This window comes from Pseudopodoces humilis, chromosome 2, assembly GCF_049639895.1.
Source record: "Pseudopodoces humilis isolate 2021_Gansu_Grassland_sample_001 chromosome 2, ASM4963989v1, whole genome shotgun sequence".
NCBI lineage: Eukaryota > Metazoa > Chordata > Aves > Passeriformes > Paridae > Pseudopodoces > Pseudopodoces humilis.
The window spans coordinates 93,983,858-94,105,753 of NC_142201.1; the positions used below are offsets into that span (position 1 = coordinate 93,983,858).

General features: G+C 43.3%; 6 protein-coding genes, 1 long non-coding RNA gene and 9 other non-coding genes across 21 annotated transcripts; 7 read left to right on the plus strand and 9 right to left on the minus strand.

Annotated features, from left to right (window-relative positions):
- Positions 1-32,117: 32,117 nt before the first annotated feature.
- Positions 32,118-45,130, minus strand: TBX19 (T-box transcription factor 19). Its single transcript, XM_088051720.1, has 8 exons — positions 44,910-45,130; positions 39,049-39,313; positions 37,055-37,189; positions 36,233-36,294; positions 35,188-35,249; positions 34,375-34,563; positions 33,202-33,334; positions 32,118-32,352 (listed from the first exon to the last, which is right to left on the minus strand). Exons 1-8 carry the CDS (start codon positions 45,104-45,106, stop codon positions 32,118-32,120), a joined length of 1,278 nt encoding a protein of 425 aa, XP_087907846.1. The 5' UTR covers positions 45,107-45,130.
- Positions 45,131-53,376: 8,246 nt separating this feature from the next.
- On the minus strand, positions 53,377-63,058 carry SFT2D2 (SFT2 domain containing 2). 2 transcript variants are annotated; one of them, XM_005523936.3, is made up of 8 exons: positions 62,952-63,058; positions 62,564-62,650; positions 62,162-62,247; positions 60,984-61,065; positions 58,860-58,895; positions 58,578-58,636; positions 57,812-57,841; positions 53,377-57,650 (listed from the first exon to the last, which is right to left on the minus strand). In XM_005523936.3, exons 1-8 carry the CDS (start codon positions 63,012-63,014, stop codon positions 57,611-57,613), a joined length of 483 nt encoding a protein of 160 aa, XP_005523993.1. In that variant the 5' UTR covers positions 63,015-63,058; the 3' UTR covers positions 53,377-57,610. The 2 variants fall into 2 exon arrangements, with proteins under 2 accessions (XP_005523993.1, XP_087908011.1); XM_088051885.1 differs by lacking the exon at positions 58,578-58,636.
- A 370-nt stretch (positions 63,059-63,428) lies between these two features.
- TIPRL (TOR signaling pathway regulator) lies at positions 63,429-73,353 on the minus strand. Its single transcript, XM_014253409.2, has 7 exons — positions 73,113-73,353; positions 70,490-70,669; positions 69,566-69,665; positions 68,333-68,464; positions 67,829-67,924; positions 67,063-67,125; positions 63,429-66,375 (listed from the first exon to the last, which is right to left on the minus strand). The coding sequence occupies exons 1-7, from the start codon at positions 73,211-73,213 to the stop codon at positions 66,226-66,228; spliced, it is 822 nt and encodes a 273-aa protein (XP_014108884.1). The 5' UTR covers positions 73,214-73,353; the 3' UTR covers positions 63,429-66,225.
- Positions 73,354-73,391: 38 nt separating this feature from the next.
- Positions 73,392-85,652, plus strand: GPR161 (G protein-coupled receptor 161). Of its 4 annotated transcripts, none has more exons than XM_088051277.1 (8): positions 73,392-73,448; positions 76,116-76,205; positions 77,055-77,153; positions 77,247-77,658; positions 77,999-78,723; positions 80,252-80,356; positions 81,597-81,716; positions 83,003-85,652. In XM_088051277.1, exons 2-8 carry the CDS (start codon positions 76,172-76,174, stop codon positions 83,248-83,250), a joined length of 1,743 nt encoding a protein of 580 aa, XP_087907403.1. In that variant the 5' UTR covers positions 73,392-73,448; positions 76,116-76,171; the 3' UTR covers positions 83,251-85,652. The 4 variants fall into 4 exon arrangements, with proteins under 4 accessions (XP_087907403.1, XP_005523996.2, XP_087907401.1 ...); XM_005523939.3 differs by lacking the exon at positions 73,392-73,448 and adding an exon at positions 75,385-75,474; XM_088051275.1 differs by lacking the exons at positions 73,392-73,448; positions 76,116-76,205 and having other exon boundaries at positions 76,325-77,153.
- A 479-nt stretch (positions 85,653-86,131) lies between these two features.
- TTF2 (transcription termination factor 2) lies at positions 86,132-103,164 on the plus strand. Of its 2 annotated transcripts, none has more exons than XM_088051686.1 (23): positions 86,132-86,187; positions 86,270-86,381; positions 86,512-86,674; positions 87,791-87,857; positions 88,331-89,284; positions 90,148-90,274; positions 91,113-91,295; positions 91,511-91,668; positions 92,523-92,604; positions 92,919-93,032; positions 93,640-93,790; positions 94,125-94,230; positions 95,226-95,416; positions 96,291-96,444; positions 97,206-97,297; positions 98,019-98,101; positions 98,560-98,699; positions 99,445-99,615; positions 100,215-100,273; positions 101,125-101,278; positions 101,385-101,467; positions 101,916-101,990; positions 102,800-103,164. In XM_088051686.1, the coding sequence occupies exons 2-23, from the start codon at positions 86,303-86,305 to the stop codon at positions 102,942-102,944; spliced, it is 3,531 nt and encodes a 1,176-aa protein (XP_087907812.1). In that variant the 5' UTR covers positions 86,132-86,187; positions 86,270-86,302; the 3' UTR covers positions 102,945-103,164. The 2 variants fall into 2 exon arrangements, with proteins under 2 accessions (XP_087907812.1, XP_005523997.2); XM_005523940.3 differs by having other exon boundaries at positions 86,138-86,187; positions 86,588-86,674.
- LOC148184918 (uncharacterized) lies at positions 91,675-106,506 on the minus strand. The gene is made up of 3 exons (XR_015771910.1): positions 106,283-106,506; positions 92,867-92,980; positions 91,675-92,377 (listed from the first exon to the last, which is right to left on the minus strand). It is a non-coding gene; the product is annotated as an uncharacterized LOC148184918 (long non-coding RNA).
- TRNAL-CAG (transfer RNA leucine (anticodon CAG)) lies at positions 104,023-104,105 on the plus strand. The gene has a single exon. It is a non-coding gene; the product is annotated as a tRNA-Leu (tRNA).
- On the plus strand, positions 104,403-104,476 carry TRNAI-AAU (transfer RNA isoleucine (anticodon AAU)). The gene has a single exon. It is a non-coding gene; the product is annotated as a tRNA-Ile (tRNA).
- TRNAT-AGU (transfer RNA threonine (anticodon AGU)) lies at positions 105,023-105,096 on the minus strand. Its single transcript has one exon. It is a non-coding gene; the product is annotated as a tRNA-Thr (tRNA).
- TRNAS-AGA (transfer RNA serine (anticodon AGA)) lies at positions 105,370-105,452 on the minus strand. The gene has a single exon. It is a non-coding gene; the product is annotated as a tRNA-Ser (tRNA).
- On the plus strand, positions 105,695-105,768 carry TRNAI-AAU (transfer RNA isoleucine (anticodon AAU)). Its single transcript has one exon. It is a non-coding gene; the product is annotated as a tRNA-Ile (tRNA).
- Positions 106,007-106,078, minus strand: TRNAH-GUG (transfer RNA histidin (anticodon GUG)). The gene has a single exon. It is a non-coding gene; the product is annotated as a tRNA-His (tRNA).
- Positions 106,228-106,299, minus strand: TRNAD-GUC (transfer RNA aspartic acid (anticodon GUC)). Its single transcript has one exon. It is a non-coding gene; the product is annotated as a tRNA-Asp (tRNA).
- Positions 106,507-109,819: 3,313 nt separating the features above from the next.
- On the plus strand, positions 109,820-109,893 carry TRNAI-AAU (transfer RNA isoleucine (anticodon AAU)). Its single transcript has one exon. It is a non-coding gene; the product is annotated as a tRNA-Ile (tRNA).
- Positions 109,894-110,167: 274 nt separating this feature from the next.
- TRNAD-GUC (transfer RNA aspartic acid (anticodon GUC)) lies at positions 110,168-110,239 on the plus strand. Its single transcript has one exon. It is a non-coding gene; the product is annotated as a tRNA-Asp (tRNA).
- A 418-nt stretch (positions 110,240-110,657) lies between these two features.
- On the minus strand, positions 110,658-119,039 carry CPOX (coproporphyrinogen oxidase). Its single transcript, XM_005524038.3, has 7 exons — positions 118,634-119,039; positions 118,399-118,542; positions 117,588-117,698; positions 117,050-117,191; positions 114,750-114,968; positions 113,004-113,108; positions 110,658-111,180 (listed from the first exon to the last, which is right to left on the minus strand). The coding sequence occupies exons 1-7, from the start codon at positions 119,037-119,039 to the stop codon at positions 111,093-111,095; spliced, it is 1,215 nt and encodes a 404-aa protein (XP_005524095.2). The 3' UTR covers positions 110,658-111,092.
- Positions 119,040-121,896: the final 2,857 nt, after the last annotated feature.

Here is a 121,896-nt window from a genome sequence, read left to right on the forward strand (position 1 = left end):
ATGATTAATGCTGAAACTGTGAAGTGTCAGAGCTTCATTAGAAAGACCAATGTAAAAGAAAACCAAAACAAAACATTGCCCCAAAGAATACCCTTTTCTTATTTCTTCTCTCTCAAAAAAGTTACTTGCAAGTGTGTTGGTTTGACTGTCCTGGGTTTGTTTTCTGTTCCTATTGACAACACAGAGGCAACTCAGCTCTGAAGAAGCTCCACATCAGCAGATTTTTTTATCAAGACCCAGTCTTGATTTCTTTGACTGCACATCCCTCTGAGATCAAAACTGTGCTCTATCATTTCTCTGATAAAAAAACCACCTGATTTAAAAGATTCATTCTTGTCCCTACCCTTTCTCATTCTTCTCTCCATTTCCCATCTCTGCCTCAGAGATGTGGTAGATCTCAATGGTACCAGACTCAAATTTGATAACTGTTTAAAGTGGAGGGAAGCTGAACCCCAGGACTTTAAGCTTAAATTGCATCAGCACTAGAAGAAGTGTACATAGAATTGGATCCTTAGCAAGCATCTTTCGAGAGGAAGGGCTTTTCAAACCCACAGCAGACCAGTTCTAAGCACAGCTGCTCAGTTGTGGTTTGAAGCAGTACAGAAGATGTGACACTTTCAAACAGCTTTATTCTTTTATCCCAGCTACAGAAGAAGAGATGAAATGACATGGCATAAAATCTATGAGATTAAACTGCCCCTTTGACATTTTCCAACCAAACTTTAACTGGCAGAGTTTGCACTAGCTCATCCTTTGTTTTGTGCAGACAGTCTTGTCCTTTTCTGTCATGGGGCTCATAATCACACAGCCAGAGCCCGAGTTTACAGAGGAAGTAATTACAAAAAAAAAAAGCTCCCAGGTTTCTACTCACAGAATGAACACACTTGGTACAGGAGCATCAGGTTGATACAGTGTTGTTTCTTTTTTAAGTAGAAAGAGTGCATTTTTTAAGGCCTCTCTATCAAACATAACACACTTTTGAAAGCTTTTTAAACTGAAGGGCTTGGTAGTTTCCATCCCAAGTACCAAGAGATGATTCATTCCCTGTGTCCTCTACAGTTTCTGAACTCTTCTGCAGGGTCACAGAGGAAAAAACATCCAATTACCCAATAACAGTGGCAGCAATACATCTGTTCTACAGCCAACATCTCCCTGACAGCTATCACGTCCCAGGAACCGTTCCATTATGTCAGATAGTTACTTGGAGTTGGTGGCCAGATGGCAGCAGCAGGATAATAGCTGGCAAACTTGTATATGACTTCCCTTCTTCCAAGGTACAGAAAGACAGTTTCCAGAAATACTCACTGTTAAAAACAGCTCTTCCTAGTCATTCCTGCTATTTTCTAATGTCTGCCTGCCTCTGCTATATTTGCGTCACAAAAATCAACACAGGAGTCTTTGTTAAAAGAGCACAGTCTGAGTGGGACCAGCCAGCTTAGATATTACAATCACACTGAGCATTTAATTTTATTTTTAAGCCCATCTGTTTAATGAACAACCAGAAATAACTTTGGTCTTTCTTACTGTAGATTTTTCTTCTACAGACATTATCTTGTGGTCTGCCTCATACCTGATGATTTATTAATTACCATCCTGGCTACTACTAAGAGCAGAAGTGTTATCAGTAGGGTACTGTTGCTAACTGATAAAATAAGGGATGTCATCAATTGTATATAATAAAGATCTGTCAAATTGCACAGATCTACACTGGCATTTTGTGGATGAGGTTTATATGTGCTTCCTGGACTTTAAAGGAACCTTCTTCTCCCATCCCACTTCTGTCATGTTCTGACATCCAGATATAGCTACACCATTGTTAGAGAAGCTACAGTTAAAAGGGGTCTTGCAAGAAAATGCAACATTAAACAAAACCACAATTATCTACACCCAATGTCTTCATCATCCAAGCCAAGTGTGGGCGTATCAATATTCCAAGAGATTTAAGTAACCTTCAAAAAATAATCATTCAAAGATCCCTGAATACCTCGCTGATGCACCTCAGTTTTCAGAAACCCCGTAGCACAATGTGTTTTAGAAGAAAATATTCTCTCAAAAGGAATTGTTACATTAATAGTAAGAATAAAAATCTCATTTAACTTCAGAGCTAATAAAAGCCAGTAAGATTCCAGTCCAGAAATTTACCCACTTTTTTAGGGCAGTTCTTGAGTAAAAAGATTCATATATTCTTGAATTTATTTATCTATGCTTATTTAGGGTATTTGGGTTTATACACAAATAGGTATAAATAAAAAGGCAGAAGTTTCTAAGTAGAGCAAAAACCAGTATCTCCTCCTTCCCCTGGGAAAGGGCTTTCTCCCAGCTGCTGGTATCCCAACAGGGCTGGAAGCAGAGAGCTGGGAGGCAGTCATACCAAATGCCTACAGGGAGAACGGGCAAGCGCCTCAGTACTTTGAGCTGTCCCACAGCCAAGCCTCTGGCTTGCACCCTGCTGCCAGAAACAAAGCTTCCCACTGCTGGGCTGTATTCAGCTGCCCTGTGCTCCTTCCTTGGGAATCAGTGCTAATTAATCACAGTTTTTCCCCTATAGAGATGAGATCTTTTGCTCCAGCCTCTCCAGTGGCAGGCAGAACCAAGGAAACCTTTTTAATTCTACTCCCTCCTTTGTACAGCACTTGTGTTTCAGGATTGAAGCAAGGTACAGACCTTGTCACTCCAGCAGGACATCTGAGGGATAGAAGGAAAGCCAGCAACAGTTGAATGTCAGGCATTATGGTGACAAAAATCAAAATCATTGAACTGCTTCCTGCTGGTGTGTATTATGAAGTAGAAACTGCTGTTTTAAGAAACTCAAATTACTCAAATGCTGATTTTGTGATATGATTGTACACCATGTTCATAGCACCTGGAAAACACTTCATGCATGTGCACTCAGTGGAGCAAAGACACAAAGAATACGAACAGTGGAACTATTTTAAGGAAAAGTGTTGCTGTGTTCCCATCTCTCTCCCCACTACCCAACCTGCTCATCATGAGGGCAAAATGTGGAACACCAGGCAAAAGCTTAAGGAGGGTAGGAAGATCTACATTATTACTTTCCTCACTAAACAAACGTCAGTAGCAAAGTTCAAAGTGACTATTTCCCCTCTTAACCAAAGCAAAAATTCCAGATCTAGTTAGTAGGCCAAAGGAAGGGCACAAAGCACAAATCCAGAATAACTCAGGGCTCAAACCTGCAGGCTGAGTCCATCCTAGTAACACTAGATCTCAATTACTCACTAACCATTTGCCAGCATTACAGCATCTCTTAGCCCCAACATGAGATGAAGCACAGCCAAATATACCCACTTGTCCTGGTTGTGAACAGGAGAGGGTTAATTTTTTGCAATAGCCAGAGAGGGGCATAGCTGGGACATGGAGGTGATTTTGCATCACCTCACATCATGGCTGGGGGCAGGGGAAAGGGATTCTTCTGGGGACAAAAGTTACTTTCCTGTAGGGAAAAGGTGGTGGAGGAAGCCATCTACACTGTCTATTAATAGGCGGTTTTCCTTGTGAATAATTTCTTTCCTTATACCTTTTGCTATTAATATCATTGCTGTTACTGTTCATTTTCTTACCTCATTGCTGTTAACAGTAAATTTTTTGTATTTCAACCCATGAATTTTGTTCTTTGTGCCTCTAATTGGAGGAGCAGAGGGGAAGAAGTGGTGCATGTGGGAGTACTAAGCTGAGAATACCATTCCCAAACCACGATACCACTTTAAAAGGCCAGGATTTTCCCATCTTGTTCGCTCTGCCTTTTGATGCACAACCTGTTCTCAAATGCAGCTCCCAATGTTTTGAATCACACCCTGAAAGTAATAATAGTGGCCTAGCTTCTTAAGAAGTGTCAAGTGTTCCAAGTTCTGCCTTTTACTCTTCCCTCACCTGTAAATGAAACTAGGAATCAACATCATCTTCATTTTGCTGCCCCAAGGAGGACTGGAGCCGTGCTCTGTTCAATGCTCTGCAAACACACACTGAGAATCTGCCCCACACCAATGAATCTGTAGTTAAAGAGATGGAGATAAGGTGCAGAAAGTTACAAAGCAAAAGGATTTGTCCACAGTTTGCAGAGAAGGAATACAACCTAGGCCTCCTAGCTCTCCTTTCCTGGCTATTTAAAGCCATTTCTGTGCCTGTCAGGTACTAATGGTAGCACATCATGACAGTCAAATTTATCTTAAATAGGGAAACTGCCTGTTCCAAAAATACAGCTGAAGGGGAGTTCTCCAAGTCATCTGGTCCATATGTTCTCTGACACAAGATCAAGTTTACCATGAAAATACCTAACATGCTAGTATGATAGTTCTAAAACACCTCCATTATCAAACACATAACTTCCCAACATTGCTGGATCTCATACTGGAACATTTTTCCCATTTTTTTCTCTAGTCAATATACTGTGTTAGAGAATAACCCAAACCCCACACCTGTGATCAAATTAATTCTACAATAAAAAAATAACAGCATTTTCACTGACATTTCTAAGTTGCAACTGCTTCTGGCACTTTTTGTTTCTAGGCCCCAGGAAAATGTAGTAGAATTAGCTACCATTTGGATTTTAATCTGAAGCCTGGAAATTGTTTGTCAAGGACTGTCCTTGAATGCTTTACTCCCAGAGTGTACTCAGTTGGTTTTCACTTGAAGGACTAATTAATTTTTAACAATCAGAAAAATAGGAGTTGATGGTTCCCTCTGTTTTGTCAGCAGTGAGAATGTGATTAGATGGCCTGGGCCCAGAAACTGTCTGTCCTTGATGACATCTGCCAAATTGACAAGCTCTGGCAGCTCAGAATTAAAAGTACTTTTCAGAGGGGGAACTGAGAATGGTATCAAGGCCTTGCTTACTCTTTTAGGATGTAGCAGAAAAGCCTGTCAGATGAAACTTGAGGGCTGAACCAACACTACTGAATGGTTAAGATGCTTTGGTGACCATTAGGAAGCCTCCAAGCCTTTCACTTTGGGTAAATCATTACCTTTTTAGGAGCAAGAGGCAGCTGTAAGGGGAGGCTGGGGGTGCCCACCCATTTGGAAGCAGCAGTGCCTGAACCACCTCCTAGTCACATCATCAGGATCTCTCTCAGGAACCACACTCTACTACAGCACCAGGGAAAGCCCAAAACAAAGTCCAGGCTTGTGACCCTCTGTGCTGATTTTTGCATTGATATTTGGTGAAGAAGGAAGAAAACACCCACAGAAATTATTTTTCTGCTGCTGACAGCTTCCTCTGTGCCTGGTAAAAACCAATAGCTGGCTTGTTCTGAGAATTAACAACTGATTGAAGTGTTTAGAAGTTTATCTGCCTCTGTGAGATCCACATTTTAAAAACAGACAAACCCAGGAAAGCTTTCTCGTCTTCCAGCCTTGAACAGGTAAGTGGGGCCCGGCCCCTGCTGGGCCCGCACGGCCTGGCTGGGCCGGGCCGGGCCGGGCTCTGCTGCAGCGCGGCCCCTCCGGGGAAGCCCTGCGGGTCCCATTCCAGTGGGGAGACCGGGGCCCTTTCCCAGGGGGCCGAGCACGTCCCGGGGAGCCTGCCAAGGCCTTTCCAGTGGCGCCGCCGGGCCGGGCCAGCCCGCAGCTCGGCTGAAATTCTGCCGCCACTGGGTTTCACCAGGAACTGCCGGGCAGGGGCAGGGGAAGCCATCGGCCCTCAGTGTGCTGCCTCTGAGGGTTAGCCGGGCTGCTGAGATCCTGGCCACCCTCCCCCAGTGCAGCCAAAATCCTCCATCATAAACAGCCCCAGCTGCTGTCCCTGGCAGAGATCACAATCATCCACAGGCCTAGGCAAGATTTAACCCTCTCACTACATAGATGAGACCTGCAGACCTTGATCCTCTCTCAAGGGAGAGAAAAGGACGGTGACAACACGTAGAAAGAAAACATGAAGACATCATGGTCAATAAAGAACGAGTCAAGCCCCAGACGGAAGGAGAATGAGGAGATGCCTTAGTATTGAGGCTGAAAGTTCTTTTGGTAAGGCCATGGAGATGGACAATGATACACTGCAACATCCCCTTTAATTCATGAGAAAGTATGGGGGGATGGAGTACTCAAACTGTAGATGTGATGAAGCATCCATTTATAAAGCGAAGCAGATGCAGCAGTAGCTGTGATCCCATGAGAAGCTTGAACAGAGGGAGCGAGATGAGAGTGATGAAGACCCTTTGCCCCCTGGGAGAGAAGAAGAAAAGCTCTGTTCCCAGAGATTAAGATCATCACAAAGATGAAAAGAACCTTTGCCTTTGAACAGCTCATCCTTAAAATAATACCCCATAAGTTGACATGGCCCATGAAGGCAGCTGTGGAAGGCTGTGAAAATGGGAGGAATTTCATGAGATGAAGAGCTTTTCCCAGGCAGCTGCTATTCATGGAAATGAAAAGCCACAAGAGAACTGTTTCTTGTGGAGAAGTCTCCACGGCATGGCAAGAGAAAACTCTCTCTACAAGAACTGATGGAAGACTATTGTAGAGTTGGTAACTGATTTAAAATCCCAGGTTTTGTCTCTATGTTGTCAGCTGGGAAAGGAAGTTAGGCAGGGGGAGGAAAAGTGTTCTGAAGGTTTTATTCTGATTCTTCTTGTTCTTTTAGTTCCGTTAGTAAAGTCTTCCTCAAACCTTTTAAGGCTTGAGCCTGTTTTGCCTTCCTCCTAATCCATATCTCAAGCAAGAAATGAGTAAGTGCACTGGTGATTTCAGCCAGCACTAAAATCCACCACATTATTTGGTGCTTTGGCCAGGAAACTCAAATTGGTAAATCTAAACCACTACACAAAATTGGTGTTTCTGCCCAGTTTCAAAGTGAACACCCTCCCTGTACATCACATGAAAAGCTGTAGCCTCAAAGTAAGATAGCCATGGGGAAAAACTGTTTTTCTTGCCCCATCAAAACCCTTGTAGCAGTCTTGGGTACAATCCTCTCAAGGATTCCTCAAGTTTCCTCAAGGAGGAAACTGTATGGACTTTTCTCCGCTGCAGAGTACAGGTCTGGAGCATTCTGCATCCAAGTACTATTCTTTAAGGCACTGACTTACACTTGCCTCAACTACCCTGAGCAAAGGGCTCATTGAGCTCACACATGCCCATGTCCTCGGTATGGTCACATCATTTTATTTTAGCAAGTGAATAAACATTGCATAGTAAACTTGGTACATGATCTGCCATAGTTACCACACATGTAGGAATAAAAAGATTATTCTCTAAACATAAACATCATTTTGCCATCCCTCAGCATGCAGAATAAGATTTAAATCCCATGGGTCATTCTCTGTGCTCAAGGAGGAAACCATCAAGTTTCCACTTTTGCGGAAACAGCATTGGTTAAATCCTGGCCAGCTCTATTAAATGCATGTAAAGCTTGTATGCAAGAGCAGAAAGCTCTGGAAGCTGTGCAATGCTGGTCTTCAAATAAGAGTGATTTCACCTTATTGTTTACTGACTTTTTTTATTATACTTAACAGACAACATGTCAGATAAAGGCATAAATTCTTATTGAAAAGAACTGCCACTCCAAAGTCATAACAACAAAAACCAAACAAACCCAGACCAAGAGTTACAAGTGCCATAGATAACAATCTCAAGAACATTTAGTAAAGCTGATGAACTGTAAAGGATAAAGCAAGCTCATGCTTCATTATAGCAGTGCCTGTGTAGTGCTCTTACTCTTCCAACAAGCTGAAGGACAGTGGCCTTCAGGTAGCAAAATTATTATGTGCATAGGGAAGTTTCATCCCCAGTTACTCAGCAAGAGAGAAGCTCCTTTGTGATCTGGCACTGCCCTCCCCACTTTGCCAAGGGCTGCAGAACTTGGAAAAAACCCAAGGTAAATAGGAATGCAGCCTCAGGCTGCGCTCCTCTAAACGGAAAACACTTCAAGGGCTGCTTTAATACCCTCTCTTCAGGACAACAAAGGATCTCTAGCCTTCAGCTGACTTCCAAGTAAAATGGAAGCATTGAAGGATCTTGTAGGAGGACGTGTGGTATACTTCTACAACATAATTAGTTTCTACAGTAGTATCCTTAAAAATATTCGTCCTTTTCATTAGGCGAGAGCTGCAAAATGTAAACATCTTTTGAAAGCTTATTTCTACTATTTTTTTGCTCTCTTATAAAATAAAAGGGTTTAGAACTACTGTCTTCAAATGGCACATCATAGGGAAAAAAAGAAAAAAAAAAAGGAAAAAAGCAAAACCAGAATGCTGTAGAAAAATTGAATGCTGTAGGGGAAAAAAATTCTTTGTCTCTAGTGATGCTCCCAGGAATTTCAAGGCAGTGGTTGTCAGTCTGGGAAGTGTAAGTGCTGCTTAAAATAAAGAAGGTATTATGGAGAACCTAATGCTAGCAAGAGGTGCCAAATACTCTTGGCAGCAAAAGCTTCAGACAAATGAGTGACAGGGTATTGTTACACAATGTACAAGTGAGGAGACTGTATACACAGGTGATCTGTTAAAAAGGTTAGAAGAAAGGGCTGCTATTAAAATAACAGTGGTCTTAACGTAAGCTCTTTGCACTGACAGGTCATTCAAGTCACTTTGTGCTGTACTGGAGATGCACAGGAGAGCAAACTTAACTGCAAAGCCAAAGGAGACACTGACACAAATGCCACAGTAATGAAGACATGGGGGAAAAAAAGAAAATAAAAGCAGGGGTGGGGAAGAATCAGGAGACCCCCCCAGTCTCTTCCTTGACTTGAAGCGTGTGCCTAGCAAGCCACACAGTCACACTGGTGCTAGTTAAGCTTCAGAGGCAGCACACAGCTGCTGAGCAGAGCAAATTCTGCAGTACTCATGGGTGAAAATATATGAGGAGCCGGCACAGCAAAAAAGCTAAAGATAATTTTGCTCACTGTTAAAGACAACTGCATTCACCACTGATAGTTCTTATCTAGGCATAGCAGACTTGGCCCAAACTTCAGAGACAGATTTGCAGAGAAATCTCACCACACCTTAGGGAAGGACACAAAAGATAGGAGATGGCACTCAATTCTGAATCAGTGCCCAGGAGTGGCATAGATATTTGGGATGCACGGAGGAGAGATAAATAGAATTGACTACGAACACAGTATTTAAAAAAAAAAAAAAATTAAGAGATATAATAAGCCAGAGCTCTGCTTAACTGAACTGCAACTGTTTCATGAAGCAAAGACAGGAGATTTCTATCCCATGGAAAGTACAGGTAGCTCAGGTTCACTTCCCCCCCACAAAATAGAGACTAAATTTGAGTGCAATAACAGATTATCTAAAGCATTAGATTCTTCTTCCTTAATTACTTCAGAAACAGAATCTTGACTATAAACAGCTTCTTCTGTGTCTCTTATACAGGAGATTTACTAGTAGACAGCTCCATGCATCCCTAAACAAAGGAAATTCAGGTAGGCATCTTTAAAGAAGCCCGAAGGATAAAAATCAATCCTATGAACCACAAGGAGCCCAGGAATGCTATAGGACTTTAATTTTCTCTGCCTTTGTCCAGTAATGCTGGACCCACCTTCTTACTCATCATCCTGGTACTGGAAGACATTGTGCGAATAGGGCATAACTTCATAGCACTGTGAGGAGTCCTGGTGCTATTCAGAGGTGATGCAGCAGCCATATCCACTAGATATGGCTGGATCCACTGGATTTGCCATGCCAGACACTGTACACCACCTACTTGAGGCGATCTAGCACCTCTCCCAAAAATTCAGTAGCTGTGGTTTTTAAGGTTTAAGGTTTCAGAAAGTAGCATTTCTATTGCTTCCCCTGCAAACCTATCGAAGTAATACATCTTACTATCAGGAAATAATATGCAGGAAAATGAAGGCAAACAAATTGATAAATCTCATTAGTGGGATGACTGTGCTCTCTCTTGAGCAGCCTAGAATATTGCTTTCAAAAGACAATCATCCAAATGCCCAAAATGAATTAGCTGTAAATGGCTTCTGATTGGGAATTTCCATACAGAGGTGCCAAGCACCGACCAAGAGGAGAACCATGCTTTTCTCTCCCTTGTTGGTATATAAGGCATCATGAGGTATGATAAACCTGGCTTTTAAGTTTTCCCAGAGCCTCATATCCCAAAGACATAAGATTCCTATTTTCTGTAAACACTAACTTGGATCAGAGGGTTTTAAAGAGCACATTATTAGAAAAAGCAGTTTCAAAATCCAAATGAAAATATAAGCTCAGTTGTTTAGAACCTGGAATTTGGTTCATGCTGTTCCCAATGCTTGAATATTTCTTTCCTGTAAAGTAACATAAAGCCACAAGTCTTTTAAGATAAGCAAAAATAAAACCCATTTGTACAGCACTTCCAGGGAGATAACTGGGCCTGGAGCTTTGTGAAGTCAGAGGCAACTACTGATTTTGCTACTCATTTCCCACAGAGGTGTGATGCCACCCTGTTGTTTTTGCAGAGCTGACTGGCTCAGTGGGATACCAGCAGTGGGATACCAGCTCAGCTCACAGCAATGATGGATGGTGCTCCTGCTCCAGCACCTCCAGCCTGCCAGCTGGCTCAGAAATCACATATACATATGTGGAATTCTACCATTCTGTGTGCCTCTGCCGAACAGACCTTCTTCACACCTCTCTTATTCCGCAGAGACTTCAACCACCTTGTTTTGAAAAGCTTGTTTTGACATGCAGGTTGGATCCTTTGCTTGTATGCAAGGCTAGATGCCTTACCTCGTCCATAGCATGGGACAGAGAAAAGAGATCTCAGAGACATGAGGTATCTTTGTCAGCTTTAGCAGTGTTTTTCTGTGTTTGATTCTGGTACAGCCCTGGATGACTTTGGAAGCGAGATGGGTGCTACTTTCCCATAAGGCTCCCATAGTACAGGATATCCAGTAAGTAGATTTGGAAGAGTGTACCCCCAGTACAAAAGGCCTTCAGAAAGAAAATACCAAGGAGAGGAGAGATTTGAAATATGCAATTTTACGTATTTTGAGAAGCAGCAAGGCTAATAGTGTATGATTTGTGCATCAGCTCCAACCATCCCATGGCTGCCCTGATTATTAAAGGTTTTATCAAGTCACAATTATTAGTAATCATGTCTTCCAAGAACGAAAAGTTATCTGGAAATACATCATTACCTTGTAAAGAATTAAGGCTTCTATCAATTATTAAATCATTTCACAGGCCTAAGAGTCCTTGGGGACCTTCAGGGGGTACAGTGGCTTTAGCCAGCTTCTATCCAGAATGTGCCTCTGCAAACAAACTACCCAAGAAACCAGCATACAACTAATTACAGATGCTGTTATCTACAGTCAGCATAAGCAGATGCCGTTCCATGAGATTTCAGACAACCTGCTGAAGTCTAACTGATCACAAAATGCATTAGCAAGTCAATATAGCCTTATTAGTAGTGAATATAACAGCATTAAACACGCTTTTCCAAAAAGACAGGGAACCCACAAAATATATATGAGCTGAATACAATTGATGATTTCACGTAAGGATTTTGCTAGAACTGCAGAGCTTTAGGTGCTAACTTAAAATACACTAAGAGTACACGTTATAATAAAACTAGCACAGCTAGGTAGACCTGCACTAATTGCTGTTGAAATTGCAGATCTGACTAACAGTATTTTTATTACATGTCATGCTGCCCAGGTAGCCAATGCTCCCCATCTTGAGGGGTGAGATGAATCAATCAAAAATCTCATATTTGGCTTTCCATTTTTTTTGTATTTCCAAAACAGTCTGCTCCTGGAAAGGACATCTTTCAATAAATTCACCAGTGCATAGTATGATTAATTCTCAAGAAAGGATATCAAGTGAAAGAATTAGTGTCCTAGACCAGATATTCTAACCTCAACATGGTTGCAGTATTAGGCACTGGTCATAGAACAGATCTCCCCTCGGATATCTAAGTTCTGGCCATAGTTGAGAACAGCTGTGCACCATGAAAGAGCTCAAGATCTCACAAGAACAAGAGGAGCCTCCACTGGTGATCTTTCAAACTGGTTTCCCCTGAAGAGCAGCCACAGCACACTTATTAAATACTTACACATCCCACCTACTAACAAGAGACAGACTCAAGACAATACATATTCATGTCATATGGGTACTTATTAGCAGATGACAACCACAAGAAACAAAAAACAAACATCACAGACAGCTCTCATGCCCCACACCCTTGGTGGCTTTACATGGCTTTAACTTCAGCCAGCAACACATTGCAGAGCCTGTCAGCAATGCAGCAGCTTGGTTCAGCTGCACACCGTGACAAATCTTTAGTGAGGACTTGCAAGCAAGAGGCTGCATTGTCAAGAAGGAGTTGATGGCCTCACTTGATTCACCCACAGAAAGCCATCTGCCTTCCAGGGATTGCATGAGACAGCAGCTGGCAGCATCAGTACTTTTTGTCCCCTACACGAAGCAGGCACAGAATTCTATTGCTATTTTTCCCTGTTTTCCCCATAAGCTCTTCCTTCTCCACATGCTGTAGAGCAGCTTTGTTTTTCCCACAGCTAGATGAACTCACTTCAACAGGGAAACCAAATTCACCACCACACTGTGCTAATTGCTCCTCTGGCTCTAGGGAGGAATGTCTACCTTCTACATAAATAAGCTGAAGCTACATTTAATGTAGTTACACTTGGATTCTTCAGCGTCCTATGGCAATCACAAAGAACTGCACATCACCACCAGGGCAGGTAAATAAGTACTAAGACATTCATAAAGGTGCCCCACCTGAGGCAAGGCCAGCATTACAATGCAGTCATTGGAGGAAAACCCCAAGGCAGGTAGCCCAAGTGACACGGAAGGCATTGCTCCTTTTACTGCCCTTTTCCTGGGTAAGTCTCTTAACCTGCTCCATTTCATTATGTGCAGACTGAAATCTGTGCACAAAAATTAGTAGGTCATAGAAATGAGAAGCTAATTCATGGAAATGCATGTGCTGAAAGCAGTTCACTTTTCTCTTTTTAGCACATTCTGTATGCAGCACAGGGACAGCCTCATTACTGAAGAGAAACAAGATGAACTGATTTAATATTTCATAGCTGTAGTTACAGTAAACGTGATTTTAGTTGGGAGAAGGGAATTGAGTGCAGCCAATGACACACTGGGGTATTTTTACAGGCGGGCAGTTTGCAGTTCTATTTTTACCACCTTTGGGGGCTACAGTTCAATCGGTGGAGTAGCTCATCTCCACAGCCCAGACACGTCTCTGTGACGCCACCCTGGGTGAGCACCACAAAGGACTACTCTGATCACGTACGGCTGCAGGCTGCGTGGGTCTCTGAGCAAAGAAAGGCAGAGGAGGATTTCTGCCTGTCAGCAAGAGAAAAAAAGCTCTGAGAGCTGGATTAAGCATCTGGAAAATTACTGCAGCCTCACAGCTTTTGCTGCCTGCTACCCAGGGTGAGTCATCACTGGTTGCCACGGCAACGGCTGCTTTCCTCCTCCGGCTGCTGATCAATTTTGTCTGTGTGAAGGTCCCCTGAAAGCAGGGGCTGTGCAGATAATGCAACAAAGGCACAGAAACTCCTATCAAAGAGTATTTACATTTCGAATGTGCTAGTCCTGGGATTTACAGAAGGAGAAATAAGAGTCGGGACAGAAGGGCAGAGACAGCAAACGCTTGGTTTGATTCAACTTCCATACCGCTGCCAGACAGGCGTGGTTAACAAATTACCCCATTACCGCTTTCCACAAACCGATACCTATAAATAAAACAATATCCTCTCCCAGACATTAACCTATGATGTTCATCATCGCTGTCAGATGCTCCATAATTTAAACTCACGCTCTGAAGCGAGGGCTGGCACAGCCCAGCGCACAGAGGCAAGAGCCGGCCAAAGTGTTTAATTCTTCTCCGCCCAACCTCTCCCCTCCAGCCTTGACAAAATGACCCCAGGCAAGGCAGCTCACCTTGGAAACACCCTATTCACCACTTCCTAAGTGCAAAGACAGGGTTGCAGATGGCTTGAAACTTCGTAGCTAAATATTCAAGTCTCTAATACCTATCACTTAACCCTTCTCAAGCAAAATTCTGGGTTAAATGAGGTGGATGTTAGGTTACCTTTGCTGAAACAACAAAATCTGAGTATTTGTCAACTCTGTGGGTGTCAGAGCTAACTTCCAATGAAGTTCATCTGATACCCTTTGTTTTCGAACCTTCTTTTTTAATTAATTTATTCCCTGAGGCAGTTTAAAATGGCTACTGGTAAGAGTCTGGTGCTGTTGTGTCAGTGTGATGAATGGCTCTGCCATCCACTTGTCTGAGATTATCTACAGGAATGTGAAAGCCACTGATAAAGCAAACCTCCTCGTGAGACAAGAAAGGGAAAATCAGCCAGGGCATTTCTGCTGCAAGCAGAGACAAGGCTCATGTTTGTCATGCTGATTTATGATGCTGACCCTTGACTGGAACTCTCAGACAGTGAACACACTTGAACCTTAGAACATCCAAACCTTAGAGCCTCCCATCCAGCTCTCATTTCTGTTATCTATATCAGCCTGAGGTGCTACTCTTCAGAGCCATTCAAGGACTGAATGGAGAACACAGATTTTGTGGTCCCTGTGTCTAGAAACTCTTCTGACTCAATTGCCAAGATGGGAAGAGGAGAAGTCATATGTGCATCAAGGCCTGAATGACTTAAAAATCACTTGCCTGCCAGGTTTTCTTCCAAGCATATCATTTGAAGAGAGGACTTGCATCTAAGTGCAAGTTCTCTAAGACAAGTTTCTGCACTGGCAGGACAGGCTAACTTAGGGCACAGCAACAATCTGATGGCAACTTGATGTTAAGACATTAAAGGCTTTCTCTCCCCCTCACCACCTTTTTTTTCTTTTTTTAAGTTTTTGAAGCAATCCAGTAGGCATACATGCCTTCTCAGCAGGAGGCAGTTTGCCTCAGTTTAACTTCCAGATTGGCTTTAAAATTCAGGCATCAGCTTAGGTACAATGTTTAGGCACTTGTTTGTGAGAGGATAGATGGAGTAAGCCGTTTTCTCCTGAATTTTTTTCTGTGGGGGGACAGTCAGATATTTTAATTTCTATTCTTTATATGTAGATATCATATCACTATGTAAGAACAAGACCATGACTCATTCATTTAAAATTGCTTTTGAAACTATGGCTTCTCTACACAAAACCGATCTTTGCTATCATCCTTCAAAAAAGTTTGTTTTGACCATGCAGACTGTGACTTTTTTGCTGGTGACCTCTTTAAGTGCTGCAACTCTCACAGGAAAACATTCTGTTTCTTTCCTTCTCCAGCATCATGCAGTAATCAAATTATGAAAACAAGTCACACAGAGCAGCAAGACAAGGAACAGCAACAAGAAGGATTAAAATTTCTGCAATCCCACCAGGGAAATGCTTTCAGCAAAGCATTCCATCCCATCTTACACTTCAACTCAGTGACAGTTTCAAAACAAAAAAGCAACCCATCTGCACTGCAGGCTCCCACCAGCAGAGCTTAAGGAACACACTGTTGGAAATCAAGGAAAGCAGCTACTTTTATAAAGAGCCATGGCCCTACAGACTGAGCAGAGAAGCCACAAAAGTGCAAAATGTCCCCAAAGGCTTCTGTCAGACAGCACCTGCAAGTCTGGGATGATGAACTTGAGAGAAGATGTATGTGATATGGGAAAGGCTGAGTATCCTTGAGCTAGAACAGTTGCAGTAGAGTGGGAATGGCAGCAGACCCTTCAGCTACTCAGTAAGGGGGTCAGAGCAAAAAGAAAGCAGAAGTGACTGTGAAAGCTTTGCAAAAAATGAAACATAGTTTGGTCTTTCATATCCAGCACTTTGGCATAAACAGCTGAAGAGACAAGAGCTTCTAAGATTTTTGGATCTCCTATGAAAACACTGGACTATTTTGCTGACAATACAAAGCATAAGCTTAGTGTGACCTGTCAGATCAAACTCCAAAGTATGACAGCCTCCTTTATCAGGCTCCCCTACAAAAGAGAATTTTCTAGCAGGACTACACTGGTATGGTTTTAATATCATTGTGCACATAAACTTCATCTTCAGTACAGACACCTTTTTCTGGTGCTGTTTACTTTGCTTTGAGCATCCACACAGGGAAGCACAGGAAGACCAGCACAAATTCTAGCCCACCAACTGGAGTGCTGCTGTCCTGTTCTTTTTGAGTGCTGAGAGGAAGGAGGAATATGGGACTTTCCACTCACACTAGAACTAATTCCAGCTGTCAACACTAGTTTCTTATTTATGATAAGATATCAGAGAAGGACAAAGTGAAGGCTGGCTCCCTTCCTGAATTCATCAAGCATTTTGCAATTCACCCAAATTTCATTTCATGGTTTAAATTCCCTTAACACGTTGACAGATAATTCCAGGCCTGAGGGCAGAACTGAAGGAAGACTGCAAAGCTGAAGTCTCAAAGACTGAGCCTTGCACAGGGACATGGTTTCAGCAGTGAGAAGCTTTCCTTATCTTCATTACCTTACTGATTTCTAGAATGAAGCTGCATCATTTTGTCTCATATGAGAAAAGTGGGGAGAAATACTTTAGCTCCCTGTAGCATAGGTGAAAAAATCTTATTAGTTCTTTCCACTCAGTCCTCAATAGCGTGAGGAGATTCCTCAGCTGATGCTCTACCTTTGAAGCAGCCAAAAGCAAATTAACACAGCAGGTTTTCTGACCTGATCAAAGTTCAGAAGGTTTTGCAGAACAGGCAGGCTGCATCACACACTTGCAGGAAAGTTAATTCACATTTGTTCCACTCATTCCAGAAGAACATTTGCCTTAAATATAGAGTGAATCAATTTAAGAACCAGGTTGTGACCCAGATGCACCTCCAGAATGTAAGCATTTGTCCATAAGGGTCACAGAGGAGCTCCACAGGCTTACACTGCCCATGTTGGCAAAGAAACACCACTATCAGTTCTCAGACACCAAATCCCTGTGAGGCTGTTGAGTTATTGCAGTTATTTCCCACCAATGGCAAACAAGAATTTCCTGAATCATCTAAACCAGAGCACTGCTTTACTAGGGAAAATAAGATATTAGCTTAAGTTTGAGATATGTATCGTAAGCGGATCCAGGGGGGATTTAAAATTCTTCAAGAAAAATCTGCTGGTACCAAAAGCTCACGGAAGATTAACAGTTCATAAAAACAGAATAAGATCCCATGTCATACAGCAATTGCCACATCTGGAACTTCTGAAAACCCTGTACCAAATCATCAGGCAGAACATGGTCTTTTAAGGTGCATTAATGTCACCCTGCATGCACAGTAGTATGCAGAGTAAATTAAGAGTAATATCTTAAGACACCATCAAGATGTCCAGAAGAAATCATTGTGTTTCATATTAACTAAACACATTTTGGGTGAGAAAAGATGAAGTAGCATGAGAAGATAGGTTATTAAAAGACTTCCTTTTAAATCCAGGCTTATAACCCCTGAAATCCAAAGCTACTGCCAGAAAAAAGATACTTCATATAAACCAAAGCATATACAATTCAATTAATTCTGAAAATAGGAGCTATTTCAGAAAGAAATAGACCTCTCAAGCTCCAGAGCTGCTATATGATTAGAAGTAACAAACATCGTTTCATATAAAAAGGTGGAAAAAAAAGGTAAAACAAACAAGAACACATCCAGAAAAAAAAAGGACAAAATAAACCTTGCTTCATCCCAGGAAGATTATTTAGGGAGTAATAGTAGACAGAGTTAATACATACACACCAGAAAATAAAAAAGAATGTAAATACAATTAAATTTATCTCACTCAATTTGATTTGATAATGAAGACCAAACCACAAACAAACAGGCCATTTGAATAATGCATGCTGTTCTTCCACTCCAGAGAGAATATTAATACATGTAAGATTAAAAATGTTATTTGTAGTTGGCCTCTAAAAATAGAACAAGTTGTTTTCAAGAAGCATAACTGGGAGAAGAAATGAAGATGTTTAGATTCCTAAGCAATGCTTAAATTTATTCTTTCACTATGACTGGTCTTGTGCTAAAGCCATCCAAAGGTTTTGACAATTTGGCTTCAATGTGGACAACGCCTCTGTAGATTGCCAACAGCATTTGCTTAGTGGTCATTGCAAAGGAAAGGAAGAGTTTGAACACATCTGAAGTGCACCTGTTTCTCCTATCAGCCCTTGGACTTTTTGCTAAGACTGTCAATATGAAGGTAAGGAAAGCCTGGGGACTTATCCACTATTGCACATTTTCTGTCTGGATCACTAAAGAGCCCAAACCCACCAAAAACTATGTTATCCCCTCACCAATCTTCAGAGCCATCTAGGCTAGGACTGAATGTTTTTGCTTAACACACCTCAAGTGGTTAATCCCATTTTGCTGCTCTCTGCCTCCACCTCCACCACCACCATTCCCAGTCCAGGTTAATAATTTTAAATGCTAGCACCTACCAGTGAAAACCCAGTGCAGGGACAGTGCTGATGTGTTACCACAGCAACAGTTATTTATGAACTTGCACCCTCTTGGCTGCCAAGGGCCATTTTGAGAGCTTCTGCTCCCCTTTAGCCCATCCAGTATGGGGACACATTCAGCTGCCTCAGAAGCTGATAAGATAAATTGACATCAGCAGAATATAAAAAAAAAAAACCCAGCCACACCCTTCAGAGAATTATTGTCTGCAGATGTGAGGTTGAGTCTGTTTCTACCAAGAACAGCATCTATGGACATCCAGAAAGGATGAAAGAAGTTAAGAGAAATTTCAAAAGTAACCAAGAGCTAAGCAGACCTAATAAACTTTAATGCCCAAGCACATTACACACTCAGGTCATCTACATCAGATCTGCAATGCAGATCACATACCAAGGCAGTACCAGCATCCACAACATTCTCCTTCTAGCCAGCAAGGCCTTTGAGATGCATTAACCAGAAGCCTTTCCTTACACAGGTTTTTCTTTTACTGTCTTTGAGCAATCCATTGGAGGAAAGCAAATCTCCATTTCCTCCAATGGAGGAAAGCAGAAGTGAAAACTCAGGGCATGAGGTAAGATTGCAGCCCTCCCTCCTTTAAAGGATTCTGAAAACTGGCCAGCAATAACAGAATATAGGTAGGAGGGCTTCCTGGAGAGTGTTTTCCTCTTTAGAGCAGATAGGGGGGTTTCCCTCTGCAGGCAGGAATGGACACATGATTTCCAGCTAGCAAAGGGTTGGTCACGCTTAGGGATGACTCAGCTTCCTAGATCAGATATTGATAAGGCTCTCTTCATGGACAGTAGGCTGTAAATTGCTTTAGGATGCTTCAATATTAAATACCATAGTATAAATTATTCTAATTACTGGGTGTGGATTTATGCACTGCAGAACAGAAACCAGCCCCATCTGTCAGAGGAATAATTTATTAAAAAAAAATCTTAGCAGAACTCAGCAGTCCTACAAGTCTATTAAAAGACAAGTCATGCTACTCTACCTTTCTTCCATTTCTTGTGCCTCTACCCAGGACATTTGTATACCCCAGTGTGTGCTATTTTTAGTAACTGCTCGGGAACAACTCTAACAAGTAGACTACATTATACCACCGTTAAAAGCTGTCGCTTTATGAAAACAAATTTCCTGGGATTGTATAAATTATTCCTTTGACTGGCATGTCAAGACTTTCGTGCTGATGATTTTGTGTCAGCCTGTTAACTGTTTGATGTTAAGGTGAAGCTTACCAGCATCCTTGGCCCAGCCCTAGGGCTCAGGCTGAGGGCTGCTTAAAAAGCAGCAGCAGATGCAGGCTGAGTTCTATAAGCAGCTGAGTCACAGGTTGCTGGAGATACCTCTAGGCCTGCAGTAACAGACCTGTAGAGCCTCGCCTCTAAAATCCATTATTTAAATATGCGTCATCATCTCACGGGAAAGGAGGTTTGCAACCCCATTTCCAGTAGCCACTCAGTGTAACCACTGAACAGACCTATAATGACCCTCCAGGGATTGCCAGCAAACACTATGCTTGGCAGAAGACTAGAAAAGGAACTTGCAGGCTGAGATGAGACCCCTCTCATCTTATATTGCCAGAACCTGCATTCGTGCAGTCATGCTTCACAGCCAACAATGGATCTTCTGAATTTGCCCAACCTTTTTTTAGATACATTTATTTCTCCTAATTCCACAAAGAAGAAAGAAAAATCAAGTGAAAACAAGCTCCACAATTTTCCTTATGCACTATGGGAACCAGTAGGCTTAAACCCCAAATAAACGAAAAAAATCACATGAAGTTTCAGGGTGTTTTCTCCAATTACATGAATAAATAGCAATAATCTTTCCCTGTTCATCTTTAGCATATCTCCATATTCCTTATTTATAACATTGCCCCATATCCTACCCGAGTCCCTTTGCTTCCAGGGTGAAGGGTCAAACTAGTTATGTGCTCTTTCATGTTTTTTCTTGTTCTTCTAAAAACTTTTAAAGATAGTTGTTAGAACTGGCTGCAGTATTCAGGAGGTAGGTTACACCAATGACTTATGCAGCCAAAGAACAGATGTTTGATTAGCTTTCTCTACAATTCGTAGTTCTAACTGCTGTGTGCTCACCAGACAGTCTATGAAATATCCACAATACCTCCAAGATCTTTCCTAAATGGTAGCAAATTACAGCCCATCTGTACCTATAGCTATTCAGGCTGATTTTTTTTTTTTTCCTACCCAGAGGTGCACAAATTTCTGACATCGGTTTCCTCATGTAATATCACCAGTAACAGATCCAGGTCAGTGCAGAGAGACACTTGTTCTCTAGGAGCTTGATCAAGGCCCAGTGTATTCATCACCCCAGCTAACAGAAAGCAGTCAGAAACTGATGCTGTGTTTTAACCTGGCTGGATGGTGGACAACCTGCTGAGCTCACATCTTATTCATTCCACCTCACTTAACCCCTTTGTATGGGCTGTGGGATTTAGGAAATACTTCTGTCACAGGAATGCACTGCAGAGAGCTTGTACCTCTTCACTTTTCCATTTAAGGTGCATTCAAGGAAAGATCCAATTAAAAAAATAAATACCAAAATAATTTATACACCTCCCAACCCCAAGGTGCTCAATAAGGGCCATTAGCTATATTTATTTTGCTCTATTGCACTCAAGCACACCTAAATCTTTAGAAGGAAAATATGATAGATGTCACGGAAACCTCAATTTAAATCAAGTACTACAGCTCTGAAGCTCCCCACCCCCTTGTAGTAGTAAGCTGAAAGCATACACACAGATGCTTAAAACAGGAGCCTATCACAGCTTTCAGTTTCACTGAACATCCCTACAAAACTGTTCCTCCTTGCATCCCCCCAGCTCTATCACCAGGATCTTTCCATCCCATGCGACTCATTAAATAGCCATCTAACACCATCTGCTGGATTTGGAAGAAAAAAATGATACCAGCAACTCACTGCCAGGCAGAAAAGGAAAAAAATACTACCCCAAACATAAAGGTGTCTGTGGCTCTGCTTTGATTTTGTCCTTCCCCCCTCACCCACACTTTATTTTTGCTTGCTTTCTTCCTTCTGAAAGGCAAACCTGGGCTGCTGACACTAACAGGCAATCACAGACAAGAAGTCCCCTGCTCTGGAGGGGCAAATTTTACAGGGGGCTGTGCCATGCAATGACACTTCTGGATCACTGACCTGTGCATCAGCTTTACCCCTTCCTGATTAAAGGAAATAACATCAGGAAAAAACCAACAGAAAACATACAGCTATCCTGTAAACAAGGCTTCTGCAAAGTCAGGATAGAATTCTGCAGGAGTGTAAAAATGAGCTGGCTTTCTGCTGAAAATCTGGGACCTCAGTATGAGTCAGAAGCTGGGGATGCAGAGCCTATGCAGTGAGAGGAAGCAGCCATTATACATTCAGACATTATCTCAGACATCAGCCCTTGGTTTTTAACATCCTGTACAAAGGCCAAAGTACCAGTTCTCACTGCCATGCAAACATGTACTTTTCAAAGACTGGCAGGCATATTTTTAACATCCAATTTGGCAGCTGCCACTGCTGTTGGATGCAAGATGATAGCTTTTAATTAGTTATTTAGGGCAGGAGAGTGCACCCCCTTTCTTGTTAATTCAGGTCAAATTGATTTCACACATCACCTGGCTCCTTACAACATGGGATGCAATGGTTAAGCTTTTTGTTTCACCAAGGTGAACACTGGCTGAAATTTCATAGGGTATGAAGCATTCTGTGGAGGTTGAGTTTCCTACTTCCCACTGCTTTTCTTCCCCCTCTGTTTTCCTACTTCCACACTGAAATTAGGGATGAATCACATGTTCAACAGTCAAACATCAGATTTTATGTAAGGTCCCAATTAAGTCAGTCAGACACTGAGGGAAAGGACAAGCTCTCTATTGACTCCTATTGCACATCTATTAAGTCAGTGCAAGTGCTGCCAGGATTTCACCCTTTGTAGGTAAAATGCATCTGCTCCCTTATTCAAGGTTTCCCTTTGCTCCAGCTTTTTTGGTAGCACAAATAATTTAGCAAAACCTCACAGCAATAAGCAGGCTGGTTCAGATAATACTGTAAAAGCTACAAGGAGTCCCGAATCATAGGTTCCTCTCAGCAGCAAGGGGAAATAAAGGTCATTCCTCATGCATCAGTGCTACCCAAAATGGAAGCTTACCTTCTGTGAGAGAGGCAAACATGACCATAGGGTGACTCTGAAGTACTTCCAGAAGAAAAAGGGTAGTTTTTGTGGCACTACACAAAACACTAGTAAGAATGACTCTGAAATACTGCAGACAGCTCTGCTTACCAAGTTCAGGATGGATGAATTTCAACTGAGTCAGCACAGAAAAGAACACCAGGATGAGCACAGCAACAGAAAAACAAAATACTTCAGGAAGGGAGAGAAATAAAACTAAGCCTGTTCTTGTTTGGGCAGCAAAATTAATACTGGGATTGCAGTTATAAAACATTTCTAATCTGATCTGACAGCGGCTGGCCAGCAGAAAGGAGCCCCACTTGCCCCAGTCTCACAATGCCCTGGCATCATGCGAGGGAGGTCACAAGTCCACACAGCTCACTCTGAGCCTGCAGAATGGAGTGGATGGACAAAGGGAGCAGCAGGAAGGTGCAGCTGAGGAAAAAACAAGCATCTCCTCCTTCAGCAGAAGGAAGACCAAATGAGACGTAAAACTGTATTCAGAAGGCAATTTGTGAAGTGCTGCCAAGCACAGCAGTTAAAAAAATAAAAAAGCAACCAAAAAACCCCAAACGACATTAAAAAAGTGAAAGAGAAAATTAATTTCAGGAAAAGCACAGCACCAGTCCAAAGAACTAATGTTTATGGATTAGCCATAAACACATTTAAGGTAGAAATAAACTTTCTAAATGTCATCATTTTCTCCATGGCTTACTGGCTCCTAAGTCTCCAAGAAATTCCAAGAAATCTTGATAAGTTTATAAAATGAATTATGTTTTGCTTCCAATGGCAGGGGAATAGAGCATACTCCTGGAGCTCCCTGACCTTTCTACATTCCTATGTTGATTATCTGTATCAACCTTCCTAACAGAGAAATTATTGAACACATTTGAAGGCTCCATAAACTAGATTTCTTGCAATAAGCAATATAAAACAAAACAAAGACAAACAAAAAACTGCTCAAGGTGACTCAAACAAAAGATTTGACCAAATCTTGACAAAACACTTTATTGCAAGCTGACAGAATAGATAAAAAAAGCAACATGTCCCTTTTGGACAGCAGACTTTTCAGGGCTGAATTAGAGCAATTGACCAGCATATGTTACACAAATGGATTCTTTTGCCTGGGTATTTACTTGGGTAGAGAGGAACTTCTATAGGAGGAGACAGCAAGGACCTGAGGACATTGAAACACATTAGATAGAGATCATGTCCCGTTGCCTGTCTGCCAGCTACTGTTAGGGGAAGGGTTACACATACAGATTTTCTGTAGAAACACGTGCACACAGCTTGCCCTAGGGCTAAAATAGACTGCTCTGGAGACTAGAGTTTCAAAGGAAAATGCTCAGCTGGTGAAATCCTTTCTACTGCAGAGTGGAATTTCATAGTAACTGAAAGCCTGCCTCAGAACATCAGTTGGGTTGCCTGATCCTCACACCCAGTCAGCTCGGCCCTTCTGCCAAGTTACAGTCACCCCAAACAGAGGAGGGCTTCACACTCACACCTGCCCTCAGGTAAACTGCCACACTTCTGCTCTGACAACACCTTAGTCCTCTGGGCAAGGGGCAGAGTCTGCACCTTCTGCATTTCATACTGCCCTTGGGAACAACTAATGAACAGAAGAGAGCATAAGACGTTCAGAGATGCAACATCCAAAGAGCAAAGTCGTAACTGTCTCCAATGGCATATATAAACAAAAGAAAGGCAGGTTTTTTTCAAAAGCTTTTTGATTTGGATTTTTTTTGGCCTTGGTTTATTTTTTTTTATGGTGGTTGGTTTTGATTTGTTGGTTTTTTGGGTTTTTCTGAACCAAGGATTAGCTATACAGAAAAAAAAAATAAATTTTTAAACTGTTTTCACTGACCTTGCTGGAAGAAAGAGGAAACTTCATGCATAAATACTTGCAGATGTGTATATACATTTACGTCTTTATTTCAAGTTAGCCCACCTATAGCTTCTAAGACAGTTCTTCCAAAAACTCTTAAAATGCATGGATTTTTATCCTTCCTAATTAGTGTGTTCAGTTACTTGAAAAAATAACCAACTCTTCAGAAGTACAATCCCACTTTATTCTTACCAGGTCATACAGTTCTGGCAAAACTAACATTTGATTATGTCTTTCCTGCCCCAAAAGAATGACCTGGAAGACTCCATATACCAAATTGACAGAAAGTGTAAGACAAATCTAGAAAGAAATTATGTCAAAGATCTCCATTTAAGGAGTTCAGTACACTCAAAATAAGTTTCTCTTGCTTAATTTTTTAAGCCCTAACAATTCTGAATTCAGAAGTGAAAGTCAGTTTAAACTGCAATAGTACAATTCAGCCTCCCTTCCAAACATTTTAAGCAACTTCAACCTCTCCAAAACAATTACATTATATCCATGAAAATAGACCTTTTCCAAAAAGAAAGTTTTTATTTTGACAAAACCAGCACTTCACAGTAATAGCAACAACACATACTGGCCACGAAAAATCTTTACCTCTTTGCATACACACCCAATTTGCCACATTACCAATAAATGCAAATTTAAGACACTCCAGTTATTTATCATTACATTTGTGACTAAAAGTCCTACTGTTTTTCCCAAAAACATTGAGAAAATAAAGAAAAATACAAGGAGAGACTGTTCATTTTCAGAAGGGTTCAGAGCCTGAACAGGCAGCTCAAGCAAGTAGAGGCAACTCAGAGATGTTAAACAGGTTTATACCTCTTTCCCCTGCTCCCCTAGAGATCTGGCTCTGAGAGCACCAACACTCCGCAGGTGACACCTGTATAAGCGAGGAACAACTTCTTTACCAAGGAAAGTACAGATTTGAACAGTAAAACAGCACTTTCCTACTGATGGCCCTCCCTTGGCATTTTAGCAGCATCTACAACAGAAGCCAACACCCCATGACCAGGGACACTTTAAGTATTTCACCCTCCTGCAGGTTCAAGTGCCATACCCATTATAGCCACAAAGCCACACGCATTTGAAATTGGTGAGGACACACTCAAGACTGCTCTGCTGAACTCCTCATTCACCAGCAGGGACCTCATAAAAGTGAGACAAAAATTAAACACAAAACTGCTAGGGGCAGCAGAGCAGAGCGTGGGAAGCCAAGGGCTGCTGCGGTGCGGGCAGGGCTATCAGCAGCAGGGCACAAACCTACCACAGCTGAGCCCAGCAGGCAGCACAGGACTGGGATAGAAAACACATCCTACCAACAGCCCAGCAAGCATCACGTCCAGGAAAGTCAAACACCAACTTGAGTCAGAGCACATACTGCTGAAAATAGCCCAAGTAGGAACAAATACCCTCAGGCTGAGCTTAAATAAGGCTCCAGGAGGCTCCAGGTGAGGCTGGTCAGGGCAACTGAGGCTCATTAGTGAACCCAGGGATGTTACAAAAGGTTACAGTGTAATTTTGTGTTATAAATTGGACACTTTGTAAATATCTCATCACCAGGAGTTATGATTTTTTATTTTACCACATCTTCTCTGAAAAGCAATCCAGTAGTAAAACCCAGTAAGTACAGCCTACAGCAGCCAGCAAGCACACTGTGTCCATGGAATTTGACTCTTCACTCCTTTTCTAGGAGCAGTGTGCCAGTTACAGCCACAGAGATCACAGTGGCATGGGGACATGAACTCCAGACCTGACCATCCTCACAGCGTTTGGTTCTCCTGGTGGTGACATCCTGTGCAACCCACAAAGCCCATAGTCTGTCCTGGTCCAGGGCTGCACCTGACCTCCAGATCAGGTTTGTCACTGAAGTAAAGGTGAGGTGAATTACATGGAAGCTTCCCTGGTTTTTCCCAGAGCAACCTAAAACAACAGAAGACAGCTTTACCTCTATTTCAGTGCAAATGTACAGCCTGGCAAACAGACTTCTAAAACATTTTTGGGGGCATCATTCCCCACAGCAGATTACTTGGAGACATTGCCTCCTTCTTGGAGTCAAGCTGTGTTTTGGGAACAGCAATGATGTCTTGTTCAGAGCACAACTCACAGGTGTTAGAGTATTAAGATCACAGTGCTACTGATTCTGCCTCTGCTGGTGATACACATAGAAACACTCAAGGATATGGAATTTTTATATGTAAGACTACACCAAAAGGCCCCAGCAAGACAAGACTTCATTTTGTCAGTTCTATACGTATGGGCGGTAAGGGGAGCTCCTATCCCAGAGATCTTCCACTACAGAGGCTGAGAGGAAGGCAAAATGCCCAGTTTTCAGCTAAGAACCTGAGTTGTTGCATGGTCAGGTTCAGATAAGAACCAGATGATGCAATGCTGCCCCTGAGACAGTAAAAAGATGCTCAGGTACCTGACCCATGAGGCTTAAGTCATTTATACAAAGTCCTACAGAAAGTCTATGAAAACTGTAGGTGTTCAGGCCATACAATTCACATCCTCCCCTAGTTCTATTAATTCTTCATTTAAAATATGAGCTATCCTTGAGCTCACCATAAAAATCAGTCATAAGTTATGTTTGACAGCTTTTCAAAATGACACTTTCAAACCACATAGCAAGCATTAGAATTTCTGTGGTAAGGAGTATTATTTATTGTTTCTACAGACCTACCAGTGTGTGACACGCAACAGCTGCCACCATTAGGTAGAAACAGTGTAATTGTACCAGTGTGTTAAATTTAGAAGGTTTATTTTTAACCTACAAACTTGTATAACCCTTATATATGGCTAAAATATAAAAATGGTTAAGTATTAGCAGTTGTTACCAGGCTCATTTTAAGAACAAACAGAAACACAGAAACCAAATGAGCTGTGCAGAGGATCTGCCCAAGAGTGAGAACCAGCTTCAGGACAAAACTACACCTGAGCCCTGAACCAAGCACCCAGTGTGGGCAAACAGCAGCAGCCAAGTGGAAACCGATGGTGCCATGGGTGTCTGTGTTGATGGGCACCCAGGGCTGCCTCACAGGGAGCATCTGGGCTCGTACTGGAGAATTCAACAGAATTCAACAACAGAATTCAATAGAATCACTGGGTTGGAAGAGACCTCCGAGATCATTGAGTCCAGCCCAGGCCTAACACCTCAACTAAACCATGGCACCGAGTGCCACATCCAGTCTTTTTTTAAACACCTCCAGGGATGGTGACTCCACCATCTCCCCAGGCAAACCATTCCATTACTTTATCACACTTTCTGTAAAAAACTTTTTCCTAACATCCAACCTAAATTTCCCTTGGTGCAGATTGAGACTGTCATTAGTTGCCTGGAGAAAGAGACTGACCCCCACCTGACCACAGCCACCTCTCAGGGAGTTGTAGAGAGTGATAAGGTCACCTCTGAGTCTCCTTTTCTCCAGGCTAAACAACCCCAGCTCCCTCAGCTGTTCCTCACAGGGTTTGTGTTCCCAGCCCCTCACCAGCCTCGTTGCCTCCTCTGGACACGTTCAGGAGTCTCAATGTCCTTCCCAAACGGAGGAGCCAGAACTGGACACAGCACTCCAGGTGTGCCCTCACCAGTGTCAAGCACAGGAAGGTGATGCTTATCTGCTCTCGGGTTTTCTGCCTAACAGAGAGCACGGGGACGTTCCCTTAAAACTCCACAGTCATGGACGAGAACACCTGGAGCCGCATGTTAAGCCCTTCTCTTCCACACAGTGAAGGACAGGAGAGAGAAGGGACTTTTGGGATGAGGTCGCGTTGCTGCTGAGCGCACCCACCACAGCAGCCAGAGACGGGCGGGCATCAGCCTTCCATTTGGGCTCACAGAGGGAGATGGCGGGGGAGCTGTGGGCTCTGAGGGAAAAGCTGCTCCACATGTCCTTGGTCATAGCCAGGGTTGCTCTTCTGCCTTACTGGAACACCTGTGTCCCAGAGCCAGGAAAATAAATGGCGAGGGAAAAGCCTGAAACAAAAGGTATCTGCCTCAGGCCGGCAGGAGAGGCAGGAAAGCTGAGGAGAAGCCCTGATCCAGGGAAGGATTTAAGGGCAGGCTCCCTGGGACAGGGACACAGAGGCCCAGTGACAGCTGCAGACCACAGGACAGGATCTGTGGCATCAGAGACAACCAGGTTGTTCTGACATCTCAGGTTTTTTACCTTGTAGCTCTTCCGCTTTCAGTAACCACTTCCCTCCACTCCTTTTTTAATACACTTAAATGAGTTGTCGCACAAACCACCCTGCAACCTCACATTTAGTAGGTGAGTACAGTGCTAAAGCCCTGCAGAAACTGAAAATAAATTATTCTCTCCTCTAACATGGAGATTTGCTTGGAGCTGAGTTCCCAAGCCCTGGCCTCTTGTCTGTCCCGATTAAAGGATTGAGGGCTACCAGCCATGTACCCAGCATTGGTTCTGGCAGGACAAAAACCCTACCCTGTAGGCTTTGTGAAAGGTTAAATCAGGTTAAAAATTACAAACTATCATTAATAGCAGGTAGCAACCCTAGAGATCTCAAAAGAGCCAGTCTTTTAGTATAATTAAATATTTAAATATTTAAATATTTTAGTATATTTTTTTCCACAAAGTCAGGAACTGATTTGATCAAAACATTTATAAAAACTTGGGAGAGGGCTCTTTGCTCTCTTTTCATGCTGCCATTTCAGTTATTGCTTACAACAACCAGGGAAATATTCATTCAGAAATTATCCTTGTATGGGTTTTAATGCTAAGCAGAAATCTGCTGAGAAACAAGTGCACTGTTGGTGCAAAACCAAATCCACAGTAATGGTTTATTAGGAGAGGAACAGTTTTATACAGAGTTTAAGGGAATCTGCCTCCCACAGGAGAACACTGCAGCCAGCATCCCAACCTATTAGTGCACTGTAGGGAAGTCCATTGTGCTGGGAAAGGAGAGCTGTGAAGATAGAACTGCAGTTTTTCTTCTGAACAGATAGCAAAAGCTTTCTCCAGTGCTTCTTCTGCTTAGAAGTAATCTGTCCAAACCAGATAGCAGCTCCCAAATAATTTACCAGAGTTGCAAAACCACAGCTCAAAATCACAAATCTTAAGTTGGAAGGAACCCATAAGGATTGAGTCCCACTCCCTGCAGGACTCCCTAACACAAAACTCAAGATCAGCATACTCCCTGCTATCCTCAAGCCCAAGGCTCTGGGCTACAAATACCAGCTTGTACCAAGATGGGGCCACGGGTAGTGAGCAAAACAAGGGTATTTTATCTTTCTGTGTCATTTCTCAGGGTCGTGCTAAATCAGATTGTCTGCAATGACAAAGACTTAACTCAGTTCTGAGATCTCAGAACTTTTTGCCTCCTGTGACATGGGTCATGTCTGCTTTTACAGTGAAAATGAAGAAAAATTACTTTGCCTGTTCATTTTGATATTTTTTTAAAATTCTTTCAATCCTATGTGACTATCAGAAAAGCTGATTAGATGTTCCCCTACATTGTTTGTTTGTGAAATAAAATTGCAGTTTGTGGAACTCCCTGTAATCACTCACGTATTACTGTAATGCAGTATCTGCAATAAGAAGTTATTCAACTCATTAACCATGAAGGAAGCATTGCAAGTCCTGGAACACAGAGAAGTCATCATTTGCCTGCTTTTTAGCATCTTTATGTAGACTCTGTGTGTGGTGTGCCTGTGGGGAGCTGAACAGCCAGAAGAGGGTAGCATAAGTTAGTTAATAAACCTCATTTGTAAAGCAGAGTTATTTTTGAGAGAAATACCTACTTACATTTCTTGCCACAAGGTAGAGAAACATAACACTGAAAAACTCATCACCAAGCTTTTGTCAGAGCATGGGAAGGCAGATTTGCAGTCAGAACTGATGAGGATTAGACTGATAGCAGGATGCAGAGCTCTTTGCACTCTGTTAACCCTTGTTTGACCAATGCCTCTGTTAATAAAAATGCACACCCAAAGCAACTTCATTACTTTGATCTTAGGGGATTGCAGCACAAGTCAGCAAAACGAACTCAGTGTTACTGAGTACATTCTGGCACATGATCATGTCTGCAGCAGATCTGAAGAGCCAGATGGGGAAGGCATGGAAATGCGCTGAGAGCAACTTAAGGGGGTGATTCCAGGCTAGGTAATAAAATATCAAACAGAAGCTTCCTGAGTTCACCAGGCAGATGCATATTTGACAACCTGAATCAAAAGGCTCCTCTTGCTTCTGCCTCTAATGCCTACCCAAGATAGAATGTTGCTCCCAGAGTGTGCATGCAGTAAATGAGTATTCACAAAGGGAATGTTGCTGTATCTAGCAGAAGCAGAGACATCAGCTCACAGGAGCTTTAGAGAATCCTCTTCTATGCTGGGGATTGTCCCCTATCAATGCACATGACTCTAAACAGACCAGAATTGCTGCTGGGCATTTCCTTATACAGGGGACATATCTACATAGGTTAGCTTGCAGTTTTTTCTTTATAGAGACCAAACAGCAGAACTCTTCTCTGAGAATTTTAATAGGGCTTGACTGAGGAGGTACATGAAAGGACAAGGAGGACTGGGGGATGGCTGTTCTTGTTTGCATCACAGTCATGGTTAGAAATCCCAGAAAGGATCAGGACTCCACTATGCTGTGTTGCACACTCATGCAGGATAGAAAAAGCAGCAGCCTGAAAAAGGAAGCTGAAGCAGACTAAGTGAGAAGGGAAATAGGTGTGAAGACATGAAATACCAGGCCCAGGAGCTTGCACCCAGTAACTGGACAAGGAACAGAAAATTCCTGTTCTGTCAACTTGCTTCTGGCAGAGCTGCTTTAAATAGCTCAGAGGTTGTTAGGTGAGAAAGACTGTGTGTGTGTTTACACCTTGGAAAGGCACTGAGGAGATAATACACCATGTATTCATAGTTTATTTGTACTCTATAGCTGAAGCAAAGTGGAAATGCAAGCTGAATATTTTTTCTGTAATTCTTTTCCCTCCACCCTTTCAAAAATAGCACATATTGGAAATACTGGAACTTTCCATTTCAAAGAGTGTAGCATCAGACTCCAAATGCTAAACTAGCTGCCCTTCACCCTGCTGCTACAATGCAGCCACTTTTGCAGCTTGAGTGTGCCCACTGTCCCCATGGCACACACACAGCAAAGAGCAGCTGGAGAAGGGAAGGGGATGGTGAATGCTGTATGCAGGTGGCATGAGGATGTCAGACTAATTTCATACCCTGAGGGGTTTAGTTTCAGGTATTGTGAAAACCTCTATGTAAGAGATTCAGAAAGCCTTTAAAGCAGTGCTGTCCCTTCAAATGACCAGTTGCAAACTTGCTCACAGTTTTCCCTGGACTTGGCTGTTAGTTACAGAAGGAACTTCTAAAATGACATGCGAGTATCCAGCTGCCATGTCTGCTTCACTCAGTCCCATGTCTCTGATCATTTTAATGTGATACAGAAGCAAAGCTAACTAAAAAGATTATTTCTGGACATAACCCTGAATGATGCATAAAAGATGCAGTAACAAGCTGGTTCCTGTAATATCTCCTGCCTTTGCATTTTGGATTAGCTGGCACACAAAAGGTACGTTATGGGAAGTGATGAAGTCCTTTTCCTGCATACATTCTGCTTTGCACTGCACTCCTTGGGGATCATTTGCCATTTGTGTCTGTCTTGGTTGGCCAAGCTTCCCTCGGGAGCTGCCTGTCCATTAAAAGGAGTGTGAGGATGTCCACGTGGAGTCGGACAGTCTGGTGAGAGCGCCTTCCCCTTGTGCTTCCATGCTGCCAGACACCATTCCCTGCAGGGGGATTTGCACTGATGATGCAGCAGGTAAGGGGACATTACCCCTTAAAAACACGCTTGGAGGGCTGCTGTTCACCTCACTTCCCATGTTGGCAGCATTTACAGCACTGTTGCTCACTGTCCACAGGCAAGGGTAGTGGCTGGAAAAAAAGCAGCACACATGGAATGACTTATTTCAAAGCATTTAACCCGCATAAGATTTGTCACAGTAAAGTCAATTTCATTATCTGTTCAAAGGCAGCTAGTCAAACCAAGTTACCAAACTAGACCAGCCTTGAAGATCTTAAGTGAAAAATCAAGGTCAGCTGGTGACCTTGGAGGGAGGCATGGAGAGAAATGTGCGAGTATATGCGAGGTTTAAAAAATTAAAAGATCTTTTTATGTGCCTCTGTGACTTCTCCCCATCTCAGGAGCTGAGTCGGAAAAGTTTCTAGAGAGGGAGGTCACAAAGTCTCAGGATACTTCCTAGCTACTGTGGTATAAACACTGAGAAGAAAACGTACTCAGTCAGATAACAGTGCATTTGAAATTGCAGCTGATTTTCCTGACACCTAAGATAGAGAAGAAATGATTGCATTCATTTGGGGAAAAGAAGGGAAAATATTTGATAATTAATTGATTCTCTAGGTCTAAATTCCATCTGTTCCTAGAATAAGAGCCTCATTTCATGAAAGATAATAGTGAGAAATACATGAAAAAAAAATAATTTGGTTTTAAAATGCTCACAGATTATAGAGAACCCAGAATTCTTTCTGGGTGTTCCAAGATCCTGGTTTTCAGCAGTGCTGGGGAAAAATAAAGCTTCCATAGATTTAAGAGCAGAAGATAATTAACTTGTCAGCAAGATCTGCCCAGGAATCTTGAATTGGGCACTTAGGACACATTTCAAATCCCAGACACTGATTAAAGTTTGGAACAAAGGGAAAATCACCAGGGCAGTCCTACAAGCCTCAGTGCTCCTCATACCAGCAGTTTTCCTGTAAACTTACCTGGGTCCAGGGCTGGCACCTCCCTTTGTGTGTGGCACTGAGAGCAAGTTAGTGTGTGGAGATGGTGGCAAAGTCCAGCTGTCATGTCCTGAGAATACCTGAAGATTATTGCTGGAGCTCTCCAACAAGTTAACTTTGGAGGGGGGGAAAAAAAGCAACAAACAAATTTTCCGTGACTGTTGCAGACATTGTCTTAAGACAGCAAAACACAGACAGGCTTAAGGCAGCAATCTGATCATGAGGTCCCCAACCACAGCTAATAGAACAAAAGTCCCAGCCATAGGTAAAAAGGCAAAATTCCTGCATTCATTTAGAGAATAGCAAGGTGCCATTGAAATCCCAGTTGTGATACCTGAGAAGGTACAGCATAGGTACAGACATAGGATTTGCATTTTTGCAAGTCTGAGTAGTTTTTCATAATTGACATATGTCAGGCAATGTTTTGATAGAGATTTCCTTATAATCTGAGCTAAAATATTTGATAAACTCTTAAAAATATTGCCCCATTCCTGGAAATTTTCAAGGCCAGGTTGAATGGGGGTTTGGACAACTTGGTCTAGTGGAAGGTTTCTCTACCCATGGCAGGAGGGTTGGAACAAGATGATCTTTAAGGCCTCTCTCAAGCCAAACTGTTCTATGATAAATACTTCTATTAAACAGGAATTCTTGTTGAATTATAATTAGCAAGCAGATTACTTGATCCCCACTCTTCTTTCTGACCCACTTCTTCTGATCAAAGTAGAATCAATTTCTGGAACTCTGCACCCAGATCTAGAAAGCAAAAGGGACTCAAAAGATGTTCTGACAATACCAAAATCCCTTTGCCTCACATCAGCTCCTACCTGAGAGCTGCTTTGACTTGAGACCTCAACTGCATCATGGCAGGACATCGAAAGAAGACCTGAAATGCTTTTTGTATAACTGGAAGCCGTAGTGAAAACACGATCATACACTCTGGTTTATCATTAGGAGTGCACCCAGTACACTCCTAATGATGCACCCAGTCTTGGTACCTCTTGTTTCGCTGCCTCAATCACCCTGGGTGCACGGAGGGTTCTGTGCAGGTCGTCCCAAAGACTCAGCATGCCCTTTCCTGGGCTCACTCCAGTGCTTGTGCTAACCTAAGGCAAGGGGCAGGCAGGCAGAGGCAGCAAAGCAGTGCTCCAGGAGTACCTGTAGGGGAGTGATTCCTCTGCATGTAGGAGGGTGGGTATGGAGCAGGGCGATGGCCTCGCAGGGCTGGGTATCTCTCGCAGCTGTGGGGAGCCTGCGGAGCGGGCAGAGGCAAAGGTCCGCTGTACTGGTAATTAGAGCTTCCCGAGGCACACATTGGATCTGGGTTGGAAATCAACCAGCCACCCACTTGGAGGGAAAAGAGAGAGAACAAAACTGTTGCTATTGTTGCATTAAAGTGCTACCATACAACTAAGAAATAACCAGCCTTCTGCAACAATCAGCTGTGCCTCAGAAATACCAAGTAGATTCCAAGAAACTAGTTTGTGAAACAATTGACAAAAAAATAACAACCCTCCACCCCCTTCCCAACCCACCAACTCTGAAAACGTCACAAACATTAAAGAACAAATGAAAGAAAAGCTATCAGTAAAGCAAATGCAACTTCTGCTCCCTCTCATTTCTTTACCTGTTTACCTATGAAAGATAATTTTATAGGTGACAAAAACATTCACTAATACAAAAACAAAGGGGTAAGAAAGTCTTAAAAATGTTATATATCATCTTGATTCCAGATTCCTTTTAATTTTGAAAAACTGGTTTGTGTGGAAAATGATCCCTCTGCACAACCTCTCATATTATTTCCTAATGTGAGGTCTCTTAAATCTTCTTATTTTTTTAAAAGGGTCCCTCTCGATGAACACAAATTCAGGACTCAGTAAGTGACCAGTGTGAACCAGTTAAGCAAGGCCCAGGTTCTCAGCACCCATCATAAATCACAAAACCTGTAGCTGACACGAATAAAAACCTTACAGTGAGAATATGTCATATGTTGACCTTCAGAGACTGTCTCTGGAGCATCCTTAGAATGGTTTCTGAAAAACAAAATACTTAGTGGTAAGTGCTCTCATTGAAAAACTACAAAAGTTATAACCAGAACTATTCATTAAAAATTCCTCCTCTATAACCTTGCTAGGCAGCAGTAAATCTTCCTATGTTCTGTCATAAAAGAAGCAGGAGCTTTTGTCTGATGAGATAAACAAAAATGTTCCTAAGATTGTGCCATATCTGGGAGCTGAACATGGAATTCTAAATCTACCTGTGGGCACCATTCCTGCTTGCAGACAAGCTGAAGGCAGCACTCCCCCTTCCCCAGCTGGAAACCCTCACACCGATACACAGCAGCTTCTTAAGCGGTGAGAGGAATGAAAGGAAATACTGATTCTCCTGCAGGCACATGGGGCACTTCACATGTCAGAAGATAAAGCAGGTCCAAACAAAATAATTAGAAATTATGGTCCGGAATGCGTCATTTGGATGCCACTGTGCATTAGCGTGGGTGATGCAAGGAAAATTTTGCAAGACAAACTACAATTAATTCCTGATGGAAGCATCTCTGACATCTTACCTTTAATAAACCCATCATAAATTATCACACAGACTTAATAACAGCAGTGTAGTTACATTACGTTTACACTGTAATTTCACTTCAACTAGGCTTTTTTGACACCTGGAGTTAACATTTTTCTCCCTGGCCTACCAAATTACGGGATTCACTGGAGTGCAAGTATGCTGTAGTGAATATATGTGGGGTATAAGACTACTGGGGAAGCTCACACCATCTCATTTCAGGCTCTCTGTGTAGACAGAGGTAAGTGCCAGGATCCCCAAGAGCATGTTCACCCACTTCAGCACCTATTGTAATAATTATATAGTCTCCCCAATAATATCATTGGATTTAAGGCAGCAGAAACAAGATTCAGTTATGTAATTTATCTTTCATTTGGTGATGTCACAGTTTTAACCATATCAGCAGCAAAAAGCTACTGGATCAAAAAAACCCAAAAGATGAACTCACCTTTCCTTTGCATCCAGGAAGGCTTTGGCAAAGGGATTATACTTGATTTTGAGAGCTGTTATCTTGAGTTTACAGAAAACAAGGCATGTTAGTGAAGGCAATTTGAAATAGAAATGTGACAAAACATCCTCCAGAGTAATCTGAGTGGAACTGCCTGGGTTAGCCTGAAATATATCCCCACACTTGATGTTTTCCAGGGCTGGGTAGGAGACAGCTTTGCTGTCTGCTGATCAGTGCCACAGGCAAAACACCAGTTGGGGCAGCCTGGCATGAGCTGGTCTGGTAAATCCAGTGGAATGGTGCACCCTTTCAAGAGACTTTAAACACTGAATTCCTATCAAGTACGAATAAAATCTACAGCAACATTAGCTAAGGGATGTGGCACAGGAGTTGGCAATTCTTACAATCCAAAGCAAAAATTTCCAAAGGGCAGAAATTTTGCCATGAACTATTGTATTATAGGGAACGTGGAGGGGTAGGCTTATCATTATAACTATCAGTTTTTGCTGGAGAAAGATACTGGGCTTGACTGTAGGGCTATTTGGCTTTTTTTTTTTCCAGTAAAGGATTGGGATGCCGAAACAGATGGACCAGTCTGGAACAGCTGTGGCAGGATATTAAGCTAAACCTGGCTTAGTACTGGAGCCAGACACCAAATTAGTCAATGTTCTACTGCAGAGAAAATACAGAGTATTAGACTGGACAGAATATTACACTGCATGGGACTGGTGGGGAAACAAGAAGGCACACTGGTCTTGTAGTTAATCAGCTTCTAACAGACCTCATCAGTGGTGACCAGAGCACAGCGTGGCACCCGCCTACCTCCTCATTCTGGTAGGCAGTCACCGCTATGAACTGGGTCTCAGGGAAGGAGCAGTTCATCACCATCCGGTGGGGGCCTCCTACGCGAACTATGTGCACCTGGGGCTCGTATTTGTGCAGCGAGTTCAGCATTATCTGCAGGAAGCAAAACAGAGAGACAGCCCCCAGTACCACTCTGGTACCTCACAGCCACCCTCTGGCTGTGTGACAGAGCACCTGTCACTGCTGAACCTCCCCAGCTGAAGCAGGAGGGCAGGTGCCTTCCTCCCCTGCAGTAACCACAGGGCTGAACAGAATGAGACTTCACTGGGCTGTATTTAAGGCTTTGGATGCAGCAGCATCTCTGAGTATTTGTGTTAGCAGCTATGGCACTCAAGCCACTCGGCTTTCACTGCACTAGAGCCTGCTGAAACAGCTCAGGAGCAGTCCCTGTCTGGCTTCTGCTGTCTGGAAGACTCAGGATCACCATCACAGAAAAGGTGCCAGGAAGAAGCTACAGCAGTGATCCAGTCTCCTCTCTGGGCAAGATGAAGTGTATCTAAACAAGCCTTGGCAGATCATCTAACCTGGCACTAAAAGCTGTGAATAGCATTGATTCCAGGAGGTCTTTTAGGTCCTTTAATTTGCTCTAGTGCAAGAAAAATATTATTTTTTTTAATTTGTACTTTGCAAATTGATGTATACCTACATACATATATACCTATATATATATGTGTGTATATATATAAAAGAAAGAACACAGCTATTAGCATAAAGCACTGATAGTCATCAATTACCTTCTAATACCATCACAGAAGGGGCAGCTGAAGCACAGAGTGGGGACACGGTTTACTTTAACACTGTGGTCTTGATTTCAAAAGAAAGCAAAGGAAGCTTCAGTTGTTTGTTATTTAGTAACTTTTGTTTGGGTTCTGTTTCTCATACAGTATTTCCTCTCCTGCTTTCTACTGTTTCCCTCTCCTTCATATATAAATGCAGGATTCCTCTTTATTTTTCCCCAGGGACTCTTTGACCCTACAAGTTTCCTGTAGCTTTTCTCCCCCCATGCATATTTTTCTGAGGCTTTTGACTTTTCTGAGATCCTGGACACAAGACAAGCATTTGCAAATTCAGATCCTGTTCTATGCTCTACAATAATTCTTGTGTGCTGGTTCCACATACGATGAAGGAAAAGTCAGATCATCTTCCTGTTCTCCAATCTGTAAAACCTGAGATAATTTCCTACCTCATTAGAGTACTGAGCTTACAGAGGTACCTCGCAAACCTAATGGAAATAACAGACTGAGAACACATAACATTTACATGAAAGAAATTGATTCTGGGCTGACAAGTATCATCCACCGTAGGAGTTTTGTACAAAACAAACAAGCAAACAAAAGGTCTTGTGCAACATTTTGCCTTTAGATGCATCATCAAAAATAAAATATGAAACAAAACTAATTTTCCTGTTTGCATTTTTAAGGGGTTCAAAGAGAAAGTCACTTATTTCTGGTACATGTGGTTTCTTTCCAAAGGCCAACGCTGATTCAATAGAATATTGATAATTATCATGATGCAGAAGCAGACATAGTAATTATTTCATTTAGGAGCAGCCTTTTATTCTGCCATCTGACTCTTGCCAACATTCCACTTACACCAAACAACATTGGGGAACACAACAAAAACCTAATACCCATGGCCATTTTTCCCCCCTTTCTCTGAAGTCCTATGTAAAAATCCCCAGCACACAAGATCAACTCTGAAAAGACCCCTGACGATTAAGTAAACCACAGCACTCTGTCTCTCTTAACATCAAGAAGTCCATTAAAATCTGAAAGTGCCAATTAAGGCCTGTTTATCCCTGTTTACATTTGGCCTCCAGAGAATAATTGGCATCTGTGGGTGAAGAGGCCTGTAAGGGCTTCTATAATTACATAAATGCACCCTTGATATTTCTTGATTGGTAGGTGCTTGCAATTGAAGCCAAGAGGTGGTGTGGAAACATCAGGCCATACCTGCCCACTCCCATTGAGCTTGTTGGTAAGTTTGACTTTGCTGAAGGAAATGGCAGCTTTCATCCAGTGGGCCCCAAAGTTGGGAGAGTCTGGGTGGATGTAGACACAGCTGTGGTTTGGTGGCTCTGGTTTCCCTGCTGGCACCCATTCTCCATTGACGTACTTCCAGCGGTGGCCATCAGTCGGAGCGAAGTCCAGCAGGAAGGAGTACATGGCATTTGGATCCAAGCCCGACACGCTGATCTTCAAAACAGGGAACATCCGCCTGGCCGGGGAAACAAAACAGGGGGACACCACTGGAAACTGGTCTCGAAAGACTCTCCTCAGTATGTTTGTTTCCAGATGCTCACTGACTCGTTCAGTATAAAAGAACATCCTCCCTTCCTTCAATCCACCCTAGCCATCAGACCTCATGCTTGGCAGTTTTCTCCAGTTATTTGGTCCCATACTTCCATATTCCCTGACCTCACCAGCTTGACCATGTCCTTTTGCTTTTAGTTCCATCTTAAACGCAAGCTCTAAACTTCTACCCAGCCTTCCACTATCTTGTGTGCTTAAAACTGAAATCCTGCCTCTGTTCAGTTTTGGGAAAATGGTCCTTCTGTGCCTAAAGGTCCAACACCACCTTTTCTCAGGCCCCTTTTATTATTATCATTTTCTTTTGTAAAGGTGATTTGCAGGAGCCCACAGCTTGACTTTTAGTGGTTTTCTGTCTGTCCCAGTGCTTACAATTGATGCCACACAGCTCTGAATTGACACCTCAGTGCCTGAAAGTCTGCGGCAATACAGCTAATAGGGCTCCAACACTTCCAGGAACTGGGAATAATGTGTGGACATCAGAACAGAGGTGTCTCCCAGGAAAGGTATCCTATTCTTTAAGCTTCTTAGCTTGTCAAGGAATACCTGTAATTGCTGTTACATATCACCTCCTACATTCCTTTTCCATCAGTAACCGGCCTCCCTGCCCCAGACACCTCCATACTGACCTCTCCTGGCAACTGCCATTTCTCCATGCCACCTTTTTACAGACCATAAATGCCAATGAAGGCTGATGAATCTTTGAGCTCCTTTTCTCTGTGGCTACAGAGAAAGTACACCAAGCAACCAGAGGAATGGCCTGAGGTCCATAACCATGGGGCTAAGGTAAGGTAGCTCTCAGGGCTTAGGTACTATACAAGACATCCAAAGTACATAAGAAGGGAGCTGAAACTCCAGGCTGTCTTAAAGGACTGGAACTCTGCCCCTGCAGTCATACTCTCCAGTGACACCCAAATACAAATTGCTAACAATCATCATGACATCCCACTCACCTTTCTGGATATCTTTTTATTGTTTTTGCTGCATACATTCAGCACCTTCTGCTGACAGGAGAAGATAGAATTTGAGAAATTTGAGATTTTTCATCTAATATTAATACTTGCTGATACATGGTCAGTGCAGTATTGAATAAGATATCATAGAATGGTTTGGGTTGGAAAGGACCTTAAAGATCATCTTGTCCAAGTCCCTGGATTGATGTCTTCAACACCTTCCACTAGACCAAGTTGATCCAAGCTTCATTCAGTCTGGCCTTGAACACCTTCAGGGATGAGGCATCCACAACATCTCAGGGCAGCCTTTTCCAGTGCCTCACCATCCCTTGTAAGGGCATTCCATGTCCTTATAAAAAGTCCCTCTCCAGCTCTCTTGTAGCCCCCTTTAGGTACTGGGAGGCTGCTGTAAGGTCTCTCTCTCTCTCTCCAGACTGAACAACCTCAACTACCTCAGCTTTTCCTCAGAGGAGAGGTTCTCTCCTCCTGACTTGCTCCAACAGGTTGATGTCCTTCCTTTACTGGAGACCCCAGAGCTGGATGCAGCACTCCAGGTGGGGTCTCAGGAGAGCAGAGCAGAGGGTGAGAATCCCCTCCCTTGCCCTGCTGGCCATGCTGCTTTTGATGCAGCCCAGGATGTGTTTGGCTTTCTGGGCTGTCAGTGCACACTGGTGAATTGTGTTGTGCTTCTTGTCCACCAACACTCCTGAGTCCTGGTCCTCAGGGCTGCTCTGAACCTGTTCTCCACCCAGCCACCCAGTATTTTAATGCAGAACTAATAAGTTCTCTTTATGAGGTTTGCACAGGCCCTGCTCTCAAGCCAGTCCAGATCTCTCTGGATGACATCCCTTCCCTCCCCACATCAACCAGAGCACACAGCTGGGGGGTGCTGGCAAACTTGCTGAGGGTGTGCCCCTGTCACCAACAAAGGTAATGAAAAGCTCTAGTCCCAGTACTGACCCCTGAGGAACAGCACTCCTCACTGGTCTCTAAGCTACAGAGAACCATGACCTTTCTAATTAAATAGAAGCTTAGTCAAGGATTTATACACTGCACATGTATTTCTGATCAGGGTGCATCAGCTACAAAACTGGGATGTGATAAAAAGTATGGATGTATTTCTCCTTCCAATGCTTAGATCTCCCCCAGTCAATGTTCAAAGTACCACATTTAGATACATAGCTGAAATTGAATTAGAGGGTAAAATTAATCCACATGAAAATTTAATTTCACTAGATTGCGCAGAGCTATTTGTGTTACACACAGATTGCAAATTCCTCTGCCCACAATGCAGGCAGGCTGCTCTGCCTTTTTATTTGAGAGGCTCAAATTTACCCCCAAAGGACCTATAGACCAATCCAGAAGAGAATACAGTCACCATCAATTTTAACCTCCTGTGGAACTAAGATTAGAGCACTTCCTTGTGTTAACCAGCGTCACACCCAGTAATTCCCCACCTCACTTGGACCAGCATGTCTTGACCATACAGATGGGAACATTTCTAACGATGGGAAACTTACCACCTAACATGTTCTGCTGATTAAGTGACTTTACTGTTAAAATCTGTCTTTTAGCATGGAAAATTGTGACTTCTCCAAATTTGTTTCAGAGTGTTTGTTTCAATGACCAGGTAGGTGCACATGTGACCTCCATTGTTGCAATAGCTGAGCACTTCAGCCTCTTCAATTTATTTAGAGCAAATCTGCTGCAATTACTCCACAGTACAGACCTTGAGTGGGAAGATGTTTGGTATCAAACTTGAATGTGCAGTAACCAGTAAAGTTGCTTTAGCATTCAAGCCTGGAAGGGGCTTCTTTTCCCCCACTTGTGGCTGCCTGCTCTGATGCCCTACAGATTCTCCCCATACACAGAGGGGAACAGTGGCACCTTCCTGTCTCCAGGCAATAGCAGGGATTGCAAAGGCTCAGGATACTGCCTAGCTAATGTGGTATAAACACTGAGAGAGAGGAAACCCACTCAGTCAGGTAACAGCACATTTGATATTGAAATGTCAATTGAATACAATAGGTCTGAGTAAAATAGGAGATGGTTTCCCACTGTATCAGCTGCACCCATTGGGATGTATTTTGTGAGATAGCACGTGGTCTATTTTAATGATGTCTATCCTGTTCAGAATATATCTATCTCCCCTAGGCATATTGCTGGGGCAGGTGATTATTATAATGAAGTATGATACAGTCACAGAGACATATCTGTATATTAACACTGAAGTTGGTTCATCTAACTGTGATATTTTGGGACCCTCAGTACCAATTAGAGATGACTCAAAGCAGATAGAATTGTGCATGCCAGAATTTGACACTTGAGGATCACTAATCAATTAGACTTTCATTCTCTGGGATACTCCCGTATCGGGTTTCTGTTTAATTTCTGAGCTTTGCTAACAATGTGTCTGTCCACACCAACTGTTTTAGTTTTCACACACAAAAGTTCAGGCTGGCTCTTCTCTTTCATTGTAGAAGACACTTTTCAAAAGCATTCATCTACCCTTCAACAAGAATGGTTTAGTTGTACTCATTTAGCAGCAGCAGAATGAGATCAATATTTTTTCTACAGAGAATCTCTCTGGAGACAATCACTGAAGAATCCTGAACCTGAGAAAAACTCAGCACTCGTAGGAAATTGTCTCGAGTTTGTCTCCTTTTGAATAGCATGGTTCAGAGTTCTTTGCTGCAGGCCACAGCCTGTAGTTTCTTTGTTTTAGTGTGCTGCTGTGTTTTCAGATGAAAGACACTTTCAGAAATGCAGAGATCCTTTTTCATAGTCTCTGATGCTACACTAACTATGTTAGAAGGAATCATGCAAATGGCAGTGTGACATACTTTCATAATTTTTTATTTTGAGATTGCTGTAGTTTGATCATAAAGAACCTATTCCTGCTCTCACTGACATTTTTAGAGATGTCACTGGCTATAGGAAAAGTAGAATCAGGCTGATAAGGAGTGTATAAGTTAAAATAAAAAAAATAGGCAGCTTACACAATGAAATAAAAAGTACCCAGGCATATTCAGATAATGAAAGATTCCCTTATCAACATTATAAAAAGATTTTATCTATGCACTCACCCTGACATTTCAGAAAGAGCTACTATCACTGTGAACTCATGATTTTCATTAGCTGAGAGAAAAGAAACTGAAAAAACCCTGTTGATAAAGTGTGATTCTTTGTACCAGTTTAATTAATCATCTTACCTCATTTTTAGTCACTTTCACTGCTAATTAGCCAGTTTAAGCTACTGTGCACCAAGTAAAAGTCCACTTTGAAGTTTGCTGTAGCCTAATAGCAGTTTTCAAAGCAATTTAAATGAAGCAAAAGCAGCTTCATGATGTAAAGAGAACCTCAGCAGCAGATTTCTATCAGTATAGGTTATTAGGAGGAATCAGAATGGCAACAGGTACTCTTACACCAGGAGCTGGTACTTTGGGAAGGTAACTGCTGCAGGATCACCTTGCTGAGCCAACAGACTAGATTTTTCATTTTTACTGCTTCCACTTATCTCCCTCATCAAACTACAGTCCACAGTAATTTCATCCACAAATTCTGCTAAATCAAAGTCTGAAAAATTAATGAAACTCACACCACGAGTAAATCTTTCTCTCCATCTCTTAATTCCTCTTTTTTATGTGGATCTCCTGAGGGGTCTTGCAAAACATATGCATGTTGAGGGAGCAGCTGGGGTGAGGGGCAGCAGAGGGCTGGAGACAATAAATAAAGTAAAAACCTTAGTACCACTGTGCAAATCTTACTGTGGTAGCTGCTTGTCTGTTCTGGGCTGGACTCTGCTGTCAGCCCGGTTCAGAGCAGAACCTCTGTGGAGAGCCTTCTTCAAGCCAGTGCCTGATTCAGAATTAACATCCTTCTCACCAGATTTTTCACTTTTTTCCTGTGCCTGTGTTCCCCAAATAGTAAGACGTGATCCATTTATACCACAGTGTTTTGTCCTTCTAAAACAGTGTATGTTAAGCAATATTCCACTCTTGTTTCTAAGGGCACCAGCAACAGCTGTGGGACCATGCAATTCAGACTGCACATACACAGAGAGCACGTAGGGCAGTTTTATTGCACCCATTCTGGTACAGACTGCTTGTACAAGCTGTTAATACCCAAGGCCAGAGGGATGGGAACTGCAGCTGGGGATGACAGCACCAATCTGCTTCTGTGCAGTAATTTGAAGCCTACAGGTGAGGACTTGTTAATATAGAATGATGATTATTAGCATAAGAAGTCATTCCAAAAGGTTTGAGAGGCATTCCCTTGCAGAAGTTTCCTTTTTGTACAATCACAAGTTAGTCAATATATTTTTCCAGCATGCTTCATAGGAGGAATGGTTTGGGAGTGACCAGAAAGAAGCAGGGTCACCCCGTCTTTTTCATACACTGGTTTTAGCAGACTGCAAGGCTGCAGTCCCCTAAAAACTCTGGTGTGCTCATTGCAGTACTCTCGAGTCTGCACACACTGTTTATTATTGTAGAGCTTAACCCCCCTGGCTGTCACCTCCACTGAGCCCGCAGTGCTGAGCAGATCACTCACCTGCCATTCTTGGTCACGATCATCTCATTAGTGACTTCCCTGAATCTCTGCCAGAGCGTCGCATCCTCCAAGACAACCTGGAGCTGCTTCTCCGTGGGGTCGCCTTTGTCTCTCCCAGCCCGGAGTTCACTCTCCACTACGCTGAGGAGCCTGGAGACGGTGCAGTCGCTGGGTTTTTTGCAGCCCAGGTCTGCCATGACGGCTTTACTGCCAGAAACTTCAGGTAGCTGCTGAAAAGACAAAAATAATAAGCCAAATAAAAAAAAAGAAGTCAGTTCATTGGGCACCGTCTGACAAACGTGCTCTCCTCACTCTTCTGCCACTGCCTGGCTCTTTCCCCTGGAAGTCCCAATGGGCAGTGACACCAGTGTGTGGAGGTTTACGCACACGCTCCACACAAAAAGAGGACTATCTCCTAATTACCTGTTAGACAGTCAGGTGGGTGGCTGGCTGATGACTCAATTGGCTGCCTTGAAAGAAGAGTCCTCCATCCAAATTAGCATGCTTTTATCTTTTTTCAACCTGAAGTGGGTCTAATTGTTCTGCTTGAGAACCAGGTTTCCATTAATGAAAATTGTTTCATTTCCAGACTGAAACAATGCATGGAAATTGCATTCATGCTGGTGCGGACTCTAACTGAAGGAGCTGGGAAGAGTCAAGATAGTTACACAGAGAAGGTTGTCTTAAAATATTTTCACCATGAATGTCACATAAATGCATTAACCTCATTTTTCTACATTCCTAAATCAAAATATAGCAGTAAGAGACCTTTCTGCACCGAGGTTTCAATGCACAAGGAGAAGGCAGCATCCCTGCACTCCATTGTGGATGGACATTGTGTCCATCCTTTGGTCCCTCTGTCATTCACAAAACCCCTGCTGCACCTTACAGGTGGCTGAACACCCCTCTGGCTGCCTTCCCAGGGACAGACTGCGTACTTCTGGGCTGGGATGAGCTTAACTGCCTGAGGCCTGGCACTGTTGACCAAATCAAGGTCAATCTCATGCAAAAGCATTGCAAAAAGTCGTTCCCTCTCACCTCATGCTGAGACCTTCTCTGATCCAACAACACATGCCCTCCACAAAAAAACCCACCATTTTACTGAGGACTCCAACAATCTCAGCATTCAGCCAAAGAGAGGAGAGATGTGAGTTTGGTCCCCTGCTGGAGGGTTAAGTGGAAGCCACACAAATAACTGTGACCTGAAAACACTGGACTTTGGTATATAACAAATGCTGGAGTACCTAACTTCTCCTGATACATCTCTGATAATGCCTTTTAAATTTCTGGTCTGTTGAACATGACATAGTCAGGGACTTGAGTATGAAAACGTAGTCCTAGAGGCCATTTTTAGAGAAATACATTTTCTGTCTGTTTATTGAGAACTTTGCATTCTTTCAGTTCAATAGTCCCTGTTGAATTTCTGTGCTTCTGCCTCTTCTAGAAAGACAAAATGACTTCGTGGATCACTGTTGGTATTTTTTACAGACAAGAAAAAGCATGGCACACTTTATAAAACAGAATTTAAGTTAAATCCATCATCCACAAGGCTCAACAGGTCTTGCCTTTAAAAAAAAGGAGAGGTACCATCCATCTAAACAACAATGGCCAGACCTTGATGGCACCTTATTTAGCACCCTTCCAACCCAGATCATTCTATGATTCTATGATTCTATGCTGCTTTCAAACTTCACACTCTGACGCCTCTTCCCCTCTTCTTTTTTTAATTGTCAACTCGTAACAAAAATACCTAGATTATTTTATAAGTAAACTTATAACAGATGAGTTACTTTAGCAGATGTCAGCAACTTCTGGTTGATAAAGAGCCCACTTTCACTGCTGAACAACTAAAGACTGTACTTCAAAATCTATAGGATATTTAGGTACCTGGAAGGGTACCACTTTGAATTTGGAAAAATAATTGCATCTCAGGTAGGCTGGTGTAAATGGAACATGTTTATGTTTGGCTTCCCCTTTCCAAATACTCAAAGAGGAGAAAGAAGCTGCTACTGATTTTTTTCCCTACATGTGATCAAATGGCATAGGAAATGCATAGGAGACTATATGAGACAGTTTTAAATTTTATTATAGTACAGATGCAAATAGCTGGAGCTGGTAGAAGTGCCGTGAATTTCAATTCAACATCTTCAGGTTTTCAGTAAGTTCTAAAACAGGTACATGTTACTTTGGGATTTTTTTTTTAGCTGAAGCCCTATTTCCATACAGCCTTTTTAGATATAATTGCTCAGAAATCAGAAGAGTCAAAGTTAAGGCAGGTAAAGTGACAACAGCTCATAAAAGTAATAATATTCCAGTAGTTACACAGAGTTTTTTTGACAGACAAATAAAAAGAGGAGCAGCCTGGCTTTCAGGAGTACTCACTGCCCATCTCTCCTGCAGGGCTTCAAGTGGAGTGATACTGGATTAAAGCCTCCAAAAATCAGATCCCATCTACCTTCCTCAAGATGCTTAGAACTTAAAGGAAACCAAAAGTATGCAAAAAAACAACAACAGTTCACGTTGGTGGAAGGGTTTCCAAATGAGGAAGTGAAACTCTCTCGCCAGCAGACACTGGTGCATCACTAGAGGTAAAGAATATGCTCAGCAAAGATGGGTTGGAAATGGAGGCTGCCACAAAGCAAAAGAAAGGGAGGTCCTGCTTGGAGTGCAGTGCTTGCCCAAGCACTCCTGGGACTGAGCTGTAGAGAGGGAGGGGGAATGGATAATGGACCTGTTCCAGTAGTGGGCTGGGAAGAGTTTTTCATCAATTAGACTTGATTGTTTTTCACAACTAGCATCCCTAAGCACGAATGTTTTTACTTCGGAGTACCATACTAAAATTTGTATCCTGCCCAGTAATAAAATGCACTTTCAGATCTCAGAAGTGGGTAACACTTATGGTTATCACTCATACAAGGTGTCTGATTCTTGAAAGTCTAGTGTCCAGAGGAAAAAATAAACCACAAATCTAACAACTTAAAATACCTGACTTTCACAGTTTGAATTTTAGTAACTGTTACCATAGCTCAGGACACCTGAATCCACAGCATTTTCCAAAATGAGAGTAGTTACCTGTGGCTGGTTAGTGGGAATGGCCCAATTGCTATTTTCAGCATGGGGAAGGTTGTTTCAGCTCCTGTTCAGCCAAAGGGCAATTTGTGTTGCGTGTAGCAGGAGGCAGAGTCTGCCACTGACACATCTTTCCAACCTAAAAGAATTAGCCAAAGAAATAATAAGTTTACAAGTATGCAAGTACATGTTCAGCTGCAGGTACTTGGGCCTGAGATTTTACTTTAAAACACACTTCCAGATTCTGTGAATGAGGCTTCTTTGCTTTGTGCACTGTTTCACACAGCTGCCATGGGAGAGGGCTACAGAACAGAAAGCAGATAAATTCAGAGTGACAGTTGTTTGTTTACTGTTGGCTTTTCATTTAACAAAAATATTACGTGTGGAAATTTACTTTGAATATTCAGCCTGTTTTAGGAGAAGTGAGAGACATCCTCTAATCTTCTGTCTCTCCATACACCTAAGCAACAACTTGGAATGCTTTCCAAGCAACCATTCTTTCTCCTACTTTCTTGCAAGATTAATATTTCCAAGTCTACAGGTGCTGAAACAGAGGCCCAAACAGATTAATGTCACTGGCTGTAGGTATTGCCAGGGCACGGAGAACAATCCATTCTCAGATGTGGCTTATTTCTTGGACTGGAAGTTAAATTTCCCTGAACCTGACATTTGAAGAAAAAGTAGCTGGACATAGAGAGAAGCACAGTAAATGTTCCTGGTGACTGACAGCCAGTGCCAGGGCCAAAGGACAGAAAACTGTTTATTGCCCCTCTAGCACTTGTCACCCACTTAATTAGACAAGCAAATCAGTGGGTGCAGCAGAAGGAACAGAAAATGCCCTTACAAAACCTGCAAATTTGTAAGCTTTCCCTGAAACACAGCTGGGAGAGCTGGGCACTCCCAAGCAGGGATCAGACTCCTTGTGGCACACAGACAGAACTAGCTCAAAACACAAGCACAACATTTACAATCATCTCCAATTTATTAACAAGAATTTAGTAACTCATATTTTAAATGAAGCAACAAGGACTGGGGAGAGCAGTGAAAGAACAATCAGAACAATCGTTCAATACTTATTTAACTTCACTCACCAAGTTACAGCAGGAAAAAGCAAGGGGTTATTTTTGACTTTCTAATTACGCTTGTTCTTAAATGCCCCTGGCCACCAGCTGGTGAGGTACACAGAAAGAAGGGGGGGAAAAAAGCAAACAAGAAAAAAGGTAATTAAAGAGGGCTTTCTTGCCTTGACATTGGATAGCTGTTTTTTGGCCTTTAGCTGTATGTTTCCAAAGAAAAGGCAGCCTTTCATCATCAGATGAAATTGCAGAAAATAAGACTCATTCTTTCCATCTCCAAAGCTCCCAGAGCACCATTCAACCAACCCCCCTCTGAACACTGAGTCCCAACAGCACCGGGAAATGTAACCTCCATCACCATGACACTCCCAGGAAATCAACACCTATCAACTACCACGGAATAATTAAGAATGGATAAAAAGACAGCTGCTTTCCTTCTGTTTTTTAATCATGTATCCAGCCCCTTAAGAGATTGCTAGGCTAGAGGGGACTTAAAGAAGATTAGCCTTTTCATTAATGTCGGGGTGGGGGGACAGTTTCAATAACTTCCCCAGGGTATGTTTTTAGCAGCAAGGCAAGCAGTGTGTTCGAGTGGTACCTCCCTGTCTGGTGTTGTAACTGAGATTACACTGAGATTAATTTTGAGCCCAAGGACCAGGGAAGGCTTTCCACAACAATCTTTCTGCTTTTTAAAATGAGAAGGAAGAAAACAAACAAACAAACCCAAAGAAAAAAACTAAATGTAGTGTGATGTGTTGACCCTGTATCGGTGCCAGGTACCTGCCAAAGGGTGGGTGCTGCTCTGTCTCTCCCATCCTCTCCCCTCCCCAGCAGGTACAGAGAAAATATTTCAAATGGCTCATGGGTTGAAATAAGGACAGGGAGAGATCACTCACCAGGTACCATCATGGGCAAAACAGGCTTGACTTGGGGAGATTAGTTTAATTTATTACCAATGAAAACTGAGTAAGCTAGTAAGAAATAAAACCTAAATGTTAAAATCCCTTCCCTGCACCCCTCATTTCTTCCCAGGCCTGACTTCCCTCCTGATTTTCTCTTCCTCCTCCCTTCCACCTTCTCAGGGGAAGGACTCCTCACACTCTTCCCCAGCTCCAGCACAGGATTCCTCCTATGGAAAACAATCCTCCACGAACTTCTCCACCAGCCCTTCCCACAGTTTTTTACATGGTGCTCTAGCAAGGGTCACTTCCATGCGGTGCAATCCTTCAGGAACAGGCTGCTGCAGTGTGGCTCCTCTGCGGGGTCACAAGTCCTGCCAGCAAACCTGCTCCAGTGTGGGCTCCCCTGTCCAGGAGTCTGCTCCAGCTTGGGCTTCCCACAAATCCCAGCCTCCTATGGGCATCCATCTGCTCTGGCAGATGGGTCTCTGCAGCATCCCCACGGACCTCCACGAGCTGCAGGGCACAGCTGCCTCACCACACTCAGCACCATGGGCTGCAGGGGAATCTCTGCTCAGGTACCTGGAGCACCTCCTGCCACTCCTTCTCCACTGACCTTGGTGTCTGCAGGGCTGCTTCTCTCACACATTCTCTCCCATCTCTTTGGATGTGTTAGTGCAAGGGGTTTTTCTCCTCAAATATGTTATCCCAGAGGCACTCTTGCTGTTGGGCTCAGCCTTGGCCAGCAGCAGGCTCATCTTGGAACCAGCTGGCCTTGGCTCTATCAGCCTATGGGAAGCTTCTGGCAGCTTCTCAGGGAAGCCACCCCTGTAGCCCCCTCACCAAAACATTGATAGCAAACCAAATATATGTAGTCAGGCTGGTGATCAATGTAAGTTAGTTTGTTTTAAACAATAACTATACTTTTCCTTAATTTATTTTTTCTACTTGAAGACCTTCAGTGACATCTTCAGACATGAATTATCACCTAGAGGAAGAAACTATTACTGGTCCCATCTTTAAGATCAGAAAATAATTTAAAAAGTAAGAGATTCCAAGGAGAGATTTAAGTCCTACTTACATCTCAGAACAAAAGTAATACATTCAGTGTTTACTGAGCAAACCAAACATGCACTTTTGACCTGGATGCATAGGTTAAAGCTTTCTGCTAACAATGAGGGTTAACAAGTTGCAAATAGGACTCCATTTAAGCAGTTGATTCTCTCAAAAGTGATGAGCCTGACACGTCCTGTTACACACAAACAGAAACCACAGGAGCATATGCCCATGATAAAATACTTTCTTTTCACACCACATACTGCATCATAGAATGGTTCAGGTTGGAAGAGACCTTCAAGATCATCTTTCTCCAGCCCCCCTGCCATGGGCAGCTATACCTTCTGCTAGACCAGGTTGCTCAGAGCCCCATCCAGCCTGGCCTTGAGCATTTCCAGGGATGGGGCATCCACAGCTTCTCTGGGAAATCAGTTCCTGTGTCTCACAGTAAAGGATTTCTTAGAAATCCTTAATCTAAACCTCCCTTCTTCCAGTATGAAGCTGTTCACCCTTGTCCTGTCACTATGTGCCCTTGTACAAAGCCCCTCTCCAGCTTTCAGTACTTCCCCAGGTTTTAGGGCATGACAGCCCCTCAGAGCTGCAATGAAATCTCACTGACCAGGTGACGCTCTCATTGTACCATTTTTCCACTACACCCATGTTACTCCACACTTATCCCCACGGAGGTTTTGAAGCACGAATTCTCAGGAATAACTTCTCTTAGAGATGCCACAAGGGAACGCAAGAGAAACTTAAAAGGGTTTCAACCAGGCTAACTTAAAATAGCAATCCCAAAGATTGGCAGCTTAGATAGACTATTCCATCTCTAATTCACCAGCAGCTTTCATCTGAAAAGTGAGAAAAACAGAATTTTTTCCCCTTTAGGACTCTCCAGCACTTCATGGCTGGGCAGCTACAAGCCTGTACCCCCATCCATATTGAGCTCAACAGCAAAGGTACGAGCAAGGGATGGAAATAACCATCAACCCCCCACATTTGAATGGCTCACATCCGTGAAATACCTTCTCTTGCAAATCAGACCTTGTGGAAGGAGAAGGGAAAGGGGCAGATATTACAGCAGCTTTCCAAGAGCCTTGTCACTGTATTTGAATGCCGGTGACTTTGCAAGATAATGGGATTCAGGTCTAGATGCTGTAGCACAACTGGGAAACCCTTTCAGAGAATTTCTAAGGAGCAAGTTCATTAATCACCAGAATGCGCTTTAGGGCAGCTGATTGCTGTTTAGGGATTTCAGATGAAGATTTCACATTTATTTAATCATTCAAGTATTAAGACCTCAGCATGAGTCTGAAGTGGCAAAGTTCAACAGCTTTGTGGTTATGCAGGAGGCTGAGTTAGGTGAGCAAAACACCTCTAAGCTATTAGACACGGAAAGGATTTATTGACCTTTGAGGAATCACAGTTGTCTTGATATGACACAGATGTATCCAGCTTTCCTGACATTCCTGGGACACTAACCTTTTCAAAAAGATAAAATGCAAACCCCTAGGTTTCTACACTACAGAAGGCTGCTGCTTGTATTCCAAACACAACTTTGGAGTTTCCTGTAGGACAGAAATTTCAGTTGTGTCAGCTGCAAGAGAGCTTGCTTAGAAGAACAATCAAAAAAACATGAAAAAAAGATCATTGAAAACTTAACACGGTCTCCCACAGCACACAAGTCTCACCACCACCCCTGCAGACAGGAAAAAAACAACTACCTGCCTGTCAATTAGGAGAAAGTGTAACATAGCCTGAACAGCCTGATGCACACCGAGCCTTGATACTCTGCCATAGAATATTAAACCTTTGGATGCATAGCAGGCACACACTTAAACAGACCAGCTTTTTGAAAGTTAAAATAAATAAAATAATTGCCTCTAATTACTTTTAACATACCTTCATAGATTACTGATATTTTACTTCATTTACATTTTATTGAGTGTACATCAGCACTAAGGACATATTTATTTCAGAGGTAGGTTGTTTCCTGTTGTCTTTGCTGACAGAATAGCACCAGGCATTATTTTCTCTGTAGTATGGACTAAGGACAGCTTGTTGGCTTACCTAGGTTGACTCTAGAGGTAAGTAAATAAGAAGCAATAAAAATATCCTCACCTTAACAACTCCACTCTTGACAACCAGATGTCTAGGTGCCTGCAACTGCTAGGTGAAGCTGCTGCAAAACATTGGTGACACAAAAACTCCCCCCAGCTGTCCAAGTTGTGTGTACAGCAAAGGAAGTGAGGACAGGACAATAATTTAAAAAAAAAAAAAAAACAACACAAAAACAAAAGGAAACAAACCACTCACAGCAATTTCAGCGTAATCTGGAGAATCAGCATCATTTAAAAAACCATAGGAAGATTAACCTTAAGAACAATTCATTTAATGCAATGATAACTTTATTGAAGGAAATAAAAAGCACTTGTAAGGGTTTCACTTCATTACAGAGAAAGTTTTAAGTCAGAAAAAGAGATCAAAGTAGAAATCAAACAGTGTAAATACATAGAAAAAAGCACATCAGCAAACAGAATCAATAATGGTATAAAACATTGCAGAGAATTTCTGAGTTTGGTTTTTATTTTACAAAATAATTCCACAGCTGGTAAAAAAATTTAGTGGTAACATTATAGCGAGGCACATGGTTTTAAGACAATAAACCATTTGTGTGCTTTCCCTCCAAAACGGTCAGTATTTGCTATGGTTGTAAACATCAGTATTTAAGATAAATGTGTTTAAACATCCTCCTCAGTCTACAATAGCACAGTGATCTCAATTTCTTGAACATGTTTAAGTGCCAAAATGAAGCAAGAGCTGTTCTCAGGAAGTCAGAGGCACACACAGAGCCCAACACACTTTCACTTTCAAAAACATGGTTTCTGAAAATAATTTCAACTTGTGGCAGAAAATTCTTCCTTGGTTTTTGTAACAACCCATGAACAATGTTATTACTATAAATACTAAATGAGAAGAAGTTGTTCACATCATCAGTGTAGAGTCATTTCAGATAGTACCAGTATTAATAACGGACCTCATCATAAAACAGAGCAAAACCTTGAAGTAGTGAAAAAAAATCCCATATTTCAATGTATAGAGTCTCATTATTTCTCTCCATTTCTCTTTCTAATATAGCCGGAAAGTCAGCTGATCCAGGATATACAAATTTCCTGCTAGAACTGTATGCTAAGGCTGTTTGGTTGAGGTTACATTATCTGTACAGCAAAAAGTGAAAAAAAGTGGACAAATCAGTCAACAGGCTGAGCAAAAACCACTTTCTGTTAGAACATCAAATCCTACTGAGATGAGCATCCAACATAAAAGAAGTTTCCTTAGGGAAGTTAGCCTTGAGTTAAGTGCAGTAGGCAACTGAGCAAGGACTTTGGGAAGGAAGGAGCTTTGCAATTCAAACCACAAACTCTATTTGCAGTAGAGCACCCACAACCAACATTCCTGCCCTCAAAGACAGTGAGATGGAAAGCTTCAGGAATACCCACCGTGCTTCGTGCCAAGCAGATAACCAAAGCTGATGACAGCAAAATGTAACACAAAGTAGGTTTAATGACCAAAAAAAATGGTAAAATGGTATAATCTAATTCAGATTGAAAACTACTCAAAGGGAATATTCATACAGTTTACTCCCCAGTTATGTAAAAATCATATAAAATAAAGTACTTCAGTGACATAGTAATTTCTTCTGCTGTTAAACTTGTTAACAGCCTCACTACTACTACTTAAAAGTGAGTAAGAATCTAAAGAGTTTTGTTCTGCGAGAGTTATTTTAAATCAAAACTGCTGTAGATGAAGCGACAAACCCTGAGTAGGTTTCACTTATTGGCAAGAATATGGCAAGTCTCTCCTCCTGTCTGATGTCCCCAGGAACTCAACAAGAATACAACACCAAAGGGCAACACAAACCCCAGTGGCACTCTTGTGATCCTTGAGTCCTTGCCATCTCCCCTTGGCTTCCCTTCCTCTAAGGGCACAATTGCTTAGCCTCACGTGCTGTGCAGTCAAATGAAGATTTGTTCTTTTCTCTTCCTGAATAAAAGGCTGTGAAGCTGGAATTACAGTTTTAAACTGAGAGGAAAGGGGGAAAGAACAAAAATCCATTTATGTGCTATCTACTGGTATTTTCATAGATTTTCTACTTCTAATTGGCTGTGTTCACAAGAGCCAACAAAAAGGTTCTAGTTAGCTACTCTGCACATTGGAAAACTAACATTCACCACACCCAACTGTACTGTTCTTACAGAAGAACTGCCAGAGAGTCAGGCTACCAGAACCCTTCCCAAGCTAGCCAAGGAATAAGCAAAAGGCTTTTACTCCTTACTCCTAATCTGAAGTAATCAAAAAAAGAATCCCAGAAGTCAAATTCTGCTTCTGTTGCTGCACAACCTGGAATGATGATTGGAGTTAACATAAGTGAGCTGGAGAGGGGAAGGAAAAACAATGGATACTGTGCTTGTAGCTTTTTTCAGGGAAATTCAGAGATGCTTAAATTAAAGGAATATTGGAATGTAAAAGGCATTAGGGTTGCATTTCAATTTCCCTTATACAAAGGAATTCTGTAAACATTATGAAAGGCCTACGAAAAGACTGGCAAAGATCCTTTGACAGATGTAAATTAGATTTTGAACTTGGATAAAAAAAGACACACATCAGTTTAGACACTTGTCTTAGATCAGCCAGGGAAAACAAGGATCAGTCTTCTTTAATTCCCAGTCTCTCTTGAGCATTTAATCAAATCTTTTCAAGAAGAGTAATAGTCAACACATTTATTTCAACACTAACATCTAAATCCTGGGAGACAAAAAAATGCGCCAGGACATAGCACTTGAATCTGCGTAACTGATTCATCCCAACATCAGTGCCATCTTTCCAAGGTGGCATTTTTCATTTAAATTCTTTTGCAACAGTGATTCTGGCAAGTAACACTTGTCAAAATCTCCCTTTCATACCATCTGCAAAAGGGTATCTTTAATATTTTTTTTTTAGAGGATCCTTACAGGTAGGTGGTACTGAGCTTTATAAATTATCAGAAGGACATGTGAATTTAAGATTTTGGATTAATTAATTTCTTAGTAGCTTTCTGGAAGCCATAGAGCTATTTGCCTTCACTGTGAGCTTAGACTTTACAGCCAAGTAGATCTAGGTTTTTACTACATTAAAATCTTTGTGGTTCAAGTCAGGGATACACTTGCCATGCAAACACAATGCTCTTAAACAACTACACTCTTAGGAGATTGAGGAAAAGATGCTTCAGTTCCCACTGGAGTACACTGGGAAACCATCATCTTAAACAATGGCTCCAGCAAGAGAGTTTGGTAAAAAGAAAGGGGAAAGCAGTTAAACACTATCTCACACAGCAGAGAATCTGCTCAGATATTAAACTGACCCCTGCAATGCTGTGGGAGTGAATGATTATCCGTAGCACAGAAGATAAAGAGAGTGCAGAGTAGCCCTGGAATTTGGAAACAGACTGCTCAGCACTTGTTTGGAGCTGGCAGCAGGATTGTTTCACACTTTCCTTGCTACCACAGGCAATAAAACATTGTGCTTTCTCCTCCATGCAGAGAAGTTCACTGGTATGTGCAAGCATTTTAGCAGAAAGAAAACTGATTCCACTTACAAAGAAACAAACAGAAATGTTGGAATTTAACTTAATTCAGAGGAAAACATCTTCTCCCTGACCCAGGCTGCTTAAAAACAACAGCCCACTTCTACCTTATGACAGTTTGTCTTTTGAGAAAGGACATACATAAATTCTTTTTTTTGTTTGCCTACCATGCCCTTTGCATTGCTCTTATGCTACAGCTGGAGGACAAGAGAAGCATCTCACTTCCTGTGAAAAATATCAGCTTCCTACCTTGCAGTCATGAGCAAGGAAAAGTTCTCAGGTTCCTGGTAGCTGAAAACATCAATGGACCTTATTTTACAAGTGCTTTTCCAACAGGAACAAGTTTTTCCGGATGAAAATGTTCCTTTCATGTAATTTAAGGGAAGACTATCAGTATAGACTGAGAATTAAATACTTCATTGAAGATGCAAACATTTCATGGTTAGTCCACAACTATGTTTGCTTTTAGAATTACATCTTTCAGATGTCTCATAAACCTAAAATTTTGCAAGAGAGACAGGAAAAGAAAGAATACCAATAATTCCATTACCCAAGGCAAACAGTGCAACGATTAAGTGACATAAAGCTATCCAAAAATCTCCCAAGTGGTTGGTAAGAAATCAGTTTTCAACTCTAGAACTGGCACCCTAAGCTCTTCACTTTACAGACTTCACACATTACTTTGGAACTTCTGCAAAACCAAATGCATGAATTTATGCAAGAATCACCATAACAAATTGTGGACCTCTGCCCAGTTCTTCTGTCAGGCTGAATTTCATTTGATCACAAGCCCCCTGTCCCACAGACACCACTGCTTACAAACCCAAGCAACTGCAGACGCTGGGTGTAACACAAGGAGCTCCTAACAAGCAGCTGAAAGGCACGTGTTCAAAACAGAAGTAGGAAACTACACAACACAGTGATCTCAACACAGTTCCATCTAGAACTTCCTAGAACTTTGTGAGGCGTCCAGTATTCCTGTTAGGACAGGCAGACTGAAACACATTTCTTCACAGCATCCCTACAGGCAGGAGAAAGAAAAAAACACAAGAGAGTCAGAGTCACCTCAGTTGTATTATTTAATAAGAGTCATTATGTGCTCCTATCCCACTGACACTGAGAACAATCTTCTGTGTGATTAAACCTCAAAATGACAAAGAGTAAGAGTGTTGGGAAGCTTACCTTGCATATGGTATGAAGGAAATGCTGTACCTAAGAAGAAAGATTTTGAAAGTTACTTTTCACGTCAGATTTTATTAGTCACAAACAAGAACAACCCCTCTGATATTCTAAACTGCAAGTTACATAACCAAAAGGAAGCTGTGAGTTTGTGAGTAATAGGAAAGAGTACCATTGAAAGCCATCCTAGCCCAGCCAGAGTATGAAACATTATGGCAAAATAGAGGGGGATGTTGTGGAAGCATTTTAAACACAGCTCTCCTGCATCCAGTATCCTTCATGCTCCAACACCTACAGGTAGGCAAGATTAGTGTTGAGGGCTGGCTAGGTGTCCATATCAGTTTATGCACTCCTTTTGTGACCTTGCACAGACCATGTGTTAACATGAAGAACACTGACAACTTGATTGGCATACACGGAGCTCTGAATGAAACAAATTCAGGAGAGGGTAAAAGAGGAATAGCAGACAGCAGGCAACAAATTGATTTAAAAGGGAAAGAAAAAAAACAAGCTCAGTTCAAGCCCAGAGAAATCAAATGAACTTTCACTAGAAATGGAGCCCTGAGCTCTATCTCCAAAGCCTCTGTAGTGGTGTGAGAGACCAAGAAATGGGAACAGGTCAGCTCCTCACTGATGCATTTTCTTGAATCTAAGGGATTGACAAGGTAAAAATTTTCCTTCCACCTAACTCGACATCAAAATCACACCAATTCAGCTACTGATGTCAGGTTCAACAGAAAGTGGAATGTGTAGGGAGGAAATCACTCACCATGCCATTGCAAAAAACTGTAAGATACAGAAAAGCAGTGCAAGTCCCGCCTTGCGCCACTGGAGGGAGAGGAGAGGGGATGGGAAAGAAACACAGCACAGACAACAGTGTAAGAATTTTACTTTTAAAATACTATATCCTTATAAATATATATATATTTTATATATTATTATATGATATATTATTATATTATATATTTTATCTTATATATTATATATTACATATTATATATACAGCTATATTAACTACAGTTATATATACATACAGGACTCCGGTACTCACCCAGAAAGCAGAACACAGTGTTAGTATGAGGCACAACTAGAAGAAAACAAATTATTTTAATTAAAAATAGAATTAACATCAGTTTCTATAAATATTGCAACAATGTAATGGGGTCTTTCACAGAGAAAGAAATTAATAACATCATCTCACAGTTTTATTTAATTCTGCATCATAGGAGTTCCTTGTATTTAAAAGTTCCTTGTATTTAAAATGCTCTCGCTATTATATTTCTGAAGTGAATTAAAGCGATCAGGAAACATCATCTTGGTATCTCCAGAAAGTGATTTTATGGCTGCAAAGGAGCAAGAGGAACAGGTTCCTGCAGCTCTTTTGCAGGTCCCTACTCCATCCCACACACTTCTTGGTGTCATGAGCACATACCACATTTCACCGTTTTGTAAGACCTTTCAAATACTTTTCAGTTACCTCTCTTAGTCCTTCTGCTTCTGCACAGTTCCTGATGATTACATGGTTACCACAGCATTGAAGTTATGTCATTATTTAAAAGCTCACCAATTAAAACTACGCTACACTTTCAAGAACTTTGGGCTGTTGCTTAGTAGCTCTCCTGTGTATATATTTAAGTAAGGCCTAGTGAAACAAGCCCTTTTTCTGTTTTCAGTATGTGCACTGTGTCTCTCTTTCTTTACTACAGGTAAAATCTTGGAGGGTAGTAGGATTATTTTCTGCTTTAACCCTCAGTTTTAACAGAAGCCTCCTATTAGTTTTCGTTTTCAATTTAAGATATGACAGCTCATTTATATATGATAGATGCTGATAATTCATCTTCCTTCATCAGCACCTAACAGCCTTTAGATACACATGTACCACTGTGCTACTAGAGATTATAATGTACATCCTTCTGCTAGAATAGAAAAAAACCCTATATATTCAGAAAAAAACCCTGCATATTCAGACACTAAGACAAGCATTGCCAAAGAAATCATACACTTGAGCTCAACCAGTACTGACAATAAATGCATCTCTTCCATTACTTTTAAGGTGGTGATTTGTATAGTGGTCTAAATACTGCATCATACATCTAATGACAGGCTTTATCCCAGTGAACAACATTCCAGGAATTCTCCTGACTCCAGGCATCCTGAATGCATACAAAACACACACACACACAGACACACACACAGACACAGACACAGATACACACACAGACACAGACACACACACAGACTAGCTTCTTGCTTGGATCTGCAAGCATACACAGATAATTTCTCAAGCTCTGCAGTATCACTGCATGTGCAAAGAGAAATTGGAAAGTGCTGATGCCAAACAAACACTGATGACATTCAGATTAAAAACGGGAGGTTCATGCAAGTTAAAGCAGGACTTGCCAGGAGAAAACAGGAAAGTTGCAGAGACAAAAAAAAAACCTCATGTACTTTAAAGAAGAGTCAATCTGAAACTTAGCAGTAACTTTCAGACACAGAAGCTCACACAACACAAGGCTTGCTATAACTTCTATCTTCTGAAAATAAAATAATTCTAAGGATGACTCCACTGAATGTTGAATTTGCAATTTCATTCGGTCATAGAAGTTTCAAAACCTGAAGCTATCAGCCAGCTGGGATGATCCCTAATGCAAGCTGACCAAGACACAGTTTCCTCAGCTGCTTTGTCATGAAGAGATGATCTTATCAACCTACACAGCTCTTTCAAGGCAGTCAGACAGAATATAAAAGGACAAAATTATGCAAAGTGAAATATCTAGCAAAATCCAAAGGACAACTTAAAAAAACCTAGTTTCCCATCATTCACTTTTTAGGCAACACGTAAATATGATGCTGTGACCTCAAGTACCCTAAAAGAGCACATGCATGGTTCACACACACCAGTCACAGACCCTTAATGCTCATTTAGCAAAACAAGCTGGCTTCAGCTCAGTCTTGCCTAACAGAGAGGTGCTTTTTCCTTTTTTTTTTTCTACACTTACCTTTCCACTACAGCAGATGTGCAGTGTTTGATATTTTAAAAAAAGACAAAAAAAACACGAACCAAAAAACCACTCCCAGACACATCCTGAGCCATAGCTGGATCAATGGGTATGGAAGGACTTCACAACGAAAACTGTTGCCAGGTTTGTGTGAGTTAAAATCCTTGGATACTTACCAGCATAACAATAGTAGCAATCAAACGAGTGGGCTCAAACATCCGCTTCAGTTGTTTCATTGGTCCCATAAGAAACATAGTGCTGTGAAAAACAAGTCCAGAAGAACACGGAAATGAGAAAGGCAAAAGCGAAACTCTGTAAGATTAAGCAGTCTGCTGCCTTAGGGGCATCAGTACACTGTGTTGTTATGGTAATCAGTGCAGCATAACAAAAGAAATGGGATTATACAATGAGACAAAATCCATTCCCTCTTTTCTTTGTGCAAGGTATTTACAATTTTATTCACATTTGTTCTATTCAAATTAACAGAAGCAGAACTATCAAGTTAGAAGCATAGTCCAAGGTCAGCTCCAATCAGATCATCCTTGACAGATGCTTTTCTAACCTGCTTTTCAAAAATGCTTTTTAAATCTGTTTTTCAAGAACACCATCCACAGAGGCTCTGCATGGATTGCCAGGTAATCCAGCTCAATTCCTCTACATAAAAGGCTGTTTTCAGGCCTGGATCCGTTCTCTGACCCCTTACTAGATCTGCAGCCTCATTTAGAGCCCTGGTGATGGATACTGGATGAATTACACAAGGTGGAAGTTTTATCTAAAGTGATATTTCTGCCTCATATACTATATTATTTTTCCTTATTAGCATATTACTTCCAATTCCATTATTTATGCTTTCTTGCATCATGCTAAGTTTCCACAATCACAGAAAGCTGGGCCTGTCACTGAATATGTAGGACTTTGCTTCAAGAACCTTGATGGCCATGAAGTCTTACTACATATGCTTGCCCTGACAGACTGCCCCAAACATATGCACCAAAACACACAGAACACTTCCAAATGCAAAATGGCAAAGAATTATTTTTATCTGGGGTAGGAGCAACCAATAAAATCAAAAAACCTCAATGCTCACAGCACGAGTGTTGTTCTTGTTTACTGATGAGCAACTTTTTTGAATGCATTACTAAGAACAACAAACAAATTAAACAATTAAACAATATTAAAATTTTCTTTACTATTTCAGATCGCTACAGAAATTATGTTCTGTAGAATTCAACAAGAAAATTATCTACAAAAGCAAATCTTCTCACACAAATGCAACAGTTTCTACCACTTGTGCACTATCATTCTGCTTTTGTTTCTCATCTGTATTAGGGAAATGATATATAAAGATGGTTACCTCCCAATAGATGCAATATTCCCCAGGGTATAAAACACTGCAAAGAGCACCAGCCCTTTCTTTGGTATCCATAGCAGACAACTACCCTAAAAAGGAACATTTAGAGAAAAGTGGGGGGGAGAAATTAACAGGTTTAAAATTGAAACAAATATATATATCCAAGAAGTCTCAAGTCACAGAAGAAATCTTAGGAAGACTTCAAGCCAAACTGCAGAATTCCGCATACGAAAGTAAATCGCATTTATTGTCATTCTTGTTAAGAGTCGGCGTATTCCATCTAACTGGAACCGAGTCAAACGTCTCGGCAGACTCGGAAAAATCAAGCAACAGCACAGGGAGAGGCTGTAATTATCTGGCCTCCTGAAACTCAGATACTGGGGGGATCTGGCAAAACGTCCTTACCAAGATCGAGCACAGGCATCCGATGGCAAAACACGCAATGAAACCTTTCACTCGGGTGCCCCAACCTAACGAAGTCGCGTCGATAACCTGGAAACGAGGGGAAAAAACAAAAGCGAAACTTGTTTACTTGTAGCTCTTGCCTCCTACCGAGCGCGAAAACTTCCTCTCACACTCTGCTCCGTGTCCTGCCCAGTCACCTTCCCGAGTGTCCCGCGGCAAGCGGGGGATGCCGAGCCCCGGGACGCGCGGGGGCGGCGCTGGGGGAGCCCCCGAGGGACCGCCCGGCCACGCCACCGGCGCCTTCTCCGGGGCGCAGCTCCGCCACCGCCGAGCGCCCCGGGGAGGGGAGCCCGGGTCCCCCCGCCCGACAGCGAGGCGGCAGCGCTACCTCGGCCAGGCCGCTCGGCTCCTCCGCGTCGCGGCCGCTCAGCACCCGCTTCAGCTTGTCCATGGCTCCACCGGCCGGCCGGCCGGAACGCCCTGCCCTGCCCTGCCCTTCCCTTCCCTCCCCAGGGACTACCAGCCCCGGCAGGCACCGCGCCCACCTGCGAGCCGCAGGTAGGGGAAGGCCGGCGGGGCGGCGCACAGGCTGCCGGGGGATGTAGTCCGGATGTGGATGGATCATGTCTCCCGCCAGCACTTCCCAATCCATCACTTGGCAGTAGCCAAACTCATTTTACAGTCACAGTGAGGTTTCATTTTAATCCCACGACTATGGCTCTTCTCCCGCTCACTTTATTTTCGTAACGAGCCGAGCAGTCTCCTGCCAGACAAAGGTATGTGGATACAATGTCTTACTAGCAGCCAAAATTCAGCAGCACAGGTAGTTATTTCAATCTATTTTGCTCAGTTAAAAACAGAACTGTAAATGTTTAGAACGTTTTATTTAGCAACATACAAGGAACAATATAAACTGCCACATAAAACTTGACACAAAACAGCTGGAGAATCACCCCACTCCCTCCCCCCTAAAGTTATTTATTCAAAGTGGTACTTTTCTGTGGAAATTTTGTGCCAGAGAGCTTGCTGAACGCCAGTTTATACCGCTGCTTCTTGGTAATCTGCGTGGTGTAAGAAAGTCACAAAGTGCTCCAATTTTGAACTTGTTGTAACTTTAACTTCCTAAAGGTGTTCTCATGATTTCCCCAACACCTGTGTTCCACTGAAATGCACAATACCCTTTAGAATAGATGGAAAGCACGTACCTATAGTCAGGATACAAGTCCATTCCATAAAATTTTACCAATGGGTCACAAATTAGGATGTATGATGGACAAGAGAAAATACACGGTATAAGCTAAACATGCAGAGTGCCCTTTCCACTGCTCCCTCCCCACTCAGTGGTTTTTCCACCCACACTCTATTTCAGCCCAAAGGAGTTTAATGCTAGCATCACTGACCAAGCCCAAATTAGAGTTTGAATTAAAAGATGCAGTTATAGTTTCCTTCATGCCAGCACTACATGATCTCTGCTCCCGGTCACACCAGCTATAAAGTGTGTTTCTATAAGCCCTAAGGCATGTATACTAATATATACTTAGAGTAAAAGAAGTGCCATGATTTACTTCTACCAGAAAAATCTCTTCACCCCCATTTGTTGTTCCCTTCCTTTTCACTCTTTCCTCATTTCCCTCTATCACTGGATTGGACCCAAATAATCTTCTATTACCAAATGGATTTTAATCTCTTCCATGCTGTACTCAACTGCAATCCCCTTCTTCATCCTGACACTAAAATGTTTAGGAAACAAGGGCAGGAAGATGAAAAAAAGCCAACAGAATTTAGGACTGTAATGGGGAACACTTCTATTTCGAAGTGGCCAAAAATTCGTTCACCCAGATCATGTCTAATAATTATTACAGCTGACAACTTCTCTCAGAAACTGTTTCATTTCAGTTTTCTTCACTCATCCTATGGATCATTCTTTTGCAGTGATCCTTTGCAAAGGATTCCAAAGATAAGGCTGAAGGTGTACTCAAAAAAAAAAAATATTCTAATCAATAACTTTGTACAAACTAATCCTCACAGTCCCTCTGTGAGGTAGGCATATATTAACTCTCATTTTTACATACAGGGAATGGAGGCACAGAGAAAGGTCTTCCACAGTTAATCAGTGACACAGGAAAAACTGCAGGCAGTTCCTGCCTTTCCATCTGCTGTAGAATTCACTAGACCAGGCTTCCTCAAATAAAAGTGAAATTTATGTGTTATTTGTTTTTACTAAGGAAACAGTCACTTAGATGAAGTAGACTTTTTTTCTCCCCTAAAAACCTCAGAGTCTTCTCTACATGAAGAAGAGTTCAGAAAAGATACAGTTTTGTGGTGGGTTGCTTCTAGTAAGCCATGCAGTGTAGAATACAAAGATTTTTAAACAAAAACACCAAGGTATCAGGATGTGTACATGTTCTTATCTGCAAGCACCTTGCACCACAAGGCCTGCTTTTCACTGCAGTTACTTGCTTCCTGCACTGAGTGTCAGCAGCAAACCCAGACAAGCCTGCTCAGCTGCCCCATTCTTAGGCCAAACCAGTAACACACTGCAGGATTTCCAAAAGCAATAGAAGTATTTCAGTTTCATCTACAGAGTGTTGAAACCATGACTATACAAGTGATCACACTTCTATCAACATTAGAAGAATATTAAAATAAACCAAATTATGTATCTGGAATATATATTAGCATCCTTCTAATGCCATACAGGATCTCCTTTTTCCTGTACCAGCATCCTTTAGGGATCCTTTAGGGATCAGACTTCCCCAGCCTTAAGCCCTACTGCAGTTTTGCAATTTGGCAGTCAGGGCAGTAGAACCATCACATGTGGGCACATCCAAGAGAAGGCCAGTGCAGGACAATGCCTTTCCAGCATCATACATGACTGGAGCAGCACAGGGACCCCAAGTCAGAGTCCCAGAACTGCACAGAGAGTCCCAAAACTTCCCAGAGAACTCCAGCCGACATCAGATTAAATTAGCATTGGTGAAGAGACTTACCAGTGTCTCTCTGTTAACCTCCAGCTCTCCTCCTGCTCTGGAGTTAATGCCTCACAAATAATTTTACCTTTATATGGTGTCAAACAAATGTATTTTTTTCCCTACACCTACACCTATCCTCAAATGAAATGAATATTTTTAGGTGAGACTCTGGATCAGAAACTACAAGAAGTAACTTTGTTTGTTATCAGTAGGGGCAGCCAAGCAAAATGGGTAGTTTAAGACTGACAGATCAAAATAAATGCAGAGGATTTTTTTTTACTGTGGATTATTTCTCAATAAAAATTAAATTCCAGTTTTACAACTCTGGTAGTTTCTTAGTATCTGAAGCAGCACTAACAAAATCTTCATAGAAGTATTAGCAGATGGGGGCCCAGACAATACTCCTGCCTGCTTGGTGAACTTAACAGAACCCAGACTCCAAACAGTCATTTCTCCAATGCTGTTGAAAACTGTAACTCACCACCAGTCTATCATCAACTCCAGACACAGGTTAAAAAAACAAAATCCAAACAAAAAACACCATTAGCAAAACCTGCTTGAAATGTTTTCTCCCAAAGGCTACAGAAAAATTAGCCAAATTCTTCATTCCACTAGTAGTGAAATGCCCCCCATGACAACAGTTGTGATCACATTATCTCCAGTCTACTTCAAGTCCTTATGAAGTCACATTTATTTAGACTTAGCACATGTGGTTTCCAGTGATGTTTCTGGTTTGGGCTCCAGCTTCTCTGGGAATTCTAGTTTTTCACAGATTGTCTCCTTTATGGGTAGATACTGAGAGATCTCGTTAGGTTCTGTGAACAGGGAAGGTGGAACGTTCTAAAAAGTAAAAAATTTACATGAAACAAGTGAAAGAAAAAAGGGGATAAGAAAATGTATTCAAACCCCAAACTTTTATAGACAATTAATTTATAATTTACTGCATGTAAACACCACTAGAGACAAACTTTTTAGAGGCAAAGGAATAATAAGGGAGAAGGAAAGGTACAAGAAATGGAAGGTCAGGCATTTGTCACGAATAAAAATCAACAGCTGCAACTCCAAATGTGCCACAAATTATTATGAGCCATTACCAGAGTTTTAAGGTGACCTATTAACCTCAAACATTTGAGAAAAACTGAAAGAGTCTATTACCAAACAGACCTTAACCCCTAATACTGCTTGCAAGCACACAACCAGCCATGAAATTTAACATCATGGGATGTGGAGTACCTGATTTTGCAGCTGAACAGTTCTATGAAAAAATAAAATAGTAAAAACATTTTATTAACTCAACAGCCGAAAAATTGACCTAATCCCATACCTTATCTTGTGATCTTTGATTTACAAAATGCAAATCTGCTCTAAAATCATCAAAACAAAAGCTGCATAAGCAGACAGAATTTTCCTGTGTGTTAATTCCAAATGGTACAAAGAAGGACTTAGAGACACAGTATTTTCTATGCTGACCATAAAACTAAAAAGCAGACAGAAGGAAAAGAAACAAAGTTTTAAAAAATGTAATACCTTTAAACTTGATATTTTGCTTTCCCTGGATGTGTATTCTCGCAACATGTAGGTCTTGTCAGCCTAACAGAAAAAAGCAATCATCTGGTATCAGTAGAAACTAAGCACTTTAAATATACCGAATTTAGTGAACACTGGAATTTGGTTGACCACAACCAAATTGACTAGGTTCACCTAGAAGAAATGTCCCTTCCAATTCACAAAGACAGATGATAACAATGCGGTTTTTTTCCAAAAACCACCGGTGTGCATGCTTCAAAAAAAATCCTATAACTGAATATGCTTGTTAATTTTTACTCAGCTAGAACTCCTACACACCTACACAGAATTACCAAACTACAAATCTTAACATACTGTATTATTTATGAAATACCAGAACTCAATGTACTGTGGACAGTCATTTACAAGTTACACTTGCAGTCTAATTCTATTAGGTAAGGCAAAAATAACGTACTTGTAGACCATAGTTGGAGATGAGACACTGAACTCTTTACTGTTGCCTATTTTTCCTCTTGTACTTCCTTCTCTAATTTGTGTTGTCAAATGTATTTAAATGATTACATCACATGGGGGGTAGCCTACTGTGCTCACACACCATGGCATCCAGCACTCAGTTGCTAGCTCAGCACCACCCCAATAATAAAATACACTCAAGAAGTTTTCATGCCCCCAAACATGAATATTAAACTAGAGGAATATCACCATGCCACTGGAAGTAAAATGGCAAGGGAATCTCTGTAAAAAAAGATGGAAAGTAAGGGTTTACCTCATGATGAAGCCTTGTATCATTCATCCTGATGAGTACCCCATCCACTCGCAAAAAGAACCTCAGCAGCACAAAAAAGCTGGAAGGCATAACTCTCTGCAAAAATAAATGGCCCATTCAGCACCTCACAAAGGCTTCCTTTCAGCACCTACTTGTCTACATCAGATATTCACAATGGAAGACAATATGAGAAGTTTTCAAGAATGAAGTCAAAATCTGGGCTGTTGACTTGCTACAGCTATGGCTGGCCAGCGGGACAGACAGGGTCTCAGAGGACTACTAGGCAAGGAAGGGAAAAGATTGTCCCCTGGAGCAAATGACAGATGACAAAGGTTTCAAGACAACACCATTTCCAGTAAGATTCTATTTCTAAGAGCAAGGATGAAGAACTTTGTGCTTTAAAGTTTAAATCCCAGAAGGAACAATGTGCAAAAAGCAGCTGTGTTTTGCATTAATCAGCCAACTGAGTCCCCAAGTACTTTTTATACACCTCCCAATACTCACTACTTTCACACTCAAACTTGATACTCCATGATCATGAAGTTCATCTTCAAACAGGAGTACCTCTTCAAAAAACATAATTTGTTCCCTGGCTTTCAATTTCTCTGTATTTATGTGTTCTGTTGTAGGAACAACCTAGAGAAAAAGATTAACAACAGTTAGCATATTAATTTGTTGCCAAACTACATAAAGTTTGTCCTGATATTTTGAATTCCACAGATTTAAAAAGGAAAAGACTTCTAAGGCACTAAGCTTAAGACACCCCAAATTTCTAAGAGAAAAAGTAAAAATCAAAGTTTCTAAGAGTTTCTTCTTGAAATAACATCAAGCAAAAGCAAAATCTAAGAGTGGAAAATTCTGAATAAACTTCTCTGTGGATACAGGCTCAGTAGGGTTTCAGCTGCAAACAATTCTGCTCACTTTCTTTCAAAACATTTGAAGATGTCTTGTGTTTAACATATGTATGAGAAGTTGAGGTTTATAAACAGATTTCCATGCATTTAGCACCCCTAGCCCACTACACACCTTGAAAAGGATTCTAGTAAAGCCTTTCCATGGAAATCAAGTACCTATATGTTTTCCTTCTCATGGTCTCCACAGACACTTCTGGTGTCTGAAGACTATGGACCAACATTGTTTATTTCTAAGTTCCACTTTTAATTCCAGCACAACTCAAATGATCTCTAACTAAAGCGATGCTAGTGAACTCACACAGATTATCTGCTTAGTAGCAAGCAACCTGTATGCAGCAAACAGAAGCTGTGAACTTCACTCTTATTTTCACAAAAATAAAGACATGGGAGTGCCTGTGAGTTTAAATAGGAGGAGTTACTGAGTTGCTGTTGCAGAAAAACTCCAGGCCATTGAAAGCAGCCAGAAATCAGACAAACATGCAAGCAGCAGAGCATGAAGGCACTACAGAATGACACAGCTGATAGTTCTGCTGTATCTCTGGGGCTCCAGAGCGGCCCCCAGCAAGAGCTGAAGCCTTCCATGTGCTTTAATCCTAAAATGCTTAAAGACACCACACACCTCCGTTATTAAAATAAGCCATTATTTGGTTAGGATAAAATCATGACCTGAGAGACATGAGAAGCCCAAATTACACTTTGAAATCAGAAATTACGAAGCACAAAAGATTTTACAGAAGCCTACTGAAAGGTAAATGACAGCTATAAAAAAAGAGTTTGACTGAAGCAAGATGCAGTCAGCAATTATCAAGAAGAAAATTATTACCTTTAATGTTGCAGTATCTCCCAGCAAAGTTCCTTTGTAATCTGTTGTGTAAGTCCAGTCATATGGCTTGACAACTTCCTTACTGTGCTCAGTCTCACTCCTCAACAGTGAAAGAGAAAACAGCTTTGTAGTAATTGCTTTGTAGTAATTCTCAAAGAATTATAACCTCACATAAGACTGCATTAGAATTCCCACACTGCTCCTGAAGAAAAACAGCAGCATTGTCTGAGCTGCAATCACAATGTCAAGACTTAATAATGGTTTCACATCTGTTTCATAATAACTTTGAAAACAATTGAGAATTCTCAATCTATTTCAGTTCTATGACTCGAAATAAAGATTTTCATGCAATATTGCTGAAAAATTTTTATTTCAAGATCAATTTTTCTTTAAGTATGCAGAAAGTGATCTCTTGACAACACACAGCAATCAATAACACTGCAATTTAGCTTAATTTTCCTGACAACTTTGCTTTCTTTCTGTGCTTTATTTCCAGGTGCCCTACAACTAATCCAATTTGGAAAGTACTAAGCACCATAATTAGTTCTCATGCATGGTAACTGTTCTGCTTTATTCCCAAGGCTAAGATTTTGAACATGTACACTTTGCAACACCAGACAATACAGTCTTATAATGCTCGAGGCCCTATGAGTTTGAATAAACAGAAACAGCACTAAGTCATGTTAAACTTGAAGTTTACTTTAAGAAAGCCATGACACAGCTGAAAAATAAAGCTGATCCAATTTAACAGAAAAGATGATAACAGCAAAGAAAAGCCAAGTGAATTCTGTGATCACATGCTTTATCTAGGCTAGAACCAAATGCAACATGGTCCTCAAGAGTTCAGTTTTTTCCTTTAACCACTGTATGACACTTTCATGTACAATACACCAGTACTTGCCCACTGGTGATAAAATACTGTACCTGCTCTCTTGCCATTCTTCTGCACAAGCGACTTTGATCATACCTTGACAATTATTGACACATTTTAAAGCATCTGTAGCATTGAACTCAATTCCAAAACCATGGTCATGCTGTATTCTTAGGACATTGTCTCCAAACATCATCTCTGGCAGGGAAGGCATGTGCAATTCTTCAGCCAACCTGCAGAGAAAAACAAGAGGCATCAGTCAGCTACAGCTCAGTGAAAGCAGTCCTTGTTTTGGAATAAGGATTCTCTAGACCATGGTAACTTAGAAAAGACATCATCAGTATGTTCTGCAAGACTTTGTTGTTTTCCCAGGTTAATCATTTCACCTAAAAAGCAGAGTCATTGATCTAAAGTGGCTTTTCCACCAAAAAAGTATTCCTAAAACATTCCTCCACCATCAGGCTCAGACAAAATTCTCACACATGAGGAATCAAGAGTATCTGAGAAGCATGTAGAAGCAATTTTCTGCCTATGCTAGGAAATCCCTAGATGGCCAATGGACCAACTTAAGTAGGTGCTCAAAGAAACTTTTAGGAATAAGGACTCATCATGAGCAAGCTGGAATTCACTGCACAATGGTCCAAAACTCCAAATTTAGAAGCCTACAAAAAAGATGCTTAAGACACCCCTGGCAGAGTATGTAAAAAGTGCAGAAGATACTAATGTGCTCTACTACATTTTCAAGCTGGTGGAAGACATGTACTGGTACACTGCCTAAACTTTTCTTTATCTCCCTACCTGCCTGACTTACCAAGATCAGAAAGGAATACATGACATTTAGAGAGAAGAAAGCTTTAGAAAATACACTCATTTGAGTGAGGGGAGGGAGAAGAGTGTCCTAATCATAATGTTCACATTGGTAACAAGGCATTCCTGAACAAAAGTGGTTATTTCTGTAACCCTGAATACAAAAGAACAGTGTTAACCTAACTAAAATAAAAATAGCAAATTCACAGACCTGGAGAACAAGATCCTATGTTTTTTCCCAGAGAAGGTAGAATAACATTATGAACTTTTCCATTTCATCAAGTGTAGGGACCCCTGACTTGGAAAAACCAACACCTGCATAGAAAAGAGTTCTTGGCTATAACACATTTAATCCTTCACCTTTCCACACAGGTTGCTGAGGAATTTTTGCAATATATATTTGCCAGAAATAAAATTCCTGTAGATACTAATAATGTTCCCCAAGCAATAAAAAAGACAAAATGGGTTGCTGTGACCTTGCTGCGTCTCCTACAACTGGCCTCAGCCCATCGATCCAGCCTGTCCAGATCCCCTTGCTGAGCCTTCCCACCCTCCAGCAAATCAGCGCTTCCACCTCACTTGGGGTCATCATCTGTGCACTTACTGAGGGTGCACTCAATCACCTTGTCCAGATCATCAATAAAGACATTGAACAAGACTGGCCCCAATACTGAGCCCTGGAGAACACCACTGTTGATGGGCCACCTGCAGGATGTCATTCCATTCACCATCACTCTTTCAGCTCAGCCATCCAGACAGCTTTACCCAACAAATACCACAGCCATGAGCAGCCAGTTCCTCCCAGAGAATGCCTCATTACCCTCAGAAAAGGTAAAGGCAAGATAAATGAAAGTACATTTAACAAGACTAATGAGATTCCCATGTATACTGAAATTTATTCCAGAAAATGAAACTGAGAAATATCTGCCAAATCCATCTGCCACTAAGGTCAGTTATGGCACAGCCAAACTCTTCAGTTCCACATTAGCAAATCTGACCTAAGTACCTGATGCTGATACATGAACATTTCCTCTAATGATCTCACTGGATTGGAAATTCCTACAAGAAGAGAGCAAATGATAAATTTTTTATGAAAACCACTATCTTAAAATAGCTATTACCAAGACATGGTATGAGACATTAAAAATATCCTTTTTCAAAAGTAATTAAGAAAACCAGGCTTCTAATTAGCGAGTTTCAGTTCACAGAGATCCAAAACCATTATAATCGTACAATCACAGAATGGTTTGAGTTGGAAGAAACCTTAAAGGTCAAGTCCCAACCCCTCTGCCATAGGCAAGTACACCTCTGCTAGACCAGGTTGCCCAAAGCTCCATCCAACCTGGCCTTGAACATCTGCAGAGATGGGGAATTTGCAACTTCTCTGGGCAAGCCGTTTCAGACTCACCACCCTCACAGTCAGGAATTTCTCTCCTAGGGTCAAATCTAAATCTCCTCTCTTTCAGTTCGAATCCATTCCCCCTTGTCCTCGTACTACATGCCCTTGTAAAAAGTCCCTCCTCGTCTTTCTTGTAGGCTGCCTTCTGCAATCATCGAAACAAAATTCTGGAAATTACCTGTAACTCAAATCGTCCCTGTTTCTCCAGCCGGAGAATCAAGCTTGAAGAGAAGGAACAACCCCGGTCTCCCACCTAACCGGGCCGAACAGCGTCTCCCCCGCCCTGAGAACGCTCTGTGTTTCTTTCGCAAGGCCACCCCACACCCGCAGGCCCTCGCTGTGAGGGCCGAGGCCGCAGCCCGGCGGTGGCTCCCTGAGCAGCGGGGACACCGTGCTGTGCTGTGTCGTGCTGTGCTGTGCTGAGCCGTGTCGTGCCGTGCTGTACCCCCCTGGTCCGGAGCCCGCCCCACCTCTCGGCCTGCGCCGACTTCATGATGTGCGTCCGGGCGGCGCTCAGCTTCCACGGCCCGAAGGTGAAGTCCCGCCGGCTGCTCTGGAACACGGGGTGCATGGCGGCCTCCTCTCCGCCGAGCAGAAGGCAGGAGGCGGAGGAAGGGACGGCGGCGGAGGCAGCGGAGCCCCTCTCCTCCCCTCTCCTCCCGCACAGCCCTCACGGCAGCGGCGGCTCCGGAACCACCGCCCCGTGGCGCTTCCGCTTCCAGGGGCGCGCGCGGCGCGGAGCCCGGCGGCGGAATCCTGGGATGCATCAGGAAGAACAGGGCGAGGGAAGGGATCCAGCGCCTCTAGTGAGCCCACATCTGCAGTGTTCTGTTCAGGACAGGAGAGACACGGAGCTCCTGGGGCGGGTCCAGCGGAGAGCAGGGAAAATGACTGAGTGACTGGGGCATCTCCGTGAGGTGGAAGGGCTGAGAGAGCTGGGCATGTTCAGCCTCGGGAAGAGGTGGCTGAGAGGGGCCTTCATCAATGTGAACACGTATCTAAAGAGGGAATTCCAAGAATATGGGTCCAGGCTCTTCTCCGTGGTGCCAAGCCGTGGGACAAGAGGCAATGGGGCAGAAACTGATGCACAGAAGTTCCACCTGAACATGAGGAAGAAACTCTTTACTATCCAGGTGACTGAGCACTGGGATGGGTTGTCCAGAAAGGTTGTGATCTCTCCACCACTGGAGATATTCCAGATCTGTCTAGACACAAGCATGTGCCATGTGCTATAGGATGACCCTGCTTGAGCAGGGAGGTTGGACCAGATGACCCATCGTGTCCCCTTCCAGCCTACCCAGTCTGTGATTCTGTGAGGTGATATGGGGGGGCAGGTGGGTGAGGGGTGGGGAGCCACACTTCCCTGTGCTACTGGAGCCACCGTGGGGAGAGTGGGCTCTCTAATCTCCTCTGCCCAGGATCAAGAACCAGCAAGCTAACCCAAGGCCCTGTTCCAGCAAAGCTGAGCAGCAGAAGCCAGCAGAGAATGTCTGTGCGCCCCACAAGTGCTTGTGCCTCCAGCCACTTCCCCATGGGTACCTCACCGAGAGCAGTGGGACAGCTGGGTAGGAGCAGTTTTGGGGAGCTCTGAAGCCTCTGGTGGCCCTGGACCATCTCCATGGCCACACTTACAGTTGCAGCAGGCATTAGGTGGTTCCATCACACAAGTGCTCTGTGCTTAGATGGTACACACACATCTGTGCACTCGGAATCACATCTGGGCAAGGTTAGAAGGGGTCACAATGGATCATCTGGTCCAACTTCACTGTTCAAGCAGGGTCAACCCAGAGCACACGGCACAGGATTGTGTCTAGACAGGTCTGGAATATCTCCAGTGAAGGAGACTCCATAATCTCTCTGGTTGTGAATAGTCACAGTCTATAGCACAGGAAATAAATTCTTCCTCAAATTCAGATGGAACTTCTGTGCATCAGTTTTTGCTCATTATGGAATCTCTTGTGCTGGTTCGATGTTTTTGAATAATGTCCAAAGACGGTCTTTCTAAAATGTCGAAGTGCAATGGCGTGGTAAGCTTTAAGAAGTCCTGTAAAAAGCTATCAGTAGAACTGGTTGAAAATGATACATCAGCTTAGTATTCCAGCACTGATGGGTGGGTGCTTGTCTTGCTTTTCTGCGTCATCATCGAAAGGGCAGACTACTCTCTATGGACTTCCCCTGGCACAGGAGCAAGACACAGTCCAGCTCCTGCTGTTGGAGCATTGGAGTGAACTGAGACAGGAGCCATAGGAAACTGATGTCCACAGCATTAAAAACTCCACAGAGCCATCAAAATATAGCACAGCTCACATCAGGGCAGTCACCCTCTGCCTTCAAGGGCGTTGCCAGGGAAAAGCAGGAACTAGGGATGCACAAGCACGGCATTTAATTATTGTTCACCCTTTATACTGTGCCCTTTATACCGACACCTATATCCTATGTCTTGCTTCAAATGTGTGTGCGGGAAAAACTCTTCCCCAAATCTTCTTTGTGTTACTTTTAATAGTGTTTCGGGGTCTAGGAACTTAGGCTAGCACTTAGGCTCTACGACTGCCCAGCACTACTAGCTGGGACAAATGGCTTTACCTCATCTGTGTAAAGTACTTCTCCCCGCCCTTTAACTGAGCTCCCGAAAAGTGCGCGGACCGCCCCGGGGCGGCGGCGGAGAACATGGCGGGCGGGGAGGGGGCGCGGCGGGCTGAGGCGGCGGGGCGGGACGGCGGGAGGGGCAGGCCCGGGGCCGTGCCCATGCCCATGGCGGGGGAGGCTCGGGCCGCGGCGGCTGAGGGGCGTCCCGGGCGCCCCAGACAGGAAAGTCTCCGGCGGCGGCGGGTGGTGAGTGCGGAGCCAGGGAGGGGGCAGAGGCGGCGGGATTCGCTCGCCGCCGGCGGTGCGGGGGAGGTGATGGATGCCCGGGGCAGAGGACCCTGTTCCAGCCCTTTGTTCGCTGCCGGAGGGAGCGCGGGGGCAAAATGGCGAAACCCCCCTTCCCCATAGTATTTCTAACTCGGTCCCACCCGCTGTGTGTGTCCGGGAAGCACTGCCCGCGGCCGGGATGGGATGGGATGGGATGGGATGGGATGGGATGGGATGGGATGGGATGGGATGGGATGGGATGGGATGGGATGGGATGGGATGGGATGCTGTCCCCGCCCCGGGCAGCCCTGCCCCGGGAGGGCCACCTCTGCCAGAGGCCGCTTTCCCCGCAGGGTGCAGCAGGGCCGTGAGGGGACCGGGAGCGCCAGGTGCCCCGGGCATCGCTATGGCGGGGAGCGGCCGCGGGGGAAGCCTCCTTCGCGAAACCCGCTCCGGCCAAAAAGTGTTGGAAAGGCAGACAGAGGTGGTGCAGGCGTGCTGAGAGAGAAAGAAACTCGAGGGGAAGTGTTTTTGCACACATCCTCAGTCAGAGGCTAGGGAAGAGCTAAGTTATGTTTTTACAAAGCATGGCCCAGTAATGTCTTTTATTATGTTCTTAGGAAAGTACAGATAAAAATGGAAAAAAGGCATCTTTCCAAACTGACAATGCTGCCTAATGCCACAGCAGCCATGCAGATGGAAGCATTTCTGTGAGTATTCCCAGCTGTCTGAGACCTATGACCCATCCTGGCACAGTTGCAGAATTAGCTGAGATAACTTTCCTGAGTCCCTTACTTCCCAGAAAAGCTAAAATCAACTTTATATTTGTTGGTGGACTCTTCAGCTTTTTCTGGTCTGCATATTTGCATTTGTTCGTTTGTTTGTTCATTATGCTGTCCTGCAGGTGGCTGGAGGACTGAATGAAGTAGGTAGTGAATGTCATTTGGAGGCAGCAGGTGAAAGAGGAATTGTTTAGGAATTGGAAGAAAAAAGGTTTCACGGAATGAGGCTGTGAATCAGTGAGATGGATGCTAACACTAAGAAGTCAAGGATTAAAGGTTCTCAAGCATTTCTGTAGCTTGGACCTTATCTTAATGCAAGGAACTGTCTTTCAAACCTGTACAGAAACCAAATTCTCCAGTTCTTTGGTGTTGACAGAAAAATACAATCAGTGCTGTAGCTAAGGTGATTATGAACATGGAGGAATCATGTTGGGAGAGTATGTGCAGTGGTCCCTGAGTCTTTGAATGTTACTTAGCAACTGCTAAGGAAGAGTCAGCAGGGTATGACAAGCCAGGCATCCAGAGACCACCAGTAAATGCTGTATAGGCAGAATATAAGGTAACTATCGGTATAGGCAATTTTTTTTTTAAATTACTTTCTTTAAAGTAAGACAAACAAAGACTGATAGTGACATTCTTGCTTCTTCACAACCTAGATAAAGGGCCTGGTAAGTAGGACTTAGAAACAAGTAAGAGCTGTAAAAATTTTAAAGTAAAATATGCCTATTTTATTTCTTATTTTCCCCTCTCCACCTCTTCTTGTCTTCCCTGTTCTAGGCTTGGTGTTGTCCTCTTTGGTCTGCCCACAGGCAATTTACTGCCCCTTCGCTTGCCCATCTAAAATATGCAGTTTCCTGTATATTCCATATACCACAGGTAAATTTTAACAAAGGCAAAAGGGCCTCCAGTCATTGGAAAGAGTTTGGAGAACACTTACCTGAATGTTTCTGAGCATTGTTCTGCTTCTAGCTGCTCAGCATGTCTTGGCTGCCCCAGGTCTGCACACTCTGACCATGAACAGCAATTCCTCCCTCAGCAATGGGAAAGGCCTGAGGAACCTGACCACGGAGGAAGATGGGGCAGTCAGAGTCACCGAGTCCATTGCTATAATTGTCATTGCCATCTTCATCTGTTTGGGCAACTTGGTGATTGTTGTCACTCTGTATCGCAAGTCGTACCTTCTCACCTTGAGCAACAAGTTTGTGTTCAGCCTGACCCTCTCCAACTTTCTACTCTCCGTGCTGGTGCTGCCTTTTGTTGTCACCAGCTCCATCAGGCGAGAATGGATCTTCGGGGTTGTTTGGTGCAATTTCTCCGCCCTGCTCTACATGCTGATCAGCTCAGCCAGCATGCTCACTCTGGGACTCATAGCTATAGACAGGTAAGCTGCTCTTTGGTAAAGAATTGTAACAAATTGTCTGCTCCTCTCATAGAGTAACTCACTGCCTGTTCACTGAGTTGAGAAGCACTGCAGAGGCTAACATGGTGTACTGCTGGAATGTCATTTTTACTTCAGCCCCTCCTGAAATTTTGATGTGGAGCAAGAGAAAGCGATGTCATCAATAATGGAAAATGCAGACATTGATCTGGGGTTTTTTAAAGCAGGTTTCTGAGCCTGTTTGAAGAAAAAAGAACTAGATATTTGCATCATTAAAGAGTGTTCTTTTCTTTCTTGTATGTCTTTTATGCTCCTGTGGACTACTTTTTTTCTTGCCCCACAGGTACTATGCTGTGCTGTACCCGATGGTTTATCCAATGAAGATAACGGGCAACAGAGCAGTGGTAGCTCTTGTGTACGTGTGGCTGCATTCCCTTATTGGCTGCCTCCCTCCCCTTTTTGGCTGGTCCTCCTTGGAGTTTGACCAATTCAAGTGGATGTGTGTGGCCGCCTGGCACAAGGAGGCTGCCTACACGGCCTTTTGGCAGATCTGGTGCGCGCTGCTGCCGTTCGTGGTCATGATGATCTGCTATGGATTCATATTCCGTGTGGCAAGGATTAAGGCCCGCAAAATCCACTGTGGGACTGTTGTCATTGTGGAGGAGGACTCACAGAGGAATGGGAGGAAGAACTCCAGCACCTCCACGTCCTCCTCTGGCAGCCGAAGGAACGCTTTCCAAGGGGTTGTTTACTCTGCCAACCAGTGCAAAGCTTTCATAACCATCTTGGTTGTCATCGGAGCTTTCGTCATTACGTGGGGACCTTACATGGTGGTAATAACATCAGAGGCACTTTGGGGTAAAAACAGTATTTCCCCTGCTTTGGAGACATTGGCTACATGGCTGTCCTTTTCCAGTGCCATTTGCCATCCGCTAATTTATGGGCTGTGGAACAAGACAGTGCGCAAGGAACTCCTGGGGATGTGCTTTGGGGATCGGTATTACCGCAAGTCCTTTGTTCAGCGGCACAGGACATCGAGGCTCTTCAGCATTTCCAACAGGATCACAGGTAAGATGTGGCTGCAAAAGACACTTCCATAATACCACCAAGAGCAAGGCTTCCTGTCTGCCTGTGTTTGGCACGTTTCAGGGCTCTGTAAAGAGAGTTGGATGTTTCTGGAATTTTCAGCAGTCTTTCATCACTCAGGTTATAGACATTTGAAAGGAGACTCCTCTTTTTTTATAGTTAACATCTTTCTCCTACTGTAGTAAAACTTTCTCAGGCAGAGGAGACATAGTGATGAGGTTAATAAAAATAATTTATTTTCTTCTTTCTCAAGCATTTCCTTTTGTGTGCCTTCCATTTTGTGTTGCCCAGATTTGAGCTCTACCAGCAGTACTTTTTACTGCACTTTTTCTTTGATTAATGGCCTCATGCTACAACTCTCTAAAATCCACTAAGGTTCCACTGGCGTAACTGTTTCTGCAAGTTCAGCTTTTATGCTTGATGGTTGGGAAGAAAATGTCATAAACAAAGTAAAACTATGGTGTAAAACCATGGAGTTATTTGGTGTGTCCCCAAGTTGGAGACCGAGACCTCCAGTTGCTCAGTTTGTTGGTTTCTTGTTTTTTTCTTTTTTAAAGTAGCAATGCAATGACATTCAGATTTTTAATAAGTTCCCTGGTCATGTACAGAAGCTTCCAAATATAGAACATCTTCAAGGGATATTTCATGCAGAGGCAAGAACTGAAATTATTTAATTGGGAAGGATGATCTAAAATGCAGAGGGAAGATGAGAGCAGCAAGGCGTCCATTATCTTTTCTGCAACCTGAACACTGGGAGAGACTGTCATGTAAATTAAAGAGTTAAGGAGCTGTAGCCACATTACAAGCTCCAGGAGCTTTGGCAAGTCTGTATCCAGAAAATGCTGTGGATTAATACATTGGAAACTGAGGGAAAAAACAGGAAGGGAAAAGACAGGAAATTTCTTTCTTTTTCCAAGTGATAAAGTTGAAGCTGTCAGCTTCAACTGACATCGGATGTCTTAGCTGGAGGCTGACAGGGAAGTGAAAAAGACCCCCAACAAACTCACAACAGAATCTCAAGGTAGGATCCAAAGCAGCACCTTTTGTAAAAATCTCACAGATCTCCTCCCTTCTTGTTTTGGAGATTTGAAAGAAGTTGGGCATCTCTGTGCCCCAGCCTTGCTCCTAAGCTTCTTCCCAACACTAATGGCCCGTCACAGCTGCTGGTGGCTACCAGGTTATTCTCTGTCTAGAAGATGCCTGGCAAATCTCCCCATCCATGTGAGAGCATACCCTTGGTGCTCAACCTGTCTGGTTGATAAAACACATGGACTTGCAACAGGGAGGGAGATGGTGCAGAGAGAAAGGAGACTTGCCTTTCCAAACCTGAGAGCTGCTGACTGGATTTCTAAGATGGGGAGTCCAGAAGACGTGCTCTCTGCTTCAGCAAGGTCAGTTTTATATGCAGAATAATAAATAAGGCAGTACAATGGGTATTACTGGAAGAGGTTTTTGCCATTGCAAACTCCTTAACCATTCACTGTGTAACAAAAATAAAACTTTCTTGCAGATTTGGGACTATCTCCTCACCTTACTGCCCTCATGGCAGGTGGGAGGCCACTGGGAAACAGCAGCAGCACAGGAGACACAGGTTTCAGCTGCTCACAGGATTCAGGTAACTGCAAGTCTCTTGCTCCCTACTTGGGCAGAAGTTTGCACTTGGCAGCAGTCTCGTGGACAGTCAGTATTTACACCCACAGATGTCTCCTGGTGGACTAAAGACATGAAACATCTGTTCCAGCTGTTCCAACAAAACTGCGGCAGTTGCTTTTTTCCTCCTTTGCTCTCAATAGCTGTACTTGCAAAATGCTGCTTACAGAATGGTGACCCTCCCTTGGTAATGTGTCCTAGGAACAAGGCTCACTGATTTTGTGCCCTTCTCCTTCAGTTTCTGTTGTTCTTTGGAGACTTTCTCTGGATCCACAAGGAACAGAGCAACAGAGTGCTGTGAAGAATCTCTGTTCCTATTTTGTAAGAGACCTTGTTCATCCTGCAGTGTAAACATACACACTTAGGATGGTTTCAGCTTATGATTTCATTACTACTCAAGATCTCTCAATTAAAGATGGTTTGGAAAATGGAAAAAGTGTTCTGATGGTAATTTTCTATCCCGATCTGTTGCTAGATTTTTCTGGCAGCTACCAGTCCTTAACTGCAGTGGTTATTTTAGAGAGTATTTCTGCTCTAGAGACACCAGAGGGTGATCTTTTAAAAGTTGCTTGGTGTAAGGGGTTTGTTTCCTACTTTTGTAAAGGAAGCCTGTGGAGCTGGCATTTATTTTTGGTAGTTGTTTTGTGCTGGTAGTTTTCTGCCTGTTGTGGATATCCTGCAGTTGTATGTGATAAAGGAGAGCAGCCTGCTGGTAAACCTGACTCAGTTAAGAGGATGCGGTGTTTCCATCTTGTGACAGCATTTTAAACAAATGAACAAAACTAAAGCCATACCAAAATGCTGTTAGAAGTGCCACTGCTGGTTAAGGAGGGAGCACAGTCCATAGCCTGGCAATGGATATACAGTGATCCACTGTGAAATGCTGTTTCACTTCAGATGCTTTTACTGTGAGTTACTAAAGAGCAGAAGGAAGCCTTAGTCCCTTTTCCCCATCCTTGCTGCATGTAGTACGTGATCCTGGGGCCTGTGATGGCCAGTCTCTAATGAGAAGACTTCCCAATCCTTCCAGTGAAAACTGACCTCATTCTTTTCCTGTGCAGTGTTTTAATTTGAGCTGAAATTTACTTACAAAAGCTGGGTTTAGATGTCTTTTGAAGGAACTGCTGAAAATAGGCTGAAAACTTTTTGCCACGATACTGTATCCCAGTGCTGCTGTTTTACTTGGGGGCTCTTGTTCTTTTCAGGAACAGATACGATGCTTCTTGAAGATTATAGCTCAGATGGCCCTCATGCCCCACACTGCATCTGTCCCCCTCGAAGGAGGAGTTCAGTGACATTTGAAGATGAGGTGGAACAAATTAAAGGTGAGTGTAGGGGCAAGTATGAAAATGCTCAGAGTCAGCAATATTGATTGTGCATGAAGCCTCCCAGGACCTTGAGAATTGTCTTGAAAAGTATCTGACCACTGTTTGCTTTGACAGACCTGCTCAATCATGCAGGTACAACAGAAAGCAAAATCAGGTCTTTATTCCAGATCTCAACCAGCAGCAGGCAAGGACAAGAGTTAGAAGCTGGGATTCCCTGCATATATATAAATTAAATTGCACAGCAGTATCCTCTCTGCAATTCCACTCATCTTGGTGGCTGTTACATTCTATTTTGTGTTTCTTGGGGAATATATTTTCCTGTCCTCATATTTTGATTGCATTATCCCTGTGTTTCTCATTTGCTGTCTTTTCTCAACTTTGTCACTTACAGACTTGAAATTCTTCCATTTGCAGACTTAAATGATCTCAACATAATTTTATTCTGATTAATTTACTTTTTTTTACTTAAATTCTTTGCTTTACTGGGTGTGTTTCTCAGCAGATGGACTGCAATTTTTTCAGTCAACTTCCTTGTTGAATCTGGGCTAGCAGAACATTGCTCTCATCATCTGTAAAATGTCAGAACATTAATTTATGCTGAGTTACAATAATGTCAATAGAAGACTTGATAATAACAACTGATTTTTCTAAACAATACATGATTGTGGATAGGATGAAAATGAGCAGGACGCCTTTAAGAATCAAGTAATAATAAAACCTGAAATAATGAGAAAACTCTATGGAATTTTTAAACATCTTGGCAAAATTCCCTTTTGTCCTCTTCCCAGCATGAGATGAATATTTCCTTGTGCAAACACATTAGCATACATTTCCCACTATCTTTCTGAGTGATTACGTAGGAGCACACATCTAATTTCTTGTGAAAGAGGGAAGTCTCAGTGCACAAGTCCCCACAGGTTTAGCAATTCTTCTTGGTGAGTCTCAGGACTTTCAGCACCCTGAAGCTTTAAATTATTTCATAAGCCTCACTGAAGAGTCACATTTAGGATGAACTCTTGTATTGCTCAACATGTTGGTGAGTAGAGAGGTGTACAGATGCTACAAAAACAGCTGCAGCAACACAGATTATGCCAGGTCATTCTGAAGCTTTGCGCTCATAGAATGGTGTAGGAGGTATTGTTCCAATATGAGTATTGTTGATAAATGTGTACTAATTTTGCAGAGGGCATGATCATGCCTTTACAACAGGATCTATATTAATTTTCAAGCCTTTGCACAGTCATGCTTACCAACTGTTACCTTTTTTTTTTTCTTTTTTTCAGAAGCTGCAAAGAATTCTGTTCTTCACGTAAAAGCTGAAGTCCATAAATCTCTGGACAGTTATGCAGCCAGCCTGGCCCGAGCTATAGAAGCTGATGTGAAACTCAGCCTGTTTGGGGAAGATGCTTTACCAGGAGCCCTGTTCCCCTTGTGGACTCCTGCAGGAAACAGTGGGAACGCCCGGCGTGGTGCCAGGCCCCATGCCAGCCAAAGACTGAAGTTGCAGAGCATCGATGAAGGGAACGTTTGACACAAGCACTGGAGTAGGAAAACAGAATGAAACCACTAAGCAGGGCCTACTGCAACTGGTAGTGTTTCACCAGAACCAGGACACCTTGTTGAGATGTTTCCAGTGTTTTTTCAACACCTGGAAACAGCTGGATTCTGGTACTTTAATAAGCATTTTGCAGCAGTGTTTGTTTACTGGTTAGGGTGCTACTGACTCTTCTGCCACATCACTATCACACAGTGCATAGGAATGCAGGGCTTGGTTTCATTGACCAGATGGTTAGTCAGTTGAATCTTGGGTCCATTATTGGCCAAAGCTAATACAGGAACAAAACAGAAAAGGTATGTGCAGTGTTTAATTCATTGTTGCATCCATCCTGTTCTGACCACCAGGATAATCGGTTGACACTTGATAGCTGGAGTGCTCTGATAGGAGCTTGTGCATTGGATTGTACATAAAGCCTTACTGCCTCAGGCTCCCGGCTGAGGAACTTCAGTAAGGGCAAAACCTGAACTTTTAAGAGAGCTCATGCAGATTGTAGGTACTTACCTTTGCTGGGGGATATTTCAGTCTGTTCAGCCATCAGAATGCCAGATCTGACATTGGACTGCGCTTTGCTTCAGTGGCATGGGACACCAGCTCCTCTGGATGTAATGAATGGGAGTAAACGTGCTGGGAACAGCACAGAGATGAGATTTGAGGAAATTATTAGTGCAGAATTCTTAGTTTCTCTGAGAACTTCAGCTCATGTCCCTGGTTTTGCTGTTATTTAAAGGACACTCTGTGGCTGTGCTAAGCTTGACAGAATATAAATATTATCACTTCATATTCAGGATTCATCTTCTAGAGAGAAGAATATTAGCTGGGTTTTTTTTTTTAATCATGAGGGAATGTATTTAAGCTGTAGTTACCTCAGTGCTTCTATTTCTTGGAGTATTAATACATTAATCTCAAAAATAAGAACATTTGGCACTTATATTGCACTTTGCATGTTCTTAAGCACTGTACAGACATTACCTTGTTAGGCCTTTGTGAGAGGGTTGATCAGCCCTGCTTGCCAAAGAAGGGGAACTCGGCACAGCCAAGCTGCTGGCAGTGAAACAAGATGCAAAGGTGGGAAGTTCTGTAAAGAAAAGAGGGATGAGAATATATCCAGCTTGAGGAACCTTTCTGTGCCTTCCTGGGCTACCCGTTCCTTACTTTGGGGGGGGTTAAAGCCCTGCCTTACTGTGTATTTCAAAGAGAGGGAGACATAAGTGAGCAGGATAATTCCTTGAGGAAATGGGTGTCAGTAGCAAATGGACTTAAGGACCAAGAATTTGCATTTGTTTACTCTGTGTCTGCTCCCCTGTGCCTCTACCTTTCCCCAGAAGTGCTTTGTATGAGGTTTTGCTGCAGACTGGAAATCAGGAGCAGGATGTTTCCATATGGGTAAAAACAGGGTGTACACTCATTAAGTTTTGTCTTTGTGTGACTTTATTCAGAGGCACAGAAACAAAATGTTGTGAGGCAGAAAGGCAGAACCTTGGTCCAGTACTGTATTTAGACATCCTATTTGTCTGTGTTCCCAACTCAGAGATGTATTTCAGCACAAGCTTATGTCCATCTCTGGACAAAGCAACTTGACTTTCTGAACTAGCCTGAATCTCATTGTGTTCCCATGTAAAATATAACTGCATGCTTAAAATTCAGTACATGGTTTGCTGATTTAAGAACAGGCTGTTAGAGCGAGAACACTTAAGCTTCAGTAAGATGGCTCTTAGCATAATGCAGGAATAAATCAATTAATAATAGTGAGGTTCTAACTCCTGCATTTTTTGCTTCTAATGTGTTAGATAAATTGCACCTGTGGGCACTCGTTAGTAAAAAAAAGAACAAAAAATCCCAGTATTTGCCGGGAAACGCCCTGCAGCGAGGTCATTATTGCTGCCATTAACATTACAATCACTGTCTCCCTAGTACTCAATACTCCTTAAGCTGTACACTTGCCTGGAAGGATTTTGTCTGCTTCCCTTTTATTCCGCACTCCTGCTTGAAACAAGTTGAGCAGAGTCGTAGCTGAATGTCGGAAGGGCACACACACACGAGTATGAATGCATTGTGGAGGAGTAGGTGCCGGCCGAAAACGCTCTGCGTGTAGGAGAAAAATTCCAAGGCACGTGTGGAAGCACTAAATCGATAGTATTGTGTAAAAAGCACGTTTTTCACACAGGTACTGAGACAAATGCAGCCTTCAGGCAGGTCAGGGGGATTGCAAGAGTTTACACCATGGCTGAATTCGGCTGCCAGTGTTAATGTCACTAATCTGTTATTTACTGTAAATGTTGTTCATATTTTTGTAGACACGTTATAACCCTTCCATAACTGTTGTTACCGGAGTGGTTCTCTCACTTGAGTTGTCATTAACAAAAGCAGTAATTGAGAAATGCACACGTTTTGTAAAACTGTATTTTCCATCTTAAATACAGAAGAGAAAAAGAAAACAACTTATTTCTGGTTCCAGATGGTCTGTGGTGGTTGTTTGTATTGTTATTTCCGCTTACATTCATTTTTAAGTATTTTACTTATAAAAGTTTGTCCGGCTGGCAGGAAGAGCGTGTCAGCTGCGGCGGGTGAAGCCGTTTCCAGGACAGGGAGGTGTCCCGGGTGGAGCACGGCTCCCTCGGCACCGGGCAGGCTTTGGGAGCGCGGGCGCGCCGGCTGCGGCACCGGGGCGGGGCCAGAGGCCACGCCCTCGAGACCACGCCCATCGCCGTGTGGCCACGCCCCTTTAGTGTCTCCCCTCCCGCCCTCGAAGGGGATCGCGCAGAGCAGCGGCGATTGGCTGTCGCTCCCCATGCCCTGCCCCTTCCCCTCGCTGATTGGTGGGAGCGCCGGCCCGGCGGGATTGGCTGGTTCAAAGGGGGGGGGCGCGGCCGTACTGCTCGGCCATGGAGGCTGTGCCGTGCGCCGAGCACGGTGAGGGCCGGGCCGGGGTCCCCATGAGGGCGGGTGTGTGGGGGGCTCGGCCTGATCAGTTCCGCGCTTCTCCGCTCCGCAGGGTCCCTCTGCTTCCTAAAAACCGGTGTCCGCGATGGCCCCAACAAAGGGAAGAGCTTCTACGTGTGCGGGACGCAGGGCCCCGATGCCTGCAGCTTCGTCCTCCCAGCGCCGTAGGTGCAGGGCAGGGGCGGCAGGAGGGGGTCGATGGGACAGGGGATACACTTGCCTGTCCTGAGGGAAGTTCACTGCCGTGACACCAATCGCAAGCTTGTTTTCTTACGTAGCCTTTGTTTATCGTAGGTGATTGTTTTGCGGTGGCAGTTTCCTGGGCAGTTCGTCTTGTCTGTATTCTTCGCTTCTGCTTTCCTCCTTTCAGGGTTCCTGCTTCTCACTGCTTGATCCATGAGGGGTGCGTGGTGGAGCTGCAAGTCCTGGTTCAGCAGCCGGACAGAGATGAATACCAGTAAGTTCCTCAAATTTTTTAAAACCGGGATGTCTGCCTTCAAACGGGTGAAACCTATATTTCTTCTTCCTTCTTTGTCCTATGTTCAGTGCTTAAAATAATGTTCTCAAACGGATTCTGACTCATGGTCGGTTAGTTTTTACAGTTACACGTCAGAAAACCTGAATCTCGTGATTAAGTAGTTTTTCTGTAATGAGGATTTAACATCCACCTAAGCTGTACCCGTGTTCTTTGGGGAAGAGCGGGCTCTTTTTAGAGTATCTCATTTTTATGGCACCTTTGAAGACTTCCATTGTAGGATGCTGCCTCTTAAAAATAAAGATTGTTATTCTTAAGATCAAGAGGATCTTAGCTCTCCTTATTATTTATGAACAAGTGAGATAGTTGAACTACCAGTCATTCAAAGTGGAAACAGGGGTTTATTGCACATGTTGAAATATTTTGAATTGTTTGATTCTGACTGACTTGGCAGTTTCCTTCTAAAATGGAAGAGGAAGAGGGTCATTGAGCCCTGAGGCCTTCACTTACCCTTTTTCCAAATGATTGCCACTTTTATTAGCAGTTACATCCAATAGTATAAACTTAGGTCATCAGATAATTTTTGTTTTTAATAGAATTGAACATGGCTCTCTGGTTGGGTTCATCCAAAATCAGCATCAAATTCACCAGTGTTAACTCTGATTGCAGCAGTCCTGGTTGGCTGCTAGTTTAAGAAAGAAAGAAACAATATCCAAAGTATTTCTGTCCCCGAGTTGTTATAAAGACGAGGTGGCCTGTGCAGTGTAATTAAAAGAAGAGCTGTCTCCTTGCACCTAGAAATCATAAGATGCTTCTAAGGCTCTAAACATAGATAGCATTTTTGCCTGAGCAGTTACTCTTCTGTTGCTAAAATTAAAAAAAACCCCAAACCCTAGGAATCTTTATTCAGAGAACACTACTCCTGTAAAAAGCTCTGTTGCTAGTGTTCATGGCCTTTTGTTATGCTAAGGTATGAATGTAAAGTACAGATTAACAGAACTTGTCTGTAATGGTTTTTGGTGCAAAGTACTTCTAAAAGAATGCTTAGAGCTTCTTTACTGGCTCCTGGGATTGAAATCTTGTTTTAATCCTTGTTAGGTTATTTTACCGGTGCCTTAAGAGTAAATTGAATGGGAAGAAATGGTGTGGAAGCGTCCCATGGCAGGTATGAGTGTCCTGTTTGTATTGTAGTATCACTTTATTCTGGCATGACTTTTCATTCCTTATACCATAATCACCTCTGAAATTACTTACTCGGAGATTCTATATTTTCCAGTTAAGAAGTGTATCAGGCCTGCTGTCCTCTAGATGAGAATTATCTTTCTCCTGAGTTGTGTGAGGTACTCGCTATTCTTCAGTCTTAGAAGAAACTTGGATTTGATTTCTGGCTGTCCTCTTTTGTAGAGATTGTGCTACTGGGACTTGGTTCCAAAAAAAAAAGGGAATGGCAAAGAAAGTTGAAAACCAGCCTTTTTGTTTTGGATTTCTTATGAAATGTTTATCCTGATTCTATTAAAATGATAGGAAAGATGACTTTGGTAGAGGATGAAGTCTTGCTTGAGGTGATCAGGTTGTGTGTGTTATTAACAGACTTTAATAATTTGAACATTGGCATTTATTTCCATGTACATATTGCAGGATCCAAAAGCTACCAAAGTGTCAAAACCCTTGGAAACCCAGCCCAGGACACTACCTTTCTTCAATCCCACTAGCCAAAGAAATCCATTCAAAGTACTAGACAAGAATTGTGCTCCATCATCCTGGGAACAAATGAAGCAAAGAAATGGAGAGGAAAGTAAAGCAAAAGGAGTTAAAGCAGACAATGAGTGTGTGCTGGTGTCACATAAAGAAAAGAAATCAACCTCTGATTCCTCCATAAAGACAGTACCTCTAGAAGAGCTCAAAAATAAAAAGAAATCGCCCACAGGAAGTAAAAGTGACCTAGAACTTCAGCAGACTACAGTGTCTCAATCTAAACTTTGCCTTTCTGAGACCAGGAAAGGGAAAAATAGACTTTCAGAGGAAGAGAAATATGGTGGCAGTGGCAGGGAATCCTGGAAGCCCTCTGATTGTGTGGACAAGGAGCCAGGAGCAAGATCAAAACTCTTGCCACTAAGTGTTGGAAAGCAAACTACAAGTACCAAGCCTCCAGGGGAGGAGCAGCTGGGAGGAAAAAGCTTAAAAAGCTGTAGGGATAAAGAAACAAGAGAGAAAGATTGCACTGGTCAGAAGAATGGTGAAATGAAACCAGTGTCTAAGGAAGATACCACTTCCTCAGCAGGAGCACAGTCGACATCGAAGCATGCTGCCCTGAGAGGAGGGACAGAGGCGGACTTGCCCAAGGCACTACTCGGGCCAGGGCTGCCACAGCCTCCTGGTGAAGCCTCTGGCAGTGACAGTGATGAAGTGCAATTTGTTTGTTCCTCATCAGGTAAAAGTAAACCTGAGATATCAGTTGAGATTCCTACAGGAAAATCAGGAAAGAGTGTGCAAGGGACATCTTTGGATGCAGCAGCATCACATCACATGGAAGGACCCCAGGACCCTAAAGTGCTTCATAACCATCTTGTAGTCCAGCTGAAACAGAAAAAGGTCATTTATTTCAGCTATTATTTGGGGGCTTTATTGTTCTGATTCCAAGGTGACTTCCGTTACTTGGGACAGGCATCAGAATATGGTATCTCCTCACAGCAGAAACTCAAAATGGGGTTTAGGAAGATGTGGCATGGGAGGGCATTCAGCCTATGTACAGACTGGTTGTATTAAGCAGATACAAACCAATTACCTGTAAGGCAATACAGTCTTCTGCCTTTGGGGATGCTCAGTTTTGACTCACCTGAGGTCGTGTCTTGTCTTTTACCCTGAAAGTAATTTGCATAAAATGGAATAGTGCACAGCCAGTTTAACCTTTGTAAATAGCAAGGCTGTATCTGGTAGCCTCTTTTGGCCTTGTGCAGTAGTTGTGATCTGGCTATGAAAGCTCACTCTACGGTGAAATAAACTACCTGCCTGTTTGCTTTTTTGTTTTTTTCAATAATTGCCCATCACTATGCTTTTCATTTTTATTATAAGCCCCCCTGTTTGTCTAGAGCTCAGAGCAGAATCTTGAAATAAAGTCAGAATTGTTGTGCAAGCATAGAAAGAAAGGTGCAAGTAGGTTAAATGTTCTGGATATTTTAAGAGATGTTAAGATTATCTCACTCACCTGCCTGTTTCATAAAGAGGAGACCCTGTGTCCTTCCATATTTTCTAAACACTAATGGTTAGCTTATTTTCTGCTAAAAGACTTTTTAATTGCACTGAATGGCACTTGAAAGCTTTTTGAGATTACAGAACAGTATCAAAATACAAATTTAAATGGGATGAGATTAGTTCTTTTTAGACTTCTGAGCTGATTGTTCTGTGTCAGCAGAGAGCTTGGTAACCACACTCAAGTTTTGGTTTCTTTTTTGCAGAGTACATTGGCTACAGTGAACGTTCAGTTGCTGCCAGATAAAGGGGAACGGTTGTTAAAGCAAGTGCAGGATTTGGAAGCTACACTCAGTGTTCTTAACATTTCAACAGCAGATACTAGTGAAAAAGGTAGGGTTACTTTTTTTTTTCTTTTTGACTGCAGAAGTTTACAAAACACTTTGTCTTAAAATACTTGTTAATATTGAGGAAATATAGCATAAACTTATATATGGCTTGTGGTCTATAAAACGTTTGTCTGTTGAGATTTACTGAAGAGGAAAAGTGTTAATTGCAAAATACGTGTCTGGGAGCAGATGAATGGAACAACTCAAATGTTTCCTCTGTAATGTGGTGGCTTCCCAAGGGAGTTTCCTCCTATGGTTAGGATCTAGGTTTCCAGCTTTAGCTACATGATTGAGACAGGTATCTTTTCGAACATGGCAATGAAGTGCTAACTACCTGTGTTGCATTATGGAACTGTGCTGTTCATGCATGTTGTTGTCACTGAATATTCCACTTACCAGATTCAAAATGAGCAGCTTCCAGTGTGGCATTCCTGAGAGAGCCAAGCTCATGAGCTCTCAGCCGTTTGTTCTTGGATGTTTCAATAGTTTTTGTGTTCAAAATATTGACAAGAGAGATGTCTTCAAAATTAATCATCTGGGAACAGGGTGCAAAACTGACCTTGTCTGCACTACTCTGAGCACAGTTGCAGAGTTCACTGTTGCTGTAAACCACATACTGAGGCTGGAACTGGACTTGGCTGCCTGTCACAGCATCAGGCCAAGAGCACATGCTGGTAATTGCAGTGGCTCAGGTGATGTGCTGCTATTAAACTGGTGTCACCACTTCACAGTATTTTGCAGGCAGACTACTGGGCAAAATAAAGGCTATTCTTTGGGCTGTAGAGCAAGGCTCTGAGGATCACTGTGCAATCTTTCCAGGCTGTGATTCCTTTCTCCTTAAGGGCAAGATAGCACAAGCAGCAGCTGCCATGAAGAACCTTTGTCTAACCCAGTTGGCAGGCCAGGTGGTACAAAGCTGATAACACCGCTCCCGCTCCAGGATCCTACAGCAAAGGCCTCTGCAGGCTCACACAGTCACCTCTTGGCTGCTGCTACTTTGGGTTCCAGTGGCCAAAGTTTTGGAAGTAAGTATAGAAAGACTTTGCCATTACAGAGAACACTGTTGCGTACTATTTCTGAAGTAATCCTGCAACTTGATACATGTGAGAGTACTAAGCCTGTTTTGTTACTGCATACTGTCCCTCAGGCATCTGTAGCCACTGAAGTTAATCTCTGAGGTGAAAGATCTATTTGGGAAAGTTAGCTTTGTAAACACATCTCTGGTACTGTATCTTTGCAGTGGCTGCTGGTGTGCAGAATCTGTATGGGGGAAGAATGACAGAAGACCGACTCAGGGCTGTACACAGTGCCATATTTGAGGCTATTAATAATCTTCACAAATCTCTAGAATCCTGTCCAACAGAGGAGACAGCAGCTGAAGATCCCTCTGGACTGAAGGTGGGTTGGCAAGGATGGAAGTTGTCATACTGATGAATGAATCATAGCCTCTGAGTGGTACCCTAGAACATTCCTTCCTTCCCACTTTGACATGCTTTGCATCTTGCTGGAAGGAGATACACTAATTACACTCCATCCATGTTGTTTGTACATGACTGGCAGAACAGAAGTGTGAGAACAGGCTGAGAACCTCATTGTTAATTCTTCCTGGTGTGCCAGAAGAACTAATCTCTCAAAACAGTGTTGTGGGTGATTGAGTTCATGCGGTGTGATGGACTTGAGAGTAGTCAGTTCTGATCTGTTTGAGGTTATATGCAAGGTATTGAAACAAAGGCACATGCCTCTACAGGATGGTGTGTGGGTGCATATGTTGTGTCATTTGTCACATTGTCTTGGGACCTTTTCAGTGGTGGGGAAGGCCACTGAACGTCCTGTGATGGTAGTATGTAGTCCCTCTTCCTGTTTCAAGAGTCTGTAGGGGTCTTAGACTTGGTGAGAAAAGGGGAAGCATTCTCAATCCTTTTCCTTGACAGTGGTAGCTGTTGTAAGCAAGGTAGTCTGGGGTGGATTTTCCAGCTGAGCAAGCTGTTATCTGCTCTCTGAGAGCATGGAGGCACTAGGCTGGTTAGTGCAGGAAACATTAGGAAGACTCATCTGTGGTACTGCTGACCTCCTGTCTTCAGTAGTTGCTTACCTTGGGTATCCCAGCCTGTGTGGAAAAACAACAGGTAGGTAAACTCCTTTGAGAAGGATTGTAGTAAAAGAGTTGAACAGGATAATTGGTACAGGAAACAGAAGTGTCTAAATTTTGCCAGGTGTTTCCTTCAAATCCTCTGTCTCGCTCACCCTCTCAGGTCCCACTGCTGCAGCACCAGAAACAGGCGCTTGCATGGCTCCTCTGGAGAGAGAGTCAGAGGCCGTGTGGAGGAATTCTGGGTGAGCAACAGAATGGCAAAATGGATTTTGTGGGGCAGATCTATGGCAGCAGTTTTGCATGTAACTTATTTGGTGGCAAATAACTGGTTATTTTGTAGGCATGTCAAAAGGGCTTGTTTCCTGAGCCCTATTACTAAGTACAGGCCTTAACCAATTACTAAATCATACCCTGAAATTTTCATCTGTGTATTTTGATTTTCTGGGCTCCCCAGGGCACTTTCTGTTGTAATATTTCCCTCGGTATAGATCCAAGTGGGCTCACCTGAGGTTATCAGCATTTCTGCAGGTGATAACTTGCGTGTGTCTTTTTGCAGCGGATGATATGGGCTTGGGGAAGACTCTAACGATGATTGCTCTCATTCTGGCCCAGAAGCAGCTGAAGACAGAGAAAAGAAAGGAGACATTAGAAGTATGGCTATCCAAAAATGGTACAGAATTGCTTCCATCCAACAGCACATATGTTATGATGAAGTGTCATCTGAAATGCCTAAAGCATTATAGGTTAAGAGGTCATAGAACAACACACTCTGTCTGTACTCACTTTCCTTCTGCAGGAAACTTTCATTTGGCTGAATTGCACTGGGCTTCCTTGCATGACCTTTCTCTTGCTCAGGGTCATTTTTGTTTCCCATTGCATGTGTAGGGTTTTCCAGCTCATTACTTTATATTGTTTTGGGAATATTTTTTTTAACTGTTTTCCTGAAATAGTTAAATCCAGCATATGTTGGCTTTGCAAAAGGTTTCATCATTTTTTAAACATATGCATAGTTTTCACAGGGACTTCAAGTAGTTACTACTCACCTCTCTGTAACTGATCTTTTTTCTTTTCAGCTCTCCCCCAACACATCTTGTCCACAGACACTGGGGATGTTAGTGCTTTTTTAAAGAGTACTGCTTCTGTGCCCGTAGTCTGTACTGTCTGTGTCCTCATGGAACTGGTTGGACACTCTTCTCAGTTGTGAATTTCCAAAAATTTTGTCTTTATTCTAGTCTAATGTGAAGACATTGAAACCTGTCTGCAATATTTTCTTCTAGACTTTACTGTCATCCCTTCCCATGGCACTTTAGTCATTTGTCCTGCATCCTTGATCCATCACTGGAAGAAAGAGATTGAGAGACGCGTGGCCTTTGGCAAACTGAGGGTCTATTTGTACCACGGGCCAAATCGAGATAAGCACGCAGAGGTGTAAGTGCTAAACCATAAATATGACCAAGAAAAGCAAAATACTACATAGCAATAGATTTGTGTTTATCAAAGTTGAAATTCAGTGGATATAGAATGATAGGAGAACGTGAACTATTGAAATGTGGAAGGTCTAGAACATCAGGCTGATGTTGCTGTCAAAGTGTATTTAATAAAACATTTATGGTCTTTGCCCATGCTCAGTGGTTCTGGTGGAGGCTGTCACTGCTTCCGATAGCAAAAAAAATAAAAGGTGCATATTCTCTACATTTAGTCTTCTTACAAAATTAGTTCCTTATCTGTTCTTGCTCCTGATTACTTCTCTGCCTTCATTCAGGCTTTCTGGATATGATGTTGTTGTCACAACCTACAGCCTTCTCTCCAAGGAGGTTCCCACAAGCAAAGAGGAGGGGGAAGTCCCTGCTCAGGACCATGATGTGGGGGTGAGAAGCCATAATGTCAATAGGGAATTGCCTTAAGGTTTTGTTCTGAGGTGTTGCAAACTATTGTTGTTTCAAGTAGCACCTTATATGTGCTATAGTGAGCAGCAGCTTGATTTTTTTTTTTAATAAGCCCCTGTTTATTTTTGTAAAAGCAAAGTGATGAGAGAAATTGCTGTGATGTGCTGCAAGAACAAATAAATTCACAATATATCTCTTCTGCAGAATTATAGACTATGCTACATTGAGTACAGTTGAAGTGTCTTAGGAAGTAATTTTAAGAATGCAGTGGTGAATCTCATTCTCCTTTTGAGGTGAAGGAGCAGTAGAATCTCCTGTTTGATGTTCTTTGTTTCTTGAAGCACTAATGTCACTCCAAACTACCAGAAACCTGTTGTGCTCAGGTCAGTCTGGGTCAGTCTGAGCTGAGACTGAGGCAGCTTCCATGCTGCCTTGAAGAAACAGCAGTATGCTGCTGGCTGAGCTATGAAAATAATGATGTGATTGCTGAGTGCTGACTGAAATGACTACACAGTGTAGAGGAAGTCCATTGCTGTCTCCAACCTCTGTGCACAGCTCTAGATGTAGTTCTTGAAGAAAACAGGACTTGGAATTTCCTGAAACTATAGATGGCATCTATAAAATTTTGAGAGAGCAGAATTGTGGTCTTTCAGCTCAGTATAGTGAAACTTTACTGATATAAAACAACTCTTGAAGCAAGAACGTTATATAATAAAATGCTAAAAGCAAGAAAAAGAGAAAAATGCTAGAAATTGTTATTGAGATCAGGCAAATAGGTTAGTTTCTGGCTTATAAACTTTAAACATGGAAGCTTTAAAGAGATGATTTTTAGACACCATTTCTAACAAGACACTAAGATCACAAACTGTTGCTGTCTAACATCAGGAAAAGACTTCTGGCTGGAAAAATGTGTTTGCTTGTGGCTCCTTGGAGAGCCTAGGTTTTGCTTCAGATCATGGTCTGCTTTTTTCTTTCAGAGTGGATCATCTCCCTGTTCCCCTCTGCTCAGGGTAGCCTGGGCTCGAATTATATTGGATGAAGCTCACAATATTAAAAACCCACGGGTTCAAACCTCTATAGCTGTGTGCAAATTGAGAGCCAGTGCCAGATGGGCTGTTACTGGGACACCAATACAGAACAACTTGCTGGACATGTACTCTCTCCTGAGGTGAGCTGGCTGCATGTGACCACATGGACAGGGATCCAGTCCTAGTAATTATTCTCTGATGAAATGCTGAAGTTATTTCTAAGTCTGAGATGTGTCTGAGATATGTGGAGTAGTAGGATTAGTTATATAAATGCTTAGCACTGGATTGCAAAGGCTGTGGTTGAGGCATTTCACAAGGCTGACCATGTGTCTGCTGTTGCCATGTAGCTTTTCTGCCTCCATGGAAAACAAAGGGGAAATTACCTTGGATCTCCTTTGTGTTCAGGATGAGTATGCACAAAACCAATTTTGATGAGCAGAGATGTTATGAGTTAATCCCTGTTGTTACCAGGTGGTGGGAGGACCACCTTGGAGTGTTGTGCCAAAAGAGCACTAAAGGAAAGGGTGAAAACTGGATTCTCTGAACAATGATGAAGGTGCTCCTCATTGCTGAGGGGGGAAAGGTTACAAATGGTGTTGGAGAACCAGAGAACTTGGATTTGAAATTAATTTTGGATAATTGTAATTAATTGTCAAGTAAAAAGCTTGCTATTTTGAAATAATAGATGAATATGCTTTTTGGCAAGTGCCTCTGCATCGTGATGTCTTTTGTTTGCTGGTGATGCTTGAAACATAATGGGCTACGAGGAAATGATGGGTACAGAATCAGATGCTTATAGTATTAATGATGGTAAGACATCTAAGCAACAAGTTGTCACCACCGTTACACTGGAAGTGTAATGCTTACATTACATTACATTAATGTCCTTGGTCATGCAGTTATGGCATTTGAAAATGGTTTGTTTTGGTAGCAAGGAATTTGGTTCTGGTCACTCCAGAGTAAATGAAGAGCTCTTCTTCCCTTGGTATGAAGTCTCCTTCCTTCCTATCACAGATTTCTACGTTGCTCTCCTTTTGATGAATACAAAGTGTGGAAGTACCAGGTAGATAACAACACAAGGAAGGGAGGGGAGAGGCTAAGCCTCTTAACCAGGAGCCTCTTACTGCAGAGAACTAAGGACCAGCTGGATTCAGCTGGCAAGCCCCTGGTAAGAACTTCACCCTCCAAAATGATACCATTATTCCATTGTTTTCCTTGCAGCAGACAGTTATTTACATGCATAAATTTGTTAATGGGTGGGGGTTCCTATCTGCTGCAGTGTCTTGAGCAAGAGAAGCAAATGCCTGTGGGATGCTTTGGTTGCTTACCCAGAAAGTAAAATTCAGGAGAATAATAAAACTTTTCAGTTTTAAATCACATGCAGACAAAAATATGCCAAGTAATTGCACGTAGATGGCCGCTTAGTGGAAAGTTAGTCTAAATCACTGGACTAGCCTAGATCTGAGAACTCAAGCTGCCATATCTCAAATGGACCTGATGTGGGCTGGAGCATTGGCTTTCTGCATTGCTTTTTACAAACAGTCTGTTGAATGGAAAATTAGATCATAGGCATGTCTTAAGCCTTTAAAAGGTGTAGTTTTGGTGTACCATCTGATTCTGAATAGGGAAATAAGGTTTTCTAACAACACAAAAATTAATTAATCCCTCTGTGGCAGTGGAGCAGTTCATACATAGTAGCTCATGCCTCTTGTTACTGGATGAGCGGGAATAAAGATTTTATTGTGAGTGTTAAACAGGCTCCTTGGAGTTCTGTGAGTGCCTGTGTTGTGTCAACTGTGTAAATACATACGGCTTTAGTGAACAAATAGAGACTTAGAGTACTGTGTTAAATCTTGGATTGCTGGTGTTTGTGATGTTCTCTAAGACTTGTGCACTATGTACATCTGACCCTGTGAATTTTCACTTCAGGTGTCTCTGCCCCAGCGTAGTACACAGTTGCATCAGTTAAAACTTACAGCAGAAGAGCAATCTGTGTACAATGTGCTCTTTGCAAGATCCAGGTAGGAATATGGGTAGAAATACGGTATTTTGTGGGTTTGTTTCTTATTGGTATGGGAATCAGAAGAGAAATTCACTTCAGATGAGGAGAGCTTTTGGATAAACTCCTGTTAATTTTTTTCCTTTTCTGATTTATCTGTCTATTGTGTTTGAAAATACATTGCTTGTTTGGGTAATAGGCAAAACTGATGGATTTCTTTTCTCCCATATATTCATGCCTCATATGAGCTTTGTATTCTAGCCTTATGCTTAATCTCACCGATTTCAAGACTCCAAAGACTTGGAATTACGAGTGTTTCTTAAATGATGAAGTTGTGAGCACCTGTAAAGGAGATAATTATCATCTTTGCTCTGTACAGATTCTTGTACAAGTAGAAATTATGTTCTCTCCAGATAGCTGTAATGCAAGCCAGCATCATTTTGTGTTCTCTTAGGTTCTTTCAGCAGTGTCACTGTAAAGAATTTTCCTTCCTTTAAAATACATATTTAAAGGTGTTCTCATACTCAAAAAGCAGCCTTGCTTTCTCTTGTGATTTCCAAAATGCATCTTTGGTTTTGATCATACTCAAGTTAAATAAAACCTGGGGTTTTTATGTGATGGTTTGGTGACTGAATGATTAATGAAACCTTCCTTACCTTAATGCATCATCAGCTTGCTAAGCTCAGATCCCTCTTGCCTTTTTTCTTGCTGTGAATCCCAGTGTCTTTGTCTTGTTTTTACAGGTCAACACTACAATCTTACTTAAAGAGACAAGAGCAGAAAAATGAAGGCAGAGAATATGATGGTGGTAATCCCTTTGAGAAAGGTATGAGCATGCCCTTCCCTGAAAACATTTGCAGAAGTGGCTCTTAAGTGCACAGTTCAGAAGTGGGAACAGACCTTGGGTCAGGACTTAGAATTTCTTTGGAAAATGCTCCCCTCGTGTTACAAAGACTTTTACCTTAATATTCTAAAAGTGTTGTTCTCATTTTGGCTCTGGAAAAACCTCTTAACCATTCTGGCTCTAAAATTTCCTTTGAAATAAAGGTCTAGTTGCTCAGATAACACATGTGAGCATTACTGTATGGTATATCATACTCTGACTTGTTGTTGCCTTTTTCTTTTTTAATTAAAGTGGGGGGTTGATACGTTCCTATGTTAAAGCAGGTATTTGCTTTCCTGTTCATTCTTGACTCCTTTTCATGAACTCTTTTTCGAGGTGGGTGGGCAGTGCTTGGAAATGCCTCCAAGAGGTCTTGATATTTTGTCTTCCTTCCTTGACAGTTGCACAAGAGTTTGGAGTAAGTCAAAAAGAATTTCTAGCAGGCTCACAAAGTGCTTCCCAGGTCTCAAGTACTGCCCATGTCTTGTCCATGCTCTTGAGGCTCCGTCAGTGCTGCTGCCATCTCTCCTTACTGAAAGTGGTAATTGTATTGTGGTGTGGAGGGTTTTGTGGGGTTTATTTAAGTGCTTATGCAAGTTAATGACTTGGTAACATCTTTGTTTTTCTTAGCTATGAGGGTTTGAACAGAGTCAATTTTAGGACTCTGTGTTTTAAAGCCCAAGATGCTTTAGATGGGCTTACCTTCTGCTGAAGAGTTCCTCAGCATGATTTATATGGGCAGCTGTGTCTTTGGAAATGCCTTTATTCAAATAAAAAGGGAACTAGAATTTTAATGGTAGCCTTGATCTTAACCTAGCCTTGAAAAGTGCACAAGTGTAGCCTGTTTCAAGGGCTTGTGTGTTGGAGAGCTCTGTCAGTGCTTTGAGGTTGCCTTGCAGGAAGCAGACTAATCTTTCAGGAGTTCTTGGCTCTGAGCTATATATATAGCAGCTGTAGAGAAAGTTCAGCTGTTAGGGGAACAGGGAAACATTTATGTTCTAACATCTGTAGTCCTGCAGTTGTTAAATGCTGGGAGCAGGTGTGAGGAGACTGGACCACAGGAAATGGCTAAGCTCACATGCTTTCCATACACTGCCCTTTTTGGGGTAGAATAAAGGTCCAAAGGGACTGTTTTATCCAGTAATATTTCTTAATTGTTCTGTCTTCATATTGCATAGCATCCTTCAAACCCAGTGTCCTCAGCAGATGCTGTGCAGGCTGGATCAGTAGTGAATTTGATCTCAGGCTTGACTGTGATGCCTTATTATTTTGCTTTCTTCCCACAGGCTCTGGATCAAGTTAACTTGAACAGCGAAGGCCTTGCACTCTCCATTGAGGAACAGCTTAGTGCTTTGACACTGTCTGAGCTCCAGACTCCTGATTCCAAATCAACAGTCTACCTCAATGGCACAGCTTTTCAAACAGATATCTTTGACATCAGCAGGGAGAGCACCAAGGTATTCTGTTTGTGCCATTCTTACCTTCCTTGAGAAGCTTGGATTTCAGCATTTTGCTTCTTAAATGGCTCATGAATTGTCACACCTTGGTAATTGTAGATCAAGCTAGGTTGCCAGTTGAGATGAAATCAGGTGAGTAGGTTGATAGCCTGCTGAACCCCTGCTGGGAAGGCTCCAGCTTCTCACAGGTAGAGGGCTACTTCTAGTAAAGCTGTGAGAATGTGACTGCTGAGAAACTGTAAGTGAAAATCTTAAGCAGTGGACTCCCAGAAGTTCAGAAGAGCTTGCATGTGAAACCATGGTGCTTGTGATGAGCTAGAAAAAAGGAATGGCAACAAGAGGAGAGGTTGCAATAACTTCTCACAGGAAGGTCAGAATCTGTAAGGCAGGCTTGTATGGTTTGGTTTCCTGTCCCTGTTTTCTGTGGTGGGAGTGTTCTTACCAATGACTGTTAAAAATCTCTTCAAACTCTTAAGCACAAAAGAAATTCTAGTTGAAAAGCTATTCTGATTACTTTCTACTTTTAATAAAGAATATCCAAGCATGAGGTGGATTATGAGAGCAAGCAGACTAATGTTTTGGATTTTTTTTTCCTGCAGATAGCTCAACTCTTGGCCGAACTGAAAACTATTCAGAGTCACTCACAGCCTCAGAAAAGGTTAGCAAGCATGTCCTTTTCTTTAGTCATAGTGATTGAGAGAAGCACACTCTTTCTTGACAACAGCAGAAATAGCTCAAAGTAATTGAATACAAAACTCATGGTGAAATAGTGACAGTACTGCAGTAGTTGAACCCAAGTGTTGAGAAAAAAAGTCTAGGACAAAAGAGGGGAGTTTAAGATACAGGTAAATGTAAACATAAGGGAACATGTGAGAAATCTCAGGCCTTGAGGCCCAGGAAGACCATTCTCCAGAAATAGGACTGGGAATAGTTAGGTTGTGATGAGAAGTATTTGCCCACCCCACAATCAAAAAAAAGTGGAGGACTAAAGCAGAGATTAAAACTGAACCTGTTAGAGATAAAGGAATGCATTGATCACAGGACTTACAGAAAGCTTTTTTCCAGTCTTTTCCAAAAAGCATTCCCATCATAAGAATGGGAGCACCAACATTGCTTTTGTTCCCTTTCAAGAAACTATCAAACAAATTACTCTCTCACAAACTGTTTAGCCCAAGAAGCTGGGGAGTGAGAAGCTATAGTGAATCTAAATTTGGTTTTGTGTTTTACAGAAGAAACTGTGTTGTGACTCAGGTTTGTGGTTGGGAGGTGGAAATGTGAAATCCAAAAATGGTGGTGGAAGCTATAGACTTAATTTATGTGGAGTTTATTTGGTATTAGCCTTCCACAGCAAGTTCTACCACTGCACCTCGATTCCTGAATTGGGAAAGGGCTCAGCTCTAGTTTGCAGTGGGGACGGGTGCCTGAATTGTTGTTGCCCCTTGGGTGAGACACTGCAATGACCAAACTTCCAGGACAGAGTTGGTTGTAAACTCCCTGTTCTCTCTGTAGTGTGGTTGTCTCTCAGTGGACGAGCATGCTCAAAGTTGTGGCTGTGCACCTGCAGCGCCTGGGGCTGAAGTATGCCACAGTGGATGGCTCTGTCAATCCCAAACAGAGGATGGATGTGGTGGAAGAGTTCAATAACAATCCCAGAGGGCCTCAGGTATGCATTCAGGGCAGGGAAACAGTCCCTAGCACTGCTATGAACAGCTGTGAAGTCTGACTGTGACTATAAAACAGGTTCCTTAACACTCTTTTGGCCTTTGAAGGTAATGTTGGTCTCGTTGCTGGCTGGAGGTGTTGGCCTGAACTTGACGGGAGGAAACCATCTCTTTCTCCTTGACATGCACTGGTAAAGGGAAATACAAATTCCATCTTGGAGGGGATATGTAGGGCATGCTGCTTGTTTTCTCACTGCATGTATTGTAATGTCTGATGCAACAGGGTTAGGGGGGAGGTGTTTAGTATTCCTTGTAACTTTGTCAGTTGGACCCATCTCTTACATAAATATTCCTGAGTTACGGGGTTTGTCTTTTTGCTTCACTGTCTTTCCTCACCACCTACTCAGCTTTCTCTGAGAAACAACTGTTGGCCAGACTTGGGGCTACATGGTGTCAGTCATGCAGTTGGCTTTGTGTGGAACCCAGGCCAAAGGGAAATACAGTCAGGGTGAAGGCTGGCCATCAAGCTGATAAACCTAAGGTAGCCTGGGAGCAGTTTTAGCTCTACAGAGGAAGAAAACAGGATTCCCAGGAAGGCAGGAAGATGAGACAACTTTCATTTTTTTAATTACCTTGTAGGAATCCTGCTCTGGAGGACCAGGCGTGTGACCGCATTTACCGTGTGGGGCAGCAGAAGGATGTTGTGATACACAGGTCAGCATTTTACTTAGCAGAACAAGAAGCTGCTGCTTATATACTGCCTGGCTTTAGGTTTCTCTGCTTAGAGCTAGACACAAGGTCTAACTGTGGCATTGAGATAAAAATGTTTTCATGCGTTGTGTGGCATTTGCATGCATATTGCTGTCCTGACAGCTAGCAGGGGTTTATTGGTTTTCAGCTTGTAAATTATTGGGAATGTCCTGTTCATTCCTGAGAATGGTTTGGGTGCTAAACCATTTCTCTTAATTGAGTGGAGATTTTTTCACTGTGATCTCTAAGCCTGAACCTTTATAGTATAACTAATAAAAAACACATAAAGCACTTCTAATAATTAGCAAAGTTGACTTTTAGAAAAAGCACCTGTAACTAAATACTGAAAGATTAACTTAGTTATAACGCATGCAAAGCACATTCAAAGACTGGAATCTAAAATGCTATTTTGGATACAATGTTTTTTGTATACTAAACCAGTCAGTTATCAAGCAATAATTACAGGATTTTGTCACAGAATTACTGTTACTTCAGATGACCAAAGTTGAGACCTGAAGTGCATCAGACTTGTATTTAAAATGTTATCATGGTTGGCTATGAGGACAGCTGGTTTCTGTTCAGATGTTGCCTTGGTTTCAGAAACATTAGGAGGAAAAGTATTTTGTCAGTCACATAATTGGCTAATTATTAATTTCTCAGTAAGATGAATCTCTTGAAATTTACTGGGGAAGTGTTTATATAAACACTGACACTTGCATAGCACTTGAGATGGTGTGGCTTTGTCTTTAATTTTTTAATTTTTTTTTTTTTAGGTTTGTCTGTGAAGGAACAGTAGAAGAAAAGATCCTGCAACTCCAGAAGAGGAAGAAAGGTCTTGCTCAGGAGGTTCTGTCAGGCAAAGGAGAGACCTTCACTAAGCTCACTCTGGCTGACCTCAAAATTCTCTTTGGCATCTAATTATCATTTGCAATACCCAAGAGAAAGTCATTTATACCTACAAGTAACTGCAGATTTCAACATAAGACTTCTGTTTTGAGGTGCTCATTTATGTTCAACAAACAACTACATTTTTATAACTGTTCTGGCAAGTTATCAACTTCAATAACTAGTTTCAACATTGACCATGTATGCAAAGGTTAATAAAGTTTTAAGTTAAGTTGTTGTTTTGAAACAAAAATAGTTCTTGGTTTTCTATGAAGGCCTTCTAGTTAGAAAACTTTGCTTTTTAAGGACAGGAGATGCACAGGCATAAGAGAAACAACAAGGGAGACAAACATGAGGTAAGGAAGTTCAGAGGTTCCATGGTGAGGTTGTGTGGGCATGCAGAAAAAAAAAATTCAAAAAATTGTGCATGATTCTATAACAAGACTATATAAATTTTAGAATTGTACATAACAAAATTAAGGAAGGACTTAGACGAATACTTCATTTTCTCCTTTGTTCTTGAAAATTACTTTTTCTACCCTGCTCAAAAGACTTACTGAAGCAAGGACTTAGATTTCTGTTATGTTTCTATGAAACAGAACCTGAGTTCCTAATGGCTATGGGAATTTTTTTCTGAGTTTTGAGGAAATTCTGAAGTTGCAGGTCTAGCACCTACCTTTGGCTGCTATCTCATGAACTGGCAAATTTCTGTAAAGTGAAGTGAACGTGTGGTTTTAGTATGATTCAAATAATTTTAAAGGAATAAGTGACTTGGCACTGTTATCTACAGAACTGAGCAAAACTCTAATGGTAGCCCAGGTCTTTGTAACCCAAAAATCTCGGTCTCTTGTGGGGGGCTGAGAGCAGCCTTCACCAGTGGGCAGTGACGGTATGACTGAACAGCTGTTGTTTCAGGGTGGTCTGTCGGGGGCGTTTAGGCAGTGCCTGGAGGCGGTAGGAGGCAGCTGGCGTGCCGTGCTGCCTTGGCACAGCTCTGCCGCTGCCCGTGCGTTCAGGTGCCGCAGCCCCGGCGCGCCTTCCCCGTGTCTGCTCGGGGCGCGCCGGGCTGCGGCGGGAGCGAATCGGGCCGGCCGGGAAGATTCCCCCAGCGGTCAGGATGGCCGAGCGGTCTAAGGCGCTGCGTTCAGGTCGCAGTCTCCCCTGGAGGCGTGGGTTCGAATCCCACTCCTGACATCCTGTTTTTCCTTTCTCCGGCTGTGCCCCGTGCGGTGCCGTTTTGCTGCGCGCTCCCGCCAAACACGAATGCGGGCCGACAGGGCGCCATCCTTGCATCGCCGCGGGTGGGCGAGCGGAGGGTGGAAGTGCGCCAGGGCCACGCGTGGTGTCCACGCTTTTGCGCCTCCGTTCGGTGCTGGCGACGCCGTCGCGTATCGGCTCGGAGGGGATCGGCGGCCACGCGGGTCTTGGTGAACACTGCACTGCGCTGGCTGCACTCTCATATATAGAATGCTGGACAGATCCCTGCGGACGGGCCGGTTAGCTCAGTTGGTTAGAGCGTGGTGCTAATAACGCCAAGGTCGCGGGTTCGATCCCCGTACGGGCCACTTCCCTTTTGGGCCTCTCCCCCCTTTTGGGGGCTGCTGGTGCGGGTCCTTGCCGCGCTCCTTGGGACCGATCAGCAGAAGGGGGAAAGAACCGCGCCCTTTTGGAGGCGCCCACACCCCGCCGTGACCGCATCCACAGCCGGGTAAAAGCTGCCGCTGCTGGGTTCCGATTTGATCAGCCGGGGCTGTTTCTTGGGCGCGGACGGTGTCCAGCCGGAGGTGAGGAAGCGAGTGGCTGAAGGAAAGGCGTTGTCCAGGGCAGACCCTGCAGGAGGGCACAGCCCCATCTCCTGTAGGGATCGACACGGGCCGAGATCCCAGGCCGCGCTGGAGGACTCCCCGCAAGGAGGCGGCAGCTGGGTACAGGGGCAGAGCTCAGTCTCTGCGGGGCAAATGATAAAAGCGATGGGCGCCCTGCCTAGCTCATCCCGCTGCCCACGCACACAGAGCCAGGGCCGCGCTGCGCTGCTGCGGGCACGGCAAGAGCGGGAAGAAGACAGGGGCGGCTCCCGCAAAACGAAGCTGAGGGAAGGTCGGGGATAACCCAGGCACCGCTGGGATTCGAACCCAGGATCTCCTGTTTACTAGACAGGCGCTTTAACCAACTAAGCCACGGCGCCGGGCGGGCCGCGGATAGCCCCGCCTTGTCCTGCCCAAAAGGGCGGGGGCGCTCGCGGGGTAGCCCCTCCGTGTGGGAGGGTTCCCGTTCCAGGCTGGGACTCCCGGGAAGTGCCTCCGAATTCCCTCGTTTTCTTTATTTCTTACTCGTGAAAATTTTTATCGAGTCAAAAAAAAAAAACAAAAAAAACCCAAAACAAAGTACAGGCAAAGAGCGAGCGGATTTGGGACACCGGAGAGAGAAGGAACATTCAGAAGGAGGAAAATAAATTTCTCGTAGTCGGCAGGATTCGAACCTGCGCGGGAGAGACCCCAATGGATTTCTAGTCCATCGCCTTAACCACTCGGCCACGACTACCGGATATGTGCCTATTTTGGTTTCCCGCATTTCCCCGCCCTGGCGGTGGCTCCGCCCCTTTACCTTTTCCAGCTTTTCCAGCCTTTCCCCCGTCCCGACGCGTTCCCGGCTCGGCGCCGCCCCGGCCGAGAGGCGCCGGGATTCGCTCGGGGTCTCGGAGCGGCCGCGCAGGCTCCGCGAGCGGGGCGGGCCGAAGCCGCTGATAGGCTGAGAATGGAGGTCGCAGGAGCGCTCGTAGGGAGGGCCGGTTAGCTCAGTTGGTTAGAGCGTGGTGCTAATAACGCCAAGGTCGCGGGTTCGATCCCCGTACGGGCCAGGAGGATTTTTTTGGGGGTGTGGCCTTTTTTTTCCGCTCCTTTTTTTTTTTTTTTTTTTTTTTTTTTTCCCGCTCATTTTTTCCTGCCGTTGTAGCGCTCTCGGTCTCAAACCACGCCCGCCCAGGGACGGGTCCCGGGCGAGTCGAAGTCACGCCGTCCCGTCCCAGCTAAGGCGCTCCCAGACAGCGACGGTGGCAGGGAGAGAAAAATAAATTAAAAAAAAAAAAATTATCTTCCTGCCGTGACTCGGATTCGAACCGAGGTTGCTGCGGCCACAACGCAGAGTACTGACCACTATACGATCACGGCCGCCCAACGCCCGGCGCCACCGCCGGGGACGCCGCGTCTTCTCTCCGCTGCGCCCCTCCAGCCACGTTCCCGGTGACAAGTGAGGGGATCTCTGGGAATATCACCGGGAAAAGTAAAGCGGCGATGGCGCGGCAAAAGAACGTAACCACCTCCCCGTCGGGGAATCGAACCCCGGTCTCCCGCGTGACAGGCGGGGATACTCACCACTATACTAACGAGGAGCGCGCTGAATCACTCTCGCCCCCAAGGCAGGAAGTGCCTGAGGGAAATGGCGGCGGCCCGGACGCCCTCAGGGAGCCGCCCGTTCTGTTGTGCCCGAGCGGGCACGAAGGGAGACCTCCGCCGAGGCTTCCGTAACTACCCGCGGCCCCTCACCTCCTGCGTTTGCCTTGCTCTGAGCTTGAACATGAGGTCTACGGTGAGTCCCGCTTCACGGAGCGGATTCGAAGGGTGTGGCTGAGAGGGAAACCCAGCCCCTGGCCTCCAAATCCTTCAGCCTGGTGACTGCCCTCTCTAATACGTGAGAGGCGTGGTTTGCTGGGTGCTTTACATCCAGAACTTTCAATTAGTTTCCCAAAGGTAGTTGGGTTTTCCTTGGTGAAAGAGCGGCAAAGTTGGCAGTGTGTAATCAGTCTCAGTAATAAAAAAAAAAGGGGGGTGAATTAATTTAAAATACGATTTCCTGTAGCGTTACACAGTCTGGGGATTGTCAGGAACCCGCAGAAAGCTGTCATGAGGAGCTGGCGTTTTTAAGGCACGTTTGTAGCGAGTTTCTGCCATGTACCTGTCGCCGAAAGCGTCGGGGTAAATCACTGTGTTTTAGTATTAGTATTAGTATGAATATTTAGTATTAGAAAGTAGGCATTGCTTTATTCTCAGCGCCGGCGTGCCTGGGTATAGTTCTGCCTAAATGCAGGGCCACTTTCAAAACTTTTATTTATATATTTTTATCAAACGAACAAATTAATGTCCATTGGTTATAAACTGTATCATTCTTTTCATTAAACAGTATTCTGTATCCTGTTGGTTATTGATCTCTCATGATGCACGTTTTCAGTCTTTTTACTATTTTTTTCCCTGATAAGGCGTTTCCAGCACAAATGCTGAGTTGTGTTTGTTTGTTTCTTCTTTAACTTCTGGTTTCTGCAACCAGCCTATAAATTCTGCATTCCAGGTGTCCAGTTTTCAGCAATACCTCTCCCCCCCAGGCTTTGTTCACTGAAGCTCATCAAGGTTAGTTTAGCAAAATTTCAAAGTTTCAGTGATTTTCCCAATCTATTCTAATGATAGCAATCTGTAAAAAAAGCTGCTGCTGGATGGTTCAAGTGAAAAATCACACTGTTTTTGAGTAGTACAATGCTTATGATTGATTAAAAACAATTAATTGGAAAACTAATTAAAACCATTACATGGTAGAAGAGTTCTTGGCTAAACTGAAGTTCAAAAATTAGTTTTATTAACATGATCACTTACCCGCAATGTACCATACTTAAGAGGGGGAAAGTAAATGTCATCTTACCCTTTACTTCCTCATTTCTGGATTGGTTCTGTTTATGTGATTTTACAAAGGTTATATTGGTTTTCTTGGAACAGTTGTTTTTCCTGGGAGAGGAAAGCTGTTGGAGGTATTAAATTTGACTCACTGGGGAAGTGAAAAGGAAACACGCATTTCAAACATTTAGTTTGCATTTAGACAAATATCTGTCATCAAAGATGTACCATCTTTTTCACATGTACATTCCTGATGCAACAGTTGACAAGACAATTACTTATTTCTTACTCCAGAAAGAAAAAATAATGTAAACCTCTCCCTAGGCATCCTTCTTATCCTGAAAAACTGGGAAATGTATTTGGAAACGTATTTTGAACTCTAATGACACATTAACTATATATTATAGGACCAAAACAAACTGTGCTTCTTGCATTTTTATAATAGTGGAATAGTTATTTCATAATTTTCTTTGAAAATGGTATTTTAAAAGACTGACTAAAAAAAAAAAAGTTCAGGGTTGGTAATAATGTTAGGGCTGCAATCCCTTCTCTTGCAGAAAGACACCACCTTTTGTTGCAGTTGCATTGTAGTTTGGCACACAAATTCACAGTTGTTCTTTCTTCAGTGAGCAATCTCCTGCTCTGGAAAAGGTCTTATCCCAGCGGCTCTGAAATTATTTTACAGTGAGATGAGGTCTACTCACAACAGCAGAAACTCAAAGGGACCTTACAGCCTCTCTCTTCTCTGACTGTGGTCTTTGTCATGATGCTTCTTGAGCTTGAAATTCTAACAAAATCCTTCAGAAGTGGGTTTTTGAGAAAGCATGAGACAGAGTTTAAAATCCATATTCCTGCTTACAACAGCCACTCTTCATCTTGCCTTTGGAGTGATTTTCTTGCTTCAGTCCTGTTTCCTAAAATGTTTTTTTTCGACTTCCTGAGGACTGATAGAGACAGTCTTGGAGTCCCACAGTGTTAGTGATCGAATGCTGCTGCTTAAGAAAACAGCACCTGTTGAATTGAGACCATGTCAGGGTTGTTAGTTTAGGTATGTGACTTTTTGCAGATTCTTCCAGTTCTGCAGCTAATCAAATTATATTTTTATAGACTGCTCATTTTTTTGAAGGCCCAGGATGTCACTGGTAAATGATGCCTTTTCAATTTAGAAGTCTCAGTTCTAAAAAGCCCCCTTGTTTTGGGACTTTCTGCTTCTTTCATCTCCATGCATATTTGGGTTTTTCTGCCTTTTTTTCAGTCAGATGTCTCCTGTCCTTTTCCTTCCTTACTCTGTATTTTCTTACACATGATCTGTGACAGTCTTCTCACATCGTGTATTGGTCATTGCTTTAGCGGCAGCTTTGGGATCTTTTTCTGCGGCGTGTGGGAATGAATGTCTGTGTTAAATGTTGCCTGGGATTGAGGAAGCTCTTGTATTGTCTTGTACTGTACAAGCTTCTCTATGCAGGTATTACCTTATTTTTGACTTCCTAGTATGTTTTTTATTGAAGTATTTAATGAAAGGTCGTGTTAGTGGCAAATGAAACAACAAAGGAGAGAAGCTCAATTTAGCACTTATACTGACAGTTTGTGAAGAAAAGGGCTGGGAATTTGATTATGTCCTCTTTCTCTACAATTTTTTCACTGACTCAGAGGTATTTAATTCTGAAATATTTTCTGCATTTTTCTGATCAATGCCTTGATTTCACAAGTCACCCAAATGAGCCATGACCGGGGGAAGGGTTCCCCGTTCCTCGTGTCCCGGCGCTGGGAGCGGCATCGGCGCCAGGGGAGGGCGGGGGTCCCGCTGGCGGCTCTTGGGGGTCCCCGTGGAGAGCGGAGCTCTCGCCTCGCTCCTCGTTCACAGGGTGGTGAGTATCCCCGCCTGGACACCGGGGTTCCATTCCCCGACAAGGAGATAGCCTTGTCTCTTATGGCCGGGGAGCATTCCTGCTTCATCCTCTTCCCATCGCACCCCTGTCCGCGGCGTGGCCGGAAGGATGGAGAGGGGGGGAAGGGTCGGGAATGGTTGCTGCGAAGTGTGGCAAAACGAAAGATCTCAAAGTCTCAATGTTTTAGGAATGCTCATCACCCCGGTTAGTGCCCTTTGTTGCTCTACCCCTGCTCCATGAAACAGCTCGTCGAGGCGATGTCTATGAGGAGCGAGGGCGGTAATGCTTCAGGGCGGCTGCGGCTGCCGCAGGTCCATGGGAGTCCCTCGGGTGGCCGTCCTTGTCCGCCTTTGGCGAAGTTGGCCGGTTAGCTCAGTTGGTTAGAGCGTGGTGCTAATAACGCCAAGGTCGCGGGTTCGATCCCCGTACGGGCCAATTCCGTTCCTTTTCCTCTTGGACATAAGGAGATAGCTGATTTAGCGGAATATCACTTTATTTTGTTTTTGGGGCGGAGGGGTAACACGGAAAGGAACGCGGTACCCTTCAACAGGAAGCTAGACTTGGGCGGTCAGGAAGGGACAGTGGGTGCGAGCCTCTCCCTCCCCTGCCCGGACACGGGGCCGCAGCAGCCGCCACCCGCACGGCAGGAACCCGCGGCAGCTGAGGCGGCAGCACGGGGCGGCGGGGAGAGAACGTCCTTCCATCCAACTCCTCGTTAGTATAGTGGTTAGTATCCCCGCCTGTCACGCGGGAGACCGGGGTTCGATTCCCCGACGGGGAGGCGGAGCTGCTCCTTTTTTCCCTCGAGGAGGGGGAAATGCAATTCGTCCTCCACCTGCTTTTCCCTACCGGGTTCTCGAAGAAGTTCGTGCTGAGAAACACAACAATCGGTCCAAAGCTGGGAGGAGCGTGAAGGCAGAGGTGGATGCCTTAGGGCAACACCAAGCAGTGTGCTGATCCACCGTCGACCTCCTTGGCAATGGAGCCGGCCCGAGCAGCACTGTTTTGCTGCCGTGATCGCAGCACAGATGCTCAGTGCCGATTTTATCCTCAAAAGGACAGCCGTCCTTCTGTTCTCACGAGGTAACACTGGGACCTAAACCCACAATCTCCCAGCACATCTTAAACCATTTTCCCCTCTCTATAATCAACAAGACATCACCAAAATACACGTGATTAAGTACCACCTTTTCCACAGCTTCTTGAAAGTACAGTTTAAGGTTTAATATAATACCAAATATTCCCTTTATTCTTTAAAAAAAAAATGTTTTTAAGCATCCCAACGCTTTATAAGGGTAAGCAGTGCTATTTAGGCACAGATAATGCTTTCATTTCCCTGAACGCATCACAGTAGTTTGCCATTTTGCAGTCACCTAAAGCATGCAGAGTAGCCCTGTGAAGTCTTCACCAGTCCTTCACAAGGCAGCAGCAACAGGGGGACAACATTAGCCCATCAATCTAAATGAGTTCACACAATTGCAAGTTCTAACAAGTCTACAACATAATTAAGGCACGAGGTATAAACAGACACACTGAAACACCACACAACACCAGTTTGAATGGGCTGGTTTGCTGGCATTCCTGTTCTCTCAGAATGGCTCAGTGGAAGCAATCCATCTTCTTCATGATTCTTGTCAGTGCACCCAATCTTTGGGATTTCGCAGAACCTCCAGGATTTCTGCTTCTTTGGAGCTCTCTGGTGGGTTGTGCATGTACTCCCACCTGTAAGGAGAGGGGAAACTCACTCAGACAGGCCAGCTGGCAGCCACTTCTGCTGTTTGGACTGGAGTTGCCTTTTCTAAGGATTCAAAGCTACATATACAGGTGATACTCTTGGCTGAGGTGACAGGTATGGTTACAAATCACAAGCGGTAGACAGGGTAGAGAGGAAAAATGTTAGCTTCATCTTTTTATCAACTTTTGAAAAAGCTGGAAGGACAAGGAGAAAGGAAAGAGCAGTGCCCCATTCCCCCCAAGGCATGCAGGTTTATTTGCAAAAATCTTTTAGCAGTCTCTTGTGACACACTAGTATCACAAGGAAGATGAAGAAAAAAAGGAACCCACAGAATTTTGACAGTGACACAAGATCTTTTTCCAGAATCTGGACTGGAAGCTCTATGAGTCTTTGTTGAATCTTGGTTTCAAAAACAAAAGTTGTGAAAGATCTCTTTTTTTCATTGAAAAGGCAATTGAAAGAGGCATGACAGAGAAAGGAAAGTGTCAGCAGTCACAGAGAGATAGGTACATCCTCCTTCCATTTTCCCCCCGCCCAAGGAATGACCCAGTCATGCTGGGAAGTGAGCTAGTTACATTGATGAAAAGGAGCAAATTAAAATAATCCCAGAAATTAAATAAAAACATAGGACATGCTACAACACCAGGTCAGTGACACAACATCAGGTGTTGTCATTGGGATGATGATATATGGGGAGAACAGCACTGCCTTCATGGTTACAGGACAGCAGGCAGTTTTCCTAGCAGAGGGAATTCATGGAATTCATGATAGCATCTGTACTACACAGCATACCCAAAAGCAACCTGAAAGTGTGAATAAATAGTAAATGACTGAATTTATTGGTGTCACAAGTGCAAGCAAGATGGGTTAAAGCCTAAAAGGACAGTTAAAAACAGTATTTAGCCAAGTAACTGAGCAGTAAAATGGCAGGTGAAATTCACTGTTGATTGATGTGATGGACACAGAAAAAGGTTGCATACAGATTGGGTTAAATTTTATTGCCCAGAAAAGACCCTGGCATCATAACAGTTTTATGAAAAAGCCACGTCAATGCTGAGCAGTAGTCAAAACCAGCAAACAGATTATTAGGATTCTGAAAGGAATAATGAATTAAAACACTGCTATGCCACTGTCAGTCAGCACAGTGCACCTGCATCTTGTATACAGATTTGCAGCTTACATTGTCTGCTCTTTATCTCCAGTTCAGAAAGGGCACAGAAAACTTAAGCCTATAGCAAAAGTATGGAAGAGCAACTATACAAAAGACTAAAAAGAGTAGGAGTTGTCAGCCTGGAAAACAGACAATGAAAAACCCCTAGAATCCTGTAAAATAAAAACTTATGGGGAAAATTAACAAGAAGAAAATCATGTTACTCAGTGAAAAGTCAGAGGAAGTCATCAGGTTCAAGTAGAAAACAAAGAGGTATTTTCTCATACAACACACAGTTAAACTATGGAGCTCCTTGCCACACATTTGGCAGGACTGCCAGAAGCTCTCATGGTTTCTAAGGGCTACTAAACAAAAACAAAATATCGAGAACAAGAAATCTATCACTAGGAACTAAGCATAAAAAATGATAATTTTTTTTTCCAGAAAATCTCTATGCCACACACTACTGGCAACAAGGTGAGGACAACAGAGAAGCATCTGCATTTGCTGAATAGAGAACTGTACTTGTCCAGTTCTTGTATCAGGCATGAACTCACCACTGTTAAGAGACTGGAGACCAGGAGAGACTTTTGATTTAATCCTATTAAGTATTTTACTAAGAACAGTGCCTACTGCAACCCCATACAACCACACCCTTACCTTGCAGTCAGTGGCAGAGACATAAGAATGCTTTCGATTCTTGATCCTGGTGTCAGGAGGCCAAACTTTGTACCTCTGTCATAAAGCAAGTTGAACTCTACATACCTAATGCAGAGAATGAAGAGTGAATGAAGAAATGCAACAGAAAAGAACAGAGTTTATTAGTAGATTAAGACTGTGCTTTCTTCAACTAGCAAGCTTCAAACAAAATCAGTCTGTCTTTCTGCTGAGTTGGGGTCAACTGCTCTTTAGCATCTTCTGCACAGGAATGCACGTGTGACCTTGCCACTCCACAGAGCACAGGGAGCAGTGACCTCAGCTACGAGACTAGAGCAGACCAACTGTTCAAAGGAGAGCAGTCTGCAGGTTCCTGTGCTGTACTGTACTCCTCCCAAGCCTCAGCCCTGCTGGCAAGCTCGACACCACGTTTACCTTGGTGGTTCTCTTCTTTGTGGGTGTGTCAGACATAAAGAGGGGCCTTAAAGGTACTGAAAATAACCAGAGAAAAAATTCTACTGTGCAATCCTCCATGCTGAAGGACACATAAGCTTCAGAGTGCTGGCTGGGACTTTTAAGTGATGAAACAGACCATTTTCTGCTCCCAGCACTCCCAGGAACAGAGCTGTGACAATTCATCAGGGATTATCTCAATAGCCAGTACAGGGTGTTTGTACTTAAAGATACAGGAAGGATAAAGCTCTTTTCTATCTGCAGAAATGGAAAGCTTTACCCAGCCCCATAACCTGCAAACAGACCCAAGGAAATACACAGACCTCAAGAGCTGGTCCTGGCTGTGACTCAGAAAAGCTACTCCCCCTTTTAAACTTTGCAGGTTTGCTAAATCCTGTCCAGAGACTGGATCCTGAAAGCCCAATGTTCCCAAGAATAGTCCCACCAAATTAAGGATGCTTGCTTAAGTGACCAACACCTGCAGGCTTGTGATCTGAACTTGAATGCTTACACTCTTTCCATGCCAGTCTCACATTTCTCTGCAGAACAGGCAGAAACTAAAGACTCTAGTTAAGCACAAAGCATGTGTAATTTCATTTCTCCATACACTCACACAATCCCAGGACATAGAGAACAGAGTACAACTGTATTGACCGACGTACTTAAGCTTTTGCAGCATTAACAGCTGGTGACATTAACAAGCATCCTCCTAAGTCTTTTACAGTAACCTTGGACTACACCAGAAGAAGAAAATCCAACCTTCTATATTCCTTTACAAGAATCCTCAATTCCTTTACAGAAATTTCAATGCCAAGATCAGATGGAGTAAATATGTATGGAAGGAGCTGAAAGTACTCAAGTTATTTCCTGACTTTCTGGGATTTTGCTGTATTACTTAATAGAAAGCACCATTCCCTCACCCCTTAGCTCCTCATGTGACAGGGCAGCTCTATATCCAGTACCTCTGGGCTGCGGGAGAGGGAAGGATTCAGGACACCAAGCACACCCACATTCCTTTGCCTGTTACACAGCAGAAGCTTCTTTTGCTTTTTGAAGGAGTTGGAAAGAAATAGTGATTTTTTGGGGGTTGCTTGTGTTGCAACATGGGAGAGTGGGAAATGCCTTCTTTGCACCCTCTTTAGAAATCTAGTGTTGGATTTCAGAATTAGTTCTGTGCACAAAAATGCTGAAATTCTTTTGGCCCACACAACCTGTAACCATGGAGAACTAGCTCATATTATTTTCTTGCCAGCACAGTCCACCTCCTGCAGGTGCTTTTGTTCCTCCAGTACTCACCGTCCTCTCCGAAGCTGTTGCCATAGCTTCTCCTCTGGTGTGAAGGAGTCATGGCAGTGCTTTTTCACAATGGGAATGTAACAAGGCACGACAGCTTTGGCACAACTCTTTACAAACTGGAATACTTCTTCCTTGGAGGGAGAGTCCATGTCATCAAAGAATATGCCTCCAATCCCTCTTCGCTCGCCACGGTGCTTGATATAGAAGTAGTCATCACACCTATAAAAAGGATCAGATGATTACTAATACAGTCCAGAGTATTCAAAAGACATGAACAGAACTCCAAAGAGCTACATGCTGCAGGACAGAACCAGTGAAATAGTGACCCCAAGTCAGTTTCTGCAGGGCTGGGTGCCCCACTGTTTCCCTGACTGCCCAGAGCCAGGATGGTGCAGCATCACCTGGAAAGCACTCCCATGTCACTAGCAGTAAAAGCTCTGGTTAAAAGGTCTCTGTAATGCCACACATCACCAGAAAGTCGCTGAACACCACTGCAGATGTGTCCATGTGGGTTGATCCAATCCGTATCCTCTACCTATTCAGAAAAGCCACATCAGATTTCAAAACTTTCAAAACTAAGGGCTCTTGATAGATTCCATTCCCAGCATTATATGTAGTTCCCAAATTATTTGGACAGCTTTCATATGAACTCAAACTTGGAAGAGAAATTATTCTCTCTGCTATTCAGATAAAAGAATTTTCTTCATCAAACAAAAGTAATCTAAGGCCCCAAGACCAGATAAGAAAGCAACTGTCACCACACCCTTCCTTGGAGAAAGGCTTTTAATAGTTAAAAGCTTGGAAAATTGAGTCATTATAGCAGTGGCTTTTCATGAGTCATTAAGTATATAAATTAGTAAGGGCAGCTTATCCTAAAAGCAATTAACCTATTTTGTATTTATGGGGAGTATTTAGTTGTGAAATTACTGTAACTTAAATGACTTAGCCCTATCTTTCTTATAGTGCCTTGTCTGGACATGCAAGTCTTCACATGGAGCAGAAAGCAAAGAGAAGTAGGAAGCAGACACCATCAACATAAAGAAAACCTGGCCCTCCTTTAGGACTAGTTTTCCATACAGGACCAGTTTTCCATATATCCACAATCGTTCTCAAGAATTATATATGGCATGGCCATAACAAGAGAGACATGGAGATGTAACAGATAACCTGCACTATTTTTTAATTCACTGGGACAATCAGTGTTTTTTATTTTATGATAGCAGGAAGAGTTAGGAAAAAACGCCAAGTCAGAAACATAAAAAGGAATAAGCCTGACAAAAATCTTAAACCTAGATCAGGTGAACAATGTGGTAAATGTAATAACATTTATCTTTAGGAAAGTGGCAAGAAGTGTCCTTCCCCCTGCAGCTGGCATTGCTAACCTACTTAGGCTGCAAAGAATATGACCATTAAGGCAGATTCTCTAAACTACCATGCAAAAAATCCTCAGACAGCAAGACTGTAATCTCAAAGCTCTAAGATGTGTCTGTCTACAAAGTGCCTGCCACCCAAACTGTAACACCCACTTTATCTCCTGTCCTCAGACAAGACCTAAGAGCTTACAAAAGGGTACCCCCACCTTCCTGCTTACACAACTTGTGGCAGATAGCATTATCAAACATAGAGCAGCAAGTTCCCACTTAAGAGTAGAAGATCCCATCACTTGTATCTCTCAGTTCAGGAAGAACATTCAAAGTTTGCATCTTAGAAAATGAGCTATTGAACTCCCAGTGAATGTGTCACCAGAGGAAAAAATGCACCTTCATCAAATTATGAAGCTTCTACATTAAGGATAAGGTCCTTTACTTACCTAGAAATTGGGGGAAAAAAAATAAAAAGGCCACAAAGGCCTTTTCTGAAGGCAGAAAAATAAAAGTGGGATTTTCAGAACTGCTATGATGGCCCAAGAGCTCACACTGAATCATGCACATTTACCACAAGTTCACTGTAAACAGAATTTGTGCAAGTCCACGGGGCAGAAATCTTGTCCCAGTTTAACACCAGAGGCTAAAAGGAATTTTAAGTTGCCTAGTGCAACAAAATCTTGACAAGTATGCTTGGTTTTCCTTTGGGCAATAGACTTATGATCCTAGTTGTCAGCTCTCTGATTTGAAAAATCCAGGATTCTGTAAATAAGGTATTTCTTTAGATGACCTTTTATCCCAGTACACTCCTGATTTTCATTAGGCTTTCTGATACTTTTCAAAAGGCAGCAGAACCTAGAGTTCCTCACATACACTTAACTGCCAACATCCCGTGCTGCTTTCTGCTCCCCCCCAAGTACCCCTTCCCCCACGCACCATTTCTTGTACTTGGGATACAACTTCAGATCATGCTTGTCACAGGCTTCTTTCAGAGTCTTGTGAAAATGAACAGCGTCCTCTTCATTCAAGTAAGTTGGAGTGAGGTCAGTCCCACCACCAAACCACCACTGTTTAGTTCCTATAGCAGAGGAAAACAACAACATTTTTCTTTTAAACTTCTGAACAGCAACTTCTTGTTAGTGGTTCACCAAGAACAAACAACTACTTTAACAATACAAAACAAAATAATTTTTCAGTGGTGTCCCTAAACTTCAGTAGTGAAAGATTTGACTACAAGGTAGGATGACGGTCAGTGACTTCAGGAAAAGATGAAACAAACTTCAACATAGTTAAAACCATTTTGGACCACTGAGCCTAACTGTAAGACAGCAGTTTCACAAGATGGGCTGGTGTCTCTTGACATAGCTGGGAGCAAACTCGTACTGGTTCTTGATCTCTTACCCCAGCTAGGTATTCACACTTGCTTTGGGCAGCCAGACATTTCCTACATTCCTCATTGGATTATGATCCTTACCATCTGCTTCTTCAATTTCAAAGTATCTGTAGTTGAAGTGCATGGTTGGAACATGAGGATTCTTTGGATGGATAACAGAGCTCACACCCATGGCGCAAAAAGGCAGCTTCCCTAGATAAAAAGAAGCACAGAGAAAGCCCTTCACTTTTTCAATAAATATAATTTTGTTACTATTTAAGGAACATCACTATTTTCCCTTAGGCTGCAAGCCACAACAGGAAAATGTCTCTTGCTGGGTTCACCATAACTATTAATCAGTGGGCAAGTTACTTCTCATCCATACACTTCGGTGTACCTAGCTCAACTCTTTCTTTGGTATTTGTTCTAAAATGTGATGATACTTTGAAGAACCCACTAGATGAAGACCACTCAAAACATAAGGCACTGCTAAGGCTTTCTACCACCCCCAGTCCTCACAATTACCCTTTGCTACACAAACGTGCATTGAGTCTTCTTTAACCTTCGGGTGCTGTTGGTTTTCTTCCTCCAACTCTTTGGTACATAATTCCTGCACTGTTTCACTGTTGCGCTACAGTGTCATTATTGAGAAGCCACCTGTGCCTACAATACATTCCTTATAGCAACAAGACAGAGGGAAAAGCACTCCCGTACCTGGCTTTCTACGGATATAGAAGTCCACCTGTCAGGCTTGCTGATTAGAAATTACTATGATACAAATTAAAACCTTTGAGCTGTAATCAGTCTGGCCTTCCTCATGGTCAAAGGCCAAGTTGCTTTCAGAGTACCTGCACGGGAATACTCAGGTGAACAGGTCCCGATTCCCTATCCCAATGCGCGCTAGACGCCTTACCGTCCTTGGCCTTCAGAGACTTCCCCCTGCTCCGCATCTGCCGCGCTGCCTCCTCGGACAGGAGCCCGGACACGACGGACACATTCACACCCGCCTTCTCGAAGACCTCGCCATCCTGCAGCACGCAGCTGATACCGCCTCCGCCTGCCAACGCCAGGCTCCAGGTCAGGGTCACCGAGGGATGACCGAGCCCGGGGTGCCGGTGTCCGCGGTCTCCCCCGCGGCTCCCCCGTACCTTCCTTCCTTTCCCAGCTGTCAACGGAGAAGGAGGCGCCGGGGTCCAGGGCGGCCAGGGCACGACACACCTCCGCCTGCGTCTCCATGATGAGCAGCTCCATGCGGCTCCGCAGCTCCCGCCGCCGCCGCCGCAGCTCCCGCAGCCCGCTCACCGGCGGCGCCATGAACCGCTGCCGCAGCTCCTTCTCCTCCTCGTCCTCCCGGGCCGCCGCCAACGCGGCTTGCCGCCGCCACAGCCCCAGCGCCAGCCCCAGCCCGCCCAAAGCCCCCGCGGCCGCCAGCGCGGCCCGCCGCGCCCCCCGGCCCGCCGGCCCCGGTGGCGCGGAGCCCAGCGGCCGGGCAAAGGCGGGGGCGGGCGGGCCGCGCGCGGGCCCGCGGGACAGGCGCGCTGCTGCCGCCGCCATGACCGGCACCGGCGCCGCAGTGCCAGCGGGGCCGGGCCGGGCCGGGTTGGGGCGGGGCGGGGCCCGCGCCGGGTGTGAACGTGTGTCTGCGCCCGGAATCGGGGGAAAGCGCCTCTGACATCATCCAGTCCGGCCTGTCATCTGTCGCCGTGTTGTCAGCTAGACCACTGGCACTTCCAGTCTTTAAACACCTCCAGGGACAGTGACTCCACCACCTCCCTGGGCGGTCCAACCCAATGTCTAATCACCCTTTCTGTGAAGAAATTCTTCAAGTAAAGTCTACCTAAACCTTCCCTGGCACGGCTTAACGCTGTGTCTTCTCATTATGTCGCTGGTTGCCCAGAAGAGAGTGGTCCCCACCTGGCTACAAGCTCCTGTTAGGTAGCTGTAGAGAGTGATAAGGTCACCCCGAGCCTCCTTTTCTTCAGGCTTAATAGCCCCAGTTCCTTCAGCCGCTCCTCGTAACCCTTATGCTCCAGACCCTTCATCAGCTCCATTGTTCTTCCTTGGACCTGCTCCAGCACCTCAATGGCCTTACTGAACTGAGGAGCCCTGAACTGGACACAGTATTTCAGATGTGGCCTCGCCAGTGCTGAGTGCAGAGGAAAAATCACTTCCCTAGTGATTTTCTATTTCTGAAACAGGCCAGAATGCCACTGGCACACAGCTGTCTCATACATGTCTGTACAAGAAAACCCATCCATACTGGGTGCTGTGAGAGCGTGCAAGCATCCCATAACCCTCCCATCTGGATCTGGGCTACCCCATTGCGTGTTGGTACTGTGACAGGGAGAGGCATTGGTGGATGCAGCACTCAGGTGCCACACCTTGCCTGGTGGAGCTTTGGGAGAGGGGGCTGTGCTGTCCTTGTGCCTGTAAAACATCTGTGCATACTGCTTACACATAACTGGTATATATATACATATATACATTTAACTTACATATAACTGGAAACTATGTGAGGCTGCAGAGTCATTTTGTGAGTAATGGCTTGTACAGGGCCAGGCATTGCTGGAATAGGGATAAAGTTGTATTTTACTGAACTGTTCTGTGAACCATGTGGAATTGGAATTGCTCTTCTGTGTATGGCATTTCTGGTTTTCTACTCATAGTAATGAGTTTTTAGAACCTGAATAGTTTGTGGAACCACCAGTTTAGTGCAATAGGAATATTTCCCATGGATCTTGGAGGGCACATGCTTATACATCCTTGTTCTTTCTAAATTTGAAGCACATTTCCTTTCCTAATATAATGGAGAAACTAGAGATGTGTGTGCAGTGGAAGGGCTTTGATCTCTGCAATTACTGAGATGTGGTGGGATAACTTGCATGACTGCAGTGTTGTCATGAAGGGCTGTGCCCTGTTTATGAGAGACAGACCAGCAAGGTGTGGGGTGGAGTTGCCCTCCCTGTGAGACACACTTGGAATGTATCGAGCTCTGCCTTTGGGTAGAAAACAAGCATGTCAAGAGCTCAAGTATTAGGAATAAAGGGCAGACTAATAAGGGTAACACTGTTGGGGGTGTTTGCTACAGGCCACCCGAGCAGGAGAAAGTGGATGAGGCCTTCTACAGCCAGCTTGAAGCAGCCTCACAGTCACGGGCGCCAATTCTGGTGGGGGACTTTTAACTACCCTGACACCCACTGGACAAACAACAGGTGACAAAAGTGATTAAGGGACTGGAGTATCTCCTATGAGGAAAGGCTGAGGGAGCTGGGTCTGTTCAGCCTTGAGAAGAGATGACTGAGAGGGGACCTCATCAGTGTCTATGAGTAACTGAAGGGAGAGTGCCAGGCTGTATTTGGTGGTGCCAAGCAATGTAACAAGAAGGCATCAAGTAGAGACTGATGCACAAGAAGTTTTCCCTGAACAGGAAGAAGAACTTCTTTACTGTGACCAAGCATGGAAACAGGATGCCCAGAGAGAATGTGGAGTCTCCGTCCCTGGAGAACCGTCTGGATGCAATCCTTTGCCAACTCTGGATCACCCTGTTGAACAGGGAGGTTGGGCCAGATGATCCACTGCAGTCCCTTTCAACCTATCCAGCCAGTGATTCTGTGAAAATAAGATTTCAGAATAACAAAGAGAAGGTCTGTGTAGAGACAGATGTTGAAAGGTACTGCATAGCATGAAAAGCCCTACAAAGATTGCACTTTGGTATGGGACTGTTCCTTGGAAACAGAAATCTGGTATTTCTGAACTGATTTGCACTTGTAGTACCCAAGCATAGATCAATTTCAAGGGTGGCTTTGTGGAAAGTGTGGAGATTAATTCCTATTATGGATCTGGGCTTCATTATCTGCCTCTTTTTACTGCAGGGTATTTTGGGGGGGGGGGGGGGAGAAGTGTCTGTCTGTATAAAGTTATAATGTTTGCTCGGAAGCATTCCATGTTCTCATTTCTTATCTGGTTCTGGTCTCTTTGGCAGCAGAGGATGCTGTGAAGCTGCTGAAGGAACTGAAGATCTCTGAGCTTGTCTCTCTTCTGAGCTCGGCTCTCTTCTGCCATCAGCTGGAGAACATGACCCCTGACGAGGAAAGAAACCCAGCCCCGTGGAGGTGGGAGTGAAGGAGGGAATGTATTAAGAGAGGTCTGTCGTTTGTAAATAGCTTGAAAGTGCATAATGCACACTGTTTATCATGAAAACATTTAGATACATCCAGTAGATACAATTCAAGAAGAAACTGAGCTATCACTGCCAGCCCTGGATAAAGAATTGTGGAGAAGGCTGCTTAGAGCAGACAAAACCCCTAAGACGGTAGTGCCCTTCCAAGCCCTTTACTGTAGTAAAGCTCTGCTCTTTCAGTAGGGTTTTTTTTAGACACTATTAAAAACTAATAAATGTCGGGGCCAAGTC

Coding starts and splice junctions, on each gene's coding strand:
- TIPRL (XM_014253409.2), bottom strand. CDS start 73,213: ATGCACCCCGTGTTCCAGAGCAGCCGGCGGGACTTCACCTTCGGGCCG. Junction 69,666..70,489: donor GAAGAATGGCAAGAGAGCAG/GTACAGTATTTT, acceptor TTCACTGTTGAG/GAGTGAGACTGAGCACAGTA. Junction 68,465..69,565: donor GAGATACTGCAACATTAAAG/GTAATAATTTTC, acceptor CTTTTTCTCTAG/GTTGTTCCTACAACAGAACA.
- TBX19 (XM_088051720.1), bottom strand. CDS start 45,106: ATGGCAGACCTGGGCTGCAAAAAACCCAGCGACTGCACCGTCTCCAGG. Junction 35,250..36,232: donor TTCCTGGATGCAAAGGAAAG/GTGAGTTCATCT, acceptor TTTGTTTTTCAG/AAACCATTCTAAGGATGCTC. Junction 33,335..34,374: donor GAGGAATCACTCCCCTACAG/GTACTCCTGGAG, acceptor CCCCCTCCAAAG/TTAACTTGTTGGAGAGCTCC.
- TTF2 (XM_088051686.1), top strand. CDS start 86,303: ATGGCCCCAACAAAGGGAAGAGCTTCTACGTGTGCGGGACGCAGGGCC. Junction 86,675..87,790: donor CCGGACAGAGATGAATACCA/GTAAGTTCCTCA, acceptor AATCCTTGTTAG/GTTATTTTACCGGTGCCTTA. Junction 93,791..94,124: donor CGAGATAAGCACGCAGAGGT/GTAAGTGCTAAA, acceptor GCCTTCATTCAG/GCTTTCTGGATATGATGTTG.
- CPOX (XM_005524038.3), bottom strand. CDS start 119,039: ATGGCGGCGGCAGCAGCGCGCCTGTCCCGCGGGCCCGCGCGCGGCCCG. Junction 118,543..118,633: donor CAGCTGGGAAAGGAAGGAAG/GTACGGGGGAGC, acceptor TGGCGTTGGCAG/GCGGAGGCGGTATCAGCTGC. Junction 117,192..117,587: donor TGAAATTGAAGAAGCAGATG/GTAAGGATCATA, acceptor CCTCTGCTATAG/GAACTAAACAGTGGTGGTTT.
- GPR161 (XM_088051275.1), top strand. CDS start 76,997: ATGCCTATTTTATTTCTTATTTTCCCCTCTCCACCTCTTCTTGTCTTC. Junction 80,357..81,596: donor CAGCTGCTCACAGGATTCAG/GTAACTGCAAGT, acceptor TGTTCTTTTCAG/GAACAGATACGATGCTTCTT. Junction 81,717..83,002: donor TGAGGTGGAACAAATTAAAG/GTGAGTGTAGGG, acceptor TCTTTTTTTCAG/AAGCTGCAAAGAATTCTGTT.
- SFT2D2 (XM_005523936.3), bottom strand. CDS start 63,014: ATGGACAAGCTGAAGCGGGTGCTGAGCGGCCGCGACGCGGAGGAGCCG. Junction 62,651..62,951: donor AGCCGAGCGGCCTGGCCGAG/GTAGCGCTGCCG, acceptor CCTCGTTTCCAG/GTTATCGACGCGACTTCGTT. Junction 57,651..57,811: donor TCCTTCATACCATATGCAAG/GTAAGCTTCCCA, acceptor TCCTGCCTGTAG/GGATGCTGTGAAGAAATGTG.